The following is a 117,708-nucleotide window of genomic DNA, read 5'->3' on the forward strand; positions in this document are numbered from 1 at the left end:
TAACCTAACCTAACCTAACCTAACCTAACCTAACCTAACCTAACCTAACCTAACCTAACCTAACCTAACCTAAGAACTAGAAGTGGAAGCAGGCGACAGTGGTGGTGCTGAGAAAGCCGGGCAAGGAGTCATACCGGGTACCAAAGGCCTATCGACCGATCGGCCTCCTTCCTGTTCTCGGCAAAATCTTCGAGAAGATGCTGGTCGCCCGACTTAGGTTCTACCTGTTGCCCAAAATAAGCCCCAACCAGTATGGCTTCATGCCCCAAAGGAGCACCGAAGACGCCCTCTATAGGTTGGTGAACCACATCAGAAAGCTGAGGGAGGAGAAGAAAATTTCTGTTGTGGTATCGCTGGACATAGAGGGGGCCTTCGATAGTGCTTGGTGGCCGGCCATAAAGGTTCGGTTGGCTGAAGCTGGGTGTCCGGGGAACCTGAGACGGGTGTTCAGTAGCTACTTGAATGGAAGGAGAGTGAATGTTAGATATGCTGGTGTGGAAGTGAGCAGGGAGACCGACAAGGGGTGCGTGCAGGGGTCCATCGGTGGACCTATCCTGTGGGACCTCTTGTTGGACCCCCTGCTAAGGATATTAGAGGAGATGAATGTATTTAATCAGGCTTTTGCTGATGATGTCGTACTGGTTTTCGATGGGGACACGGCCCTAGAAATAGAGATGAAGGCCAACGTAATCCTAGAAAAAATTAGGAAGTGGGGAGAAGAAAACAAGTTGAAATTTGCCCCCCATAAAACTTGTGCCCTAATATCAACCCGAAAATTAAAATTTGATGTGCCTAGACTCGCTATGGGGGGTGTTGATTTAAAATATTATGATAGTGTAAAAATACTGGGCCTTACAATCGATAGCGGCCTCACATTTAACGCCCACGTCACAAACGTCTGCAAAAAAGCCATAGCACGTTATAAGCAGTTAGCCAAGGCGGCTAGAGTAGGTTGGGGGCTTAACCCCCAAATAGTTAGGATAATATATATGGCCGTAATAGAGCCGACTATTATGTATGCATCAGCAGCGTGGGCACCCACCGTGGAAAAGATGGGGGTCCAAAAAAGGCTCAACTTCGTTCAACGGGGTTTTGCCCAAAAGATCTGCAGAGCATATCGAACCGTCTCCCTGAACTCTGCAATGCTGTTGGCTGGGATACTCCCCCTCGATCTCAGAATACTCGAAGCATCGAGACTTTATGAGATCAAGAAGGGAGTACCACACCCGGTGTTGAGGGACAGGGAGGTGGAACGTATGGCTCCTGCGATTGAGGACCCACATCCGGCAGAGCAGGTAGAGCTGAGGTTCGGATTGGTAGATGAGGACTCATATGCTGACGTGGTTAACAGCCACGTCCATAGGATCTATACGGACGGCAGCAAGATTGAGGGTCGAGTCGGAGCCGCACTCTCCGTATGGAAGGGTGAGGCCGAGACGAAGGCCGTCAAGCTTGCACTGCCGCCGTATTGCACCGTCTACCAAGCCGAACTTCTAGCGCTCCAAAGAGCTGTAAATGAAGCCTGCAAGAGTGGAATGGCTAAGGTCGGTATCCTCAGCGATTCCAGATCGGCGCTCCAGGCAGTCACTCTCAGTTCCCCTCACCCCCTGGCAGTGCAAACAAGGGCGGCCCTCCGAAAAGCTGCTCTGCAGAGGCGGGAGGTCTCCTTGTTTTGGATTAAGGCGCACGCAGGGTTGAGAGGGAATGAGAGAGTAGACGAGTTAGCCAAGGAGGCCGCTCTGGGCTCGAAGAGGAAGCCCGACTACGATCTGTGTCCTGTTTCATTCGTCAAGCGTATCTTAAGAGAGGATACGGTTGAGGAATGGGACAGGAGATACGAAGTGGGAGGGACGGCCGGAGTCACAAAGCTCTTTTTCCCAAGCGCTGCTGCTGCACACAAAATAGTCAAGAAAATAGACATAACACACCACACTACACAGATACTGACTGGCCACGGCGGATTCGCCTTCTACTTGAACAGATTCAAGCTGAAGGAGGATCCGTCGTGTTCGTGTCAGCCCGGAGTCGAGGAGACGGTTCCTCATCTGTTACTCGAGTGCCCAATTTTTGCTAGCAATAGATATGATATTGAGCAGAAATTGGGCACATCGATGACGGGTGAGAGCCTGCCTTCCATCCTGGGGGGTAAGAAGAGGGAAATTTTTCTCTCCTTCTGTAAACAAATTGTCAAATATGTCAACAAGAAAAACTGTGATAAATTAGTGTGATATAGTTGTAGGCTCTAGTGTTAGGATTTACTGTGATGTTAGGATTAGTTGAATGTTGTGCCGTAGTCTTTATTATTTTATATTTTAGCTCTGACATTTTGAATTTTATTATTATTGAATTTTATTGTATTGTATTAACTATATTGACATTTTATTTGGAATTATTGTATTAGATTGGAATTATAAATTTATAGTGCTCGTCTTTTTATGTTATAAACACCTGTAAATCTATCGAACATCAGTGATGTTCGTAAGTGTATACTTTTGAAAGTTTCCATACAAAATTGTTCTATCTTATAACTATAAGAATTGACACGTACCTTAAGAGTACTTAATATATTGTCGACAAATTACTATTGTAATAAGTAAACCAAACAATGTATTAGACGTAAGAACGAGAACAAATATAATTGTACGAAATCAATGACGAAGAAATAAAAATTGTGAAAAATAGTTATAAGACCTTTATAAAGAAAAAAGAAAAAAGATTAAAAAAGCAAACAATGAAAAAAGAAAGCAAAAAACGAGCCCTGACATTGTTAGGGGGATGGCCTAAAAAAAAAAAAAAAAAAAAAAAAAAAAAAACCTAACCTAACCTAACCTAACCTAACCTAACCTAACCTGAAGTGGTTAGGTTCAGGTTAGGTTAGGTTCACACTTCAGGAGAGAGCCTCAAGAAGGTCTCGAGAAACAGCTGCCCCTACGACCAGACACATTCCGAAGCCCAGACACCCAAGCAAACGCGCTCAGCAGATTTACCAAAGCCCCAAAACCACCGCAGAAAGCACCAACAAAACAATGTCCAACAAAGGCACAGGCAGGCCTGGTCAAGAGTCCAACCCTAAGGAAAGTGGTACGACAAGAAGACCATATGATCAACGCGTTCCTGGAATATGTAGCCGTACTGGAGGCAAACAAGACCATCAGAATCAAGGAATGCGAAGACATCATGAAGTCGTACCAAAAAGGCAAAGATGGCCTCCTACAAATCCAACTAGAGGAGGCCCATGCAACGGTCTATAATAACAACACAGCGACCGTCCTTAGGGGACAGGACATGACTACCCATATGGCGGCGTTTAGCGCCACCTCAGGAATAGTCCTCCTGGACGAAGACCGGACTAAAAGAAGAGGACATCCCGTCTATAACATTCCGTCTCGCGACCCCATCGTCGTTACCACCAGGGGGACAGAAATATGGCTGGAAGACAGGATCCTACAAACATCCCAGATCCTGTCTGAGGTAGAGCCCCCCGACGAATGGACGATCCCAGCAATAACTTGGATAAACGGGGTCCCGGGTTGCGGGAAAACGACGTGGATAGTCCAAAACTTCAATGCCGAAGAGGATGTAGTTGTAACGACAACAATCGAGGCAAAGAAAGACCTCGTGGAGAGAATCCGTGAAAAGGCAGGCCATGAAGCTTCGAGGAGGGTGCGCACAATCGCATCCCTCCTAGTAAATGGACCGAAGGGACTCGAAGACCTGGAACGCAAGAGGCTGCTTGTAGATGAAGCACTTATGAGTCACTTCGGATCCATAATACTGGCGGCGCAGATCATCAAAGCCGAGAGCCTGCTATTAATAGGGGACGTAAACCAGCTCCCCTACATTGACCGGGATAATCTCTTCGAGCTGTATTACTATCGCCCGTATCACCTCGCAGATGTAGCCAAAGATCTTCTCTGTACACATAGGTGCCCGCAAGACGTCGCTATGGCGCTGAAGCAAATACACAAGGGCATCTACTCCTCAAGCAACATCATCAAGTCCCTGGCAATAACACCCATGACCGGGACGGAGATCCCTAAAACCGACACCAACACCCTGTACCTGACTTACACCCAGCTAGAAAAATCAACTCTGAGGAAGTCAGGTTACGGAATAGGAGAGGCCTCAAAAGTACTTACAATACACGAGGCCCAGGGATTGTGTTACAAGAGAGTCTACGTCATCAAACAGCAAAAGAGGAAGTTGCAGCTACACGACAGTGCTTCACACGCGGTGGTTGCCCTGACGCGTCACACGGAACATCTAGTCTACTACACCGACGACACGGATGACGCGCTGGGCAAACTCATAAAGGGAGTGATGGAAACACCTGTTAAGGCCATCATGGAGTACAACGCCAAGATGGCCATTAAGAACCGGGACCATTCCACCATCAAAAAACTGGTCTCGGCCAAAGCTCCATGATGGCATATAAAACTGACAAAATACTGGACTGACAACAAACAAGAAAATCAAGAAGATGACATCAGCCACCAACAGGTGGCCCACGAATACGCCCCCACCACCAACAGGGGCCAGAGGACATCAGCCACCAACAGGTGGCCAACACAATGAATAGACCCCTCACCCAGCGAGCGGGACTGGCATGGACCAACACCTTTAACATCCCAGAAACTCCACCCAGCTTTGGTGACCCCTCAACACCCGAGCCAATGCCAAAACACCGAAAGGCAAAGGGTGGAGACAAATCGTGAGGAAAGTGGAAAATGCCGGACTTACCCACTGGGCTCCAACTGAGGTCCAAAGATAAATAAAATAATCAAGAAGATGACATCACCCCGGAAGATCAAGACTTCGAGGACATCCCAGTCAAGAAGATGACTTCCGGGAAGATGACAGCAGCCACCAACCAGGTGGCCAACGTAGTAAGACCCTCAAAAACACCAGAGGTCACGACACATAGAGCCCCTTCAGGGCGAATAATGTAACCCGATAATGTAATGTAATCCGACGCAAAACGATAGCATAAAAAGAAATATATTAATATCAAAAGAAATTTAATCAGGGCACGGGCCATCTAGGCCTGTGGAGTTTAGAAAAAAAAAAAAAAAAAAAAAAAAAACCTAACCTAACCTAACCTAACCTAACCCAGTTTCGTGCCGATTCTTGCCGAGAGCACATGTTTTTTAACCTCGCTCCTCTTTAAAAATTCAAAAAAGTGGTAAAAAGTGCACCGATTTTAAAGATTTTGGTACCAATCGACGCGTCTCGGTACCCCCCACACGAGGGTAATACGACCCCACCTTAAGTCGTGCGGAAAAGTGTTGAAAAATCGGAAAAACCGAAAGTGATAAAAATCAAAAAGTTTAAATAGCGATAAAAGACGCACCAGTGAGAAATTCGAAGTGAAAATTTTTAGACAAAGTGCAGGATAGTGACCTTGACAAGTGTAGTGATTTTCACAATTATAGACCCACCGGAAGCACCTTTGACCTTGTGGTAAAGGTTTTGGCGCGTCCCCACGAGGTCGAGGAAATCGGGGGTCTAGCGACACAAAACGTATGCATATGGGAAGACCCTGATAAGAGGAGACTATTTCTACAAAAAGAAAAATTTTTCGACACACAGGGGGTGAGTTATTAAAATTAGAAAATAGGTTTTTGAAACATTAATAGCGGAGCAGCATACAGAGACGCGTGGGTTTTGGCAGTGGAATTAGCTGGAATAAATAGGGGCGTTTACAACCCACACCAAAAAGGTAGGTGGTCCTGAAGAAGAACCCAAAGAAAAATCGGGAAAACCCTTTTTCCAAAAAAGTAGTGACCACACTGACCAGGAGAAAGCTGCAAACGTCAAAACCCATCAGAAGCTGCCCGCCCTCACTCCCTACCGAACGCCGCAAACCGGAAGTCTCCAGCTGCTCCAGAACCGGAAAAAACTTAAATAAGGTAAAAATCCTGGATAAATAGGGAACGGCTGGAATAGCTGGAATACTTTCTAAACGAGGCGATAGACAACGAGGAGACGAATCCAACGATACGTCGCACATCTCTCTACGACCAAGGGTTCCGGAGATAATTAAGAAAAACGTTTTAGCGGCCATTTTGTCGGCCATATTGGAAAAACTTGAAGGCCGACAGCTCCGGAACCGCTCATCATACAACTACGTGCGACACATCGTTGGAACGGGCTCGGCGAGGAGCATCCGGACAGATCAAAAAAGGGGGGGAAAAGTTGGGAGTTGTAACCCCCCCAAATTCACCCACCATCATCTGCCCAAGGTGAGGATCCTCCCAGCAACTGGAAACCGCGATCCAGGCAAGTTAAAATTGACGGAGTAATCGAGCGAAAACCACTGACTTTGACGTTTCGTCCGCCATCTTGTAAAAGTTCAGACGCCGATTGCTCCGAAACCAGAAGCCTTAGAAGGACGCGGTTTTCAACATTAGGCATTACGAGACACCAGCTACGCATCTCGGGGGGTCAGAACTCGGAAAAGCCGGAAAAGTCCAAAAATTTTCCGAAAAATTTTTTCACCAAACTGACACCAAAAAACGATAGAGGAGCTCAGACGGAGGCCAATAAGCCCAAGCACCCCCTATCTAGGACAAACGGTTACAGAGAAAACAGGCTCCAAATATTGACTTTGACAGTTCGACATCTGTCAAACAGCGGACAAAAACTTAAATATCTCCGCTTCTAGAGAAGCTACAGAAACGCGGTTTCTTTTGTATTAAAAGGCCTCGCCTCAGCTACCCCCTCCCCAAATTTGAACCAAATCGGGATCAACAAATTTCTAAGGTCGAATTTTGGGGGCTGACCGACACCACCAGGAAGAGCTCAAAAAACTGAGAAAAACGAGCCCAAACTCGGTCCAGTTCGCCCAGAAAATAGTGAAGCAGCGGAAATTCTAAATTCCAGGCTGAAAATTGGCCGCCATATTGGAAATTTTAAAAGCCTGATAACTCCGCTCCTATAACCAGCAGAGAGACGGGGTTTTCTTCGGTGACATCGGCAGGCAGAGCTTTATCCAGACGTGTCCACACCGTACACCTGGAAAAGGGGTCGACCCCTGAAAACAACAAAAACTCACCTGCAAGCTTCGGGACATCGCAGAGAGCTGCGGTTTTCGGGTACCGGTACTGGAGAAGGTTGAAGACGCCACACCTGCAAATCCGGAACACCTGGAACGCCTGCAGCACCTGGAAATAAGAAAAAACCGAACTCACCTGGAAGGAGACGTCGCACCGGGAACTGGACAGCTGCCACACCTGGAAAAGAACTTAAAGCTAAGGTACAAAAATTGTTAATAGTTTTAGTGACCAGTAGCCCCTATTGGAGCTACTGTTTAGTGTGTAAGAATTTGAATAAGGACCAACTACACCATTTTTGGTGTAGTTGTTAGGTTAAGTCCTGATTGTTTTGTGTGCTTAGGGAACCCCTCACACAACACGTTATTTTATTTAGCTAGAATAGGTCAGTTAACCCCCTATTGGGGAAACTGTTAGGTTAGAAAATTTTGACATTTTATTAATTTGACATTTATTTTTAATAACTCAATTTTAAATTATTTAATTTATCTAATTTATTTAATTATATTTTAATATTATTCATTCATTCATTTATAATTGTATTTAATTGACATTTTAACTTAACTTTATTTAAATTTTGACTTAATTCCCCCTAACAAAATGATGTCACGCACCCCCCCCGCCCAATTACACCGAGCTAGCGACACCTTCATAATTTCACCACCTAAAAGAAATGAGGCCGATGAGGGCAGAGCCCAGTCGCAGCCGATAAAGACCTCCGCTGTGCGGAAGAGCATTGACAATTACGAGACGATAATTATAAATAACGAAACGCCAACTACTAGTAAAGTAAAGTCAAATCAGGAACCTACGGCACCTAAAACAAAAACCAAAAAACCTGTAATTATAGAAAAAGTTTATAGCCCCGTTCCACCTAACAAACCCAAAACAACAGAAGGAAGAGCCTGTCTAGAGCGAGCGAAGAGACTCATAAATTGTTCCAAAAATTTTAAGACGGAACTTAAAGAAGGAGCCTTCGCCGCTATAGAGAGGCTCTTCGAAATAGTAAAGGAATTAGAAAACGAACTCACCAGTGTCAGAGCCGGGAGCAATGGCGGGCTGGGGAAGGACCCTATACATCCTCCTCGGTCAGCCGGCGCAGGAGCGAATGTGGAGGCAGAAGCACTGGTGAGGAACCTGGAAGAGAATAGTAAATTAATCATAGAAAATATAAAAAAGATGGAAGAAATAGGAGAAAGCATAAAGGAAAACAGGGATAAAATGGGAAAATTGAGCTCGTTGCTGGAGAACAACATGACTGTCGCCAAACCGGCGACCTATGCGAGCGTTGCTTCGAGAGATGTCGTAGAGAAACCTCCTGAAGCAAGAGCTCTGCATTCAGTCATGGTGTCCTCCAGAGACGGGCAAGATAATGGGGAAGAGTTATTAGAAAAGATTAGGACGACGGTTAATCCAAAAGACGGTTGGGTAAAGGTGGAAAGGGTTAGGAAAGTAAAGAACAGAAAAGTCGTCATAGGCTGCATAAACGAGGAGGAGAGAAACAAGGTGAAGGAGAGACTGGGCAGGAACGAAGGATTAATAGTTGAAGAAGTGAGGAATAAAAACCCCCTTCTAGCTTTCAAAGATGTGATGAAGGTCGACGTAGCTGACTTCGTCACTGCGTTCTGCAACCAAAATGCAGACATCTTTGAGGGCTTGAGGGGGGAGGAGAAAAAGGTAGAGGTAGCGTATGTGAAGAATGCGAGGAACTCCCTACAAAAACATCTCGTGGCCAGAGTCAGCCCACAGGTATGGAAGAGGTGTGTGAATGCTGGCCATGCCCATATTGGGCTTGGCAGGGTGCGTGTGGAGGACCACAGTCCGTTGGTGCAGTGCTCCTGTTGCCTGGGGTACGGGCATACGAGGAGGCACTGTCAGGAGAGTGAGGTGCGATGCAGTCACTGCGCCGGTCCTCATCTGAGGACTGATTGCGACAAGTGGCTGCGGGGAGAGAAGCCCAAGTGCATTAACTGCACGAAGGCGAAGAGAGGCAACGAGGAGCACAGCGCCTTCGATAGAGAGTGCTTGGAAAGAAAGAGGTGGGATGCTCTGGCCAGATCGGCGGTAGCGTACTGCTAAGGTTGTCCCCGGTGAGTACTTCCAGTACCGAATTCTGCAGGCCAACCTCCAGCGGAGCCAAATCGCCACAAGGGAGCTAATGCTCGAAGCCACCAAGCGTAAGGCCTGCGTGGCGTTGCTGCAGGAGCCCTACATAGGTGGGGCCCGGAGTATGAGGACACACAACGGAGTGAGGGTCTACCAGAGCGATGGGGAAGGGGGCGGTGTTGTCAAGGCGTGTGTTGCAGTATTCGACGACACGTTGGATGTCGAACTGCACACGCGCCTCAGCAACAACAACATTGTTGTGGCCACCCTCCGAACCAAAGCCTGGGAGATGGTTGTTGTGTCCTTCTACTTCGAGCCCGACAAGCCTGTGGGGCCCTACCTGGACCATCTTATGCGGATAGGAAGAGAGTTGGGATCCGATAAGATGGTCTTGGGAGGCGACGCCAACGCAAAAAGCCCGTGGTGGGGTGGCGATGTGGAAGACCCGCGAGGAAGGGACGTGTCTGCTGTACTGGAAGCAATGAGCTTACACATACTCAACACCGGAGACATACCCACGTACGACACCGTCAGAGGGGGTAAAAGGTACACTAGCTTCGTGGATGTGACAGCATGCTCCGACGATCTGCTGGACCGAGTGGGCGACTGGAAGGTGGAGGAGGGTCTGACGAGCTCGGACCACAACGGCATCTCCTTCGGCATCACACAACATAAATCCACAGGCACGAACATAATACGTACCACACGCATCTTTAACACTCATAAGGCAAACTGGACTCAGTTTCGTGAGAAACTGACCCAGCTGATGTCAGACAGACAATTGACTGTACAAGCGATAGACTCAATACAAAGCACACAACAAATAGATGACGCAATAGACAGTTACACAGAAGCCATAACACTGTCTGTGTTATGGCTTCTGTGTAACTGCAGAGACACTATGCCGACCAAAAAGCACACACAGAAATTCACCTTGTCGTGGTGGAATGATGAGCTCGCGCAGATGAAGAAGGAGGTCGCCACGAGGAAACGCAGGATCCGAAACGCAGCGCCTGATCGCAGAAACCGCGTGGTTGGGTTGTACCTGGAAGCGAAAGAGAAGTATGAGAGTGCAGTGAAAGAGGCTCAAGTAGCGAGCTGGAAGGAGTTTTGCCGGAAACAGGATAGGGAGGGGGTCTGGGAGGGCATCTACAGAGTGCTGAACAGAGTTGGAGGGAGGGAGGAGGATCTGCCCCTGACAAGGGGTAGTGAGACCCTCGACGCCCGAAGCTCCGCAGAACTGTTGGCGGAGACCTTCTACCCCGCGGACCTGGAAAATGATGAAAGCGAGGAACATCGACGGATGCGCCGGCGTGCGGAGTCCTTAGACTCCGAGCCGCCGACGGGTCCAGACGACCCCCCTTTCATCATGGAGGAGTTGAAGAGAGCCGTAAGGTCCTTCAACCCTAAAAAGGCCCCCGGGGCGGATGGTCTCACGTCTGACATCTGCCAGCACGCTGTAGATTGTAACCCGGAATGGTTCCTTGCCCTGCTGAATAAGTGCCTTACTGTCGGCTACTTTCCAGAAAAATGGAAGCAGGCGACAGTGGTGGTGCTGAGAAAGCCGGGCAAGGAGTCATACCGGATACCAAAGGCCTATCGACCGATCGGCCTCCTTCCCGTTCTCGGCAAAATCTTCGAAAAGATGCTGGTCGCCCGACTTAGGTTTTACCTGTTGCCCAAAATAAGCCCCAACCAGTATGGCTTCATGCCCCAAAGGAGCACCGAGGACGCCCTCTATAGGTTGGTGAACCACATCAGAAAGCTGAGGGAGGAGAAGAAAATTTCTGTTGTGGTATCACTGGACATAGAGGGGGCCTTCGATAGTGCTTGGTGGCCGGCCATAAAGGTTCGGTTGGCTGAAGTTGGGTGTCCGGGGAACCTGAGGCGAGTGTTCAGTAGCTACTTGAACGGCAGAAGAGTGAATGTGAGGTATGCCGGAGTGGAAGTTGGCAGGGGGACCGACAAGGGGTGCGTACAGGGGTCCATCGGTGGACCGATCCTGTGGAACCTCTTGTTGGACCCCTTGCTAACTTTGTTAGAGGAGATGGATGTCTTCAACCAAGCGTTCGCAGATGATATAGTGCTGGTATTTGAAGGGAAAACGGCCCTGGAAATCGAGCTTAAAGCAAACAAAATATTAGAGGAAATTAGGAAATGGGGGGAGTCGAACAAGCTAAAATTTGCCCCCCATAAAACTTGTGCGCTTCTGTCAACAAGGAAATTAAAATTTGACGTTCCACGACTAGCTATGGGGGGTGTCGACTTAAAATATTATGACAATATAAAAATACTAGGTTTAACGATTGACAGCGGCCTGACATTTAATACCCACGTCACTGAGGTATGTAAAAAAGCAATATCACGCTACAAGCAGCTCGCCAAAGCTGCTAGAGTAGGATGGGGGCTTAACCCCCAGATAGTTAGAACCATATATATGGCCGTAATAGAGCCGACTATTATGTATGCAGCAGCAGCGTGGGCACCCACCGCGGAAAAGATGGGGGTCCAAAAAAGGCTCAACTCCGTCCAACGGGGTTTTGCCCAGAAGATCTGTAGAGCATATCGAACCGTCTCCTTGAACTCTGCAATGCTGTTGGCTGGGATACTCCCTCTTGACCTCAGGATACTCGAAGCATCGAGGCTCTATGAGGCCAAGAAGGGAGTACCACACCCGGTACTGAGAGACAGGGAGGTGGAGCGAATGGCTCCTGCGATTGAGGACCCACATCCGGCAGAGCAGGTAGAGCTGATGTTCGGATTGGTAGATGAGGACTCATATGCTGACGTGGTTAACAGCCACGTCCATAGGATTTATACGGACGGCAGCAAGATTGAGGGTCGAGTCGGAGCCGCACTTTCCGTATGGAAGGGTGAGGCCGAGACGAAGGCCGTCAAGCTTGCATTGCCGCCGTATTGCACCGTCTACCAAGCCGAACTTCTAGCGCTCCAAAGAGCTGTAAACATAGCCTGCAAGAGCGGAATGGCAAAGGTCGGTATCCTTAGCGATTCCAGATCGGCACTCCAGGCAGTCACTCTTAGTTCCCCTCATCCCCTGGCGGTGCAAACGAGGGCGGCCCTCCAAAAAGCTGCATTGCAGAGGCGGGAGGTCTCCTTGTTTTGGATTAAGGCGCACGCAGGATTGAGAGAGAATGAGAGAGTAGACGAGTTAGCCAAGGAGGCCGCTCTGGGCTCGAAGAGGAAACCCGACTACGATCTGTGTCCTGTTTCATTCGTCAAGCGTATCTTAAGAGAGGATACGGTTGAGGAATGGGACAGGAGATACGAAGTGGGAGGGACGGCCGGAGTCACTAAGCTCTTTTTCCCAAGCGCTGCTGCTGCACACAAAATAGTCAAGAAAATAGACATTACACATCACACAACACAGATACTGACTGGCCACGGCGGATTCGCCTTCTACTTGAACAGATTCAAGTTGAAGGAGGATCCGTCGTGTTCGTGTCAGCCCGGAGTTGAGGAGACGGTTCCTCACCTGTTACTCGAGTGCCCGATTTTTGCTAGCAATAGATATGATATTGAGCAGAAATTGGGCACATCGATGACGGGTGAGAGCCTGCCTTCCATCCTGGGGGGAAAGAAGAGGGATGTATTTCTCTCTTACTGTAACAGAATTGTAGAATACTGCAACAAGAAAAACTGTGATATTTTGGTGTGATATAGTTGTAGGCTCTAGAAGTAGGTTTTATCTGTGATACTAGGGTTAGATTGAATGTTTGTGCCGTAGTGTTATCATTTTACCGTAATTGACATTGAATTTTATTAATTATTGGAATTATTATTGATTATTGTATTTTATTGGACTTTATAAACTTTGCTGTTTGTATTCTATCGACTTTATATAATGTTATACTGCTTATTATTTCTTGTATCCAAAATTCTCTGAAATTGCAATACATATGTATACCTTTAAGAACGACTGTAAAAACTAAATGTACCAATTCAAAAATTGTTATTCACATTTATATAACTACTAGATGTCCCGCGCGGCTTCGCCCGCGTAAATTAGAAATTTTACAGAATCCGTAGGTACATTTTCCCATAAAAAATATTTCCCCCGTTTTTCCCACATTTTCCTGAGTTTCTTCTGTCGTATTAGTCTTAGAGTAATAATATAATATAACCTTCTCGATAAATGATGAGTCTTACTCGATAAATGATCTATCTAACACTGAGATAAGTTTTTAAATCGGACCTGTAGTTTCTGAGATTGACGCGTTCAAGCAAACATACTCTTCAGGTTTATAATATTAGGTAGATATAGATTTTTTTTAATTATCGCTTGACAAACTCGAGTCTCGATCTAAAAGACTATGAAATGGTATAATATGGTAGTGATGATGATGATGATGATGATGATGAAGAATGTAATTTGCATAGTAGCATATGCTTTCTGTTCTTAAAACAACGCCGAAACTCCCAAACTTGTATCTATAAAGAATCAGGAATTCTCTCAGCACCTTCCGAACCACGGTATACCAGGTATATCTCGGTGCAAAATCTTACTTGTTGGTAGCATATGCTTAGAATACTTCTCACGAAACCGAAGTCACCATATGTTTCCCTATAAGTTTTGAGGAGTTCCCTCGATTACTTATGGATCCTTCATCAGATCACCACTTTTCTGAATATAATACCAAATTGGGATGATACCCTATATACCAAAAGAAAAATTTTGAGAATCGGTTAACAAACGGCGGAGTAATCGTTGAATATAAGAAAACGAACATAACACCTCCCCCATTTTGAAAGTCGGTTAAAATTGTAGCCTATGTGTTATTTATTTAATATTTTAATCAGCACATGAATTGAATAACAAAATTTTTTTCAAATTAATCGTAGCACCATCTGTCAGGACAAACTAAAATTGAAATAGAATAATATTGAATGCGATGATAGCGCCGTCCGCCGGATCTAATGTAAAACATTACAAAATCGACAACTCCTTATAAATAAGAAATTAATTGAAAAAACATTTTCCAGTAGACCAAACTGTAAATCTAAACCATTCTCGAATCTCCACGAACACACACAAAAAATTTCATCAAAATTGGTCCAGTCGTTTAGGAGGAGTTCAGTCACATACACACGCACACAAGAAATATATATATTAAGATAATTTGACATGTACTAGAGTACAATTTACTGTATACCAATGACGAAATTACTTTTGTAATAAATAAGGACTTTGTAATATATATATAAGACGAAAACAATTATTGTACGAAAAGAATGAAGAAGAATAGAAAATTGTAATAAATAGTTATTAGAGCATTTTAAAAAGAAAAGAAAAAATATTGAAAAGAGCAAAAAATTGAAACAGCAAAAAACAAGCCCTGATTTTGTTAGGGGGAGGGAAAAAAAAAAAAAAAAAAAAAAAAAAAACCTAACCTAACCTAACCTTTTTTTTTTTTTTTTGATGCGCAGGGGAAACCCATCATGGGTCCCCCGGGTCGGGTACGTGCCTCAGTTAAGCTGAAGCACCCCGGGGGTGTGTGAGACTCTTACTCACTAAAACCACCTGCGGTTGCCTTCAGCCGTATACGGAGGGGTGTCCTGGATCTCTCTAACACAGGACTCCCTCCACGACCGGCCGGTCTACCTCACAAGGGACCGGACTTCCACCAAGTTAGGGAACGCTTAGGCAAACTAAAGTGTTCCCCTCGGCGCCGGGACTAGCTAAGCCGGGCAGGTACCCATCCTGACCCGGAGCCCCGTGGGACGGAAGTTATTGGAGGTTCGCATAGCGACGCCTCCGCACTCCCGTCCTACGCCGGCGGAGCGGAACGGAGGAAGGGTCATCCTCTCTGTTCCGCTCCGCGGCCTCTTTCTGTGAAAGGACGGTTTCACAGAAAGAGACCGCCGCCTGCCAAGCCTCGTCACTCTCGAGCATGCAGCGCACCATGCTCGGAAGTGAGAGGTCTCCACCTAGCACCGCCACGAGATCGTGGCGCTGCACGGCCCAACGATCGCACACCTCGAGGGTGTGCTGGGCCGTGTCCTCCGCAGCGCCACAGTCGTGGCAGGCTGGCGTTGGCTCTCTCCTGGCGACCCTACACAAGTACGCACCGAAACATCCGTGTCCGGTAAGTACCTGTGCAAGGCGGAAGGTGAGGGGCTTTCTCTTGCGGCGCATCCACGCCGCAAGAACTGGACGCAGAGCCTCAGCAGTACGTTGACCGTACTGGGCCTGCGCCAGGTCCTCACCCCACCTCCTCAGCAGCCACTGCTCTCCTAGACTTCGGACCCGCCGGAGCTCCTCCCATTGCAGGCCTTCGCCCTGCGACCTCCTCTCTGAAACGAGGAAGTGCAACTCGGCGAAGACCCTTGCAACCAGCTCCCACGGCGGGTCTCCCGCCAGGGCAGTTGCTGCCGCCCAGGAGACCGTACGGTACCCCCTGATCACCCTCACCGCTATGACCCGCTGCGCTTTTCGCAGCTGGACCTTATTGCGAGCGGTAAGGGAATCCGCCCAAATCGGGGCACCGTACAGGGCTACTCTATACAGGTATACTCCGACAGACTCCGGAGTACAGCCGCCTGCAGGCTTCGCTGGGCCCTCCTATATTAGGCAGGAGCCGGCCCAGCGCTGACGCCGCCCTAACGACCTTCGGTCCCAACTGTTGAAAATGTGGGCCGAAGGTCCACCTCCCGTCAAGGATGAGTCCAAGACATTTTAGCGTCGGACTCATCCTGACCTCCGTCTCTCCGATAAGGAGTCGTGCTCCGGGTGGGGGTCCTCTCCTCCCGGGTCCGCGGAAGAGTAGGGCTTCGGTCTTGTCTAGACGTACCCGAAGCCCCAGCCGCTCTATGCGGCTGACGATGAGGGACGCTCCCACCTCAGCCAGCCGCGCGGCCTCCTCGTAGGTCTTCCCTCGGAACAGGGCATAGGTGTCGTCGCAATAGCAGACGAGCACCATGCCCGAGAGAAGAGCACACCGCAGGACCCAGTCAAAGCCGACGTCCCAAGGGTCCGGACCCAGACGCGAACCCTGGGGGACGCCGCTCTCGACCTCCAACCACTCTATGGACCCCGACCCGTCCTCGTACACGACCTCCCTATCGGAGAGATACGCATTTAACAGCCTCCCGAGATACGGGGGCACACCGAAGTAGATCAGTGCCTCCCGTATTACGCTGTGAGGGAGGCTGTTGAAGGCATTGGCGATGTCAAACGACACCGCCACCACCACCTCTCCTCGACGTTCCGCATCACCCGTCACTGACCTTAGGCGCCCTAAGGCGTCGACGGTCGACCGACCGGCCCGGAACCCAAATTGACTGTCAGACAGCCTGGGCCCGGGTCCTTTCTCCAAGTGCTGAACGAGGCGGGAGGCAAGGATAAGCTCAAAAGCCTTGCCCACCTCGTTCAACAACACGATCGGCCGCACCGCCGACGCACAGTCCGGTGGTCGCCCGCCCTTCGGAATAAGGACGAGCCGACCCTTCTTCCAAGCCTCCGGGAACTGTCTGCTCTGTAGGCAGCAGTTGAACAACTCCCGGAGCCTATCTTCAAAGTGCAGGAGGGCTATCGCCAAAACCCTCCCGTGCACCCCGTCCGGACCAGGCGCCCTCTTCTTACTACGGAGGCGGGACATACCCGCCTCCATTTCTGCGTCAGTGACGGGTGGCGGAACATCCTCCACCACCGAGTCCAGCATCAGCGGAGCCATTCGCGGAGGAGCGAATCCTACTGGGGGGTCCGGGAACAGTTCCCGGACAATATTCCCCAGCACTTGTGGAGTGTCTCCGTCAGCGGGGCCGACTGGGCGCGGAGTTTGTCTCGCGCCCTTTTATACGGTCGGCCCCAGGGATCATTGTCGATCCCCTCCACCAACTCCAGCCACGCTCGCTCCTTGGCCCGACTGATGGCCAGCTGCAGGATCTCTCTTTTCGCCCGGTAGACCCTATACAGCCGGCCATCACGCTCCTCATCCTGGGGAAGGCGCCGCCTGCTGCGAGTATACGCGCGACGCGCAGCATTGCAGGCGGCGCGAAGTTCGGCCAACTCCATCGACCACCAGTAGACTGCCCTCCGGGGTGGGGGGGGACCCCGCATTCTAGGCATGGCCGCTCGGCAAACGCTAGTAAGCACGTTGCCGAAACAGCCAGCCATTTCGTCCACCCCCATTCCCGCAGAGGACGGAAGACTCCAACGGCCGACGATGGCCGCCTCCTCCGCTAGTTCCCGGTTGAGCTTTGAGAGAGCCCAACGCGGGAACCCACTACGTCCCCTAAAGCGCGATGCTGGACTCGATGCGGAGGCCGAAGACACCTCGAACCGTATGTAGCGATGGTCCGAGAGTGTCTCCACCTCCGTCACTACCCTCCACCTCTCCACCCTGCGCGCGACGGCGGGAGTAGCGAACGACAGGTCCACCACTGAACCGCCCGCCCGCCGCACGCAGGTCGGGACTGTTCCTGTATTGAGAAGGGACAGTCCCGAGGCCAAAGCCCACTCCTCCACCTCTCTCCCCTTCATCGATGGGGGACACAACGCAGCAAAATGTCCCATTCCCAAGCATCTAAAACAGTGCTTGGGACGTGCGTCAACAAGGTGGAGCATGACTTTACTCCACCCAACAGCAATACTGCCCAGTGACACCAGCTTTTTAGCCGCTGTCACAGGGCAACTCATGCGGGCAAAGCCCGTGCCCGTCATACCCCTTTGTATCTCTCCCACCCATATCTGAGTGGAGAGACAACCCCCCTCCCTAGCGATGGCGGACTTTACCGACTCCACCGTCGCAGCGTCAGACAGGCCCGTGATTTTAAAATCGGCACATTTCAGGGGCCTGGAAACGTCCACCTCTTCCGCGAGAACCTCGGAAGGGCGGCCAACGCGTCCGCCTTTTCGTGACTGGTGGAGCCAGGGATCTTTATGACCCTGGCTCCCGTAGCTGCCTGTCTGATTCTGAGGGGGCCGATACCCAAATCGTCCAGCTTGATGGACAGCTCTGCCTTTTGCAAGACAGAACTGTATGTCGAGCCGCTGCACACCGCTTCCGGCTTTAGCTTTACAACAACAGCCGTGGAGCGGGGCATGACATCCTTGGGGGCCTTCTTTACCGGTTTTGGGGCAGGCACCGGTGCCGTCTTCTTCGGCGCCTTTCAGCGGACGACCTCGGTCCATTGGGCCGGGGACTCTTCCGAGGGGCCCGCAGCTGCCGCCGCTACCACTGGTGCCTCAATCGGGGCATTCGGTGTTGCAGCGGCAGCCGTTGTCGAAGCAGATGGACCAGTGTCTGTTCACTCCCGAGATTTCGGCCCTTTAGCCTTCGCCTTAGCCTTTTTAGGCCTAGCTGGGGAAGGGGCCGAGCGCACCTCCGGGCGCACCGGGAGTGCTGGAAACTCCTCGCGTGCCATACGTCGAGTCATGGGAATGGTCACCACTGGTGAGACATCCCGGGACGGCAAAGCAACTGGCGCTGGACTGGTATCGTGAGAAGCACTCTTCTCTTGATCAGCCCTCCTTCTATCAGCCGCTAAGGGTGGTCGAACTGGGGCTAGAGGAGGCAAACGTTCCTCCAGCGCCGCCAAACGCTTGTCTACCAGGTTGCTCACCAGACGAGCAACATTCCTCTCCAGGACGCCCAGCTGTTCGCTGGACATCGGCGAGCGATTCTCTTTTGCCGCTTCAGTTCGGCTCTCCTCAAACTCGCGCTTGTAAGCGCGCACTTCCTCCCGGAGATTCGCCAATTCTCTTTGAAGCCGACTGTTGTCGGCTTTAAGTCGGCGAGTCTCCTCTGCTTCAGTGCGCGCTCCAAGCGCGTCCAAAACCAACCTCACAGTAGAGGTGGCCCGCCTTATTTTATTGGCATAACCACCCTTCAAATTGGAGGATTTGTTCGCGATGCCGACAATCTCCTGGAGATTACTCTCGGCAGCGCGCAACAAATCCTCCGGCCCCATTGCCTCGACATCAATGTCAAGAGGCCCTGGTGGAGTAGGTTCCGCTACGTCCCCCACCTCCTTCCGATATGACCTCCTTTCTAGAGAGGCAAGGAAGTCTGCCTCCTTAGCCTCCTTGGTCCTATCTCGCAGCTCCTGTCGAGCAGCGGACACTCTGCTCGACGAACCGCGATTTTTCCCACGTTTGGCGACCTGGGGCTTGACTGTCTTATCAGACCCCGCGCCAATTTCCTCTGTATCGGAGCCGGAAAGCTCCGAAAAAAGCCGCTTGCTGGCAACAATCTCCGACTCCGACATGGACGGTATAGATTCCGTCCCCAAAATCTCCTCGATGGTTATGCCCGCTCGGACAGGACCACCGCTCCTTTTTCCCCCCACCTGTTTCACCTTCTCACAACTCCCTCCCTCATTCCTAACTTCCTCCAGAATATTCTCTTCCCCAGACCTTTCATCGCCGTAAAAGGCTAGGGACTCCTCATCAGAAGACCTATTCCCCCCCCCATTAGATCCCCCCCCTTCATCTTCTACTTCTCCTTGCTTACTTCCACCTCTTGAGGACATATTCCGTCAATAATCCGCCCGAAACTCAGACGGACAACGATATGGGATATTCCCAAGTACAAAAAACCATAAAAGTATACTAAAATCAAATAAAAGCCAACACCAAAATAAACAAAATAAACACAAAATAAAAGAGTACAATTAAAACTATTTTTAAAAACTACTCCCACCCCAATTAGAGGTCACCCTTGCAAAAGAACACCGGGACAAACTCGTCGACCGGTGAAATTTACTTGGACGACCTACTAATAAAACGCCAAAATACAAAAAGTCAAATTTCTCAAAAACCACGGGGGTTTTTGAGATGAGACAGGCACCAAAAAATTCGTCACCGATAGGCGCATCGACTGACACCCTGAACTTAAAAATCCGTCAGCTGGCATAGGCTTCGCCTCGGAAAATTCAAGCTCAACCTAACCTAACCTAACCTAACCTAACCTAACCTAACCCAGTACGCCCCGCGCAGTCGACACGACAACATATCGCTCCGCGTCGGAAAATCGGGAAAAATAGTAAAAGTCGTGCGATAATAGTTAAAAGTGTAAAAAGTGAAAGATTAGTGCACTGCCCAGACGCACAATTGGAGACCACGCGATTGGAGGCCTGGTTCCGGAGTTATAAGAGCCCAACTTTGAAGAGGAATAACTTCCGGTCCAAGTAAGTCCCCCAAAAGACACAATAACACCCGTCTTCGCGCCGCTGAGACCTGTCTAGGGACCTATCAACTGTCCTGCTCCGTGAAGGGGTTTGGCTGCTATTAAGCTCCAAAATTCCCAATTTCCACGAGGTTTAAACACGTGTAAGACAAAGTTCATCGAGTTGACCTAGCACACGTGCCGAACTGAAGACAGCCGGCAATCCGAGGGTCCACCTTCGAAAATCTGAAGACACCTTCGGCGACCATCAGCTCAGCTCAGCGGACTCCAAAGGCAGCTCACTAGCACCGACAGCGTACTCAAAGGGTGCACGGGAGATACCTAGTGTGAGGTATCCCCAACATCAGCGTGAGGTGAGTCTTCCAGGGATCCCACCCCCACCCCTAAATTCATCCCCCACAAAAAACAACCCCCTACCCCAAAAGTGTAGCTGACCACCCCTGGGGTTGATTAGTGAACATTTTCCAAAGACCCCTCCAAACGTCCCCCCACGAAACCCCCCCCCCCCCCCCCCCGACCCCCCCTCCCCCAGCGGAAATACCCCTCAGCCCATAACTCAGCCATCCGGACCCCGAGACTCTCGAGTAAGGGCTTATTTGAATCGGGATAAGGAGACCTACGATTTGGCCCCAACAGATTCCCGAAATTCACCCGGGAACAGGAGATATCACCACCAACCCCTACCTCAAAAAATTTTCCTAAGACCCCGCCAAAGTCAATCCTACGAAACCTCCACCCACGCCCCCCCCCCCCCCACCCCCACCCCAAATTACCCCTCGAGCCATAACTCGGCCGCACGAGCACCTACAACATCGAGTGAGGGCTCATTAGAACCAGGAGAGAAATCCCTACAAATCGGCCCCAACACATTTCCCAAAATTCATCTAGGGACCCACGTAACGGCTCAAAACCACCCACATCCCAAATAACTTTTTCCATAAAAATTTTATTATCCCAAAGTCACTCCCACGAAACCTCCCCCCCCCCCCCCAAGGTGAAAATCCCCTCCGGCCATATCTCGGGAACCCTTCATCCTACACCCTCGAGTAAGGGCTCGTTAGAATCGGGGGAAAAAGCTCTACAACTTGGCCGCGGTAGTTTTTCCCGAAAAAACAACAACAAAGGGAAAAGGGCCACAGCCGCTGGGAACCCCCGCCAACACAACCAAGCCATCCTAGCTCATCTCACGTACCCGTCACCCTACCCGACAAGACAAGATGTCATCAAAATCTAACAACTCCTACAAAACGGCTACGTCAGCTGCGAGTGGCTCAGATGCCAAGACCGGGAAGACGTTCAGCCGATCACTAAGGGAGAAGACCTTGGCCAAGATGCTACTGCAGAAGTCAGCCCAACCCTCAACAGCAACAGAGGAAGTCACACAAAACCCAGTAGACCAGGGTAGCCCTTCCCAAACAACAGAAGAGGAGGTGCAGATTAAAATACAAGAATGGGAGCAAGCCGAGCTACCACCCCGCCCTATCAACTCGGCAGAGGAGGACGACGAGCTGTCGGAACTCTCAGAATCGTCGGTCTGCTCGGACTTCTCGCGGAAAAGTCGCACCTCCAGGAAGAGCATTCTATTCACCAGCTCCCGGGGATTTGCAGTGGAAATGGACGTGGCCACAAAGGTAGCCAACACCACGCTACAAAAAGGGAAGGAGGCACTAGAGAAGGCAGGGAACATGAAACGCGAATGTAAGCTAGACGCGATTGAGTCCCTGCAAAGCCTCTACGAAATCGTCCTTTCCCTCTCCGACTCCAGGTCACGGCACAAATACAACCTGGAGAAAGAGCGCAGCCGCCACGCCATTGAGCTAGTTAACATAGAAAGGGCACACAACAAACAAATTGCCCAACTCACAGCCGAGATCAACTCCCTTAAGGAGAACATGGCGGCCACCCTAAAAGAGACCCAGGATGTTCGGAAATGGCTGGAGTTCGAGACAGCAGAGCCACACCGACAAATCAAGGAAACTCACAAGGTGGCCCCAATAATAAACAACAATATTCAGGCCTTAACATCAAAAATAACAGAGGAAATGACCAAAACCAAGGAGAACACAAGACCAACTCTCCCCCAGGAGAATATAAAACCGGAGCTAGCGGAGATGAAGAATACCATCGAAGATCTCAGAAAAACAATCAGAAAAATAGAAGAACAGAACGTAACGCTCCACAAAGAAAGTAAACTAGAGCTCAAACAACAACTGCAAGAGCTAACCACCAAAACAATCATACCGCAAGACAGCAGCGACATGCTACAGCAGCAGATGAACTCCATAGCCTCCAAGCTGGAGGAGGTAACAATGACCCTGCGGCAGCCGCAGCCGACCGCTCCAAATGCCATCGATCTAACAGCCCAACTCGAGCCCATAAGCGAGAGGCTAAAAATAGTGTCCTCGGAAATAAAATCCATGAGGACCGAAAAATCCGAGGCACAACCGCAACCGACGCTCAGCATAGGCACAGAGATGGCATTGGTTGAGATGCTGAAGAACCAGGCAAAACCAATGTCATACGCGGCAGCCGCAAAGAAGCCTCCCCCGCCGCCACAACGCAAGGAGCAGCACAGTATAATAGTGTCTTCTAAGGACGCTAAAGACACCAGCGAAAAGACTCTAAAAATAATTAGAACAGTCCTGGACCCCAAGAAGACCGGGGCCAGAGTGGACAACCTAAAAAGAGTCAAAAACCAGAAGATCATACTTAGCTGCACCAAAAAGGAGGACATAGAGTTCATCGCAGCGAGACTACAAGAAAGTGACCAACTTAAGCAGGAGAGGGCAAGACAGAGCAACCCTCTCCTTATAATAAAGAATGTGTTGTCGTTCCATACGGACGCCGAAATCATCGAACACCTTAAGGCCCAAAATAAACAGGTGTTCAACGGCGTCCCGGATAAAGAATTAAGCATTAGGGTAAAGTATAGGAAGAGGGCACGGAACCAGCAAGAGTGCCACGTGGTACTGGAGGTATCACCGTTGCTTCACAAGAACTTCCTGGAAGTGGGGAAGGTCTACATTGACCTACAAAGGAGACCCATCGAAGACCAGTCTCCCCTCCTCCAGTGTGCCAGGTGCCTTGGCTTTGGGCACACAACAAAGATCTGCGAGGAGGAGCATCGGCGATGCAGCTACTGCGGCGACACTACCCATGACTGGGACAAATGCGAGGCACGGAAGAGTACAATGCCACCGACCTGCTATAACTGCAAAATTGTCTCTAAGTCAACAGCGCCTCTTGACACTGCACATAACGCCTTCAGCAGCGAATGCACAGAGAGACACAAGTGGGACAGTATAGCAAGGTCCAGAATCTCTTACCTTTGCTAAGGGCGACAACACGAACAAAACGACAGGATCTCCCGAGAAGCCACCCCAGTACATTAAAGTAATCCAAGCAAACCTGCAAAGATCCAAAACGGCCACCCTAGAGCTCTTAAGAGTGGCCGCAGAACAAAAGATTTCGATAGCCCTACTTCAAGAACCTTACGTAGGAAGTGCAGGTTTCCTCAAACAACATCCAGGGACACAAGTCATCCAGTGTACCCTGAACAGAGAAGGGCCCAACAAAGCCGCTGTTGTGATATTCGGCGACACCATCGAGGTGTTGCACGATCCACAATTGGTCACAGAGACCGAGGCAGCGGTAACCATCAAAGCGGCCAACCTCGAGCTTGGGTTAATATCGGTGTACTTCGAGGGAGACAAAGATATACAAGAGAATATAAGAAAAGTCAGGAACACTATTGGCAAACTTTCCACTCAAAATGTCATAGTGGCAGGTGACGTGAACGCGTGGAGTCATTGGTGGGGAAGCGCCACAGAAGATCAGAGGGGCCACGCCTACTCCACATTCCTCGATGAAATAGACTTCCACGTCCTCAACACCGGAGACACACCCACCTTCGAAACGGAGAGGAACGGCAGGATGTACACAAGTATAGTCGACGTGACAGCGTGCAGCCTGACAATGTTAGCGAAGGTGGAGAACTGGAGAGTCACCCGGGACGCTACAACATCAGACCACAACGCAATCACCTTCCGGATCAGGGTCGAGGGAAAACTTCAACCACTCCCGCGACCAACAACCCTCAACAGTCCAACCCTAAGGAAAGTGGTACGACAAGAAGACCATATGATCAACGCGTTCCTGGAATATGTAGCCGTACTGGAGGCAAACAAGACCATCAGAATCAAGGAATGCGAAGACATCATGAAGTCGTACCAAAAAGGCAAAGATGGCCTCCTACAAATCCAACTAGAGGAGGCCCATGCAACGGTCTATAATAACAACACAGCGACCGTCCTTAGGGGACAGGACATGACTACCCATATGGCGGCGTTTAGCGCCACCTCAGGAATAGTCCTCCTGGACGAAGACCGGACTAAAAGAAGAGGACATCCCGTCTATAACATTCCGTCTCGCGACCCCATCGTCGTTACCACCAGGGGGACAGAAATATGGCTGGAAGACAGGATCCTACAAACATCCCAGATCCTGTCTGAGGTAGAGCCCCCCGACGAATGGACGATCCCAGCAATAACTTGGATAAACGGGGTCCCGGGTTGCGGGAAAACGACGTGGATAGTCCAAAACTTCAATGCCGAAGAGGATGTAGTTGTAACGACAACAATCGAGGCAAAGAAAGACCTCGTGGAGAGAATCCGTGAAAAGGCAGGCCATGAAGCTTCGAGGAGGGTGCGCACAATCGCATCCCTCCTAGTAAATGGACCGAAGGGACTCGAAGACCTGGAACGCAAGAGGCTGCTTGTAGATGAAGCACTTATGAGTCACTTCGGATCCATAATACTGGCGGCGCAGATCATCAAAGCCGAGAGCCTGCTATTAATAGGGGACGTAAACCAGCTCCCCTACATTGACCGGGATAATCTCTTCGAGCTGTATTACTATCGCCCGTATCACCTCGCAGATGTAGCCAAAGATCTTCTCTGTACACATAGGTGCCCGCAAGACGTCGCTATGGCGCTGAAGCAAATACACAAGGGCATCTACTCCTCAAGCAACATCATCAAGTCCCTGGCAATAACACCCATGACCGGGACGGAGATCCCTAAAACCGACACCAACACCCTGTACCTGACTTACACCCAGCTAGAAAAGTCAACTCTGAGGAAGTCAGGTTACGGAATAGGAGAGGCCTCAAAAGTACTTACAATACACGAGGCCCAGGGATTGTGTTACAAGAGAGTCTACGTCATCAAACAGCAAAAGAGGAAGTTGCAGCTACACGACAGTGCTTCACACGCGGTGGTTGCCCTGACGCGTCACACGGAACATCTAGTCTACTACACCGACGACACGGATGACGCGCTGGGCAAACTCATAAAGGGAGTGATGGAAACACCTGTTAAGGCCATCATGGAGTACAACGCCAAGATGGCCATTAAGAACCGGGACCATTCCACCATCAAAAAACTGGTCTCGGCCAAAGCTCCATGATGGCATATAAAACTGACAAAATACTGGACTGACAACAAACAAGAAAATCAAGAAGATGACATCAGCCACCAACAGGTGGCCCACGAATACGCCCCCACCACCAACAGGGGGCAGAGGACATCAGCCACCAACAGGTGGCCAACACAATGGATAGACCCCTCACCCAGCGAGCGGGACTGGCATGGACCAACACCTTTAACATCCCAGAAACTCCACCCAGCTTTGGTGACCCCTCAACACCCGAGCCAATGCCAAAACACCGAAAGGCAAAGGGTGGAGACAAATCGTGAGGAAAGTGGAAAATGCCGGACTTACCCACTGGGCTCCAACTGAGGTCCAAAGATAAATAAAATAATCAAGAAGATGACATCACCCCGGAAGACCAAGACTTCGAGGACATCCCAGTCAAGAAGATGACTTCCGGGAAGATGACAGCAGCCACCAACCAGGTGGCCAACGTAGTAAGACCCTCAAAAAACACCAGAGGTCACGACACATAGAGCCCCTTCAGGGCGAATAATGTAACCCGATAATGTAATGTAATCCGACGCAAAACGATAGCATAAAAAAGAAATATATAAATATCAAAAGAAATTTAATCAGGGCACGGGCCATCTAGGCCTGTGGAGTTTAGAGGAAAAAAAAAAAAAAAAAAAAAAAAAAAAAAAAAAAAAAAAAAAAAAAAAAAAAAAAAAAAAAACCTAACCTAACCTTAATCGCGCGCTCCGCCCTTTAAATTCAGTGTACGCGGTCGAAAGTGTCAAAGTGCAGTGTGTGATACGTCATTCGACGCGGCTTGACAAGAGGAAAGTGCCATTGAAAATCGCGTGGAAATCGACGAAAAACCGGATTTTCCACCGGTTTCTGACTTCTGGACGCGTGCGGCGAGCGATTTGTCGCGACGACCCCCAGTTTTTGCCACACCATTCGACGCGCAAGATCTTCCTTCTACTGCTCTCAAAAAACCAGATTTTTCTGGCTTCTGGGTGAGGAGCAGCAGATGAAAAACCTGAGGAGGACTTTTGGACGTGTGTGCGGAGAGGTGCGGGGGGAAGAAGCGACCACCACGACTCGAAGGGGAGCATCGGGGGCTTTACAAACCAGTTTGCAGAACTCAAATCGGACCAGTGGTTCCCGAGAAAATCGAATTTTAAAAAGTGCCGAAATTTCGGACCCCAGTTTCTCGGGATTTTAAGCGGCGAGCCCTGCTTTTAAAATTTTACCGTGTGTGTTGTGCTTTGGAGTTGCAGTGCACAAATTTTTGCGAAATTCCTGCGACCGGATTGGCCAGAATAGCGGAAAAACCTAAAAGTCTAGATCGTGTCCTAGGCGGTCTGGACTCGCAGGAAACCCGAAGACTAGCACCAGGAGTCATCGCCAGCAGCCGGGAGTTCAGCAGACCAAGATAAGTAGCAAATATTGACAAAAATAAGTGCTGAAAATAGACATCGATATTTAAAGACATTTTTAACATAATTTTAAAACAACTAGAAAGCTGTTATTAAGTGAATACATAGGTAAATTAGTGTATATTAATAATAAGTAAGCCCCATTTAATTTTAGGTATTAATTAAGGAGTTATTTTGAATAAATAGGATAGTAGTAAAAGTCTATATAGAAAAAACACCTGGGCGGGCGCCACGCCCCCTGCTCAGGAATTTCAGCGACAGCGGTCACAACATCAGCTTTAGAAACCTGACTATAATTTTCCAGGATAGGATATACCGTACTTCTTAAGGCTACAAAATTTCACCTAAATCGGTTCGGCAGTATTTGTAAAATTAGCAAAGTTTTAAAGTAAATTGTGACGTCAGGATTCATCGATTTACAGGGTTGCAAATGACGTTTTTCGTCGGTCGAAGAATACTTTTATGATTAAAAATTTGTTGGTTTGATACTTTCACTAAACACTAAAATACACTTATAATATAGATATTTAAAAATTAATAAAAACTAGTTTACATTTAACAGGCCACAAATTCGTAAAAAACTAATGAAAATAGGCATAAAACATAGTTAAAATTACTACTTAAATTATTAAACAACTAAAAATAGTTAATATAAAACTTTAAAACAATAGTATAATTCATTAAAACTAATACAAACACTAGAACTAACAATATAAAAATTAAATTTTTTATATAAATCAACAGACTAATAATATAACAACACTATACATAAAATTACCGCCGCCCGCCACCCCCGCGGAGATAGCCGGCAAGCGACAGCCAAAGCCCAAGACCCTCCACTCCCTTGTTTAGGGTACGGACATGGGAGGCGACATTGCAATAGCGAATCCGAATCCGATAAGTGTAGCCACTGCGGAGGGGACCATCGTAAATTTGAGTGTGACAAATTGGAAGAAAACCCGAACTGTATTAATTGTGAAAAAGACGGCTGTAAAAACACCAAGCACGACGCGTTCAGCGCGGAGTGTCCGGTGCGGATGAGATGGGATGCAATAGCGCGGGCAACCGTTGCATATGACCCTGATGACCAATAGCATTGACAATCCATAAGTCATCGTTCAATAATATTATGTAAGCAACTTAAAATAAATATATGTAAAATAAATAAATATAGTATATCATATATACATATAGTATGTAAGGAATGCAAATTGGAAAACCCTTAAACTGAGTTTAAGGGACCCAAAAAACGCAGTATATAATTTATAATAGTTATATCAACAATGTAATACTATATATTGGAAAAAAAAAAAAACCACTTGTCATATATATGGTTATGATAAAAATAACAAAGCATATATAGACTAAGCAAATAAATAAGCAGTAAGAATTATTTTTATACATAAGAAAATATTATTAAATATTTATTATACGAACAATATATTATAATTTATAACATAGAAAAGTATTTACGTACAGATGTTTATGTAATTGAATATATGTAATTGTGTGATATGTAATATAACAGAAGAATATAATATGTAACTTATAGATAACGATGTAAACAATACTAAAGAAATATAAAACATGTGTCAAAAAGATAGTATGAAACAGAACTGTAACAAACAATAGTAAAATTATACATAGGTAATTATAAGGTAGCCATAATATAGTCCAAGATAGAAATAGAAAACAATAATATGTAAATTATAGATAAAAATGTAAACAACACTGAGGAATAAGAAATATGTACTAAATAGATAATATTATAAAAATAAAATGTAAAGCAAACCAAATTAAAATTATATATAGGTATACACCACTATTTTTTAATTAGTACAAATACTTTAGGGGCTTATCAGGCATGCCATTATTATCATATATGTGAAGAAATAATTTTATAATATCTAAAAATAACAAAGTTATTGCAATTTCTTTTTTTAATAAATCTACCATAAAATTATGGACACATTTTACTATCCATTGACTGATTCATTGATAGTATTCTGTCTTACTCATTTTTGTTTTCTCTCTCTCTCTCTCTGTCGCACCTGTGACGTAGGTAGCCTCACACAAGATAGGCATAAAATAAAACATAATAAGTAGGTAAACATTTTATTTTTAAATTCTAACCTCCCCTTCATACTTTATCCGGGCTTAGGTCCGGCAAAATTACTTTTTTTAAAGTAATAAAGTAGGTACTTATGTGAATAAAAAGCAACAAACATAAATATTAAAATAAACTCACGCTTGCGGCGTGTATTGCTTTCTCAACTAAAATAAAAAAGTAATTTTGGCGTATTTAAGAAGTTAGAATCAGCTATTTACAATAATTTGTGTAGGTATTACTTACCAACAAAACTTACAAGTACTTTAAATGTCCTTCAAAATGTCCACCACCATTGTCAATACACACACGGGCACGTTTAATTAAATTGTTCTTTAATGAGAGAAGTACGCTTCTCTGCTGTTTAACTTCTTCAAAAGCGTCCATTATGCGCTGCTTCAATTGTCCGACACTAACAGGCTCACTAATGTACACACGTCTCTTAATTTCACTCCACAAAAAAAAGTCCATGGGCGTGAGGTCAGGTGAACGTGGAGGCCAGGCCACGGGCCCGCCTCGGCCGATCCACCGGCTCCCAAACTCCGTCGTGAGATATTCACGCACTGCGCTATGGAAGTGCGGTGGAGCGCCGTCTTGTTGGAACCAGAGTCCTCGTAAGTGAGCGATAGGAATTTCCTCCAACATTGATGAGACCATTGTTCTGAGTAAGTTTAAATAACTTTCTCCAGTGAGGCGCCCTTCGATGAAATAAGGTCCAATGATTTCATCATTTAAAATTCCTGCCCAAACGTTAACACTAAATCGGTGTTGAAACGAATGCTCTCTTGTTAACAAGGGGTTACGGTACGACCACCAATGTTCATTATGTTGGTTAAAAAGTCCAATTCTTGTGAATAAGCATTCGTCTGAAAATAGCACATTCGCTTCTGTATTATCCAGAATCCATCTGCACAATGCAATCCTCGCTTCATAATCCACGGTATTTAATTCCTGAACTTTTCGGTAGTGGTATGGATGCATTCCAGCTGTGTTAACAATCTTCCAGGCACAGGACTGACTAATATTAAAATGTCGAGCAGCGTCATTTGTACTCCGCCGGGGATTCTCTTCAAAATACGCTACTACATCGTCGTACAGGTTTTGTGACAACGCCGGTCTGCCTCGTCCATTAGCATGTGACGGTGTGTAAAATGAACCGTGGTCAAGTAAACGCTGGTAAGCATTTTCAAATTCAAATTCAAAATTTTTTATTCAGAATAAATTTTTTCAAATATTCTCTGAACGTCGGGGCTACACAGATGCCTACCACCGGTTCGGGAACTAACCCGGCGAGAAGAACCGGCGTAAGAAACTCGCACGGGGCCATCTTTTTCTAAAAAGATGGAAAATTACAAAAAATATATTATAAAATAACAGTGTCATTATGACTAAATAAAATACAACGAATGTACAATTATTATACATATTATAATGAAACAGCTCTGCAGGGGGCGACCTTATTCCCATGGTGTACTATCATTCATGAAATCAGTAACTTTATAGTACGCTTTGGTACACAAACGTTCTTTAACAACTTTTTTAAATCTATTAATTGAGAGATTTTGAACGCTTTCTGGGATCTTATTATAAAGGCGTATACATTGACCTTTAAAAGAATTTTTGACTTTAGTAAGTCTAGTCACCGGAATTTCAAGCTTATGTTTATTACGAGTATTTCTCCCATGGGTATCACATTTTTTCGTGAATTGATATATATTCTTTTTAACATATAATACATTTGATAGGACATATTGAGAAGCAACAGTTAAGATTCCAGTTTCCTTAAATTTTTCTCTAAGTGAAGTATTACGGGCCAACTTGTAGATTGCCCGCACAGCTCGCTTCTGCAGCACAAAAATTGTATTTATATCTGCAGCATTGCCCCACAGCAAAATGCCGTAGGACATAATACTATGAAAGTAACTAAAATACACTAGACGTGCTGTTGTTTCATCTGAGAATTGTCTAATCTTACTTACTGCATATGCTGCTGAACTGAGTCTGTCGGCCAACCCAGCAATATGAGGGCCCCACTGAAGCTTGGAGTCTAGTGTAATACCTAAAAATACAGCTGTATCCACTAGCTCCATAACATCACCATTTAAAAGCACATTGGTTTCCGTTTGCCTTACATTGGGCAATTTGAATTTAATACATTTTGTTTTTTTACTATTAAGTAAAAGATTATTAACACTAAACCAATGTACAATCTTTGAGAGAGCATTATTTACTTCGTCATAACACGCATTAGGCCGTTTGATATTGAATGTAAGAGATGTATCATCAGCAAATAATACTATCCCATGTTTATCTTTAATTAAGAATGGCAGGTCATTTATATAAATAAGAAACAGGAAGGGTCCTAATATAGACCCCTGTGGGACCCCCATTTCAATTTTTGCACCAGCAGATTTTTTACCATTTATCTCAACCCTCTGAGTTCTATTTGACAAGTACGATTTTAGGAGGGCGAGTGCTGTGCCTTTTATGCCATAGTGACAGAGTTTCCTGACCAATGTTTTGTGTTGCACGCAATCAAAGGCCTTTGAGAGATCGCAAAAAACTCCTAGAGCATCCTGCGACGTCTCCCAGGCATTAAAAATACTACTGATCAATTCAACGCCTGCGTCTGTAGTAGACCGTCCCTTTGTAAATCCAAATTGTTTATTATGTAAAATATTATTTATATTAAAGTGCGTTAGTAATTGATTCAGTATTATCTTTTCATAAATTTTACTCAATGTCGGTAAAATAGATATAGGTCGGAAATTAGACGGGTCCAACTTACTACCTGATTTACCACGGTTCGTACGTTTGGCGCTCGAGCGTTTGGGTACTGTTCTCTGTACATACGAACAGCGGCACTGGAACTTTCTCCACTTAAAAAGTATGCACGAAGCATAGCTACATACTCCCGCGACGTGAACTGGTAAGCCATTGCGACGGGTAAAACACAAACACTTGCAGCAAAAAAAGGACGTGCACCCTTCCGCCAGCAAATTAGCACTGTTTTGACAGGTGACCGCGGGGCACAATGCGGGCGCAGGGGAGGAGGGGGGTGCTGAGCATCGACGCGAGTTTGCCGAAGATTTATCAATGGGATGCGGCGAGCGCATACGCTAACCAATAGGAACTTACTACACATACTAGTATCTAGAGGCGCGCTTCGGTCATTGAATTAATTATGAATTTACCAAATATTACGTATTTTCGTGGACAATTTTGGGTCTGCGTTTTTTTATGTTTTAACTAAATAAATATGATCAGTTACAGGTACCTAATAAGCCCCTAAAGTATTGGTACTAACTAAAAAATAGTGGTGTATAAGATTAAGTATAAGATGTTAATGGAATTTCAATGCAATAGAAATATACCAACAATATGCAACTGTACGTCATGCATCCCACTCAATTGTAAGAATTATTTCGTAAGTAAATAACTCCAGCAAAACAAATTCGCACCGAACACTCCCGCGAAGTGTCGAAAAATGTGTAAAATAATGCATAAAAATTGATGTAGTATTAAGCTTTAAGTATATAATATGTAAATGTAAAAATGATCAATGTAAACAATTTGTCAACAAATTAAGGATAAAATGTAACATGCAAACAATTGTCCCTTATTATGTAAGGGGGAACAAGAGGTCCCATATAGGGGCCATAAAAAAAAAAAAAAAAAAAAAAACCTAACCTAACCTAACCCGTTAGGGGAATGTTGATTTCCTTATGTTCGGTTTCCTTTACCAACTCTACTGCCTTGTAGAGGGCGAACATCTCTGGCTGAAACACTGTGCAGTTTTGATCGAGCGACAGTCTGGTGTAGGTTACTTCTCGCCCGTTCTCCCACCATGATATTGCTGCCCCCGTTTTGCCCTCTATCTTGCTGCCGTCTGTGTAGATCTGAGGGCCTTGGATGTTATACTTTTCTATTGTCTAGGGCTCCATGTCTTCCAACTTCTCGAAGGTGGTAACGGTGAAGTCGGAAGGGTGGGGTAACGTGAGCACGTCGCAGGTCTTTTGCAGCGTTTTCCCGGGCGGTACGTAGTCGCTCGATAATCCTTTCTTGGTCTTGTAAAGGGCTGCCGCTTCGTGTATCCTGATTTCCAGCGGCAGCAGTCCTGCCAGTGCCAGTGTGGATGTTAATGAGGCTGTCCTGTAGGCCACCAACAGGTGGCCAACGAATACGCCCCCACCACCAACAGGGGCCAGAGGACATCAGCCACCAACAGGTAGCCAACACAATAAACAATCAAGAAGAAGACACCAGCCACCACCAGGTGGCAAACACAAAAGAATACACTCCTCACCCAGCGAGCGGAACCGGCATGGACCAACACCTTTAACATCCCAGAAACTCCACCCAGCTTTGGTGACCCCTCAACACCCGAGCCAATGCCAAAACACCGAAAGGCAAAGGGTGGAGACAAATCGTGAGGAAAGTGGAAAATGCCGGACTCACCCACTGGGCTCCAACTGAGGTCCAAAGATAAAACAATCAAGAAGATGACATCACCCCGGAAGATCAAGACTTCGAGGACATCCCAGTCAAGAAGATGACTTCCGGGAAGATGACAGCAGCCACCAACCAGGTGGCCAACATAATAAGACCCTCAACAACACCAGAGGCCACGACACATAGAGCCCCTTCAGGGCGAATAATGTAATCCGACGCAAAACTATAGTATAAAAAGAAAATATATCAATACAACTAATTACTACTCCCCTCACCCCTCTCTCTCCAATACCACCACAACTAATAATATATAATAGACAAAACCAAAATTAATTCTCCTAATAACAACTATCACCCCTTACCATACAAAGCACAAAACAATTAATGGCAACCCTCAACCTAAATATACAATAAACACAAACTACTCACAATAAACAAACCACCTCTCACCTAACCCACAGAGGATACTGTAACACAATATATTAATTGCAACCTACCTCACTTGCCTTGCTCCTCTTATGCTTAACTTACAAAATTAACTTTCTTACCCTAAGTTAATATACTAATATAATAAACTAATTTATTAAGCTGATAGTTCACATCTTGTAACTAATCACCTACCAATTTCGTTACTAGCATGGTGTATATATACATTACAGGTAGAGAAGGAAACATTATATAAGAAGACCAAATCACCTGAAACTAACCTAACCACTAACCAATAATTACTAACAAATTCAAAATGACTAATGAATGCTGCAGGGCAAAGGAGGAGGAATTAAGAAGATGTCACATGAACCTAAAGGAGGCATGGGCGACCATAAGAAGCCTAACTCAGACTGTCAACAACCTCGAAATGAAAGGGGAATCATTAACAACACCACCAGCAACGATAATGTATATGTGTGATAACAAACCCTAGGCCTCAAACACTTGCCAATCCCAATGGAGAATTCGTCATAAGCCTTGAAGAGCTTTACACACTAGGAGAAGCCTCTACAAGAATTCCCTCCCCAGAATCAATAAGCACGCCCCCCCCTCCCCCCCTCATACAGATATCTTCCCTACACCAACTGCAACCACATCATCATCAACTACCACGCTCATGACAATGCAAACTAGGTGCAAAGAAACGCAGAGCACTGAACTGGAGGCCAGACAATCAACCGTAGGCATCGGAATAGGAAAAGGGAAAAAAGAAATAAAGACAAAAGACACAAACCTGAAAAATGATGGAGGATACCAATGTGTATTATGTGGAACGCTCATAAAAAGTAGGGCAATTCTACGACATATAAAAAGACGCCACACAAACTATATGGAAGGAGAAATACTCAAACATCCACACTACCCACAGTGGTTTTACTATAAAACCCAATACCCCTATAACAGGTGCCCCGCGGAAAATCGCCCCCCATATAAAGCAGTCGAGGGGGTCAAGGGAGTAAAATATGCCTTCCTGGGATATCAACAAACGAGCGGCTATACGAGACCAAAGACCGCAAAAACCTCGACCCCCCCCCTCATCCCCCATAATAAGGACCAAACCAAAAAAGAAACCACTTCCGCCGTCATCAGCCTCAACAACATTGACATCAACGTCCTCAACAACAACCTCCTCCTGCCCTCCCACACCCCCAGCGCCGGATTAACGAAATAATGAAGACCTGAACAAATAAAATCAAAGAAAATATAAATAGATATTATTAAGTATAAGGAATAATTTGTACATAGATTAGAAAAGAATTATATAAAGTAGCAAGTAAGTGGAAAAAAAAGGGGGAAAAAAAACATACTAGTATAATAACAATAATCATAATGGTTAATAATTAAGATTAATTTGTATATACACTAGAAGGGAATTGAATATTGTATTTACTGTACACCAACTAGCAGGCCGAGAGTCAGCATCCGCGGTCGCGTGGAGTGATACACGTTAACGGACGTGTCTCCGGTAGCGATCGGTTGCATGCGGTCGCAGGTGTGGCCGAGTGTTGCCGGGTGCGACCGACATTGGTTACATCACAAGTTTTATGTAACCTTCTGTAACCCACGGAGACACGCTCGACTATCCTGTGTCGAAAACATTAACCAGGTGCCGCGCGCGCACACCTTTGGTTACGCATAATGCTCCCGAGTTCCCTCGAACGCAGGGCAGCACCGCGCGCGTCGCGAAGCAGCTATCGGTCGGCTGCCGTTAACATCGCCGAGAGCAGGATAGGGAGGGGGTCTGGGAGGGCATCTACAGAGTGCTGAACAGAGTCGGAGGGAGGGAGGAGGATCTGCCCCTAACAAGGGGCAGTGAGACTCTCGACGCCCGAAGCTCCGCAGAATTGTTGGCGGAGACCTTCTACCCCGCGGACCTGGAAAATGATGAAAGCGAGGAACATCGACGGACGCGCCGGCGTGCGGAGTCCTTGGACTCCGAACCGCCGACGGGCCCGGACGACCCTCCTTTCATCATGGAGGAGTTGAAGAGAGCCATAAGGTCCTTCAACCCAAAAAAGGCCCCCGGGGAAGGGAATCATACCGGGTACCTAAAGCCTATCGACCGATCGGCCTCCTTCCTGTTCTCGGCAAAATCTTCGAGAAGGTCGCCCGACTTAGGTTCTACCTGTTACCCAAAATAAGCCCCAACCAATATGGCTTCATGCCCCAAAGGAGCACCGAGGACGCCCTCTATAGGTTGGTGAACCACATCAGAAAGCTGAGGGAGGAGAAGAAAATTTCTGTTGTGATATCACTGGACATAGAGGGGGCCTTCGATAGTGCTTGGTGGCCAGCCATAAAGGTTCGGTTGGCTGAAGTTGGGTGTCCGGGGAACCTGAGGCGGGTGTTCAGTAGCTACTTGAGCGGAAGAAGAGTGAATGTGAGATATGCTGGTGTGGAAGTGAGCAGGGAGACCGACAAGGGGTGCGTACAGGGGTCCATCGGTGGACCGATCCTGTGGAACCTCTTGTTGGACCCCTTGCTAACTTTGTTAGAGGATATGGAGGTATTTAACCAGGCATTCGCAGACGACATTGTGTTAGTATTTGAGGGGGGAACGGCAATAGAGATAGAGCAGAAAGCTAACAGGGTGTTAGAGAAAATAAAAGAATGGGGAAGGGTTAATAAATTAAAATTTGCACCGCACAAAACATGCGCCCTTATTTCTACTAGGAAGCTTAAATTTGACGCACCTAGACTCACAATGGGGGGTGTAGATATTAAATATTTTGAGAGTATCAAAGTAAAGGGCTAAAAATAGACAACGGCCTCACGTTCAACGAGCACGTAGGAGACGTTTGTAAAAAGGCGATCTCGCGTTACAAGCAGTTAGCTAGAGCAGCTCGCGTAGGATGGGGGCTTAACTCCCAGATAGTGAAAACCATATATACCGCAGTAGTGGAACCGACTATCTTGTATGCATCAGCAGCGTGGGCACCCACCGTGGAAAAGAAGGGGGTCCAAAAAAGGCTAAACACCGTTCAGCGAGGTTTTGCCCAAAAGATCTGCAGAGCATATCGAACCGTCTCCCTGAACTCTGCAATGCTGTTGGCTGGAATACTCCCTCTTGATCTCAGAATACTCGAAGCATCGAGGCTTTGTGAGGCCAAGAAGGGAGTACCACACCCGGTGCTGCTAAGAGACAGGGAGGTGGAGCGAATGGCTCCTGCGATTGAGGACCCACATCCGGCAGAGCAGGTAGAGCTGAGGTTCGGGTTGGTAGATGAGGACTCATATGCTGACGTGGTTAACAGCCACGTCCATAGGATCTATACGGACGGCAGCAAGATTGAGGGTCGGGTCGGAGCCGCACTCTCCGTATGGAAGGGTGAGGACGAGACGAAGGCCGTCAAGCTTGCATTGCCACCGTATTGCACCGTCTACCAAGCTGAACTTCTAGCGCTCCAAAGAGCAGTCACTATAGCCTGCAAGAGTGGACTGGCGAAGGTCGGAATCCTCAGCGATTCCAGATCGGCTCTCCAGGCTGTCACTCTTAGTTCCCCTCACCCCCTGGCAGTGCAAACAAGGGCGGCCCTCCGAAAAGCTGCTTTGCAGAGGCGGGAGGTCTCCTTGTTTTGGATCAAGGCGCATGCAGGGTTGAGAGGGAATGAGAGAGTTGACGAATTAGCCAAGGAGGCCGCGCTGGGATCGAAGAGGAAACCCGACTACGATCTGTGTCCTGTTTCATTCGTCAAGCGTATCTTGAGAGAGGATACTATTGAGGAATGGGACAGGAGATATGAAGTGGGAGGGACGGCCGGAGTTACGAAGCTCTTCTTCCCAAGCGCTGCTGCTGCATATAAGATGGTTAAAAAGATAGACATAACACACCACGCCACACAGATCCTGACCGGACACGGCGGATTCGCCTTCTACTTGCATAGATTCAAGTTGAAGGAGGATCCGTCGTGCCTGTGTCAGCCAGGAGTTGAGGAGACGGTTCCTCACCTGTTACTCGACTGCCCAATTTTTGCTTGCAATAGATTTGATATTGAACAGAAATTGGGCATATCAATGACGGGTGAGAATCTGCCTACCATCCTGGGGGGTAAGAAGAGGGATATCTTCCTCTCGTTCTGTAAGAGGATTGTGGGTGTAGTTAATAAGAGAAACTGTGATATTTTAGAATGTGATAATAACTAGGTTTTTATTGTGATATTAGGTTAGTTGAACGTTGTGCTGTAATTTTATCCATTTTGTATTATTGTTATATTGACATTTGTAATTTGTAATTCTAATTTGAAAAGTTTAATTAGGGAATATTATTAAATATAGTATTGAATTTTTAAAGTTGAATTTATATAACTGTAATATTAATACTGGAATTCTTATGTTCATTGAAAATCTGTTCTATTGCTATTTTTAAAAGAAATCACTTGTACTGATAAAATGTAAAAGAGACAAAGTAATGTACCTAAATATAAACATTGACGAAATGTTGTATCGTTGAAAAATTAAAAAACCGAAATAAACCGGAATGTATATAGCAATAAGAAGTGATGTAATAAAATAAAGAGAATATACAAAGAATAAAAAAAAAAGAGAAAAGAAATAAAAAAGAAGAAAAGACATAAAAAAGAAAACAAACAGCCCTAATTATGTTAGGGGGAGGATAAAAAAAAAAAAAAAAAAAAAAAAAAAGACCTGACCTGACCTGACCTGACCTGACCTGACCTGACCTGACCTGACCTGACCTGACCTGACCTGACCTGACCTGACCTGACCTGACCTGACCTGACCTGACCTGACCTGACCTGACCTGACCTGACCTGACCTGACCTGACCTGACCTGACCTGACCTGACCTGACCTGACCTGACCTGACCTGACCTGACCTGACCTGACCTGACCTGACCTGACCTGACCTGACCTGACCTGACCTGACCTGACCTGACCTGACCTGACCTGACCTGACCTGACCTGACCTGACCTGACCTGACCTGACCTGACCTGACCTGACCTGACCTGACCGGCTCTCCAGGCAGTCACTCTTAGTTCCCCTCACCCCCTGGCAGTGCAAACAAGGGCGGCCCTCCGAAAAGCTGCATCGCAGGGGCGGGAGGTCTCCTTGTATTGGATCAAGGCGCACGCGGGGTTGAGAGGGAACGAGAGAGTTGACGAATTAGCCAAGGAGGCCGCGCTGGGATCGAAGAGGAAACCCGACTACGATCTGTGTCCTGTTTCATTCGTCAGGCGTATCTTAAGAGAGGATACGATTGAGGAATGGGACAGGAGATACGAAGTGGGAGGGACGGCCGGAGTTACGAAACTCTTCTTCCCAAGCGCTGCTGCTGCATATAAGATAGTTAAAAAGATAGACATAACACACCACATCACACAGATCCTGACTGGACACGGTGGATTCGCCTTCTACTTGCACAGATTCAAGTTGAAGGAGGATCCGTCGTGCCTGTGTCAGCCAGGAGTTGAGGAGACAGTTCCTCACCTGTTATTCGGGTGCCCCATTTTTGCGTGCGATAGATACGATATCGAGCAGAAATTGGGCACATCGGTGACGGGTGAGAATCTGCCTACCATCCTGGGGGGCAAGAAGAGGGATATCTTCCTCTCGTTCTGTAAGAGGATAGTGGGTGTAGTTAATAAGAGAAATTGTGATATTTTAAACTGTGATAATTAGTGTTAGGTTCCTTAGCGGTAGGTTTTCACTGTGATATTAGGTTAATTGAACGTTGTGCTGTACTATTTTAAACTTGACATTTTTAATTTTGTGAAATTTTAATTATTGTAATTTTAATTGGAGTTTTATTTGTATTGAAATTATTTTACTGAATATTATTGAATGTTGTAATTGTATTGGAATTTTAATTGTGAGTATATAAAAATGGTAAATTTAAATTGGAAATAATATATTTTATTGCTGATATTATTATAAGAAAATGTAACTGAAAATGTAAAAATAATTGATAAAATGATAATATTATTGAAAATTGTAAAACCGAAATAAAACTGGAAATGTACAAAGCAATAAGATATGAAAAACAAAAGAAAAAAGAAAGAAATAAAAAAAAAAACATAAAAGAATAAAAGACATAAAAGAATTGAAACAAACATACCTAATTATGTTAGGGGGAGGAAAAAAAAAAAAAAAAAAAAAAAAAAAAAAAAAAAAAAAAAAAAAAAAAAAAACCTGACCTGACCTGACCTGACCTGACCTGACCTGACCTGACCTGACCTGACCTGACCTGACCTGACCTGACCTGACCTGACCTGACCTGACCTGACCTGACCTGACCTGACCTGACCTGACCTGACCTGACCTGACCTGACCTGACCTGACCTGACCTGACCTGACCTGACCTGACCTGACCTGACCTGACCTGACCTGACCTGACCTGACCTGACCTGACCTGACCTGACCTGACCTGACCTGACCTGACCTGACCTGACCTGACCTGACCTGACCTGACCTGACCTGACCTGACCTGACCTGACCTGACCTGACCTGACCTGACCTGACCTGACCTGACCTGACCTGACCTGACCTGACCTGACCTGACCTGACCTGACCTGACCTGACCTGACCTGACCTGACCTGACCTGACCTGACCTGACCTGACCTGACCTGACCTGACCTGACCTGACCGAGCGGGCCGACTTCAGGAATACACATCGGCAACCAGCAGTACCAGGGACCAAGTTAAGTGGCATTTTTACGCAATTAGACAAGTGAAAAAGACACTAATTTTAACATATAATTTTAATTGACTTCTAGTAGGGCTAAAAAGCCCAAAATTGACAGAAATATAGCTCATTTTATGTATTTTAAAACTAAAAAAGCCCCGAAAATTTTTAGTTAATATCATAGGTTTTAATTAAGATTTAAGGAACAGCGAAATTCCATATAGAAAAAACGCGTAGACCGTGCCACGCCCCCAGTTAAGGAATTTCGCTTCTTGCAACCCCAATACCCAGGATACCTTAAGAATATAACGCTTAAAATATAGATTAGATTGCATTTAATATAATTACCAAATTTCATTCAAATCCGTCCAGTAGTTTGGCAGTAATCAAAATTTTACGTAAGTTTTTTATGACGTCAGGATTGAAACTAGGTCACGGGAATTAGGGTTGCAAATGACGAAGTTTTCGCCGGTCGAGAATTAATTGTATACTCTGTGTCTGTGTTGTGTCAGCATACTTTTACTTAAGTTAACCCATACTTACATAAAACATTTTTAAGGATAAATAAGTTATAAACAATCTATAATAGTACACAAATAATAATTCATTAAAATTCGGCCATATAAATACTAAAAAAGGATAAAACAACATTAAAAATAAAAAGTATCTACATAAATAATACAAATAATACATTGACGAATTGAATTTAGCCTTAGCACTTAAAATAATACATAATAAATAATTAATTATTTAACATTCCCATCAGGTTCGTTTCCGCTCATTTGCTAGATACATCCAAGAATCGACAACCCTATTTTTACCGATAACACAAACAACCAGCCCTCAGATAAGTGACTCCGCCTACAAAGCAATGGCCGCCGTCGCATAGTCCGAGGTGTGACAAGGAATTTTGCCGCTTTTAAGAAGTTAATAATTTAAACACATTAATTAAATAGTAAAAATATTCCAAAACTACATTCTTACTCCAGTTTAATATTAAATAAATAAAAATAGTATAGTAATCAAATTAAAACAACAAAAACTAGTAAATAAGCAAACTTTAACATTAAAAAATTAGAAAACTAAAACATTAAACCAACTAAAAAACGTAAATTATAAATAATTACATTTTCATAATATAAATTAGCCTTTAAAATTAATATTAAAAAACAAATTAATAATACTTAATCACAACCTTCAACACTCGGACTACATTCCGTAGATCAAAACCGATAACGCAGTGACAAGACCGTAAGTGCGAGCGGGACAAGTAGGGCTGACGCGCGCGATATCCATCTCGCTCACTGCCCCGCCCACCGACGCGCCCAGGGCTGCGGATCAAAAGTTGTTTTAACTTTAGTAAATAAAAAATTAAAATAATAAAAATTTGGAAATAATAAAAATCATTTAATTGCACTAATAATAATAAACTAAATTAAGTAAATCGCCATAAAAACATAAATAATAGGTAAAATATTAGATAATCTAAAAACAATATTTTATTAAAATTATAATATTAATTAAATTAAGTAAGATTAAACCCCAAAATAGCTAAATATATTTTTTACATAAACTTAAATAAAAGTAAGAATAAATAAATAATATAAAAACAAGTAATCAAATAAATCGGGTTAAAATCGTAAAATATAAACAGAAATAACATTGAGAAATAATAAAATCGCGGGATATTATTCTACAAAAATTCATAATTAAATACAGATATAAATTAAACTATTAGGCTTTTTAAAATATATTAAAAAACATTAAAATAAACTAACTTAAGATAAAGTAATCCGGAAGACTACCGGCTCTTGAACTAAAACCTCTTGAACTAAAACAGATCGAAGGCGTAAGAAACGGTTGCGTTTTTGCTATTTTAAAACCATAGGCACTTGAATATTTTCAATCTGGTAGAATTATAGAACGTTGCTTTTTAAAACTAGTAGGCGAAATATTATTTTAGTATTGACTGAGTATTAAGCAAATCGTAAAAAATCTTGCTATTAAAAATTTTAAGGCGTAAACATTTTTAACAAATATTTAAAAACTTTAGTTAGACGTAAACCACGTGTGTTGGACACAAACCATTGACAAGGACAGACAGGGTACACGATTGTTAGTAAGTAGGTGACCTTGACCGGCGAAGGCCGTCCTTTAAACCGTGTTAAGCGGTATTTTTAGACCAGTTCGCTTCCCTATTGGGGCTTCTGTTAGAGTAGTGACTTTGTATATACAATTTATATTGTGACGTCTGTTTTTACAGTTTTAATTTGTAATTTTGTATATACATACTCACTAGATAGTTGACCGGCTGTCCCCTATTGGGGCAACCGATTAGTATTAGTTAGGATAAGTAGTGTAGTGTCTCAGTGTGATATATTTTAAAGTAAATTTTATTATTTTTAGCTATACATTATATATTAATTGACAATTCAATTGACTGGTTGATTCCTATTGGGACAACAGATTAGTATTAGGACTTTTAAATATTTTTACAAAAAATATTTACACTGTATTTGTCTAGACTCACTACACTTTTTATCTTTTATATTTACATTTTAAAAGTTGACACGTTTCCCCTATATTTGATAAAAAATGGCAATGGTCCATACCCCGAAAGACACGAAAGCCCCCCAAAGAAATAAAAAACGATCCTCCCTTGAGATTCAGATGCATGTCCCAAAAAATCCCCCTATTGTACAAAGCTCAACTGATCCTGCCGAGGCCCTCCTGATAGAGACAAGTGGCACAATTAAGAATAGTATTTGGCTGCTGGGCCAGACCAGAAACATGAGAGGTGATCTGAGGTCTGGTCTAGCAGACAACTTGGAAAAGTTGGACAAGAAAATGGACGAGATTAAGGAACTATTCAGGGGAGGCTCGGTAGGAAAAGGGAGCGAAAATAATATAGAGAAGAAAGATATGGAAGTGCAATGTGAACATGAACGTAAATTAAATTGTGATGGCTGCAACTGCCACGAGCTGTTGGCCACAATATATGAAAAATTAAAGGAAAAAATTCATATAAATATGGAGGAGTTAAGGGATATGTTGGTAGGTAGGATTGATGAATATGTGGAAAAACTAAATGTAAGGACAACAAATGAAACTAGGAAGGATACCGCCGAGGTAGTGGAGAGTTATGCGGCCAAGGCAGCGAAGGAAGTAGTGAAAACCCCACCTTCGCGATCGGGGCCCATAACAGTCCACTCCCTGGCGATCACGGACAAGGAAAATGATATGACAGGACAGGAGATAGTAAATAGCGTAGGAAAAATAATAGAAGCGAAAAAGGAAGGATTTCAGGTAGAGAGGATCAGAAAAGGGAAGGGGAGGAAAGTTTTAATAGGATTTAGAGACAAAAACGAAAGAGACAGGGCAAAGAGGAAGTTAGTGAAGTGTGCGGGAGAGAAGTTTGAGGTAGAGACAGTAAGAAATAAGGACCCCCAGATCATACTGTATGGGGTGCTGAAGTCGAATACGGATGACGACATTTGTGACGCAATCCGTAATCAGAACAAGCACCTCATACAGTACGTTCTGGACGGAGATGAGGATAGGGTACGAGTAAAGTATAGAAGGAAAGGAAGAGACCCCCAAACTGAGCATGTGATACTTGAGGTGTCCCCGGATATATGGCAGTGCTTCACCAAAGCAGGCCGCGCATATATAGACATGCAGAGGGTGAGAGTCGCCGACCAGTCCCCCCTAATACAGTGCTCGCACTGTCTAGGGTATGGACATGGGAGGCGATTCTGCACCGAAAGCGCAACTGAGGCAAAGTGCGGCCATTGTTCGGGACCACATCACAGGTCGCAATGCGAGGATTTAAAGGCGGGTATAAAACCCTGCTGTATAAATTGCAAAAAGGAAGGAATAAATACGGAGCACAGTGCGTTTAGCGCGGAGTGTCCGATTCGACGTAAGTGGGAAGCCATAGCGCGAGCGGCGGTGGCATATGAACCAGAGGACGAGGAATACGTGGAACCCACGTGGTTACACAGTACTCAGAACACATTTAACGTCACTACAGAATAACACCGCCGCAACGAGATAGTGCCATGGTAATGCCTTAATAATTGTGTGTGATAAATGCTGATAATTTATAACAGCAATAAATGTTAGCCGACCAATAGTCTATAATTATATATAATATAATGTAATCGTTTTTAATATGTGATATGTGATAAAAGAATATGTATATTTAAAAAAAAAAAAAAAAAAAAAAAAAAAAAAAAAAAAAAAAAAAAAAAAAACACGCATTAAAATCTACTATGTATTTGTATCCAAATGCAAAATTTTATTGCAACAAAAATATGTCTGTGTTTATACTAAATAAATGTGTTAAGTCTAATCTGTCTTTCTTGTAATTCTTCTTATTTATTTTATTGTACTTATTTCAAAGGCATAAAAACTTTGTATGTATTTGATAGCAAATACAACAAACGTACTTGCAGCAAACTTTTCTTTATATAATTATTGCATTGTAATAATATTGTCGTGTTATATTTGTAATTTATATATTGTATACATAAATATTTGTATGACTATTAAGATATTAAGATAATATTATAGAAATCTGTGTATGTATAATTCATATCGGCGAAAACATGGTAAGGCAAATGTAAACCGGCATCACATCAAAATGGCGACCCACTACTGCAATTACTATAATTTTGTAAATTATAAAGTATTATAGCCAGACTCGAATCGGACACTTGTGACTAATGGAACGTAAATATTATTTTTGGCAATAGACAATATGTAGAATAAATATATTATAATGTATTGAATGTGAAAATAGTATTGGAACTGGGTGTGACTAAAATGTAATGAAGTAAAATAAAAGTTTTAAAAGAATGTAAACGAAAATTAGTAAAAGTAGTAAAGAGATTGTTAATGAATAAGATAATATAGATAATTTAATGAAGATAAAGTAATGCAATAAGGACAATAATGTAAGTAAAGCAACATAGATGAATTAATGTAGATAAGTAAGTAATGCAAACTAAAATCTGTAAAAATGAACCCAAACTTTTTAAACGTAATAAGGCAAAACAATGCAGAAATTGTCCTGTATTATGTATAGGGGAAACTTTAAAAAAAAAAAAAAAAAAAAAAAAAAAAAAAAAAAAAAAAAAAAAAAAAAAGACCTGACCTGACCTGACCTGACCTGACCTGACCTGACCTGACCTGACCTGACCTGACCTGACCTGACCTGACCTGACCTGACCTGACCTGACCTGACCTGACCTGACCTGACCTGACCTGACCTGACCTGACCTGACCTGACCTGACCTGACCTGACCTGACCTGACCTGACCTGACCTGACCTGACCTGACCTGACCTGACCTGACCTGACCTGACCTGACCTGACCTGACCTGACCTGACCTGACCTGACCTGACCTGACCTGACCTGACCTGACCTGACCTGACCTGACCTGACCTGACCTGACCTGACCTGACCTGACCTGACCTGACCTGACCTGACCTGACCTGACCTGACCTGACCTGACCTGACCTGACCTGACCTGACCTGACCTGACCTGACCTGACCTGACCTGACCTGACCTGACCTGACCTGACCTGACCTGACCTGACCTGACCTGACCTGACCTGACCTGACCTGACCTAACCACAACTTCCTGTCTGAGGTAGAGCCCCCCGACGAATGGACGATCCCAGCAATAACTTGGATAAACGGGGTCCCGGGTTGCGGGAAAACGACGTGGATAGTCCATAACTTCAACGCCGAAGAGGATGTAGTTGTAACGACAACAATCGAGGCAAAGAAAGACCTCGTGGGGAGAATTAGTGTTAGTGAGTCGCGAGTCAACGTCCGCGGTCGCGTGGAGTGATACACGTTAACGGATGTGTCTCTGGTCGCACTCGGTTGCATGCGGTCGCAGGTGTGGCCGAGTGTTGCCGGGTGCGACCAACATTGGGTTACGAGTACATCACAAGTTTTATGTAACCTTCTGTAACACACGGAGACACTTTCGACCAAGGGCGTCGCCAGGGGGGGGCAAGAGGGGCAGCTGCCCCCCCCTAGAGATTCTAAAAAAGTTGCCAAATATAATGCAAACAACGACCACTATAATATTAAAATCTGGTAATTAAAAAAAATACGCTGTACGATGTAGGTACACTTATTCAAATTCAAACTCCTTTTTATTCTATTTTTCTAACAAATATTATTATAACTTATTTACAAGTTTTTTATTGCATAGTCCAGAGCTCGTGCTCGTGTAGCTTTAACACGAAGCTAAAACAAAGCTTTACACATCTCTCTCTCTCGACTCTGTACTGCCACAGAATATATTATATGTATATAGTACTAGGATACTGTTGTTATTACAATCGCTGTAGATCATAGATGTAAGGCTCGTCGTAGTACAAGTGAAAAGCTTCATGTGCTGTCGACTTTACCTACAATTCATATCTACTTTTCTCATTTATAGAGAATGAGAAAAGTATGAATCGTAGTAGGTAAAATCAACTTGCCCCCCCCTGCGCCATCGGCTGGCGACGCCCTTGCGTTCGACTATCCAGTGTCGAAGACATTAACTAGGTGCCGCGCGCGCACACCTTTGGTTATGCTTAATGCTCCCGAGTTCCCTCGAACGCAGGGCAACACCGCGCGCGTCGCGAAGCAACTACCGGTAGGCTGCCGTTACCATCGCCGGGACGCTCCCAGGCGCAGACAGTGATATTGGTGAACAGATAGTGGTATTGGTGTTAGTAAGTCGCGAGTAAACATCCGCGGTTGCGTGGAGTGAAACACATTAGCGGATGTGTCTCTGGTCACACTCGCTTGCATGCGGTCGCAGGTGCGACCGAGTGTAACCGGGTGTGACAGACATCGGGTTACATCACAGGTTTTATGTGACCTTCTGTAACTCAAGGAGACACGTTCGACTATCCTGTGTCGAAGACATTAACTTGGTATCGCGCGCGCACACCTTAGGCTACGCTTAATGCTCCCGAGTTCTCGCGAATGCAGGGCAGCACCGCACGTGTCGCGAAGCAGCTATCGGTCGGCTGCCGTTATCATCGCCGGGACGCTCACAGGCGTAGACAATGACATTGGTGAACAGACAGTGGTATTGGTATTAGCGTGTTGCTAGTGAACATCCGCGGTCGCGTGGAGTGATACACGTTAACGGATGTGTCTCTGGTCGCACTCGGTCATATGCGGACACGGGTGTGACCGAAGGTGACCAACGTATCCGACGTAAGCATCATAAATTGCATGTAACCTCCTACTACCCATGGAGACACGTTCGACTATCCCGTGACAAAGACATTAACTTGGTGTCGCGCGCACACACCTGTGGTTGCGCTTAGTGCTCCCGAGTTCTTGCGAATGCGGGAAAGCGCCGCGCGCGTCGCGAAGCAGCTACCGGACGGCTGCCGATACCGTCGCCGGGGCGCTCCCAGGCGTGGACAGTGATGTCGGTGAACAGACAGTGGTATGGATGATAGTGAGTCGCGTGAGACCACCCGCGGTCACATGGAGTACTACACGTTAACGGACGTGTCTCTGGTACAAGCAAAGCCGAGACACCACCGCGGGCACGACAACCCGGCAAACACTAATCGGACGGAGGGCCACAGATACGCCCCTGATTGCCTCGGATACATAAGGGTAATATCACAGCAGTGCGGAGTGTCAACAACAGGTAACACAGATATCCATATCACTTACAGCTCAACTCCTGCCATTTGGAGAAACAACACAACGACGCGCATGAGTCGGAATCCCCCGCATAACTGGGGCTGCCACCCGCATCTCAAAATAAGGAGCAATACGACACTCGGAGTAATTTTTATCTATATTTCACACTATTAATGGAATGCACAAAGGTATTTTATTTCTATTTTCTGTAGTTGCGCCTTGTTTTGTGCTGCGTGTTCCGCCCTTCTCACTTGGAAGTTGGAGCAACCAACGTACTTTGTATACAGATAAAGGACGGGAACCCTGCCGGGTTGCCAGGGAATTGCCGGGAATGCCAGTCATCTGTGACTCGGGGGCTTTTGGCTTCGGATCTTCTGAATGACTTGCAGCTGCCCGACAGAATTGGACAGTACCAAATCGCGGCGTTCCCGGTCACCCAACAACCCTTAAATGCATGATTGCCTCCAATTTTACGTGGGAGAGCCATGCTTCGGCACGAATAGGCCGGCTCGACCGGATAAATACCACGTTCTCACAGAAAACCGGTGTGAAACAGCGCTTGCGTTTGTTTCGCCGAGTGAGTGAGTTTACCGGAGGCCCAATCCCCTACCCTATTCCCTTTCCTACCCTCCCCTATTCCCTTCCCTTCCCTACCCTCCCCTATTACCCTATTCCCTCTTAAAAGGCCAGCAACGCACATGCGGCTCTTCTGATGCTGCGGGTGTCCATGGGCGACGGGAGTTGCTTTCCATCAGGTGACCCGTTTGCTCGTATGCCCCCTTATTTCATAAAAAAAAAACACAGAGAGGCCTTCCACATAAATCACAGTTGATTTGTATAAAGATAATATCATGAAAATAGCATTAAAATTAAGTTTCACAGAACATGGGTATAACTGCGATCGGAGTAACACTGGTACGACTGCCATTTATTTTGCACAATCCACCATTGCAGCCAAACACTGTGCAGAGGTCTTCCGAGTGTCAGGGGACTTCCGCCCCCCTAACAAAACCAAGCGACAGCAATTAGTTACAACACCCAGCGGCCGCTCAACCCTCAATAATACGGTCACATACAGTCACATAGAAACGGCCAGTTGCAGCGCGGTTCAGATGGACACCCCAATTGGGGTATAACCTCAAAACGAACTCTCAGCAAATCTCCCAACTATTCTCGCCCGAGTCCCCCTGATAACCGGAAGACTCACAATCACCTAACGGCTTCGAGCAGTCCAAACCAGAATGCAATAACCCAAATAACTCGTGAATTCCTAAGTGTTATAGCCACCGGAATCAACACGGACGCCCCAGAGGAGCAGGAGACGGTCTCCGCTAGGTTGCCTGACGAAGACAACCAACCAAAGAAGTTGACACAGAAGAATCAAGATTCAACATAGCATAGAAATATTAACTACTATTTAGTAATTGTAAATAGAATTAAACGGTCAATTTAACAATCAAAAACAAATTCCAAAACCACCTTTAAAGTTAACTTTAACGCTCGGACTATATTCAATAGGACATAGTTAACAACACCATAAGTGCAAGCGAGACAAGTAGTGTTGACGCGCGCAATACCCGTCTTGCTCACCGCCCCGCCCACCATAGACCGAGGTGTGACAGGGAACATTGTTTCTTTTAAAAAGTAAATTATTAAAACATATTAAATAAACAATAAATCAATCTAGAAAAACCAAATCCTAATTCAAGTTTGATATATAGTAAATAAGGTAACATTAAAATAAATTAAAATAGCATATATGCCAAGTTTATTATTAAATAACCAGAAAATAAAACATTAAACTAATTAAAAAACGTTAATAATAAATATAACATTCCTCTCATAATATAAATTAGCTTACAAATTTAACATTAAAACAAATTAAAAATACTAAATTACACCCTTCAACACTCGGACTACATTCCATAGATCATAACCGATAACGCAACGATAATACCAATGAGTTTCTAAAATACTAGAGTAGCAATGTCTTACAAAAGATTCTCAGAAATGCGTAACCACTTTTTTGTTCAAAAGACAATGTCAAGTCATATATTCGTTGGTATGTCATTATGTACATCTTCGAAGTGGCAACGCATTGCTACCGTAAACTTCCAATCTAGTTACGTTAGTAACATAGAATATCATTGGATAATACCATAAGTGCGAGCGAGACAAGTAGCGCTTACGCGCGCGATTCCCGTCTCATTCACTGCCCCGCCCACCGAAGCGCTCAGGGCTGCGGATCAAAAATCTCGGCAACCCTAGTAAATAAAAAAATTGAAAATAATAAAATTAGAAAAACAATAAAAATCATTTTGTAGCATAAATAATAACCTTAATTGAGTAAATAGTTATAAAAACATAAAATACTAGTAAAACAGCAAACAAACTAATAATTATATTCCATTTAACAATAACATTTTTTGACGTGGGAGAGCCATGCTTCGGCACGAATGGGCCGGCTCGTCCGGAGAAATACCACGTCCTCACAGAAAACCGGCGTGAAACAGCGCTTCCGCTGTGTTTCGCCGAGTGAGTGAGTTTACCGGAGGCCCAATCCCCTACCCTTTTCCTTTCCCTACCCTCCCCTATTTCCTTCCGTACCCTCCCCTATTCCCTTCCCTACCCTCCCCTATTACCCCTTAAAAGGCCGGCAACGCACCTGCAGCTCTTCTGATGCTGCGAGTGTCCATGGGCGACGGAAGTTGCTTTCGATCAGGTGACCCGTTTGCTCGTTTGCTCGTTATTTCATAAAAAAAAAAAACACTAATTAAATTAAAGCAAAATTACACTTTAAATTAGCTTAATATATTTTGAACAAAAAACGCAAATAACATAACTAAACACACATATTGTAAAAACAAATTAAAATATACAGTATAAGAATACAAATAACAATATTAAATTAATTACAGCACAATAGAAAGTTAATAAATCTCAAAATTCCCATCAGGTTATTCCGCTCATTGAAACTTATAAATAATAAATTTTCCATGTGGCAGCCCTGACACGCCCACGTTACGCCCTAAATACGTAACACTTCGTGTGCGGTCGAGGCGAATTAGAGGGTAAAGGAAGGACGTAAATAACATTGCTATTTAACTCTGACAGGCGTTTTGATTTTCAATTTGAAGTAGTTTGTTCTTTTAAACAAACCAGATTTGGGCTCAGATTATACTCAAAATCTATATAAACGTGAATAATCTTGCGACTGACACAGAGTTTTTTTCGATTCGGCCGACGAGAAGCGTCCGAAAACTCGAAACAAAGATTGACGGAACGAGGTTTAAAAAACCGAAATTAGAATAGGACCAGTTTGTCTTCTTTTGGAACAACTGTTAGTATATAGGACGTAAGGACTTAATGCTATAAATAAGGTTTTTATGATTGAGTGTCGTAAAAACGATAAATGACTTAGTGACATAGATAGTATATAAAACTCTTAAAAAATCTGCTATAAGTAAGAAAATTCATAATTTACTAGCACTATCAGAGTTAGTCCTAAACGTAAGAGACCGAACACTACCATATTTGGGGTATTCGATAGTTTAGAATTAAGAAAATGACACTCTAAAAATTTAATATAAATTAATAGTGTTCCTGCGAAAAATAATTAGCAACAAAATAAGGTTGACTTGTGTTTTGCTTATAAAAATCTTAATCTTATACTGACATATTCTAATGATTTAAAGTTAAATAACTGACAAACATAAATATATATAGTGATAAATATAGACTATATTATATTATTAACGCATCTATAAGAAATTAGGACAATCACTGTGATAACTTAGAATAGGTATTGTGACTAGTAATTATTCTATTTATTTACTTAATTTTACACAAGTATATAAGAACACCTACTTTTGGACACCGTGCTTCTATAGCGAGGGGGTGCTTCGCCTCGCAACTGCAAAGCGTTTCAAGGGCGGCTCTGGAGTCACTGAAAATTCCGAAGGAGTGTCCAGTTTGGTCCAGAACCGTCTCCGTCGCCTTGCTGAGGGCCAGGAGCTCGGTTTGATAAATTGTGCAATGCGACGACAGCTTTAACTTTCGGGATTTCGTTTCATGGCCGCTTTTCCATAAGGAAAATGCGGCCCCAACCATTCCCTCGAGTTTGCTGCCGTCGTTGTAGATTTTAACATCTAAGGTAGTGAGGCCGTCTATTTGCTCCTGGTCTGTTAGGCACTCGTAGGTCTGGCCGGGGTTTCGTGCGGGGTGTGGTGTGTTAACATAATCTGCCGCCTTCTCGATCTCCCTATCTCCGAATGCATGCCTTTTTGGAACCTTTCTTAATTTCATATAGCTTGGCTGCTTCCTTGATACGGAGATCGAGAGGCAGCAGGCCTGAGAGAGCTAGGGCTGAGTTTAGAGAGACAGTCATGTACGCGAGACAGGGATTTTGTGCGAATCCTTGTTGTATAGCGTTTAGCTGCTTTCTCGTGCTAAGTTTCGACGCAGAATCCGCCCACGCGCTGGCCGCGTACAGGACTATCGGTTCAATTGCAGCAGTGTATATTGTGCGTGTTATTTCGTACGCAGGCCCCAGCTAATTTTTGCTGCCCTTGACAGGCTTTTGTATATATCTAATGCTTTTTTACATGTGTTTGCCAGGTGAGTATTAAATGTTAATTTGTGATTTATGGTGAGTCCTAATAATTTGATTTCATTTTCCATGTTTATGGGGGTTCCTCCCATGCTCAGACGTGGGGTGTCGTATTTTAGTTTATTCGTTAGTGTCATTGCCTTAGTCTTGCGTGGCGCAAATTTTAACTTATTTTTGACACCCCATATCTGAACAAAGTCGAGGGCCTTTCTTGCGTCCCTATTAATTTTATTGGTATCCCCACTGAAGAGGAGCACAATGTCGTCCGCGAATGCTTGCACATCGAAGCCCATTGCTTCCAGTTCTTTAAGCAGAGGGTCGATTAGGAGGTTCCATAGAATGGGCCCTCCTATCGAACCTTGTACACACCCTTTGTCCGTGTCTGCATTGTGCTCCTCTCCAGTGTATCTAACTTTTACTTTTCTGTCTCTCAAATAACTGTCCAGTACTCGTCTCAGATTAACAGGCCACTTCTCCTCCGCCAGTCTCGTCCTAATAGCAGGCCACCATGCACTATCAAAGGCCCCCTCTATGTCTAATGAAACCATCATTACTATTGATTTTTGTTTTAGCTTTTCGCGTATGTGTTTCATCAGATCATAGAGGGAGTCCTCCGTGCTCTTCTGAGGGACGAAGTTCTGCTGACGCTTGCTGAATTTGGGGACTAAGTGCCACTTGAGTCTCGCAACAATCATCCTTTCGAGTAGTTTCCCCATCACCGGGAGGAGGCCTATAGGTCTGTAAGATTTAGGCTTAGTATAAGTTTCCTTTTCAGGTTTTCTAAGAATTACTACTGTGGCCTCCTTCCAGATGGTGGGGAAAAGACCGAGTTCTAGACACTTGTTGGCGATCGACAGGTGGAACTCTACGTCGCTTTTTGCGAGGACAGCCACGATGTCAGCTGTAATCCCGTCTCCTCCGGGTGCTTTCTTCGGGTTGAAGGCCTTCACTGCCGTAAATAATTATTTTTTTGTGAAGGGCGGGTCTAGTTCTTCTTCTACTTCTGGCCTATTTACTTCATCCGCCTTCCTTCTTACCTCCCTGTGGTAATCTGTTTCCTCCAGAATGTCGTCCTTTGGGAAGAAGGTCTTGGCCAGTTCTTCGACCGATTCCCGAGGAGACAGCACCTTGTCATCCCTCATCATTAGCACATCTTCCTGTCTTCTAGTAGCCTTTCTTAAGAAGCCGTAGAGGGACGCGGTTTCCAGTGTTGGGCTACACAGACGGCCTACTTTCGATTAAGTCTGGTCAATAGCCGGAAAACTCGGAAAAATAAAAAAAAATCTGAAAAAATTTTTTGTTAAGAGGAGACTAGTAACGGATAGAGGAGCTCAGACCGAGGCCAACAAGCCCAAGCACGCCCTGTCTAGGTTGAACGGTCATTGAGATAAATGGCTTCAAAAAGTGACATTGACAGCTCAACAGCTGTCAAACAGAGGATAAAAACCGGAATATCTCCGCTTCTAGACAAGCTAGAAGAACGAGGTTTCTCTTGGAGTCAAAGGCCTCACCTCAGCTATCCCCTCCCCGAATTTCAGCCAAATCGGGACCATCGAATATTCAAGGTCGAATTTTGGGGGCCGACCCACACTACCAGGAAGAGCTCAAAAAACTGAGAAAAACGAGCCCAAACTCGATCCAGTTCGCCCAGAAAACAAGGAAGCAGCGGAGTTTCTAAATTCCAGGCTGAAAATTGGCCGCCATATTGGAAATTTTAAAAGCCCGATAACTCCGCTCCTATACCTCGTAGAGAGACGGGATTTTCTTCAGTGACATCGGCAGGCAGAGCTTTATCCAGGCAAGTCCATTCCGAACACCTGGAAAAGGGGTTGACCCCTGGAAACAGCAAAAACTCACCTGCAAGCTTCGGGACATCGCAGATCGCCTCGGTTTTCGGGAACTGGTACTGGAGGAATGTGGTTCCTTATACAAAGGGTAAAAACCCTTTGTATAAGAAACCACAAAAACAAAAAGGAGAAAACTATCCATCTTTGTTATTACCTAATTCAAAAAGGAGAAATGTAAGTCGGTGACATAGTACAAAACTAAATATGTCACCGACTTACATTTCTCCTTTTTGAAGAACAAAGTTAAAAACTAAACTAAACATACGGTTTTTGAGTGTCATTTGCCACCCCCCCGTGGCGTTTTCTCCTTTTTAGGAACAAAGTAAGTCATCTATACATATAATAAAATCGTAGGAAACTCAATTCTGTACATTGAATATTTTTGAAAAATAATACTTGGGACGTGATCTACTATGCTGACGCGGACGAAGTCGCGGGCACCAGCTAGTCATATTATAGATATTTATTGTTTTTGTGATGCTTCATTGGCAGGATACGGTGCTTGTTTATACATAAGAACGGTATCGTTACATAGTGAGGATGTCCAAATAAATCTTTTATGTTCTAAATCCAAGGTGGCGCCACTAAAGCCCACTTCAGAACCTCGTTTAGAGCTTTGCGCTGCTTTGCTCGCCAGTCGACTTACTGAGAGTGTAACAAGGTCAATAAGATTCACTGTAAATTTTATAACTCATTGGTCTGATTCTACTGTCGTGTTAGGATGGTTAAAGAGTGATGCATCAAAATTAAAAATCTTTGTAGCTACTATAAAGTTCGAATTAATCATCCATAATTTACATCTCGACAAATATAATTTACTCTAAAAAATGCTAAATTAATATTAGCTGAATAATATATTGTTAAAAATAATGCTCTATAGCAGTCGAAATTCAAGATAAAACTGAGAATTCCCTCTGGCGTTATGTACCTACAAATCAAAATCCCGCGGATTTGATTTCGCGCGGCTCTAGATTTAGGGAATTACAGGATTCAATCAAATGGGCCTTCATTTTTACTAAAGGATAAGATAAGGAAGACAGACGAGTGGCCCACTTTAAATCCACATAATAAGGTCGTAGAATTGCCTGAATTAAAATGTAGTACGACTGCAATCGTACTTGAGTCTATTATTCATTTTGAACGTTTTTCTAATTTTAATAGATTACAACGAGCTTTCGCTTACGTAAAACGTTTTATATTCAATATAAATGTTCGAAATATCTCTCAGAGGCGTCTTGGATCACTAACAGCAGACGAAATATCAGTATCCTTTAAATCGCTATGTTTAATTGCTCAAATGCAAAGCTTTCCTCTAGAATACAAAATATTGCAAGGCAAAAAGCTCTAAATCAAAATTATTAAATTTATCCTCTTTTATTGATAATGACGGTTTGATACGTGTTGGAGGACGTCTAAAATCCTCTAACTACACATATTATGACAAAATTCATCCGATTTTATTAGATCCTTCTCACCAAATTTCTAAATTATTGTTTAAGTATGAACATAAACGTAATATGCACGCCGGTCCTCAGCTATTACTAGCAACAATAAGACAAACAATTTGGCCTTTAAAAGGCAGACATCTTGCACGCACCACCGTAAATAATTGTGTTCGATGCAAACGGGTTCCAGGTCATACTATATTTCCGAAAATGGGAGAGCTACCTACTCAGCGCATTACACCTGATTTCCCGTTCAATTCCGTAGGTATTGACATGGCCGGTCCATTTTATATAGTTAATCGAAAGAGACGCGGCGCAAAATTGTTAAAATGTTACCTATGTTTGTTTGTTTGTCTTCGTTACAAATGTCTGCATTTGGAGGCTGTAAGTGATCTTACTCAAGAAGCCTTTATTATGACACTAGTTGTTACGCGCGACTTCGTCCGCGTGGACTACAGTTTATAAAGCGCGATGTCAACAAAATTGCTATCAAAAGCTTTTATAAAAAAACCCTGGTACCCCTTAAATCAATACAGCTGTGCAGTGTGCACACAATAAGTTTTTCATATTTTTATATTAAACTTTATATTTTATGCCAAATTTTAAAGCTTATTAAGCCCCCCAATTACACAACTTTACCCATAAACTATTTATCATTGATAGGTTTAAGGTTACGTCACTGCACAGATAAAGTACTGAGTTATTTAATACCGTAGAATAGATATAACAATCGAAAAAAATAGAAACTTAAATGTAAGATGATACCACCTCTTATAGAAAGACTTTTGAGTAAGCGTCAGCGCGATGTAGAAGACGCACGGCGCCATCTATTATGAATTTTTGGAACTAACTTAATTTGAACAAATTTTCACCCTCTAACAACCCTTTTTTCCAGTAAAAAAGTAGCCTATGTCCTTTCTCAGGCTTTAGACTATCTGTATTCAAAATTTCATTACAATCGGTTCGGTAGTTTTGGCGTTTGGCGTGAAAGCGAGACTGACAGACAGACAGACAGAGATACTTTCGCATTTATAATATTAGTATAGATTATGTGCACACTGCACAGCTGTTTTTGGGTATTTTGATTAATTAAGGGCCGCGCTACACCGGAATGGCAGCGGAGAGGCGAGCACTTTCAGCGCTGCCATTCCGGTGTAGCGCGGCCCTAAGAGGAGTACCACTTACCAGGGTTTTAAAAAGTTTTTAAATTTGACACAAATTTTGTTGACACCGCGCGCTATAAACTAAAGTCCACGCGGACGAAGTCGCGGGCAACAGCTAGTAACTAATAAGTATGATTAGTTCTATGTTACAATGAAGTAAAAAATAAAATGCCATCTGTTGAATCGTATTAGAACTAAAATGTTCATTGCATCGATATATTTCTGGATTTTTTATAATATTATACATAAAACACGGACGTAAAAAAAATAAAAATATATTTAAGTAAAAAATAAAACGCCATCTGTTTTCATATATTAGAATTAAAAAGTTGATTGCATTGATATATTTTCTGGATGGAATATAGGCCAACACGGTACACTTGAACGCCTTTATTTTAGAGCGCCTTCTGTTGTCAACTTGTCACATATATTAGAAATGCAGGAGTTCTATAAGATAAGATAGATTGATTATTATTATACCAAGTGATAATATTATTAAACATAATATTCTAACATATTAAGAACTATAAACAAAAACATACTAACTAATAAGTATGATTAGTTCTATGTTACAATAAAGTAAAAAATAAAACGCCATCTGTTGAATCGTATTAGAACTAAAATGTTCATTCCATTGATATATTTCTGGATTTTTTATAATATTATACTTACATAAAATATATTTAAGATTTTTGAAATATTATTTTAATACACATCAAAGTCCCAGGAACATTGAAAACTTTTTGTTCCGCCTGCGGGACTCGAACCCAGGACCCCCGGGATGAGCGCTGGCCACGCGCAATGCGATATTTTCATGGAAATAAGATATTCTCCCACATCAAAATGTAGCCTATGTCCTTTCTCAGACTCTAGAATAACTGTGTACAACATTTCATTGCAATCGGTTCAGTAGTTTTGGCGTGAAAGCGAGACAGACAGACAGACAGAGATACTTTCGCATTTATAATATTAGTATGGATTGGGAAGATTTGTGTCGCGACGCGGAAGGCCGGCTGAAATATTTTCGGATAATGGGCGCAATTTTGCAGGAGCGTCAAAGCAATTAAATACGTATATAGACAATTTTAGCAACGCACTATCTGATTTTACAACTCAACCCAATATTAAATTCATTTTTTCGCCGTCGTACGCTCCTCATTTCGGTGGTATTTGGGATGCTGGTGTTAAGTCAGCCAAGCTCCCATTTAACCTTCGAAGAAATTAGGTACTACATTATTTGCACAGGTGGAGGCTATATTGAATAGTCGTCCGTTGTGCCCATTATCTTCATCTCCCGATGATTTCCTTTTCCTTTCCCTAGGGCACTTCCTTATCGGGAGACCACTAAATGCGCTACCATCTGCAAGCTGTGACTCTAAGGAGCCTCAAGTCAAGCGCTACGAACGACTCGAGCAGATCCGGCAACATTTTTGGGGCAGATGGCAGAACGAGTACATATGCGAGCTGCAGACTCGAACAAACTGAAAATCCAACATGGCTGCACTTAAGGTCGGAGACTTAGTATTATTGAAGGAGGATTCCATTTCCCCATTATGTTGGCGTACTGGACGAATACTAAGGTTATTCCCTGGGCCCGATATCTCGCGTCGCTGATGTCAACACTATTGCCGGATGTTATCGTCGGCCTCTTGTTCATCTCTACGAATCGAATAAATGAAGAAGAATCTACAAGTTGAAGAACTGCGCCTTCAACGGGGGGGAGTATGTTCACGCCCGATTGTTAGTTTGCTATTTTTATCTATCAGGCGTTTGATTATTTAAGATATTTTTAAGTCGTGTATAATAATTATTGTAGAATTGACGGTAGAAAATTATTCTGTTTTTGTCATACTTTTAACTTTGATTTTCGCTTCAACACAAGTTAAATATTGTAATAATTCAGATTATATCTTCTAAATTTTTTCGAGTTTCTTTTGGAAATTCCATATCGTTCCCTACGAGACGAAACAATCGGGATTCGAACCCGATATGTAAGCAATAATAAGGAGGATAGGTATTTAATGCGTGAAGCGCTTAACACTAAATGAATATGAAAGATGAAAGGAAACAAGATAAAATACTTACAGAATGAAATTTATTATGAGGATGAATACACAGTAAATATTATAAAGCACAGTGAAATGAGAAGAGTAAGAAATAGCACAGAAAACAGTATAGAAAAGCAGAAATTATAATATGAGATGAAATTATGAGAAATGATAAAAATAATGATCAAACTACGTAAGCAAAATGGTCTAAGTAAGAGGGACACAAGCGGTGCATATGGGAGCCTACAGCGGAGTGACCACAGATAGTATATATATGGAGTGACGTGTGCGCTCGTCGTTTCTGGAAGCCGGCGCGCTCGGCGACCGGTTGTAAGGGAGACGGACACACGCCGCGCGGAAGCGATAAACGTAGCGATTTTGACGAACACAAAATATCGCTACAGTAGTATTTTTGACATTCAGCAATTTAAGTGTATCAATAATGTCTCTGGGGTTAATTTCCTAAACTTAAAATTGACATCACATTCCTTTACATTATCTCTGAGTAGTTTTTCAGCAACTTCAGGTGAGGAATTTAGATTTTTGGTAGTTGAGACCGGAATGTCAGCAAAGAATTTTTCAAAGACGGTCGCAACTTCTAGATTATTAGAAATCTTTTTATTATCAAGAAATAGTTCAAAATCTGTGTCACGACAGGTGACGTTTCCAGTCTCATCAGATATAACCTTCCATGTAGTTTTAATTTTATTTTTAGAATTTTTAATTTTATTTTTTATATATAGAGCCTTAGCTGCTTTACAAACTTTTCTGAAGGTTTTAGAATAGTTTTTAACATATACTTTAAATGCTTCACTACTGTTGCAAGACCTTTCATCATACAATTCATATAATTTTTGCCTGCTTATCTTAATTCCTCTAGTTGCCCATTCAATAAATTTACTTTTTTTACTGCCGTTTCTAACTGTTTTAGAAGTAAATATTGTATTAAATTGAGTTCTATTACCTTAAATAATTTATTGAAAGCTTCATCAGAGCTATGTGACCTATCCAATAACTCAATATTTGATTTTAATTTTAATTTACTTCTAAATTGCTCAATACGTACAAACATAAAAACATACATACATACATACATACATACACTTTTGAAATTTGGCACTTTTGTTCAGAAGCTGTTAAAGATTAACATATTAAAAAACTGGGCAGTTCTGGAAATATTACATACATACGCGTCGAATTGATAACCTCCTTTTTATGAAGTCGGTTAAAAATAGGTAACACTCTTCGTTACATTTGGTAACGCTCGTAATTATATTTGGTAACGCTCGTATTTATATTTGGTAACGCTCGTATTTTCATTTGGTAACTCTCGCACTTACATTTGGTTACGCTCGTGATTGATTGGCGAAAGTTGTAAAATATTATGTCGTTGCGTCTTTAATAGGCATTAATTATTTTAAGTATAGGATCATTTAATTGATAATTATTATAGTCGTTACAATAGTGCTAACAAAACGTCGCCTAGACATGGTTCAATCTATGATTTAATAAATTTAACCGCCACAGGACCGAATTATTCGGGACTAAGTCACGTTGGACATGGGTACCTAACTTGGGCCCCCTGCTACTATTAGCGATTTCTAGACGAAGTGTCTAGTCGTCCGATTACCGGATGAATAAAATAAATCTTAGTCGTCCGATTACCGGACGAATAAAATAAATCTTAGTCGTCCGAGTACCGGACGATTTAAAAAGAAATCGTCCGATTATCGGACGATTAGATTACCTTTTAGGGCTGTTGCTAGTCGTCCGGTTAGCGGATGAATTATTTTTTTTAATTCATCCGGTAATCGGACGAATAAGATTTATTTTATTCATCCGATTACCGGACGACTAGCAACAGCCAGTTCGCGGTCGGCATTGCAAACGAGTATCCAGTTAGAGCCTGCAACATACGGTTTTCAGATGTTATGACATTTTTGGGTCTTTTGGGTCTATGCACTAATCACTATTTGAAACAAGTTATCGAATTTATTCATGGTCATAATACTATTTTAATTATTTTATAACAAATGCAAATAAAACTTTACAATTCGTCGTCGGTCGTACTCGTAGCCCCGGCGATGACCGGGACTCGTGTGAGGCGGGCTCCGCTGGCGTTATCTGACGAGCCGAACACACAGTTCTTTCGCGTCTTTTTCAATATTACGTCGTCGTGGTACTCGTGATGGTGAATGTTTCTCCTGAAATCAAAGGATAATGGGCATTTTGGTATATAGTCTCAACAAAGATAAATTACACACTATTAGATAGCTCTTAGTGAGTAGTTAAAAAAGTTATATGGCACCCTGTCCCTAACGTTTGTACTTTACGAAATATTGTACCATCGAGGAAGTTGATTCCTATGCAATTGACAGACCAACGTTATTTGGTCGAATATGTCGATTCAATGTTAGGCTGGCTTCTCACGGCGTGTGATATCATAAGCCGCGCCGCTCCGCGCCGAGCCAGCTATTACGAGCGAGCACGAGCCACAGGCGAGCACGAGCCACCCCTTCTCACGGCGCGTTATATCACAAGCCGCGCCACGCTGACAAACATTCAAGTAAAATTAAACTTTATTAACAAGATAATAGATATCATTTTGCTCTAAGTCACTACGTTAAATAAGTAAATTTTAATGAAATATAACTTTATTCACTAGGCAACTAGGTTGCATTTCAATATATGCCGCTAATTTTATTATATTAAGTTTAATTCCATTATTTTGATAACAATGCCGCTGCTTGGCGGCTACATCGCGCTATAGCTAGCACGAAAATATTTGTTATAACGTATAAGGTGATTAATAGTATGAAACTATTTCCATTCACACTCGCTCTTGGTGTTGTAGAGTTGTAGAGCGATTTTAGTCCCAGCCGTACAGACCATAGACATAATATATACAGACGGATTTCGTGATGTTGTGCTCGAACAGAAGCGTCATTCTTCCTCCAGTACGAGTGCAGTGGAAACATAATAATTAATATTATTCTTATTGTGAATTATAAATTATAAAAGTAGTATAGCATCACGGGGAACTGGGAAGGATTTTAGCAATTATTGGCCGTGTTCGTCGGCGTAATTTTTAACGCATTCGCTGCAAAACCTAGTTATTGCGCATGTTCCAATTATGTCATGCCATGGCAACGACAACTGTTTACGACTTGACATTTAACCCAATTGCAATTTGTGGGTGGCGTTGCAATGAACAAACCAGTGGGAGAGCCATGCTTCGGCACGAATGGGCCAGCTCGACCGGAGAAATACCACGCTCTCACAGAAAACCGGCGTGAACTTTCAAGGAATGGTGCAACCGGGTCTTCTTTGAATCCTTCTGTTTCAAGTGTCTCTATGTTCTTTCTCTTTTCTGTATATCTTTGTAGAAATTAGTAGCAATGATCATTTTATTATTATCTTGTTTGTAGTTGTGTTTCCTGCTTTGTCAGCTGTGGTAGTTGTTGCTTTATAATATTGTCAATCTTTTTATATGCTTTTTTAACACCTCCCTTTTCTTCTAAGTATTTACTCATTGTTTCTAATCTTTGTTGCTTAATATATTTTTTATTTTTTTTTCTGTATAGCTCTATATAACTTGCTAAGTCTTAATTTTTCTTCTTTGGTTTTGTTTTTCCTGTATTTGAGCTCATATTTTTGGTTAATTAGTATCTCAGGTGATATTATTTTTTGTCTTTTGCATTTCGTGTTTTGTGCTTTTGGGCTTTGAAGTAGCAGGTTCTCGATCGCCTTGTTAACCCATTAATCGCCAAAATGAAAAAAATAGTATTTTTTAGCAAAATTTTATTTGCTTGAATTTATCTGCAGTTTATATGTTAAATGAAAAATAAAAGAAAAATTAAAAAGTATAGGGAATTCAAAACTATTATAATTATAGTTAGTATATCTACTTTATTTAATTTGTAACTTTAAGGCATAGCTATAGTTTGTTTCGTTATAATTGTTGTAGCACTAATTTTCACCTGAAACACAGGGTATCCTAGTTCAGGCAATAGTATATGATTTTAGTCTTATTAAGTTTAAGTAGCTCTAATAATTTGTATCTCACCATTATTGTAAATACTGAATAAATATTATTATTATTATTAACTTAAATACTATATAATATAATTAAATATATTATGGTCGCTTGTTGAGCATTAGTGCCCTAACCCATAGTTTTTGTTGTTAAATTTTAAAGACTGTTCTAGATCATCTAAAGAACATAATTGCATCAATGATAACTCAATAAGTAATTTTTTGTGGGTTAGTACGCAAATGCCCAACAGCGTCCATATAGCAAATTACAAAACCATCTCGCGCCAGCTCGAGCCACGCGCCCTAAGGAAGTGGTGGCGTGGTTGCGTTCTCACGGCGCGTGTTACCACGAGCCGCGCCGCGCCCGCTCGAGCCACGCGCCGTGTGAAGGGGTGGCGCGTCCCGATCCGATTAAAGTCGGTAACTTCAAAGGCGCGGCTTGAGCAAACAGGCGAGCACGAGCCACCCCTTCTCACGGCGCGTGATATCACAAGCCGCGCCACGCCGACAAAAATTCAAGTAAAATGAAACTTTATTAACACGATAATAGATATCATTTTGCTCTAAGTCCCTTCGTTAAATAACTAAATTTTAATGAAATGCAACTTTATTCTCTAGGCAACTAGGTTGCATTTCAATTTTATTAAATTAAGTGTAATTCATTTATTTGATAACATCTGTTATCACAAATTATAGTATGTATATGTAGCCGCCAAGCATCTGCCGCTGCTTGGCGGCTACATCGCGCTATAGCTAGCACGAAGATTTTTATTATAGGTGATTAACTAATATGAAACTCTTTTCACTTACACTCATTATTGGTGTTGTAGAATTATCACGCCAGAGGGATTTAAGTCCCAGGGTGGGATACCCTGGCGGCTGGGACTAAATTCCTATGGCGTGTATTCGTATTGTGAGTATTTCAAGAAGAATATTGTGAGTATTTCAAGTGCCTACCTGCTACCATTATTGATTACGAGCAAAAAAGGCCAAAAAAATCACGTTTGTTGTATGGGAGCCCCACTTAATTATTTAATTTTGTTTTTAGTATTTGTTGTTATAGCGGCAACAGATATACACAATCTGTGAAATTTTCAGAAGTCTAGCGGACTAGCAGCTAGACAGACGGTCAGACAGACAGACGGACAGACAGACGGACAGACAGACGGACGGACAGACAGACGGACGGACAGACGGACGAACAGACGGACGAACAGACGGACGAACAGACGGACGAACAGACGGACGAACAGACGGACGGACAGACGGACGGACAGACGGACAGACGGACAGACGGACGGACAGACGGACAGACGGACAGACGGACAGACAGACGGACAGACAGACGGACAGACGGACGGACAGACATCGAAGTCTTAATAATAGGGTCCCGTTTTTACCCTTTGGGTACGGAACCCTAAAAATGAAATATTATGTGCACACTGCACAGCTGTTTTGATTTGGGGTACCGGTTTTTTATAAAAGCTTATGACATCAATTTTGTTGACATCGCACGCTATAAACTGAAGTCCATGCGGAAAAAAGGTGACTGCCTGATTGACAAAGTGATCTATCATGAATTTTTACTAACATAGGAATAAGATTATTGTTAATACTAACCTCTATGGGCTGTGATAGTCTGCAATAAACGTATTTTATTTTTATTTTATTTATTTTATCAACGCACAGCCCAAACCACTGGACGGATCGGGCTGAAATTTGGCATGCAGGTAGATGTTATGACGTAGGCATCCGCTAAGAAAGGATTTTGATAAATTCCAACCCCAAGGGGTTCAAATAGGGGATGAAAGTTTGTATATAATAATACTTTTTAACGCGAGCAAAGCCACGGGCAAAAGCTCGTCGTATATAAATTTAAAGTTTTATTATGTAAAATATTTATTAGATAAAAATGTCGTTGGCATGGGCCATGGAGATCTAGACAGACGGACAGACAGACAGACGGACGGACAGACAGACGAACGGACAGACGGACGGACAGACGGACGGACAGACGGACGGACAGACGGACGGACCGACGGACGGATAGACGGATGGATAGACGGATGGATAGACGGTTGGACAGACGGACGGACAGACAGACATCGAAGTCTTAATAAGCTAGCGCGTCTAGTCAAGTTTGTATATAATAATACTTTTTAACGCGAGCGAAGCCGCGGGCAAAAGCTCGTCGTATATAAATTCAAAGTTTTATTATGTAAAATATTTATTAGATAAAAATGTCGTTGGCATGGGCCATGGAGATCTATGGAGATTCGATTTTTCTAAGGGAAGCCGACGGGAATCTGGTTATATGGACTCTTCGCCACTGGTATGATATAAATAAATAAATTAAAAAAATAAGCCTTTATTCAGACACTTACTTTTCTTAGATAAATCTGATTGCCTTAAGGCAAAGGCCTCCCTTAAACTCTCCCACAATTGTCTATCCATAACCTTCCTGATCTATGTTGTACCTGTTATTGCTTTTATCTCGTCCTCCCATCTTTTCTTTTGCCTTCCTCGTCTTCTTTTTCCTTCTCGTGGGTATCAAAGAGTGACATTTTTGGCCCTTTGTTTTTCCTATTTCTTATAATATGTCCTATCCACTTCCACTTTAGCCACTTAAATGTATATGTCACATCTGTTACCCCAGTTTTTGTTCGTATTTCTGTCAGTTTAATTTTTTCTTTTAGTTTGATGCTTAGCATACTCCTTTCTATGCTATTCTGACATATCTGTAGGGATTTACGTTGTTTTTCCGTTAATGCCCATGTCTGGCAGCCATATTATGTCATGCATGGCAATATGCAGGTGTTAAAAATTTTCTTCTTGTCTGTCATTGAAAACTGGGGATTTTTCATTATTTCTTTAAACGACCAGTACCTCTTCCAGGTATTGTTAATTCTTAAATCTATTTCTTACTGTATGTGATCTTCTGGTGAAATTATTAGACCTAAATATGTTACATATTCATTTACATATGCTATGGTGTTGTTATTTACCTTTATCTCATTCTGATCTCCATTAATCATCAATTTAGTTTTTTCTGTATTCATTATTTCGCTCTCGTTTGCTAGCTGCTGAATCATAGTTTGTAGATTTTCACCTGAAAATCTACAAATTATTTGCAGATGATTTAATTATTTCTTCAATAATAATTAAATCATCTGCTAATCTCAAATGGTTAAGTTATCCAGTCTAACTTTCTAAATACCTGTTCCAGCACGGCCGAGAAGTGCTTAGGCGATAGTGGGTCTCCCTGTCTTACTCCTTTTTCAATTCTGAATTCGTTTCCTACTCTTTCTGTTTGTAAGATACAAAAACGCTATGGCGTTATTGTAAATCTTTCTTATGATTTCTATATATTTTCTTGGGACACCCTGATTTTTCAAAGCTTCCCATATATATTTATGTTTTATGGAATCATATACCTTGTTATAGTCACTAAAAGCCAAGTAATATATTTTGTTATACTTATTATACTTTGGTACAACTTGTCTTATTGTGTGTATATGATCTATAGAGATGTCTCTTCTGAAACCGGCCTGTTCTTTCGGTTGGTTCTCCTCTAACGTGTTGCTTATTCTGTTCAGAATTATTTTGGAAAATATTTTGTACAAGTTAGGTATTAAACTCACTGGTCTATAATTGTTTATTTGATCCGTGTCTACTTTCTTGTTCAGCAGTACAATAGTGGATTTTGACCATTGTTCTGGTATCTCCTCCTTTTCTAAGATTTCGTTAAACAAGTTTGTAGTGAATTTGATTATTGATTCCGAACACCCTTTTATTATTTCGTTCGATGATCGTCTCCTGGTGCTTTACAATTCTTTTGTGACATAATTGCTTTTTGAACCTCGCTTTCTAATATGGCTGGAGTTTTTTCTTCTTCCGTAACAATTTCTTGACAATCGTCCATTTTACTTATCTCTATATATATATATATATATATATATATATATATATATATATATATATAAATATAAAGTGACATGAAGTTCAATAGTTGTCTTTTTCTTTTCTTTATTTCTCATATTTGGTATCCATGTTGTATTCTCTTTTAGTTGTTTAAGAGCTTTCTTTAACCCTCCTGTTTTTTTATATGATATTGAATAATCTTTCTCCTGTTTTCTTTTTTGTGTTTCCTAATCTCAGACGTTGTTTGTTTATTTATTTCTGCTAGATCTTTCTTATTACCTTTTTTGTCTTTAAGTAGTGTTTTCCTCTGCAGAAAAATGATAAAAAAGGTATGGAAGCAAAACAATTGATAAATTGTTTTGCTTCCATACCTTTTTTATCATTTTTTCTTGCTGTGCAGCTTACCTTTTTTGTTATTTCTTTCAGTCTTTCTATCTATAAGTATATCATACTTTTCTTGTATATCATTTTAGTTATTTCTTTCTAACTGAAGTTCCTCTTTTAAAATATTTAAGAGTTCCTTATTTAGTACTGACCTATTTGAGCATTAAAATCGCCCATTGATATTATAAATTGTGTGGATATCATACCATGTGCTTTTTCCAAGTCTTTGTAGAATGTGTCTAAGTCCTCTTGGTTAGAGCATTCTGTCGGTGCGTATGCTTGTATAATTGCGAAGTGCAGGTTTCCTAAGTATATTTCTAACAAGCAAACTATCTCTGATATGCCAGAGAATTTTATAATATTTTCTTTGTAGTGTTTCTTTATTAGGAAACCTACGCCATATTGGCCCTTTGTTTTTCCTATGTAATACATAATATAATTTTCATCTTCTATTATAATCTCCCCAAATCGGCGCACCTCGCACAGTCCGAGGATATCATATTTTATGTTACATAGTGCTGTTGTTAATTCTATTAGTTTCTCTGGGGTCGACAATGATCTCACGTTCAGGGTACAAATATTTATTAAAGTTTTTTCCTTGGAACTATGATTTTTTGGAGGGTTGCGGTCTCTCTCTCCCGCGGTGACCAGCCGTGATGGGAGATGTGTGTAGAACTGTAGAGGGTTTTAATGCTCAAATAGGTAAACCTAAAAGCTATGAGAATAGAGTAGCGGGCACATATGGATTCGGAAACAGAAGTAAAAGAGGAGAAAGACTAATTCAGTACGCGCATGAACATAATCTGAAAATAATAAATACAATGTTTAAATCAAGTTTCAACCAAAGATGGACATGGATATCACCCGACAAAACCACTAGAAATGAAATTGATTTCATAACGACAACAAAACCTAAAATGTTTACAAAATTCGAAGTGCTGGGCTCTCTTTCTTTTGGCACGGACCATAGACTTCTAAGAGCAACGCTTTGCCTAGATATTAAAAAGAAGAGCAGAAAGAACTTTACCAGTTACAGAAACCCACTAAAAACTCTCGAAGAAAGGGACATGTATTTAGAAAACTTAGATAAATTTATACCTGAATTAATAAAAAATCACGCAAAATATAAAGTCAAAGAATACTACGAAATGATAGAGCACTCTTTATTAGCAAGCCTAAAACACAAGAAAGTTTTAAGTAAAAAGACTATCCTATCAGAAAAGGCAATTCAATTAATGGAGGCGAGAAGAGCCCTACAAAACAAAAATAAATTAACTAAAAAAGATAAAGACGATCTAAAAAAACTATACAAAGAAACCAACAAGGAAATTAGAAAATGTTACGAAAATAATAGATTACAAATATTAGAAAAATACATAGAAAATACAAGATCTGCAAAAAAGGCGTACAAGGAACTAGACAAGTCGAAAAAATGGATCCCATCACTTAAAAAGGGCTCTACAATTTGTAAATCACGACTAGATATTATTAACATAGCCAGAAACTTCTATGCAAACCTTTACAGCTCAACACCGGATCCATCAGAAAATAAAGGACAAGAACAACCAAGAAATACGCTGCACGTACAAAATTTTAGTGAAACCGAAATCTTACAACAAATAAATAAACTAAAACCAGACAAGAGCCCAGGACCAGACTGTATAACCAATGAATGCATCAAACACGGTAAGAAACTTTTATTGACACCCCTTACATTGCTATTTAACAAAATATTAGAGGAAGAAACTGTGCCACAGCAGTGGACAGAATCTGAAATAATTTTGTTGTATAAAAAGGGCGATCCCAAGGACATAGGAAATTACCGCCCAATTAGCCTCATGTCTAGCCTATATAAACTTTTCTCATCCTGTTTACTAAGCAGAATATCCTCGCAAATAGACTCATGCCAACCCATGGAACAAGCTGAATTCAGAAGTGGATTCAGCACTATAGATCATATTCATACAGTAGAGCAAGTTATTGAAAAACATATAGAGTATGAAAACCCGCTCTACATAGCTTTTATCCATACTAATATTATAAATGCGAAAGTGTCTCTGTCTGTCTGTCTGTCTGTCTGTCTGTCTGTCTTGCTTTCACGCCAAAACTACTGAACCGATTGCAATGAAATTTTGTATACAGTTATTCTAGAGTCTGAGAAAGGACATAGGCGACATTTTGATGTGGGAAAATATCTTATTTCCATGAAAATTTCGATGAAAATGAATTCGCATTGCGCGTGGCCAGCGCTCATCCCGGGGGTCCTGGGTTCGAGTCCCGCAGGCGGAACAAAAAGTTTTCAATTTTCCTGGGTCTTGGATGTGTATTAAAATAAAATTTCAAAAATCTTAAACATATTTTATGTATAATATTATAAAAAATCCAGAAATATATCAATGGAATGAACATTTTAGTTCTAATACGATTCAACAGATGGCGTTTTATTTTTTACTTTATTGTAACATAGAACTAATCATACTTATTAGTTAGTATGTTTTTGTTTATAGTTTTTAATACGTTAGAATATTATGATGTTTAATAATATTATAATCCATACTAATATTATAAATGCGAAAGTATCTCTGTCTGTCTGTCTGTCTGTCTTGCTTTCACGCCAAAACTACTGAACCGATTGCAATGAAATTTTGTATACAGTTATTCTAGAGTCTGAGAAAGGACAAAGGCTACATTTTGATGTGGGAAAATATCTTATTTCCATGAAAATTTCGATGAAAATGAATTCGCATTGCGCGTGGCCAGCGCTCATCCCGGGGGTCCTGGGTTCGAGTCCCGCAGGCGGAACAAAAAGTTTTCAATTTTCCTGGGTCTTGGATGTGTATTAAAATAAAATTTCAAAAATCTTAAACATATTTTATGTATAATATTATAAAAAATCCAGAAATATATCAATGGAATGAACATTTTAGTTCTAATACGATTCAACAGATGGCGTTTTATTTTTTACTTTATTGTAACATAGAACTAATCATACTTATTAGTTATTATGTTTTTGTTTATAGTTTTTAATACGTTAGAATATAATGTTTAATAATATTATAATCCATACTATACTAATATTATAAATGCGAAAGTATCTCTGTCTGTCTGTCTGTCTGTCTGTCTTGCTTTCACGCCAAAACTACTGAACCGATTGCAATGAAATTTTGTATACAGTTATTCTAGAGTCTGAGAAAGGACATAGGCTACATTTTGATGTGGGAAAATATCTTATTTCCATGAAAATTTCGATGAAAATGAATTCGCATTGCGCGTGGCCAGCGCTCATCCCGGGGGTCCTGGGTTCGAGTCCCGCAGGCGGAACAAAAAGTTTTCAATTTTCCTGGGTCTTGGATGTGTATTAAAATAAAATTTCAAAAATCTTAAACATATTTTATGTATAATATTATAAAAAATCCAGAAATATATCAATGGAATGAACATTTTAGTTCTAATACGATTCAACAGATGGCGTTTTATTTCTTACTTTATTGTAACATAGAACTAATCATACTTATTAGTTAGTATGTTTTTGTTTATAGTTTTTAATACGTTAGAATATGATGTTTAATAATATTATAAAAATATTATATATATACTAGCTGTTGCCCGCGACTTCGTCCGCGTGGACTTTAGTTTATAGCGCGCGGTGTCAACAAAATTTGTGTCAAATTTAAAAACTTTTTAAAACCCTGGTAAGTGGTACCCCTCTTAGGGCCGCGCTACACCGGAATGGCAGCGCTGAAAGTGCTCGCCTCGCCGCTGCCATTCCGGTGTAGCGCGGCCCTTAATTAATCAAAATACCCAAAAACAGCTGTGCAGTGTGCACATAATCTATACTAATATTATAAATGTGAAAGTATCTCTGTCTGTCTGTCAGTCTCGCTTTCACGCCAAACGCCAAAACTACCGAACCGATTGTAATGAAATTTTGTATACAGATAGTCTAAAGCCTGAGAAAGGACATAGGCTACTTTTTTACTGGAAAAAAAGGGTTGTAAGGGTCGTAAATTTGTTCAAAAAATTCATAATAGATGGCGCCGTGCGTCTTCTACATCGCGCTGACGCTTGCTCAAAAGTCTTTCTATAAGAGGTGGTATCATCTTACATTTAAGTCTCGATTTTTTTCGATTGTTATATCTATTCTACGGTATTAAATAACTCAATATCTGTGCAGGCAGTGACGTAACCTTAAGACCAAATTTCACCAACGACTGTTAAAGTTAATGATCGAATTAGTATCACGTTAGCTGTTTCGTTTTTCATATGAATGAAAGAGAAGACAGGACATTTTAACAAGCTGTTAACACTAACAGACGTTGGTGAAATTGGGGCTAAACCTATCAATGATAAATAGTTTATGGGTAAAGTTGTGTAATTGAGGGGCTAAATATGCTTTGAAATTTGGCATAAAATATAAAGTTTAATATAAAAAATAAAGTACTTATTGTGTGCACACTACACAGCTGTATTGATTTAAGGGGTACCAGGGTTTTTTTATAAAAGCTTTTGACACCAATTTTGTTGACATCGCGCGCTATAAACTAAAGTCCACGCGGACGAAGTCGCGGGAAACAGCTAGTAGATTATAAAAAAGCATTCGACTCTATTTCACATACTAGCATCTGGACAGCATTAAACAACCAAAATATAAACATAAAATATATAAATATCATCAAAAATATGTATAGGAACTGCACTAGTAGAGTGAGGTTAGACAGAGTTGGCACCAAGATCAGTATTAATAGAGGCGTTCGACAAGGCGACCCCATCTCTGCGAAAATATTTATAGCGGTCCTGCAAAATGTAATGGAAAACTTACCATGGTCAAAACAAGGCATATATGTGAATGGAAAATATTTAAGCCATCTCCGTTTTGCGGACGACATCGTCTTAAATCTCGCGTATGGTCGGAAGGCCTAAGCGCCCAGAACAAAGCGCTTTTAAAGGGTGTCCAGCGGGTAATGGCGTTGCTAATGATCCGTGGCTATCGCACAATAGCTGGTGATGCAGCACTTGCTCTTGCGGGGACCCCGCCTTGGGACATCGAGGCACAAGGGCTAGCGGAGATTTATTTCCGAACAGCGGAGATTAAACGGAGCGGGGAACGGGTGTCACCCGAGCTTATAGCCCGATGGCGCCGCCAGACGCGCATAATCACAATGCGTACCTGGGAAGACAGGCTGGCGTCTCCGACATACGGACGACGAGTCGTAGAGGCGATTCGGCCTCACATACGACAGTGGGTGACAAACCAGAGGGGTTTTCTCACATACCGGATGGTGCAGATGTTAACCGGGCATGGCTGCTTAGGTCATTACCTGCACCATACGGCCAGACGGGAGCCGACCCCCCGGTGCCACCACTGTGATCATGACGACGACACCGCACAGCACACGCTCCTGGAATGCCCAGCCTGGGTACTAACAGCGAGCGGTGCTTGTTGCGACCACCGGATTAGACTTCACAATACCGGCCATAGTTACAACTATGGTCCGGTCGAGACAAGGCTGGGACGCTGTGGCTACCTTCTGTGAAGATGTTATCTCACAGAAGGAGGCCGCCGAACGGGTCAGAGAGGCGGATGTGGCCGCAGACCGGGTTCGAAGACGGCGCGGAGGGCGCAGGCGCGCCGAACACGAACGTCAGCTCCCGCCGTAGATAGGACTCGGGCGACGGAATGGGGAACCCGCCGCCCATTGCACAAGTCTTTCCGGTTACAGAGCGCCCAGTGCCTTGGGCAGCTCTCCCGGAGTAAGCGGCAGCAGAATGTTGCGCGGAAGAGCTGCGCTGGAAGCAGATGCTGCTGACTGGGCCGCTGCAGTTTTCATCTCAGACGGGTCCAGCGGCCCAGCACAAAGCGGAGGAGAAGGCACGGACAGGTTTTAGTGGGTAGAGCTGCGGCCAACTTACCATCTTCTCGGCCGTACTGGGTCTCACATACCCCGGTGGTTCTTCCCCAGTGCCGCCGGGCATGCTTAAGCGCATTTCCCGTCTTGAAAAAAAAAAAGGTCCAGTATTTTTTGTAATGTGTTTCCTTCCTGTTTTTGGCTTTTCAATGTGTACCTTGGCTCTTACCATTCTTGACCTACTTGACTACCATTGAGTTGGTTAACAGTATCAACGTCAGAAATATATTGTGGTTTGTTTGTGATAATATAATCTATCTCATTCTTTATTTCTGCATTTGGTGATATCCACGTCCATTTTTTGTTTTTTGACTTTTTAAAAAGCTGTTCATTATTTTCAAATTGTTTCTTTGTGCTAGGTCTACTAGACGTTGTCCATTATTATTTCGTTTTCCTGTGCTATATAGTCCCAATATTTTGTCCTCATTTGTTTGTCTTTCTCCTATTTGACTGTTGAAGTCGACTATTAAGAATATTGTTTTATTGAACGTTTCTAACGTTGATTGTAATTGTTCATAGAATAAGTATTTTTCTTCTTCGTCGGCTATTTCTGTAGGAGCATATATTTGAATAATGGAGATTCGTTCGAAACCTGGTAATTGTATATTCATTTCAGCTATTCTGTCTGATATTCCTTTAAAGCCAATTATGTGTTCCTTGTAGCATTTTTAATCAGAAAACCCACTCCATACATTCCTGGTATTTTTCCAATGTGACAGAAGATGTATTCTCCATATTCTTCTATCTGCTCTCCTACTCTTCTAACCTCACTTAACCCAATTATGTCCCAGTTGATTCTTTCCAAGGCATAATCCAACTTCATTAATGGTTCGTCTGTTCTAAGGGTTCTTGTATTGAGTGTTGATATATTTGTCGGATCGAGACGTGTAGCGCCATCTGCTGGCGGGAGTTTGCACAATTTCAAATATTCACTAAACCGTTAACTACAATCCTTGCTAAGAGAGGGCGCTTTATGTCAAGAAGCGCCATACGGATTTTAATGTAAACTTTCTTTCATTAGTTTTGCCATGTTGGCGAAACTTACACACAGTAGGTGTTTTGATGTTAACATCCTTTTACATTTTGATTTTAACTTGAATACGGTTACTGATTAGATTTATTAATTTGTTATGTAATGTTGGCAGACTATGTTATAACTTGAATACGGTTATTGATTTGATTTATTATTTGTTAAGTTATGTTGGTAGACAACGCTAACTTTCTGATTAGCTTGATCATGATTGGCGAGCTTGTACACAGTTACTAATTTGACTTTCTTTTACTACGTTAGCCATATTGTCAAGTTGCGAATTTGATTATGATCTTTACGTTGATGTGTTGGCAAACTTGTTCACTTTAGCCAATCAGATTTGAAAGATTGTGTAAAGTTAAATTTCGTTAAGTTGGTACACAATGTTAAGTTTGTGATGATTGGTGGAACGCAAGCCGGAAAGGCTTGGACATGCTTCTTGGCTGGCTTGGGTGTTAACATTTTCGGAAAAACTAAAGAAAAGGGACAGATTCGGTTCGAGAGCCTACCAAAGGATAGCCACCAAGAAACTTGTCTGTTCCCGTGATCAAAATGTCCGAGGATCAAGAATGCCCTGATGTACCTGCTCTGGCCTCTCCTGTTTCCGACATCAGAACTGGGATTAAATCGGACTTCCGACGAAGATTCACGGGTGAGCGAAAATCTTCTGCGCACGCTGCTGGAAGCCCAAAACCAGAATATGCTGGCCCTCATCAACGCCATGCACCCCGTGAGTAACCGCAAAGTTATTTTACCGGATTTCGATCCCGAAAAACCGGACGCCGACGCACGTGCGTGGTGCACGACCGCAGAGTTGTGCCTATCTGATCAGGTTTTAGAGGGTAGTGCACTTATTCTTGCCCTCAGCGGTGCGCTCAAGGGGAACGCGTCACGGTGGCTATCCCAAATATCATTTGCGGGAATGACTTGGCGCCATTTTAAGGAAATTTTCCTATCCCGATACGGCGCCATAGAAACGCCTGCCGGAAATCTGATTAATCTTCATAACGACAAACCCAGAGTCGACGAGAATATGGCGTCCTACGCTGCGCGACTCTTCACCACATTGATGGCCCGATTTAAGGACTCCTCTGCGGAGGAGATAATTTTATCCATGGTGTTAGCCCACGTGTCTCAGTTTGATGGAAGACTGAGACGCATCGCGTTTACCACTGAAATCAAGAGCCGGGAGCAAATGCAGCGGGAACTACAAGCATGTTCCTATCCCAAGAGGAAAACTGAAGACCACGTGGCCGACGTATCGAAGCGATCGAGAGCGTCCGTCGCGCCCACCCCTCCTCGATGCTTCCGATGTGGGCGACAGGGACATCGCAGTACCGACTGCCGCTCCATGGACTCCGAAAGATCATGCGATCGTTCCAACACTTCTGCTTCTACTCATACCAAGCAAAGACCAAACCCGCCCGGCGTTAGATGTTACAGGTGTAATGTCTTCGGGCACTATGCATCCAAGTGTCCCCGGTCTCCTCTTCCTACTGCTAGGAAGAATGGTGGTAACAACGGCGGCGCGAGCGAGCCCGGTGACAGCGAAGCCAGTGCGACCTCCAGCATCGACAGCCAGCGTCGGGTGGACCTGTGCTGCACCAGTGACCCTGCTGGATAACTCAGCATTTCTGGTGAGCGTTTTAATGTTCTATACGATTCGGGCACAGAATGTTCTCTCATTAAGAATCTATTGCATCTAAGATTTTGATTTAAGTTTTCGGGAAAGCGACAAAGTAATACTGTGGCTTTGACTGGTATTGGACAAACTTTTCTATACAGTATCAAACAGATTTTATGTAAAGTTGTAATTGATAATTTAAATTTAGAGGTTTTATTTCATATAGTGCCTGATAAGAGATATTAGATATTGTGTTTTACTTGTGTTAGTGTTAATTTGGTCAATTCAAAAGTCTCTGTCAATTTTGATGACATTCAAACTGATGCATATTTGGAATACAAACAGTCAATTAATGTGCCGCAGGAGTTTAGGGGCTCAGTTTCAACAGGTTTCGCTACTTCGCGCGTCACTAAGGCGAGTCTTCTCCAGTTACTAGTCGGAAAAGTCGCTCAACTCCTCGATTTAATAACTGTTGATGATAATAATGAGACAATTGACATAGATGCAATGAGAGAACAAGCGTCCCGAAATATAGCTTAAAGTGCTAGTTATGATAAAGCTAGACGCTGACAGTAATAAAGCTCTAATCCAGAAATGAGTAGTTAGTGATTTAGTTCTTATTGAAAATGATAAAAAGAAACCTTTTTAAAGTTATAAATTAACATTTAAGAGAATTTACAAATATGCTCACGATATAGTCAGAAAGAGACCCGATCAACAAGTGCCCTTGTATTAGATATGTGATAATGTGATAATGAGGATGGTGATGAGGATATTGATAGTCATTAATCTAGTCGGCCGAAGGACTGGCCACTGCCGACGTACTGGCGTTACACATCTGCCGAAGGACTGGCACCGCCGACGTACTGGCGTTATACTTCTGCCGAAGGACTGGCACTGCCGACGTACTGGCAACACACACTATCAAAGGACTTACCAATGCCGATGTACTGGCAACACACTACTATCAAGGACTTACCAATGCCGATGTACTGGCGATTTTTGTTTAAAGTGATGCCCAGATTGTTAATGTTCATTATACTAAAAGGAATACTAAGGCTCTTTTATCGTAACAACTGTGTTGATCGTGGTGTCTTGATGATTTGTTACAATAGCCTAAAAGCACTGAGATAAAAATATGTTACATTTGAGGTTTTATGATGTTTTTTTTTTCTTGTTTCAAGTAAGAGAAATCTTAACTTTCTAATTGATAATATACTGTGGCAGGATAGCCGAACAGATTACTGTCTATGCTTTTGTCTTGTTTACAGATCAGTCACACGCGGACGTGTGAAGGTCTTGATGGCCGTGTCGGATCGAGACGTGTAGCGCCATCTGCTGGCGGGAGTTTGCACAATTTCAAATATTCACTAAACCGTTAACTACAATCCTTGCTAAGAGAGGGCGCTTTATGTCAAGAAGCGCCATACGGATTTTAATGTAAACTTTCTTTCATTAGTTTTGCCATGTTGGCGAAACTTACACACAGTAGGTGTTTTGATGTTAACATCCTTTTACATTTTGATTTTAACTTGAATACGGTTACTGATTTGATTTATTAATTTGTTATGTAATGTTGGCAGACTATGTCGCAACCACCTCAGTGGAGGCGAAAACTATAACTATAACTCTGCTGCGTTCACCTGTGTGAGCACACATGACAATTTCGCCTATGCGGCTAGTCCGCACTAGACTATGGCATTCTATATCGTGATGGCCTAGCAGGTCAACGACCGCGTAGGCTGCCAACTAAACTATACACACGTGTCCATCTGGTAATCACCATATAAACGATGAACACGGTTTCTATACTGTGCAGTCGCCTCCAACCACCCCTTACAGCGACCCCTTACCACACGGCACAACCGAGCATTCTATAGCTAAAGTCTAAATCAAACCCACTCAACAGTAGGCAGTAAACACTAGATGTGACCAACCGGCCACAAACGACTACAACACCTCGTATAATAAGATAACTAAACGATCATCTCATTGTTCGTAATCTAAATACAGTATCAACATGTTACATATTACTAACTAGACTATTATATACATAACAGTTTCGAGGCGTTGGATATCCTCGATGAACTAAACACACAGCCTAAATAATAACGTTTAAGATCAGAATATTTAAATAATGATAATACTGACTCACCGATAAGACTGCGCCGCGTGCTCGCCCGTCTGCCGTTCTCGATCGTTTGTCTGACAGCGGCTGTCACTAGTGACATGTGTCACCAGAGAATATTACAACTACCCTCCTATTATTATATATGAATACCGTCGTTTACCTTTGTTACCTACAAGTTCGCGCGATTCGCGACACTCCCCACCGCAAAGAAAATACAAGTTATAGAAATAAAAAACAAAATACAATGAATCAGCTTTATAATATGAAATCATCTAAATCACAATATCATCATTGGGAATACAGCGTACGTTAAACAGAAGTTGCGATGTCCATTCTTTTACTTTGTCCCTTGCCTTCTGAGCCGCTAGTCGCCGTGGTCTACTGGGAGAGGCATCCACTCCCGATGTCGTAGAATCGTTTGTCTCACGGACAGTAGCCTGTGCAAATTGTGGTTCTATATTCGTCCTATTATTTTCAGGAGGCGTAGGCAACTGATCGGACTCTCTCAATAGTGCAGGTGGCGTTTTATGTTCGGTGTCACTGACCTCTAAGGGGTATAAATGTGCAATTGATCTCGTAAGAGTTTCATTTGGAGAAGTGGCTACTTTGGCAACCCGTATCTGCCCATCTGAACCCTTAATCACAGCACAAATCTTACCGACCTTCCATAAGGATCTATTGGAATCTCCTTTGATCTGTACCGTGTCTCCAACTTTTGGTATCGTATCAACAACAACTCTGGGTTGACGATGGGAGTGTTTACGGTCCCTAAGACTTGTAAGGTAATTATTTTTAAACATCATTACGTATTCTTGCAGGATGCGCTGTCCTCGTTTCCAACCTTCAATGAGGCTAGCCTTGGTCGCAGTGGCTGGCAGTACAAATTCTTCTTCCGTCGCTTCCATCACTAAAGGTCCGCCGTTCCTCAAAAAATCAGCAGGCGTTAAAATGTGTTCCGGTTCGCTACCGACAAAAGTCAACGGACGGGAGTTGACAACTGCTTCAACCTCTTTCATAATAGTGCACAATTGTGTGTCATTTAAAATATGTTTTTCCAAAGTTCTCTTTAAACAACTCTTCACTATTCCTATTAATCTTTCATAGAATCCTCCGAACCATGGCGCAAGCTCGGGAATAAATTTCCATTTGATACCCCTCTCAATGCAATAACCATTAATAAGAACATCCGAAGTTAATTTAAACTGTAGAGCATTATCCGACATAATCATTTTAGGAGTTCCCCTAGTAGATATAAACCTTCTCAAAGCCAGTAGACATTGCTCCGCTGTTAGCTCTTGTACTACTTCCAAATGAATGGCTCGTACCGCTAAACATGTATATAGGCAAACCCAGCGTTTTTCGTTGGAGCCTTTCGTCTCCACTGTCAATGGACCAAAATAATCAATCCCTACAAACGAGAAAGGTTCTTGATATCTAACTCTCTCTGGTGGTAACTGAGCCATAGGTGGCAGCTTAAAAGGCCCTCCTCCTTGCTTCCGACAAGCTTGACAACGACGCAGCACTTTTTGAACCTGCGACCGTCCATGCGGCACCCAATAATGCAACCTGATTGCAGATAAAGTATGCGAGACACCCACATGATAATTTAAGACGTGGATCTTCTCAATTATTTTAATGGTGAATTGATCGTCTTTTGGAAGAAGGATAGGATGTTTCTGATTCTCTGGCCAGTCTGCATGTTGGAACCTACCACCACAGCGCAGTATTCCTTTCGTGTCTAGAAACAGCCCCAATGACCTTTTAAGATCCGTAGACTCACCTCGCGTCTCCTTCGGAAAGTATAACAGTTGTATACGCAAGATTTCTTCAATGTGATCTTCAGGAAGTATCGAGAACTCCTTAAGGGAAGCTGTTTCACCAGTGACATTTCCGGGCATATTTGCCTCAACGACTGGACTATCTACTATGCCGGAATATTCGTTGTAGGGTCCATGGCAAGGTATTACATTGTTCTGATCTTGAACCTCTGGAGTTTCTGAAAGACCCTCCCCAGCCGAGGAAATTTGAGAACACACTACCTCGGTAGCATTTTTAGGCCAGTGGTGTATCGAACGTGTCAAGAAATCTGGACCCGTTAGCCACCTCTTCATGTCATTCATCCAAGAGTCACTGCACTTCGTCGCTACGTCAGCAGGATTAATTTGAGTAGGTACATATCGCAAACGAAGCTCACGATTCTGCTTAATATTGTCCACTCGTTTCGAGATAAATGGTGGTAGGAGTTTCTCTGAAGTACACCAATTTAATACAATCTGGCTGTCCGTCCACAAGTATTGATTTAGAATATTTAATCTAAGAAATTTCATTACATAACGTAGCAATCTGCTGCCTATTACAACCCCTAATAATTCAAGCTTTGGTATTTGCAAATTAGACTGTTCAGCTCTCTCTACTAAACGTGATTTTCCTATAATAAAACTGACAACATTTCTATCTTTGTACGTACTACGCATGTATACAACTGCAGCATAAGCTTGTAACGACGCATCCGTGAAACAGTGCAATTCACGTATTACTTCAACCTCATTATCTGCTACCAAACAAGTCTCATAATGCCTTGGCACAGCTATATATTTTATATAGTCTAACGTGTCTATAATAGTTCTCCATTCGTGAAGTGCATCTTCTTTCAGTGGAGTATCCCAATGAACCTTTTCAGACCACAATCTTTGTAAAAATATCTTAGCGGGTAACACTAGTTGAACTACAAACCCACAAGGATCGAATACCGACGCTATAAGTCTTAACACTTCTCTCTTTGTGTTCATCTGGTTAAGATCTTTTCCCTCTAAACTGAACCTCAGCCTCATCTGATCCTTCCGTAAATCCCACTGTAAACCTAATACCTTAATACAATCCGTTTCTTTGTCAAGAAACTGTGAAGGTATCGTTTCACGAAATTCCCCTAAATTTGAATTCCACTGTCGCAAATTCATTGACAAATCATCAAAGGCCTTCTTGGCTACTTTATATAACTGAGTCCCTTCCCGAAAGGATTGTGAGCCGGTTACTAAATTATCCACATATAAATCCTCCGCAATTTGTTTCAGCATTGGGATTTCGATTTTCATCAAATGATATCTAACTGTAGCGTTTAGTAAAAAGGGACTCGATATGATTCCAAAAGGAACTCTACAGAACCGAAAATGCAATAAGTTATCGGCTGATACGTTACCTTCGAGGTCTTTGAGCCACAAAAATCGCGTAACATCACGATCTGCATCTTGCAAACCGACTTGCAAGAATGCCTTCTCAACATCAGCAACAATGCCAATCCGGTGTTGTCTAAATCGTAACAGGAGTCCAGTTAGTTCTTCTAGCATAAGTGGCCCGCGATACAAACATTCATTTAAACTTTTATTTCCTTTCGTTTTTGCGGATGCGTCGTACACAATGCGCAGTTTCTCTCCTTGCGCTACACAGTGGTGTGGCAGGTAATGTACTGGATGTTCGACATTCGGTAGGACATTTGGAGCGAACTCAATGATACCCATACTTAACTGTTCTTTGATAAGATTGTCATAGGTTTGTAAGACGTTATTATCTAGTCGTTTCAGTAAGTTTGATAATCTACCACAGGCTAAGCCAAAGTTAGAAGGTAAGGAGGGTGGATAATCAATCCATGGCCACTTAACGTGATATCTGCCCTCTATATACTCTGTAGTTTCATTGAACTGCCTAATAGCTTCCTCATCTCGACTTGCCTTTGGGGAATCTGTGATGCCGATAGATTCTAAGTCCCATAACCTCCTAATATTATCACTTTGTAATGGCGGATCAGGTACAATAAATGGACAACATCCCATACTTGATTGAAAATAAGTTATACATGACAACTTATCTACAACTTTGTCCCCCGCGGAATTAAATCTTCCGGAAACTATCCAGCCAAGAACGGAGTTAACCATATATAAATCTTCTGAGATACGAATTTTTTCGTGGGACATAATAGAGTGGTAATAATCGTTTCCAATTAGTATGTCGACTTGATCACCACTTGTGCCATCATCGGCCATAATCATGTGCTTAGGATGATCGCCCTTCCATAGTTTGTTCGGGGTAGGAACGCTATTTGTGATATGAGGAACTACATTGGCATACATAACCTTATGATAGTGGGTCTTAGAAAAAATTTCAAAATTTACCACTGGACTTTCGATTTCTTGCGGGTGACTTGCACCGAAGGTGAATACCGACAGTCGATTTTCTTCCAGGGTTGGTAAATCCAATATCTTGGCCACCTTGCTGGTTATATACGTTCTTTGACTACCACAGTCTAGAAGAACTCGACAATCCCTATATATATTGTCACTTCCTATCTTCTTCACTCGAACTACAGCGGTCTGCAAAATAGTTCGCCCTACAGACGTGTTAACGTGAAAACTATCAGTTTTCGCCGATAGTTGTGAAGGACATAGCGCTCGATTGTGTTCTCCGTACGAATCACAGTGTCTGCACTTCATCTTTGACTTACAATCAGATGCTTTGTGACCTTTAGAAAAACAAACGTAACAACGACCTTCTAATCTACGTTTTCTATCCTGAACGGACTTTACTACATCACATTCGTCGTTAAAGTGATTTTTACCACAAAACATGCAACTAACTTTCTTCCTTTTGAATTCTGACTCTTTTATATTACCTGCATCTTCCTTGTCTAAATGTCTTTTCCTTCTGTTAACCCTGTCCATGAAATTGCCATCCATGAAATTTCTTCTAGAATCTGGCCTTTTAAATGCACTTTTCCTAATGCTTTCTTCTCTCTGCTTTGAAAATGGTCGCATGCGCCGTTGGGAGTTATATCTCTCTTTATCCTTATCTACTCGAACATGTAGACTATTTAAAGTAAACTTATCATCACCGTCTTTACTCGTACCAGGAGTTTCTAAAGCAACTGCCTCCACTTTCATTCTATTCGACGCTTCCCTAGCTGATATGATATGTCCTAAATATTTACGTATGTTCTCTATAGTATCAGTATCAGTACCCATTTTCATTCTTAACTCGTAAATCAAATCCTGTGAAAATTTCTGCATTATCATGACTCTAAGATGGTTATGATTGACGTCTTCCCCTAATGAATTTAGTACCCGAAGATGCCTTTCGATTTCATTAAAAACTCTTCGACAATCTAGAACTGAATTGTCAGCTGCCTTAATTCTGTATATTGCAGCATAATGTGCATCGATAATAATACCCGGTTTGCCGTATCTCTCTTTTAATGTCGATACCGCTATAGCATAATTCTTGTTGGTAGTGTCTAAGCCCTCTATTGCACGCTTAGCCTCACCCTCTAATACCGATTGAAGATATAACAATTTATCTACATCATTAATATTCCGCGTATCAACGTTCGAAGAAAATTGATCCCAAAAAGTATGCCACTTCAATACGTCACCATCAAATTTTGCCAACTCCATTTTTGGTAGTTTACTCGTTATGTTAAGGTTGCCAGTATTAGCAATAGACGTGTCACTACTTTTTTCTCTTCGCCTCAACCGCACTTCTAGTTCAGCAACGAGCTCTTCGCCTTTAATTTGAATCGACGTGTATTGAGACAAATCGTCTACCGAAGGATTGTCAATCAACTTGTAATAATTGTACATTTCAGAAATAAAACGATCGATAGATGCCTTAAGCTTAGCAGCCACCAACTGTACCTCCTGCTCCGATACTTCGCCAAGCTGTGACTTTTCTAACGTCTCCTGAGCAGAAACACTCAAAGACTCGACATGATCTATAAGTAACTTTAGTCGAGTTTTGACTACCTCCTCCATGGTGTTATAACTATCTACTCAATATACATATACACAAATGCACAAGCCACTTTAATCGTGACACAAATCCGCGCTAACCTTCCTCTTCAAACTGTAACAATGAATAAATACTCACTTTAACGTATTTGTAAATTTATGTAACTTAAAAAATCTCTAAAACATTGATAATTTTCCTCAATCAATTGTCTAAAATACACCTATTCATACCGCCGTATTTCTGGAATCGATACCAAAAAATAAACAATAGATAATTCATAATAATATGAATTACACATCCTCGATAAAGACTTATTATCGGACGTCTCCACATTCAGTATAGACTATAGATACATAGCTATCTACGTATCTTAAACAATAATCGATATTAACTTATTTTAATTTTCCTTTTAACTGCAATACCTATACCGTGTAACATTCCTATGTCTCGTGGATAGGCGACTATTAACCCACTACTATACCGCGTCTACTACTAAATATACTTTAAGCATCTCACCATAGAACATATAATGATAAAAAGAATGGAAACTAGTTTATAATACTATAGGGAATCTATAACTTACTAAATATACAAGTTATACTTCATGGTAATTCCATTACTGAGTTCATACTGCAAGTAAAGAGATAAATGACCAGTATACTATTACAGTCAGTATAATATTATGGTGTTACATTTGTTGCCAGGCACAATTTTTTTTTTGTCAATATGAAATAGGTATCCTGACTCTAATTATTATTATAACTCATAACCAAAACTTTTATTTATAAAACTTCGCTTATGACCCCTATATAATACGAATTACAATAATGTATACTTGATTCTGACGTAAGTACCTAAAGAATAATATAAGAATCTTTCCATGTGGTTACGTGATATTCTGTAACCTACTATCAGGTAACTCTAATAGTTAGAAGTAGATAGATAATACGTATAATGATATTATAATCATGCCGAGCTAATCAGATCCCAGCATCTCCACCATGTCGCAACCACCTCAGTGGAGGCGAAAACTATAACTATAACTCTGCTGCGTTCACCTGTGTGAGCACACATGACAATTTCGCCTATGCGGCTAGTCCGCACTAGACTATGGCATTCTATATCGTGATGGCCTAGCAGGTCAACGACCGCGTAGGCTGCCAACTAAACTATACACACGTGTCCATCTGGTAATCACCATATAAACGATGAACACGGTTTCTATACTGTGCAGTCGCCTCCAACCACCCCTTACAGCGACCCCTTACCACACGGCACAACCGAGCATTCTATAGCTAAAGTCTAAATCAAACCCACTCAACAGTAGGCAGTAAACACTAGATGTGACCAACCGGCCACAAACGACTACAACACCTCGTATAATAAGATAACTAAACGATCATCTCATTGTTCGTAATCTAAATACAGTATCAACATGTTACATATTATTAACTAGACTATTATATACATAACAGTTTCGAGGCGTTGGATATCCTCGATGAACTAAACACACAGCCTAAATAATAACGTTTAAGATCAGAATATTTAAATAATGATAATACTGACTCACCGATAAGACTGCGCCGCGTGCTCGCCCGTCTGCCGTTCTCGATCGTTTGTCTGACAGCGGCTGTCACTAGTGACATGTGTCACCAGAGAATATTACAACTACCCTCCTATTATTATATATGAATACCGTCGTTTACCTTTGTTACCTACAAGTTCGCGCGATTCGCGACAGACTATGTTATAACTTGAATACGGTTATTGATTTGATTTATCATTTGTTAAGTTATGTTGGTAGACAACGCTAACTTTCTGATTAGCTTGATCATGATTGGCGAGCTTGTACACAGTTACTAATTTGACTTTCTTTTACTACGTTAGCCATATTGTCAAGTTGCGAATTTGATTATGATCTTTACGTTGATGTGTTGGCAAACTTGTTCACTTTAGCCAATCAGATTTGAAAGATTGTGTAAAGTTAAATTTCGTTAAGTTGGTACACAATGTTAAGTTTGTGATGATTGGTGGAACGCAAGCCGGAAAGGCTTGGACATGCTTCTTGGCTGGCTTGGGTGTTAACATTTTCGGAAAAACTAAAGAAAAGGGACAGATTCGGTTCGAGAGCCTACCAAAGGATAGCCACCAAGAAACTTGTCTGTTCCCGTGATCAAAATGTCCGAGGATCAAGAATGCCCTGATGTACCTGCTCTGGCCTCTCCTGTTTCCGACATATTTATATAGTCTGATCTTGTTTCTTTGATATTAAGTTATGATTTTGATTCCTTTTTAGGGGGTTGGAAAGGCAATAGCGTGTAAATAGCTAAATTGCCTGCGGGATAATACAAAGTTCTCAAAAAAAAGACACTCCGGAATCGGTATCATGCCCGACTAACCTGTTCCATAGTCAGCAGGGGGTGCTCCTTAGGCAATTGCGCAGTAGCAGAAAGCCCGTTGGATCTTGTAGGAGCAAGATGATTGTCTTCTGTAGCCCGTGGTCCGCTCCGGAGTGTAGCTGAAGTACTCTTGAATTTTGATACACTTTGGTCGGCCGACCACACAAAAAGTTCACAGCGATTATATTGAAAAACCAAAAGGGAAAGAAACTTGAAATTCCAGCTGGATTAAGCCTTTTCAAGGAAAAATTATCAGAACAAAATTTTCTCGTATGCCATCAAACCCGATCCGCGGCAAAAAGCGTCAGCAAACACTTGTCATCTGTCAAGTTTCAAAGATATGTATTCTTCGTCTTCTTCCGACAGTGGTGAATTGCCATATTATGTTAAAGGTTCATCCAACGGTTGATGATAAGAAACTCCCAAACTGAGCTACATCCCAACAGTGGAAATCAAACACAACACAAATCCAGAGTGTAATTTGAGAACTCATTATTTAGTTATTAAGGAAATATCATATATTAAATTATAACTAAATTAAGTGCACAACCAGGGGTAATGGTCTAGTACTCCCACGGGGACCGGCCGGGTTGGAAGATAGTTTTTTTTTTTGTGTTTTTATGTTATTTATAATAGTTGTTGTCTTCCGGGTGCCTTTGCCATTTCGTTGTTATTTTTTTGATGTTGTGTTTTGATGTTGTTTGTGAGTTTATCTTTGGGCGTTGCATGTATTCAAAGGCAAAGGTCTTGTTTATTTTGCTTGTCTTCTGATTCAGTCCTATTCTGGTATAATATAATAATAATTAAACATTTGTTTTGTTAAATTTTACATCTCTTCAACACTAGGTGGTAGAAATTAGCAGACGCACTCGAAAGTAGAGATTATATACAAACGGTGAGACCGTTTGTCCTTATTCTCACCGCGGTGTCGAGTGTGCGTCGGTCATTGTCAAATTAATGGACCAATATTATGACACTTGGCAACATTCACAATTATTATAATCTGCGTGCTCTCCTGAGTTCAGCCCCATTAATAGAATGCGGTCCTTTTTTTTTAGTTAGGCACCTTAATAATAGGTCAGAGACAGGGTGGGGCTACGCCCATGGTCAGCGCATAAGGATTGAGAGTATAAGAAAGCTTACCGTGTGGTGATAACGTCGTCGAGCGTGTCGACGTAGGCAGAGCAGCGCCGGCGGCGGTAGTCGGCGCAGCGCCAGCGCCGGCGGCGGCCGCACTGCGCCTCGTGGTGCAGGTTGTACACGAACCGGTTCAGCAGCAGCTGCAGGCGTCCGCGCGACGACACCGAGTATTGCTGAGGCAGTGACCCTACACAGTAGTGTTGGTGAAAATAGCATTAGCAATCAAGATTAATTGTTAAATGTCCATTAGCAATAATTAAATTAATCGTACTTGCTAAAAAAATACGATTGCTAATATTATCGTGCATAATAATAGTCAGCGATCATGATAAAAATCACGTCCGCGCTGTTTCGCACCGCGGTGCACCGCTGGTGCCGGCGATTTAAGATGGCCGCCCTTTTTAGGGTTCCGTAGCCAAATGGCAAAAAACGAAACCTTATAGATTCGTCATGTCTGTCTGTCCATCCGTGTGTCACAGCCACTTTCCTCCGAAACTATAAGAGCTATACTATTGAAAATTGGTAAGTAGATGTAGTCTGTAAACCGCATAAAGATTTTGATACAAAAATGGAAAAATTATTAAAAATTTTATGGGTTCCCCTAGGTACAATTGAAACAAAAAAATTTTTTTTCATCTAACCTATACGTGTGGGGTATCTATGGATAGGTCTTCAAAAATCATGTTGAGGTTTCCTATGTCAATTTTTTCTAACTTGAATAGTTTGCGAGAGAGACTCTTCCAAAGTGGTAAAATGTGTCGTCGTCCCCTCCCCGTCCCCCCTCTAACTTCTAAAGTAGGGTCATGATAAGTCTAAAAATAATATATGATGTACATTACTATAAAAACAACGAAAATTGGTTTGAACGATATCTAGTAAGTAGTTTTTTTTATACGTCATAAATGGTAAATCTTAAACCAATAAAAATTATTTTTTTTCATCTAACCTATGCGTGTGGGGTATCTATGGATAGGTCTTTAAAAATCATATTGAAGTTTCTTCTATAATGTTTTTGTAACCTGAATAGTTTGCGAGAGAGACTCTTCCAAAGTGGAAAAATTTGTGTCGCCCCCCCTCTAACTTCTAAAAATAATATATGATGTACATTACTATAAAAACTACCAACGAAAATTGGTTTGAACGAGATAAATGGTAAACCTTAAATTAATTTTCATTAAATCAACTGAAATATAAAAATAAATCAAAAACCTTTTAATTTCATTAAAATTAATATTATTACTGCTGCGGAACCCTTCATGGGCGAGTCCAACTCGCACTTGGCCGCTTTTTATCGATTTGATTTCGATTCAACAGAGTCAATCTCTATTGACATAAGTTCCGTTTTATGCATCTGACATTTTTCAAATGTTTTCGTAACAATAATTTTATACTCCTATTTGACAATTAATATTTACAATTTTATATTAATAAGTTAGCATTTAGCAACTTTTCATTTTTATTCATATAAGATTATTTTGATGTATGGAGGAAAACAAGTAAACAATTTTGTTTCTCTGTAAAATAAGAGTTTAATCACGGACGTAAAAATATTTTTTTACGTCCGTGAGTTTAATCACTAAAAGTAAAATTATAAACAAACTAAATACAACAATAATATAATAATATCATACCTGTAAAATAAGAGAAACGACAATTACGTTTATTGTTATTCCTCCGATAAAATATTAAAATATTTTTAACACAGATCGTTTCTCTTAAATCATTTTTTTCATTATAATAAAATTGTCAACTTACTTCAAAATCAAATAAATCATACTTTCTCTTTGGAACTTATACCAGCCTACTCTATAACAAGAAACACCTAAGAGGTAAACTTACATCTCCCCCCTTAAGGAGAAAAAAAAAATCCATTTTTTTTTTACATCACTAAATCCAAAGGCCTACATAAGTCTAATTTAAGTCTAACATAGGTACAGGAATCATTTTAGTCACATGAAATAGGTTTGACTCAGCTTTTCTATGACCTGTATCTATTTCATATATAGAACTCGACACTTTCTTTACAATCCTAAATGGTCCAATATAAACTTCATCTAACTTACATCTATTAAGTCTATTGCCATTCTCAACATAAACTAGATCTCCCACATTAAAATTACAATGCTTCCGATTCTTGTCAAATAATTTCTTGTTGTAATCATGGGACTTTTTTGAATTATCCAAAGCAATTTTTTTGTCATTTATCCAACTCTCACTCGTTAAGTTATTTCTAAATTCCTTTGGTAAAATCATTACTTTTTCTGTTCCATACAAAAGATAAGTTGGAGAGAATCCTGTAACTGTGTGAACAGTCTCATTATATTTTTTAACACACTCCTTAGCTATACTAGCCCAAGCTCTTTTCTTCTCTTCTTCGTTAACTTTGCATCTTATCTTATTCACCAATGTTTGATTCAAACGTTCATTTAAGCCATTAGAAAAAGGGCAGTTTACTGCTGTAAATACCAATGGTATATTTCTGTCACCAAGAAATTTTTTTAATGCAATTGAATTGATTCCTGGATATTGATCGGTCAAAATCATGCCTATTTCTTCCGTTTCCACTATACTAGATAAAAGTCTTATGAAATCATTTGCTGTTTGAGTTTTAGACGTATGAATAAATGCGAATCTACTAAAATGGTCAACTAATAAATGCAAGTATTTTTTTGATGATCTCGAACCTCCAAATCCGCCTATTGTATCAATAGACATAATCTCAAAAGGTCTTGTTGCTGGTCCTAGATGAGACATAGATCCAAATCTTTCATGTCCTCTTGTTTTATTTTTTATGCAAGTTTCACAACTTTTGCAAATCTTTTTAATATTATCTGATAAATTTCTTATAAAATAAAATTTACCAATCATCTTTTGCATTTGGTTGATTCCAATATGACACATATTTTCATGAACATCTTTCAAAAAAGTTAAACTTAATTCTTTTGATAAAATTATTTTATCTCTTTTTCCAACCCTTTTGAAGTACACATTATGTTTATTTATTAACTTATCTTTTTGTTCTTGTACTTCCTTATTAATTTCTTGATCTTTCAATATGTCTTCAATGCTTATAAGATTGACAACTCTTAGTTGTTCATCAGTGTTTTCATCTGAATTCAACACTGGATTTCTACTTAAACAGTCTGCCTCTAAATTATTTTTCCCAGGAGAATAAACTACATTAAATTCGTACTGTGATAGGTAATAGGTAAGATCCCCTAATTCTTCGTCCGTTCTTGATTTTAAATTCATATTTTCCAAAGGTTTGTGGTCCAAAAAAACAGTAAATGGTCTTCCTATTAGCCAATATTGCCAAAAAACCACCGCCTCTTTTATCGCCAACAATTCCAAATAAATAGCTTTCTTTTTCTTCTGCGTTTCCGTCAATTTCTTCGAAAAATATGCTACAGTTTTTTCTTGTCCATCTGGCTGTATCTGTTTTAAGACTGCACCAACTCCTTCTATGGATGCATCTGTATAAATGTGTATAGGTAAATTTCTGTCATATATCTCTAATATTGGTTTAGAGCATAATAGATTTTTTATAGTGTCAAAAGATTTTTGGCATTCATTGGACCAAACAAATTTTTGGCCTTTCCTTAACAATTTATGCAAGGGGTCCAATATAATAGCCTTTCTTGGTATGTATTCATGGTAGAAATTTATTTTACCAAGAAACTGTCTAATGTTTTTTTGATTTTTAGGAGTAGGAAAGTTTTGTACGGAAATAATATTATCTTTTAAAGGCTGCACTGAATTATTTTGAATGATATGTCCCAGATATTTGACAGAATTTGAGGCAAAAGTGCATTTTGTAAATTTTAACCTGAATCCTTCCTTTTTTATAGCTTCTAATAACTGTCTTAAGTGATTAATATGGCTATCAAAATCCTCGGAGAAGATCAAGATATCGTCAATGTAATTAACGGTAAATTCGTTGAGTTTATATTTTCTTAATATGTTGCTCAACACTCTTTGAAATATACAACTTACATTCATTTACAAACTACGAATAATAAAAACTAAGGAAACGTAACTCCCATACTATTACCGTTTTAAATTTGGTTACATTCGAACTGTCATGTAACGTCAGCCTTTGTACCGCTCAAGGTCACCTAAATATTGCAAATGTATTGAAATGTGTACCTAAGGTACACTTTTTTGACAAGTATTTTGGAGCATGTTTTTTGACGGAGTTACTCTTCCTTAGTTTTTATTATTCGTAGTTTACAAATATAGGAAACATTTGTTTTTGTAGATGGAATATAATTTATTACATTTTGATTTTTTTTTGTTTTCTTGTAAAAAAAACCCGTAGCAAGGAATATGAAAACTGTCACCCATATCATCTTAAAACGCACAAACCATAATGAATTGCTATTTTTCACTCGATTCTTATTCTTCGTTAGTGCCTCTCTCAGAGTTGGACTAAACCTTAAAAATAGGTTTAAAATTGTTTATTTGCATCCAGTAGGTTACATAACTGGTTAAATGTAGCACAGATAAAAGGTAGAGCACGGAAAAGGTAATAATAGCCTTTTTATTTTGACTTCGAGTTATAGAATGTCTCGAAGGAAGTGTGCCTCTCGGCATAGGCCTCCTCCAGCCTTTTCCACTCAGTTCTGTCTAGTGCTACTCTTCTCCAATGGTGTCCACCTGTTAGTGCTAGATCATCTCCCCATCTGGTTTGTTGGCGACCTCTACACCGTGTTCCATCTCTTGGGTACCAGTGAGTGATAGCTGTGCTCTATTTGTTTTGTTTGTCTCTTAACATGTGTCCGGCCCATTTCCACTTTCTTTGGTCTATTTGAGTATGTCTGTTACTTTGGTTTTTTCTCTTATAGTAGTGTTTCTGATCCCGTCTTGTCTCTTTATACTTAGCATACTTCTCTCCATAGCTCTCTGGCATCGTTCCAGCTTTTCTCTGTGTTGTTTGGTAAGAGCCCATGTTTCGCAGTCATATGTTATTACGGGTAGGACACAGGTGTTAAATGCCTTCTTTTTCACAGTTAAACTCATGCCAGATTTAAATATCTCTTTACTTTTTACAACCATTTGCAATTCTACGGTTGATTTCCTTAGTGGTCTGGTTTTCATGGGAGATTAATTGTCCAAGGTAGATGTATTCTTTACATATTCTAGAGGTTGGTCGTCAACTTTTATAGTGATTTGTTTGGAGTTTGTAAGTATTTTGGTTTTGTCCTTGTTTATGTTTAGGCCTACTTTTTTGCTTTCTTTATCAAGAGCTTTTATCGTTGAATCAAGGTTGTTTGGGTTTTCTTCAAAGATAATTATATCGTCTGCAAATCTTAAATGGTTTAGCTTTTCTCCGTTCACGTTAAGGCCGTACTTCTCCCAATCTAGTTCGCGAAAGATGGTTTCAAGTACAGCTGAAAATAGTTTCGGAGAGAGGGGGTCGCCCTGTTTTGCGCCTCTTTCGATCTGAAATTTGTTTCCTACTGTTTCGAGTCTTATTTTGGCTTCGCTGTTTAGATATATATGTTTTTGATAATCTCTGTGTAGGTTTCAGGTATGCCTTGCTGGTCTAGGCTTTTCCAGATCGCTTCATGACTAATGCTGTCAAAGGCTTTTGAGTAATCAATGAATGCCATGTACAGTTCCTTTTTGTATTTCTTGTACTTCTCTATGATCTGCTTTACTGTGTGTATGTGGTCTATCGTAGAAAAGTTTTTCCTAAAGCCTGCTTGCTCTTTCGGTTGGCGTTCATCCAGTTGTTTGTTAATTCTCTCTAAGATAACTTTGGAGAAGACCTTGTAAATATTTGACAAGAGACTTGGTCTGTAATTTGCTAAGTCTTCTTTAGGGCCTCTCTTATATGTATTAAGATGATATGACCTGCACAATACCAAAGCAATGGAAAACATCTTTCCATTGCTTTGGTATATCGTTAAATATTGTAGTAAGAACAGGTACGAGTTCATTGATGGTGCCTTTTAGGATTTCATTTGGTACCTTATCTAAGCCTGGGGCTCTTTAAATTTTTAGACTGCGAATGGCCTTTTCCACTTCACATGGCAGAATTTCCGGTACTTGACTAACTTTATTACTAGGTTTTGGTAGGCTTTCTCTATTTACTGTAGTTTGCTTTTGCTTTTGTGGGTTTGCATATAGATTTCTATAGAATGTTGTAGCTATTTTGCTGATGTATTTTCTATTTGTGCTGGTAGTTGTCCGTTTTTTAAGTTGGGGTATCCACTCTTTAGTATGTCCTTTAAGTTCCTTAAGTGCCTTGCTCACCCCTCCTGTTCTGGTTATGTGTTTCTGATGTTTGGAGTATCTTAATTTTTTTCTCTTTTCTGATGTTTGTTCGTATTTTTTTACTTAGCTCAGATATCCTTTTAATGTTTTCTTTTTTAGTGTTGTTTGAGATATTGTTTTTCCTTTCTTCAATAAGTTGCAATGTTGTTTCGGACAGGTTATATTTATTGCGGTTTGTGATTACTTTTGAGATTTTAGTTAATTTCTTTTCTAGCTCTTGGTATTTTGCAAGGACATTCGACGAGTTTTCCATTTTGATTGACTTACTGAAGCCCGCCAATGAAGACGCTATGTTTCCTATAGTTGCTTTGTCAAGATCTGTTTTAGGTGGTCGTAATTGATTCCTTGACCGTTTTGGTGCTTCTATTCGTAGGGAACTTCTTATCATAGGTTGGTGTTAAAATTTAGTTTTGTTATTACGGATGTGTCTGTGAAAGCCTTGGAGTAACTTGTAGAGCACGGAAAAGCTATTGTCAATTTTTGATCCCGCGAAATATTGGTTGGAATAGTTTTGTGCTCTCTTCAATAATAGAGCGCGAGGCAGTATGCATATGGGTGAGTGCGAGTGAGATGGTGAGTTAAGTCTACCGCGGTACCTCACTGCCCAGTTGTTAGTATTTACATGTTAAATAATAAAAAAATAAACGGTTTACATACTCAGTACTCAAATGCCAAATGGGTTGAAAGTTTCAAGTATATTTCAAGTTTTTGTAAGTGTTAACATTAAAGGTTCGCGCATGCTATGACGGGCCGTGCCGGGGCGGGTCGGGACTCAGCGCAACGCAAAATAGCACACTATTGCCGGGTCGGGTAGCATCGCATTGTCGGATTTTGACTACCTACGTTTGGATAGCTCCAGCTTAGATAAATGATGGGTCCCCATCATTTATCTAAGAGCTCCAGTATGACCACTTTTAAATTACTCGTGACTCGATATACCAAAAACGTTGCTGTATTCTACAAAAATCTACTAGACCGTGTTTAAGCTTCTACCAAAAATCTACCTTTATTTATCAATGGATTCTACTCTTTTCTTCTTTATTATAATTTTCTTTATAATAATAAACTTTATAATAATTTGTGTCCCTAACCAAAAATTTTGAGGTAAGTATATTTTTTTAAACCTGTTATTGACAGAATAAATTAAAAAATTTAACAATTTAAAGTAAGTATTTGTAGCATAGAATGTCTTTTCTTAGAACGTTTTTAAACATAGACTATCAGTTATAATATAAGTGTGTGCCAAAAAGTTTATTTGCTTAAGTCATTCTAATCACGAATCTCTTCTCATGATTTGTAATACAATGTTTGTCTGGCAAGGGGTTGGAACTATCAAAAGTGTCTGGCTAATGAGGAAACATCATCTACTTATTACCCAAGTATTATATATAAAAATCAGCTTTTATACTGTGGTAGCCAATTATCTCCCTGGACCCGAATGAACACAGCTACAAACATTAATTAATATGCACTAACTATTTTTGGTGAAGGCGATTGAATAATTAATGAGATGAAAGAAATGCACTGTTAATGGAAATGATGTTTAATGAAAATACTATGATAACAATGAATGATATTATGAGCGAATGAATGTGAAGCTATACAATAGTAAGCAGTATGCGCGCGATCAAAGCGAGAGCTAGATGCGGAGTGAGTGAGCGTAGCGGGGCGCGCGAGCGACGGTGCGGCAGCGCCTAGTGCCTACGTCACACACGCCGACTTGTTCCAAGACGCGGCACAAGCCATAAGCGAAGCGATTTTTCAAGCGTGGCGGATTGAATTATGTCACCCCACAATACTATAACGTAAGTAAAATTATAATTTCATGAACATTAAGGGTGTCTGGCAAGGGTTTGCCACGATGTCAAGTGTCTGGCAATGAATAACGTGATTTTACCTGCCAAAGCCATTATAACCGGAACTTCATAATGGTCCATCATTCTTACCTGTGTTAAGAGCATCCGCTGACAAACTTTCAGCTTTTATAAAACTAGAGATCGCCCTATGGTCGAAATTCGACCTTAGTTTCAACAACATTAGGACTACTACCTATATTTAGTAAAAAAATATTGACTTTATCATATTTTTTTCAACTCTTGTCTCTGGGACTGATCTCAGACTGGCTGTGTAAGCATTGTCTAATAGTAGCGAAGATTCAATAAAAAAAAACTATAATCCTTTTTGAATTTGTCACCTTGTCAACAGACTTCAACCATAAATGAAAGAGTATAATTTGTATGTATAGGCTTGTCACTCAAAAATCTGTCATTTTTCCTGGTGTGTGTGTTGTAGTGTGTGTAATGTTTTATTTGTTAAAAAAATGTATGATAAAAGCATAATTTCAAAAAAATATTAGCTCGATGCACTCCTTCACCATGTAAACTACAACTGTGCAAAGTTTCATTCACCTACGTTTCCCCATTTTTTGTCAAAAGGGATACAAAGTTTTTGGCTCACATATTAATATATAGATAACGTAGGTCTGGGGTTCACAAGCTCTTAGGCCAAAACATTAAATACTCATGGATCAGAATAAATAAGTGGCTACATCAGTTACTATGACAGTACCTGTAGTGTCAATGGTAATATTTGTCACTTGGAGATTGGTGGGGAGCTCAGTAGCAGGTGGTAGGTCGGCAGATGTGGCCTCGAACGCCACAGTTTCGCCCACATCATATATGGAATAAAAACCATTCTCCACGCCCAGTGCTGCACTACTGGGATCTAGTTCTGGACTATTGTCGTAGCAGTCTGTTGTCATTACTTCAGGTTGGTATTCATTTGTGTACTGGCAAATATTTTCATTATTCAACATAGCATTTTCAGGTCTGAAACACAAAAAAATTAATAGGTTGAATGCAAGTACGTCATATATTTTATTAATTAAAATAGAAAATAAAATTATGCACCCTACCTTCCAGAAACTTGTGTTGGAACCACAATACCTGGGTTGTCGCCTGTAGATTTCACTGGGTTTCCACTGATCTGCTTAGCCTCACTAAACTGAGATGTTGGTTTTTCCTGTCACAAAGTTATATCATAGTTAAGTTTAAAAAAAAACCAATTATGTTGTAGTTACACATTCTAACCATTCATTCCATTTAATTTAATATAATCATACAAAATTATTGCAACATACACTGAATATTATCTAATTATTATAAATATATAATAATATTATAGACACAGTTTTGTTACATTTATAATTTTAATTACAATTTAATTACCTTATTGAATGTCTCCAAGCCACATAACTTCAATTTGTTTGCTACTCTTAGCACGGTCCGTAACTTATCTGATTCTACTTTAACTTCACCTGTGTAAATATATTCCAACAGGCAGCAGAGTGTTTCGTGGCTCACATTCTAAAAAGTCATAAATTTTGGTAGCAGTCTTTGGTTAAGACACATTGAATATATTACTCACTAGCTCTAAAATTTATTAACTTACATTGAGGAATATGATTGGATGCTCACATGGGGTTGATTTGATTATGCTTTTAATTAAGGAGCTCGCTAAACAAATTAAATTTTTATGTACTTTTACTAAATGTCCATCAGCAACTAAAGTCATATCAACAAACTCCTGCTTCTGAAATAGAAATATCGGCTTCTGAAGCAGTTAATGAAAAAGAGAATTAAAATATCACACAATGGTCACACAGGCGAAATGCATACAAGAGATCATTTAAACGCCTCGCCTGTGTTATTGGATACCTGCAAATTGCAAAATTTAATAGATTTCTGTATTTACTTCGAAATTGTGACTGTACAAACACTTACATTTTGCTGTTCAGCAAACCCCTTGCAGATACCTGATTGGTATGAATTCCAAGAAAGAGAATAATACTTAGAAGACATATCGTACTTGATAGTAATTGATAGGTATTATATATTTAAGAAAACGGAAAACTGTTTTAAACTGATATTGATGCAGATGCAGTCGGTACGACAGATTACTAGTATACTGTATATATTTGGTCGGTAGACGGTACCGTACGAGTAGAATTCAATTTTCGATTTTTTTTTTTTTTTTTTTCTATTTTGGCAACTTGACACAAAGGATGCGTATTGTGCCACAGACAGGGTAAAAAGGTAAGGAACGGCGGAAGGAATAAAAGGAAACGGAATTTGGAAGAAAGTTAATTAAAACAGTGTGGTAAATAATTAAATTCTACAATAAACTAAATGACATATAACTTATTCTAAATATTAATATTATTTAATGTTAAGTAATTAGATATACAATTATATACATATTTATCATTGGAAGCAAGTAGTATATTTACAGAAGTAGGAAAAATTTTCGATTTAAAAATAACACACAATACCTATTCCTCTTCTTCTTCCTCTTTTTTCTTCTTCTTCTTTTAAAATATGACTCCTTAATGAATCGCCAATGTCAGAGTGCGTTGACGAATACTCTGCCTAAAAGGGCCCATTCACGGCAGGACTGCACGGCAGTTCTGCACTGAATGGGCCCTTTTATAGGGACCGTGCAGAAACTATAGAGGGCGTCGTAATTCGACAGACAAAGAAGTAACTTGTGAGTGACTTTGGCTTCGCATTCTCTTTGACCCCGGCTAGTTTATAAGTGTTTTTTATATGTTTTAGACTATAAAATGATTTAATACTTACACTCCCAAGTTGCCACATGCGGCCGCGAGAACAAGAACAGATTTCCAAGAATCCGCGATTGAAGGATTAAAGTAAAAGACTAGATGACGTCCGCAACTCCGTTGCGCCAAAAATCATTTATCGCGCGAGAACCGTACATTTTCCCGGAATAAAAAGTATCCTATATCCTTTCCCGGGGCTCAAAGTAAACCTATACCAAAGGCCTATGGGGGATTTTGTATAGACCCCGTCCCCACCCTTCAACAGTCATGGGATGCGTCTCGATTTGTTCACACCCAGAAAACTTTTAAGTACCAGTGTCAGTTTCAAAATCAATGGGGTTTATTAAAAAAATAAACTTTTCTCCAAAAAAAAAGGTGTTTATTTTTGAACAAAAAAATACTTTTTCTGCAAACAAAAAGCATATCAGGGTTCTGTAGTTAAAAAGGAACCCTTATAGTTTCGGTCTGTCCGTCCGTCTGTGCGTCTGTCTGTCTGTCCGCGGTTTTTCTCAGAGACTATAGGGCCTACAAAGCTGTAATTCGGCATGTATGCATATTATCTTAATGATGGCGACAAAATGGTACTTATATAAAATCTTTTTTTTTATGGTACCTGATACCTTCCCATACACATCAAGCGGAGGTGATTTTTTTCCGCGTCCATCCAATCGTGTGGGTGTCGTTGGGTACGTTTTTAAAAAATATTATTCAGAGTATTCAAAGATCATTTTCCGATTCCCTAAATCGGAAATCTACTTGTGAAATATGAAGTTTTAAAGTGGAAAAAATCGTTAGAGTCCAGTGTCCCCCCTTCCACTAGCTCAAATTGTTTTAGCTCAGGTTTAGCTGTTTAGCTCAGGTTGCTTCTGGAAATGTGGAAAAATTTGCGGGAGTAGGAGATATTACTATCACAGCTAAGAAAACTTCATAAATAAGTAATTGAGTAATAGTCGATCAACTAAAAAAATGTATTCGAAGAAGTATAAAGAAACTTTTCTTTCAAATTCTTTTGGACGTAACTGAGATGGTATTATTGGTAGTGAAAAACACGTTATAAATATACATTCATTGACGATACAAAAATTATCAAGAACTAGCGGTACTACAGAGCTCTATATTGCGGTTAACCTGATGCTGGTTTTTAATTTCATGTACAAACAAATGACGATTTAATTGAAGACAATACAATAATATTAATATGATCTCCATATTTTAACACTATTTATTTGCATATGTAAAAGAGAAGAAATAAAATAAAAACAATACATATATTATTATAAAACCTAAGGCCGCGTCACCATCAAACACGGCGTGGCATCGTCACCGTGCCACGATACGACGCTGCCACCGTGACACGTGACGCGTGTTCCGACTTCCGGTGCCACGAACAGTGCGCCGCGCGCCGCCCCGTGGCCCATTGATTGAAATCTGATAAAATTTCCACTACGCGACTTTGTTTGATAGGTATTTCACATGCCTCGTTTAAGTTTGGAACGGCATTTTTCGGAAGTTTCACCCTGAACAGGGGCGTGCGGTGCACCGTTCGCGTCACCGGGACACTGTGCGGCATCGCACCGTGTCAGGGTGGCGGCGTCGTGTCATGGCACAATGACGACGCCACGCCAAGTTTGATGGAATTGCACTGTAACCCCACGTATTTGACAAATGTCGCCATAGTAAAAAAATCTCTATTCTAGTAAATCTTTCGAATGACACCTGTTGTAATTTGTAATTAGGTATATTATATGCCGGGTGTACAGGATCTTGGCCAATTAAATGAGCGGTGCATAGGTATGTAAAATTTAGATAGAACTTGGAAGCCAGTTTGGATGTTTACTAAAAGAAGCAACGGTTATAGGTTAGGTTCATATTGTGTTCATCTAATTGAATTTACGGTTATAATCTACAAAATTCAGTGTTTTTACGAGTCTACACATAACATTCATGGAACTTTTTAAATACTTACGTATGTTTTACCGGCTTTTATCCATTTCTTACGTTTTTCAATAAGCCATGGCATGTGAATACTTTTGGCAGGAAAATAGTAAAATTTTAGATCGTTCGATTGGCGTTCACATATAATCTTACCTTTTATTAAACCGGAAAACTTACTAATGATCCAAACAGCTACAGACCTATTGCTCTCTCTGCCACCTTAGGGAAAATTCTGGAGCATTTAATCAAGAACAGATTGGAGTGGCTAATGGAGAGTCGGGGTATGGTATCTAAAACACAGTTCGGTTTTCGAAAAGGCCTAAGGCCTTATAAGGTTGGTGCTAAGCACCACGGACAGTGTAGCAACACTTGTAACCGATATCCGCATCGCTTTTTCGAAAATGGAACATGTGGTGGCTGTGTTCTTGGACGTATCTCTGCGTACGATAATGTCAGACTTCCACTGCTCAGGCAAAAAGCAAAGACTTCTATAAATAGAATTCTTTGGCAAAAACTTCTTCAGCTGAGCGGCTCGGCTAAACTTTACAGTTTCTACACATTTGACGTTGACCTCGTAGTCAATAGTTTTTGTGAGTTACTCCAGTACGCAGATGATTGGGCCTTGTACATAGCTTCAAAAGATATTGCGGAATGTTCCGCACGTCTCAACTCTGCGATTAGCTATCTTACCAAGTGGATGGATAGACATGGCTTGTCCTTCTCTATCGCCAAAAGCTCTGTTGTTGTATTTTCTCGTTCCAGAACCATACCAGATCTCAACATCGGTCCAGGCCAGGGATGGGTAAGCTACTGAGTATTTACTCAGACCAGTGTGCCGAGCGTGAGTTTTTTGTTTGACATTCGATCGTGAACGCGTTTGGCGTTTACTAAGATTTTGTATGGGAGCTGGGCTCACTCCCGTGAACATCGCTAAGTGGCGCTGTACAAATCCCATACAAAATCTTAGTCAAACAAAAACTCACACTCGGGCCTCTGAGTAAGAATGAATTTAGACACTCAGTATTTACTTACTACTGAGTATTTATGTTTCACTAACCAGAATTGAATTATTTATGGTTTTTCTTTATTTATTATTTACTAGCCCGCGACTTCGTCCGCGTGGACTTCAGTTTATAGCGCGCGATGTCAACAAAATTGGTGTCAAAAGCTTTTATAAAAAAAAACCCTGGTACCCCTTAAATCAAAACAGCTGTGCAGTGTGCACATAACATTTAATTTTTAAAAATTTAACTTTATATTTTATGCCAAATTTTAAAGCTTATTTTGCCCCCTAATTACGCAACCTTACCCATAAACTATTTTCACTGTATATAATATAAAGTACTGACTTATGAAATAACGTTAAAAGAAATAATAATCGAAAAAAATGATACCACCTCTTATAGAAATATGTTGGGCAAGCGTTAGCGCGATGTAAGAGACGCACGGCGCCATCTAGTATGAATTTTTGGAACTAACTTAATTTGAACAAATTTTTGTATTTTCACCCCTTTACAACCCTTTTTTCTTGTAAAAAAAGTAGCCTATGTCCTTTCTCAGGCTTTAGACTATCTGTATACAAAATTTCATTACAATCTGTTTGGCAGTTTTGGCGTGAAAGCGAGATTTTAAGTTTATCCAGTATAAATGAAAATAAATGTATATAAACTGAATGCAAAATTTTCTTTTAGTATTTTCGGACTCAGTAATGAAAAAGTAGGTACCTCAGCTATAGAATACTTAATTTTGATGATAGACTACGGTACTTACCTGATTTTGGTATTTAGGCAGACGATTTTTATAATGTCGGTGTTATAAAAAATATCATAGGTATACAATATATCCTACTAATATTATAAAGGCGAAAGTTTGGATGTATAGTCCGTCAAGAAAGTGAAGAAATTAAAAAGTGGCAACATCGTAGTGTCATCCCTTTTTTCTTAGAATAGTCGTGTTCATGGAATTAATACCTATAATAATTCCATGTGCCTCATTCACCGTACCCTTGTTTTTTCATAAAACCTACTTATAAGGCAGAGTTTTCGTCAACGCACTCTGACATTGGCGATTCACTAAGGAGCCAAATTTTTAAAAAGAAGAAGAAAATTTTCTCTTAAAAAGTTCCAAGTCGAAACTCGATTGACATTTTGCATTGTAGTTAAAGTTAAATTTACAGTTAAAGTTAGTTAGTGCAACCCAGTCTAAAAAAGTAGTCAGTAAAGTCAACGAGTTAAGTCAGTTGCTTTAGTAAAGTGGTAGACCCTTTTCTAAGGGGGGTATTACATTATCATTTATATTGGATCATTTACATTATCATAGGATCCAATATATAAGATCACTTGATCATATCTGCATATTACATTATCATATTTAATTGATCCTATTTTACGTCATATTATGTGGTTTCAATAGCCAATGGAGAGCGCTAACGCTGACAGGTATTGACATCAGCGTTACTAGATCTCAGAGAATTCGATTTGTCAAAAGACATCGTCATTTTTAATATGACTTGTTTTTTGTTACTTCAGCAAGATTATGCAAGTATATAATTAGAAAAATAATTACAAATACATTATTTGAAACATATTAACGAACAAGAAACTAAAAACTCTTTTTTATATTAAATAACTGGCAACACCTATTTCTATGACCGTATTGGATCCAATCTCTCAGCAAAATAATGTCAAAAATCTATGATCAAGGAAGAAATGAATCATATGTCTATATTACATTATCCAATATCATTGACTCAATGATCTCGGATCCAATATACGGTATATGATTTATTTATTTATTTATTTGGGATAACAACAGCCATCAATTTTACAATGTACAATAGAAGAATACAACAAGTAGGTATATAAGGCCAATAACAGCTATCCACAACTTATTACAATACTTATTACAATTTTACCAAAAGTAAACAGCATAGAAACGGAAATGAAAACATGTTTGACACTTAATGCTAGTTCTTATAATAATATAAAGCCATATATTTTATCTATTATAACTTATAAGTTATAGTATAATATAAATAATAAATATATACATACTTATATAAATGTGTATAATATAATTTGGTGAATAAATGATAAAATAAGTATGATATATGCATATAAGATACAAGTATAATTTTAATAGTAAAAGTAATTAATTAATAATTATATATGAGGATATTGAAAACAATATATAAATTCAGTACAATTTCATTAATTTTAAAACTAACTAACGACTCCAATTATCACACAGGCTTTTTATTTTTCTAACAAGGATAATTTAATTTTTGATTTTAATGATGGTTTTGTTTCTATAAAGGGATCAATATGAGAAAATTTTTTGTTGTATGTTTGTATAACTCTAGTGAGAACACAATTTTTAGCGTAATTAGTATACTGAAATGGGACATAAAATAGAGGAGTTTGACGTGTTCTGCGATGGGGTACGTTAAACAAGACTAGATTTAACAGATAAGGACTATCTATATTACCATTTAATATATCATATAGAAGACACATGTCATATAAGTTACGACGATCATCTAGGCGCATTAGTTTAAAATGACGACACTCTTCAACGTAATTCTATGTGGGTAAAGAAGAGCCAGACTTAAAATTTAGAAAACGAATAAACTTCTTCTGGATGTTTTCAATGCGAGATGCATGGGTGATATAAGAAGGAGATCAAATTTGACATGCATATTCCAGAATGCTTCTAACAAATGCAAAGTACAGAACCTTAATACAATGAATACTTTTGAAGGGTTTGCATGTCCTTTGCACGAAACCCAGCACACGGTATGCTCTGTCTATTATATTGTCATAATGCATAGTTAGAAGCATTCCGGAATCGAAATATACGCCAAGATCTCGAACATTACTAACGCGAGCTATGGTGACGTTATTAAAATTATACGGAAACATTATGGGGTTTTTTCTGCGTGTGAAACTTATGCATTGGCATTTGTGAATGTTAATTGTTATATTGTTGTCTTTGTAATAAATAAATAATTGGTTAAGATCGCGCTGCAAAAGTTCACAGTCCTGTAATGAACCGATGGCAAGGAATTTTTTTTTGTCGTCAGCATAAAATAGATGCATGGCGCTGGTGAGGCACTTGTTAATGTCAAAAATGTAAGCACTGTAAAACAAAGGGCCCAAATGTGATCCCTGCGGGACACCGGAGGGTATTTTTACATAATCCGATCTGAAACCCCCCAGAATAACAGCTTGTGAACGGTTCGTAAGATACGACTTGACCCACCGTAGCAGATCACCATGTATTCCCAGTTTATGGAGCTTGATAAGCAGGAGGCCGTGATCAACTCGATCAAAAGCTTTTTCAAAATCCGTATAAATCACGTCCACCTGCCCACCACGCTCCATATTCTGTAAGACATAGGTAGAAAATATAGACAGGTTTGATAATGTTGACCGTCCCTTCAGAAAGCCGTGTTGAGTACTTGGTATGCCTTTAGATAAAATGTGATATATATTGTCATAAACAAGTTTTTCGAAAACTTTACTGATGGTGCTTAAAATAGAGATAGGCCTATAATTGTCAATAGCTGATTTACTGCCTTTCTTATGAATGGGAATAACGTGAGCTATTTTCCATTTGTCGGGAAAAATACATTCAGACATTGACCTACGCAGCAAAATTGTAATGGGTGTAGCCAGTGAGTCAGCACATACTTTTAAAACAATAGGTATAATGATAATCTAATATCCCCCTAAAACTTTCGATGGAGTTTTATTGCGGCTCTTCACGATGGGCAAGCGTAGGATGGCCGATGGCGCCAGCGCTGGCCGTGGAATGGCGGCGGTGTCGGTTTTTCGGCCGCACATCAAAGGATGATGGCCCAGCGATGGCGGTACGCCTCTACACGTTGGCGATACGACAGTCGGTGCCTCCTTGTGAGTATAGTCATATGACATAGCAATATGACATAGGGACTAATATTGCTATACTGTGGTATAGTATTCGTTGGTCGGTGCCTGACCGCGGGCGAATGAGGACGTCGTAATTCGTATTACAATTTACGAATTTCATTCAAAATGACGAGTACGTGGTCTCATAATGAATGAAACTATATTAATATTGTTACGGTACATGGTATACGGACACGTGGTGCCATCTAGCGACAAACCAGCGAAGCTTACCGAGGGAGCATAGGCAACATAAATCCCCTACTCAATACTAGATGGCATGAGGTGCGCAAGTACGTACTCGAACTTTCTAGAAAGGTCCAATGTTTGTTTACGTGTTTACCGTTTATTTGTTTGCGTGTGTACGTATTTTAATTTAGACCTTATGACTGAGTTCATAAGGTCTAAATTAAATTTGCCAAAACAACTTACCGCACTTATCGTAAGGACGGCAGTTTTATTGTGGTACATGCTCGAGCCTCCTAGAAAGTTCCCACGGTTGTTTACTTGTTTACGTGAATCGGGAACTTTCTGGAATTCGTCTCACCATATAAAAAGCCGCAGGCAGGCCCGGCGAGTCAGTTCGGTTCGAGCGATCATCAAAGCGACTTCAGAGTGACAACAAGTGAGTGAACCAGTGAGTGAACCAGTGAAACCTGCGACTTGGCTACGACCTAGGACAGTGATAGTGCTTAGTGATTGGACCTAGTGATTAGTGTTTGGACTTAGTGCTAAGTGTTGTGACCTAGTGTTTAGTGCAGTGTTAATAAAGTCTTCAAGAGAGTCACCAGGTCTTTCTCTCCAAATCCTTCGAACCCTAGCACGTAACAACTGGTGTCAGAAGTGCGATTTGGAGATGCCATTGACTCCGAGAGAGGACTTCAAGGGGAGTGTTAGGAAAAGGGCGCAGCGAGCTGCTGCCATTAACTCCGAGAGAGGAGTTGCGGAGGCCACACCCACTGTGGACCAAGCTCCGCCCACCGAGGGACAGGCCCCACCCACCTGGCTCCGCCCACTGACCACGCCCACCAGGCTCCGCCCACTTTGGATGAAGCCACGCCCACTGGCTCCGACCACCGGGACACGCCCACTGACCTCGCCCCTCAGGCTCCGCCCACTTTGGGCGTCGCCACGACCACTGGCTCCGCCCACCAGGCCACGCCCACTAGCCCCGCCCACCGAGGTCCGTCTGCTCAACCCCTGCCTACTGGCTCCAGCCACCATGCATCGCCCGTAGATTCTGCGGCCCCTCAAGTGGCTCCTCAATTACAAAGCCTAATTGTGTTAATTCAGGCTCTGCAAGAGTCACAAGACCGCAAGCTCGGCGCTTTGCAAGAGTCACAAGACCGCAAGCTCGGCGCTTTGCAGGAGTCTCAAGAGCAACAAAAGGACCTCCAAGAAAAAGCGCTATTGGCAATAAAGGATGTTAGTGACACGGTGACTAAGCTTCGGAAAGATGTCGACATAATGGAAGAACGCGTTACCGGGCTAGGAGTGGATATGGAAAATGTGAAAACCGGCCTCACAGAATTACAGAAGTGGAAACCACAGGAGTCGCGACGTGTAGTGGAACTTCCGGAGTGGCACACGGGCCAAGAGTAAAAGTACCGCCATACGACGGCACTACTTCTTGGAACGCTTACCGTCAGCAATTCCAGACTGTTGCTTCTGCCAACGGATGGACTGACGAACAATGCCTGACCGCTCTCACTGTCGCGCTCAGAGGGCAAGCCTTGTCGGTCCTGGAAGCACATACAGGAAATGGGTTCAAAGACCTGATGGAGGCCCTTGAATCCAGATACGGGGAGCGACACCTGGAGCACGTGTTTTGTGCCCAACTGCGTGACAGAGTCCAACGCTCAGGAGAAGGATTACAACAATGGGCGTTGGAAATTGAAAAACTCGTCAAGAAGGCACACCCAGGAGCTGACGCCAAGATGGTCGACTCGAATATTGTGCAAGCATTTGTCGACGGAATCAGGGATCTGGAGGTCAGAGCTGCAGTGAGGCTTCGTCACCACACCTCGCTTAAGGAAGCATTGGCGCATGCTTTGGAAGTTGAGACTGTTCGCCGTGACATACGACAGACCCATAAGATCCACGAGGTCTCTCAGGAAGTCAAGGAGGTCAAGGCTCCCATGAAGAAATGTTTGGGAGCCATGTGCTACAAGTGCGGCGAGAGGGGCCATCTCCAGCTCAACTGTCCGCAGAATGAGACCCAGATGGCAAGAATGAAAAGGCTCGAGGAACAAATGGAGGAGCTGAAGAAGCAAGGGGCTTCGTCCCCTGCCCGGGAGCAGGGAAACGAATAAAAGCCAGGACTAAGGGGCGAGTGCTGGCTGACACGGAGGAAGCCCCAATAACGGTTATCTCCCAAGCAAGCAGCGGGAATAGTCTGGTGATTCAGGGGACTATTAACGGGACGGATTGCAAAATGACTCTAGACACAGGAGCCTCTAGAACAATAGTGAACCCAAATTTGATAAAAGCCGCAAGGAGGCACAAGAGGAGAATTAACAGTCGGCTTCTTACCGCCTTCGGTCAGCCAATACCCGTCGTGGGAGAAATGTCAGTTACGATGAATGTGGGGGAATCCTCATACCCTCATGACGTTATCGTGGCTGAGATTATGGATGATTGCATCTTGGGTTTGGATTTCATGAAGAAGCACAACTGCAGAATTAATGTCGCCGACGGAGTGTTCAAGTGTGGCGAAGAAGAAATTTTCATCCTTGGAGGTGCTTGCGGGAAAGTTGAATGTGTAAAGAAAGTCATAATACCTGGACGAGCGGAAGCTAGAGTGCTGGTGAAACTACCGCCAGCTGGAAAGAAGAAGTTAAATAGATGCGTGTTGATCGAAGACACACCTACCAAGACATCTGCGCAAAAACTGATGACGGCGAGAACCCTTGTTAGTGGAAGCAGTAACGCTGTGGTCAAGGTTTTGAATCTTGCTGATCGCGAGATCTGCTTGAACAAAGGTGACGTCATTGGAAAGTGCGAGAAAGTTGTCTGGATAAGAAAGTGTAGTTCGATCACAGGCTCAGACTCAGCAAACACCAGCAACTATGGAATAGTGACTGAGCTACTTGATGACTGCAAGAGTAATCTGACTTATTCGCAGGGCATGAAAGCTAAGAAGTTTTTACAACGCCACGTGAATATCTTCTCAAGTCAGGAAGGTGACCTTGGAAGAACGTCGATGGTTCAGCACAGGATAGATACCGGAAGCGAGAACCCAATTCGTCAACGAGCAAGACGGATACGAGTACCCATTGCAAAGGAAAAAGAAGTTGAAGGCCTTTTTGGAGGACATGAGAAGGCATAAGATTATTGAACCGTCTGCAAGTCCGTGGTGCTCACCGGTTGTATTTTATTATGAAGAAGAAAGATGACAGCACAAGATTTTGTGTAGACTACAGACGTCTCAATGATGTCACCAAGAAGGACAGTTATCCATTACCTCGAATTGACGACACTCTGGATACCTTGAGTGGCATGAAATGGTTCTCGACCCTGGACCTGAAATCTGGATACTGGCAGGTGGAAATTCATCCAAAAGACAAAGAGAAGACAGCTTTCTCCACCGGTAAAAGTTTATGGCAGTTTAACGTCATGCCCTTTGGATTATGCAACGCACCTGCCACATTTGAGCGACTCATGGAGTGTGTACTGGCAGGCTTAGTTGGAGAGGCTTGCTTAGTCTACTTGGACGACGTCATCATTGTTGGCCGCGATTTCGAAGACCATTTGCGAAACTTAGAACGAGTTTTCACCAAAATAGAGGGAGCCACTTTAAAGTTGAACCCGAAAAAGTGTCGTTTATTCAGGAGTAAGGTCAATTATCTCGGCCATTTTATCTCCAGTGATGGAATTCAGACGGACCCGGAGAAACTGGAAGCAGTTCAAAATTGGCCAACCCCTAAGAACAAAACCGAAGTGCGGGCATTTCTCGGCCTATGCTCCTACTACAGACGTTTTGTTAAGGGATTCTCAGAGATAGCCAAGCCATTACATCGGCTGACAGAAGATAAACGACAGTTTATTTGGAACGAGACTTCTGAAGATTCTTTTCAAGAACTGAAGAAACATCTGTGTGAAACACCAATCCTGGGGTATTCACAATCTGAAGGTCAGGTTATAGTCGACACGGACGCAAGCAACACGGCCATTGGAGGGGTGTTATCTCAAAAACAGGGTGAAAGAGAAGTTGTAATTGCATATTTCAGCAAATCTTTATCTAAGCCAGAGAGAAACTACTGTGTGACAAGAAGAGAACTCTTGGCTGTCGTAAAGACGCTACAACATTTCAGCAAGTATCTCATCGGCAGACAGTTTTTACTGCGAACTGATCACGCAGCGTTGAAGTGGCTAGGTGTCAAGAGGACGTTAACAAAAGTGCGAGAACGATTCTACTGGTTGCATTGTCGAGACGATGTACAGGATCGGTGCCGCAAATGCACTACTTGCGCTGCAGTGAAGGGACCACAGACCAGGATCCGTGGGAACCTGCGGTTGTATAACGTTGGGGCACCGTGGGAACGAATTGCAGTTGACGTAGCTGGGCCATTTCCCGTGAAGGAATCGGTAAACAAGTATTTTATGGTCGTCATGGATTACTTCACCAAATGGCCTGAAGTGTTCGCCATACCAAACCAAGAAGCTACAACAGTCGCTTCTAAGTTAGTCGAAGAAGTGATATCTCGGTTTGGTGTGCCTCTGGAAATCTATTCTGACCAGGGCAGGAATTTCGAATCGCAGGTCTTCCAGGAAGTGTGCAGAATTTTGGGAATGCATAAGACGAGGGCCACAGCGTACCATCCACAGTCTGTTGGAATAGTTGAGAGATTTAACCAGACCCTTGAGAGGCATTTGGCGAAATTGGTAGATGACAAACAAAAGGATTGGGACAAGTACATACCACTCTTCCTTCTGTCATACCGTACCGCCGAGCATGAGAGCATAAAAGCTACCCCGGCGGTACTGTCAATAACGGTAGAGAACTACGAGTACCAGTAGACCTACGAGTACCAGTTTATACGTGGGAGAGCCATGCTTCGGCACGAATGGGCCGGCTCGACCGGATAAATACCACGTTCTCACAGAAAACCGGCGTGAAACAGCGCTTGCGCTGTGTTTCGCCGAATGAGTGAGTTTATCGGAGGCCCAATCCCCTACCCTATTCCCTTTCCTACCCTCCCCTATTCCCTTCCCTTTCCTACCCTCCCCTATTACCCTATTCCCTCTTAAAAGGCCGGCAACGCAAATGCAGCTCTTCTGATGCTGCGAGTGTCCATGGGCGACGGAAGTTGCTTTCCATCAGGTGACCCGTTTGCTCGTTTGCCCCCTTATTTCATTAAAAAAAAGAGTAAATAAATTAAGAGAGAGTCTCTCTCGCAAACTATTCAGATTAGAAAAAAATGATATTAGATACCTCAATATGATTTTTGAAGACCTATACATAGATACACCACACGCATATGTTAGACGAAAAAAAAATTTTTTGTTTCAGTTGTACCTATCCCCCCTAAAATTTTTGGTAATTTTTCCATTTTTGTATCAAAATCTTAATGCGGTTTACAGACTACATCTACTTACCAAGTTTTAATAGTATAGCTCTTATAGTTTCGGAGAAAAGTGGCTGTGACACACGGACGGACAGACAGACAGACAGACAGACAGACAGACAGACAGACATAACGAATCTATAAGAGTTCCGTTTTCTGCCATTTGGCTACGGAACCCTAAAAACAATAATCCATTTTCAATTTAGTCGACAGTCGTGTTCGTTTCGTTTTTCAATGCACATTGCGCATGTGCAAAGTTAAAAATAAGTGTCAGTGTGAGTGTCATGTTCTAAAACAGATTTTAGAACATGACATTCACACTGACACTGACATTTAAAAAATGAAACGAGCACTTTTTCTCTCACGTAGGTACTATTAAATAGATAGACAGATAGGTAATACAAAAACACAACGTCACTCTTTCGTATTCCCAGCAAAACCTGTCAAGTGTCAGCTGTTATAATACCTTCATCATAGATAAAGTACCTAAAAGGCCGTATACACGATCGGTTCCAACCACCAACAGAGGTCACCTTGGTTGGGTCAACAAAGTTGAATCTCTATCTACACGTAAATCAACTCGTCTGTCTTGGCTAGGCTGTGGAAAAGTGAACAATGGGATCACTACCTATCTAAACCTCAAAAGACCGCAATAGTGCTGGCTTGTATATGCGATGAAAAAAAACGTAAAAAAAAGACGGTTGTAGATGAAACTGTGGTTAAAAGAAAGAAAAACTTCGAGCCACTTAATCATTTTAAAAATATGGGGAATTTTAGAATGGACGAAAATTCTTTCAACGAATTATTAGAAATGATACGACCCTTAATTACAAAACAAGTTATAAGACCTGTGTCTTGTTTTGTAATAATTGATGCGAAAAGCTGTGTCTGTGGAAGAACGTTTAATAGCAACGTTAGGATTTTTGGCTACTGGCGCTACACACCACATGCAACGCATCCGACGATCAATGTGCGACTGAGCGCCAACAAGCGTCTACACGGTTGCGTTTCAACTCAATGTTCTCTATTTGACATTGGTCGTGAGAGATGCGCTCACTACCAAGGTTATTGAAGGTTATTTGGTTGGTCAACCAAAAACAAGCGTCTACACGGTTGATTTTTGTTCCAACCCTACCAAGGTGACCTCTGTTGGTGATTGGAACCGATCGTGTATACGGCCTTTAATAGTACCTCAATGACCTTCACATCTTATTTAAAAAAATATAAATTATTATTTGAATACCTACGTAAAGCTTCAGCTGTTATCTGTACGGTACAGGCTACGTTCTTATTTTGAAGAATAATAATTAGTGTGCATATTTTAATTAAGTATACCATAAATCAATGCGTTTTCCCTACGAATAATAAATAGTTTTTATTATTCGTAGGATTTTTCCCAGTTTTTATCTGCTAATTTAGAATAGAACTCGTCAGCCCCTTTAATTTATGAAGAATCATGTTCGCACTCCGTAAACTTCGTGGCTGTCCTATTCAAGCCGAACCAACGAATACTATACTCACAAGGAGAGCCGAACACAAGTTTGTCACAGCAAGCATTTCCCGGTAAGATGTGTAATTATTTAGTTAATCTCGCTACTTTACTCATTTGCACTTTTATAGATTGACATACTTAATACTATGTGTTTATTTAAGGTTTATTTCGGGGAAACAATGCTACGATTTCGTAGTAATCGGAGGTGGTATAGTGGGATCTGCTTCGGCACGAGAACTTATGATGAGACATCCAAACTTAAAGATCGCCCTCATAGAAAAGGAGAATGATTTTGCTAAACATCAGAGTGGCAATAACAGTGGAGTTATTCATGCCGGTATTTACTACAAGCCTGGTTCATTGAAAGCAAAATTGTGTGTTAAAGGTCTCGAGTTATCATACAAATATTTTGACTCAAAGGGAATCAAGTATTCGAAATGTGGGAAATTGATTGTTGCTACAGACAGAAACGAACTATCACGTCTTCTGGATCTATATGAGCGTGGTATCAAAAATGGAGTTAAAGATATAAGAATGCTAGATAGTAGGGAACTAAGGGAAGTGGAACCTCATTGTAAAGGCATACAGGCACTGTGGTCCCCTCATACTGGCATCGTGGACTGGGGGGAGGTGACCAGGTCTTATGTTCGCGATTTCGAAGATTGTGGTGGTGAAACTTACCTCAATTTTCATGTCAATAAATTTGTAAATGGCCCCAATGCCGATTACCCAGTTATAATAACAGATAATAAAGAAAATGAGGTGTATGCTAAATATGTACTTACATGCTGTGGCCTCCACTCGGACACAGTTGCAGTTATGACGGGATGCCCCGAGGAGCCAAAGATCATACCATTTAGAGGTGAATATTTATACTTGAAATCTGACAAGAGCCATTTGACAAAGACAAACATTTATCCTGTTCCGGACCCGAGGTTTCCATTTCTGGGAGTTCATTTGACCCCAAGAATTGATGGCAGAGTTATCGTAGGTCCAAATGCAATATTGGCGTTCTGTAAAGAGGGCTACAGGTATGTTAGTATACTAGAGCAACGATTCACACTAGTTACATCTATGAAAAGTAATATTTATAGAGGTAATTAAACCATGGTTACAGGTGGGGTGATGTAAATACAAAGGAGCTGAAGGATATATTAACTTTCAATGGATTTAGAAAGATGGCCCTTAAGTATGCAGGGTTCGGATTAAAGGAAATGGGGAGGTCTGTCATAATGCCCTTACAAGTTCTGCAAGTACAGCGATATATACAAGACATCACAATAAATGATGTAGAAAGAGGGCCTGCGGGGGTTCGAGCGCAAGCCATGGGAAAAGACGGTACATCACAAAATTATTACAAACCAAGATTGCTAATAGATTTTTTTTAATTTTAATACTTACTGTATCAAGTATCAAGAGTATCGAGTCACGTATACTCTACATATTGCATAGTAAACCTCATTATCTAACATAATAAATTGCTAATGAAACATTTTTGAATGAATCCCAGGCACTCTGATAGAAGACTTCGTGTTCGACTCGCAGGCTGGGTCGGGCGCCATCGGCAGCCGCGTGCTGCACTGTCGTAACGCCCCTTCCCCCGGCGCCACCTCCTCCCTCGCCATCGCCCAGATGATCGCCGACAAAATAAAACACCAATTTCAGCTTTAAGTAAGATTCGTTATAACTTATATAATATTATTACCATTATAAGGCTTCCATGTAATTAAAAATAATAATACTGTCATTATTTTCGATAATACTATGAGATTCTAAAATGTTGGCAATCAATAAAATTATTTCAATCTGAGTGTTGAGACAATAATATTATGTTATAATTATAACATTGTGATATCAAAGCATAAAGAACTGAATATTAAGTATTTATTTTGTGATAAATTGATAGCCTCATAGGCCATAGCAACAAGCTGGTTGTTGGTTTGGTTGGCCATTATAAACACTTATCTGCATAATATTTTGATTTCATGAAATATTATATTTTTGTACTCTTCTGTTAGATTTTCGTTGATATTATTTTTAAAAAGCTATTTTTTTATAATATTACTCGGTAAGTATATTACTTACATAATGTGATAAAAATATTGTGATTATTAAGAAAAATCAATGATATTACTATAAGTCATAGGAGATATGATAATCTTAATATATATATTTCTTGTGTGCGTGTGTATGTGACTGAACTCCTCCTAAACGACTGGACCAATTTTGATGAAATTTTTTGTGTGTGTTCGTGGAGATTCGAGAATGGTTTAGATTTACAGTTTGGTCTACTGGAAAATGTTTTTTCAATTAATTTCTTATTTATAAGGAGTTGTCGATTTTGTAATGTTTTACATTAGATCCGGCGGACGGCGCTATCATCGCATTCAATATTATTCTATTTCAATTTTAGTTTGTCCTGACAGATGGTGCTACGATTAATTTGAAAAAAATTTTGTTATTCAATTCATGTGCTGATTAAAATATTAAATAAATAACACATAGGCTACAATTTTAACCGACTTTCAAAATGGGGGAGGTGTTATGTTCGTTTTCTTATATTCAACGATTACTCCGCCGTTTGTTAACCGATTCTCAAAATTTTTCTTTTGGTATATAGGGTATCATCCCAATTTGGTATTATATTCAGAAAAGTGGTGATCTGATGAAGGATCCATAAGTAATCGAGGGAACTCCTCAAAACTTATAGGGAAACATATGGTGACTTCGGTTTCGTGAGAAGTATTCTAAGCATATGCTACCAACAAGTAAGATTTTGCACCGAGATATACCTGGTATACCGTGGTTCGGAAGGTGCTGAGAGAATTCCTGATTCTTTATAGATACAAGTTTGGGAGTTTCGGCGTTGTTTTAAGAACAGAAAGCATATGCTACTATGCAAATTACATTCTTCATCATCATCATCATCATCATCATCACTACCATATTATACCATTTCATAGTCTTTTAGATCGAGACTCGAGTTTGTCAAGCGATAATTAAAAAAAATCTATATCTACCTAATATTATAAACCTGAAGAGTATGTTTGCTTGAACGCGTCAATCTCAGAAACTACAGGTCCGATTTAAAAACTTATCTCAGTGTTAGATAGATCATTTATCGAGTAAGACTCATCATTTATCGAGAAGGTTATATTATATTATTACTCTAAGACTAATACGACAGAAGAAACTCAGGAAAATGTGGGAAAAACGGGGGAAATATTTTTTATGGGAAAATGTACCTACGGATTCTGTAAAATTTCTAATTTACGCGGGCGAAGCCGCGCGGGACATCTAGTCTTAATATATATATTTCTTGTGTGCGTGTGTATGTGACTGAACTCCTCCTAAACGACTGGACCAATTTTGATGAAATTTTTTGTGTGTGTTCGTGGAGATTCGAGAATGGTTTAGATTTACAGTTTGGTCTACTGGAAAATGTTTTTTCAATTAATTTCTTATTTATAAGGAGTTGTCGATTTTGTAATGTTTTACATTAGATCCGGCGGACGGCGCTATCATCGCATTCAATATTATTCTATTTCAATTTTAGTTTGTCCTGACAGATGGTGCTACGATTAATTTGAAAAAAATTTTGTTATTCAATTCATGTGCTGATTAAAATATTAAATAAATAACACATAGGCTACAATTTTAACCGACTTTCAAAATGGGGGAGGTGTTATGTTCGTTTTCTTATATTCAACGATTACTCCGCCGTTTGTTAACCGATTCTCAAAATTTTTCTTTTGGTATATAGGGTATCATCCCAATTTGGTATTATATTCAGAAAAGTGGTGATCTGATGAAGGATCCATAAGTAATCGAGGGAACTCCTCAAAACTTATAGGGAAACATATGGTGACTTCGGTTTCGTGAGAAGTATTCTAAGCATATGCTACCAACAAGTAAGATTTTGCACCGAGATATACCTGGTATACCGTGGTTCGGAAGGTGCTGAGAGAATTCCTGATTCTTTATAGATACAAGTTTGGGAGTTTCGGCGTTGTTTTAAGAACAGAAAGCATATGCTACTATGCAAATTACATTCTTCATCATCATCATCATCATCATCATCACTACCATATTATACCATTTCATAGTCTTTTAGATCGAGACTCGAGTTTGTCAAGCGATAATTAAAAAAAATCTATATCTACCTAATATTATAAACCTGAAGAGTATGTTTGCTTGAACGCGTCAATCTCAGAAACTACAGGTCCGATTTAAAAACTTATCTCAGTGTTAGATAGATCATTTATCGAGTAAGACTCATCATTTATCGAGAAGGTTATATTATATTATTACTCTAAGACTAATACGACAGAAGAAACTCAGGAAAATGTGGGAAAAACGGGGGAAATATTTTTTATGGGAAAATGTACCTACGGATTCTGTAAAATTTCTAATTTACGCGGGCGAAGCCGCGCGGGACATCTAGTATCATATAAAAACTATATATACAAGTTTTTTGAAATATTATAATTTTATTAAAAATAAGTATTTTTTTCCTAAAATATACCTATTATAAGTACAAGTATTTACATTAACATATTATTATCATTAAGTTGGCATATTTAAGAATAACATTCATGTCATATACTCTAAAATATATTAATCCACATTTAATACTTAAAATCTGAGTAATGTGAAATATCATATTTTTATTATTAATCGGCCAAGTGCGTACGGAACCCTTCGTGCGCGAGTCACGAAGGGTTCCGTACTGTCATAGATCAAATTAGACCAAAAATGTGGTTCTTGTATGGAAGCCCCTCCTTAAATATTCATTATTATTTATTCAAGTAAGTACACATATTAAAATTGTGGATTTTGTGAAAATTTCAAGTGCCTACCTGTTGCCATTATTGATATCAAGCAAA

General features: G+C 41.4%; 3 protein-coding genes and 1 pseudogene across 5 annotated transcripts; 1 reads left to right on the plus strand and 3 right to left on the minus strand.

Moving 5' to 3' along the window:
• Positions 1-14,985: 14,985 nt before the first annotated feature.
• On the minus strand, positions 14,986-16,205 carry LOC121739838 (annotated as a pseudogene).
• Positions 16,206-61,375: 45,170 nt separating this feature from the next.
• LOC121737833 lies at positions 61,376-98,297 on the minus strand. Its single transcript, XM_042129567.1, has 9 exons — positions 98,068-98,297; positions 97,736-97,876; positions 97,513-97,650; positions 97,200-97,306; positions 96,854-97,113; positions 88,010-88,193; positions 61,713-61,865; positions 61,543-61,567; positions 61,376-61,438 (listed from the first exon to the last, which is right to left on the minus strand). Exons 1-8 carry the CDS (start codon positions 98,143-98,145, stop codon positions 61,561-61,563), a joined length of 1,068 nt encoding a protein of 355 aa, XP_041985501.1. The 5' UTR covers positions 98,146-98,297; the 3' UTR covers positions 61,376-61,438; positions 61,543-61,560.
• LOC121737823 lies at positions 78,933-94,667 on the minus strand. Of its 2 annotated transcripts, none has more exons than XM_042129553.1 (2): positions 94,664-94,667; positions 78,933-83,426 (listed from the first exon to the last, which is right to left on the minus strand). In XM_042129553.1, the coding sequence occupies exon 2, from the start codon at positions 83,417-83,419 to the stop codon at positions 78,965-78,967; it is 4,455 nt and encodes a 1,484-aa protein (XP_041985487.1). In that variant the 5' UTR covers positions 83,420-83,426; positions 94,664-94,667; the 3' UTR covers positions 78,933-78,964. The 2 variants fall into 2 exon arrangements, with proteins under 2 accessions (XP_041985487.1, XP_041985479.1); XM_042129545.1 differs by lacking the exon at positions 94,664-94,667 and adding an exon at positions 86,038-86,225 and having other exon boundaries at positions 78,933-84,581.
• Positions 98,298-112,671: 14,374 nt separating the features above from the next.
• On the plus strand, positions 112,672-114,831 carry LOC121739593 (L-2-hydroxyglutarate dehydrogenase, mitochondrial). Of its 2 annotated transcripts, XM_042132087.1 has the most exons (5): positions 112,672-112,823; positions 112,857-112,893; positions 112,984-113,853; positions 113,940-114,160; positions 114,333-114,831. In XM_042132087.1, the coding sequence occupies exons 1-5, from the start codon at positions 112,787-112,789 to the stop codon at positions 114,491-114,493; spliced, it is 1,326 nt and encodes a 441-aa protein (XP_041988021.1). In that variant the 5' UTR covers positions 112,672-112,786; the 3' UTR covers positions 114,494-114,831. The 2 variants fall into 2 exon arrangements, with proteins under 2 accessions (XP_041988021.1, XP_041988019.1); XM_042132085.1 differs by having other exon boundaries at positions 112,672-112,893.
• Positions 114,832-117,708: the final 2,877 nt, after the last annotated feature.

This window comes from Aricia agestis, chromosome 2 (genome assembly GCF_905147365.1).
Source record: "Aricia agestis chromosome 2, ilAriAges1.1, whole genome shotgun sequence".
Taxonomy (NCBI): Eukaryota; Metazoa; Arthropoda; class Insecta; order Lepidoptera; family Lycaenidae; genus Aricia; species Aricia agestis.

Excerpts from the sequence above, each read along its gene's own strand:
- LOC121739593 (XM_042132085.1), top strand. The coding sequence starts at position 112,787 with ATGTTCGCACTCCGTAAACTTCGTGGCTGTCCTATTCAAGCCGAACCA. Across the intron at positions 113,854-113,939 it reads TTCTGTAAAGAGGGCTACAG|GTGGGGTGATGTAAATACAA; the intron begins GTATGTTAGTAT and ends CCATGGTTACAG. Across the intron at positions 114,161-114,332 it reads GCAAGCCATGGGAAAAGACG|GCACTCTGATAGAAGACTTC; the intron begins GTACATCACAAA and ends AATGAATCCCAG.
- LOC121737823 (XM_042129545.1), bottom strand. The coding sequence starts at position 84,490 with ATGGAGGAGGTAGTCAAAACTCGACTAAAGTTACTTATAGATCATGTC.
- LOC121737833 (XM_042129567.1), bottom strand. The coding sequence starts at position 98,145 with ATGTCTTCTAAGTATTATTCTCTTTCTTGGAATTCATACCAATCAGGT. Across the intron at positions 97,651-97,735 it reads ATCCAATCATATTCCTCAAT|AATGTGAGCCACGAAACACT; the intron begins GTAAGTTAATAA and ends ATGACTTTTTAG. Across the intron at positions 61,866-88,009 it reads GACGACGTTATCACCACACG|GAGAAACATTCACCATCACG; the intron begins GTAAGCTTTCTT and ends CTTTGATTTCAG.